General features: G+C 43.7%; 1 protein-coding gene and 1 non-coding gene across 2 annotated transcripts; one reads left to right on the top strand and one right to left on the bottom strand.

Moving 5' to 3' along the window:
• The first annotated feature begins 23,877 nt into the window (after positions 1-23,877).
• On the top strand, positions 23,878-96,838 carry RAMP3 (receptor activity modifying protein 3). Its single transcript, XM_029062101.1, has 3 exons — positions 23,878-23,953; positions 67,096-67,228; positions 95,651-96,838. Exons 1-3 carry the CDS (start codon positions 23,902-23,904, stop codon positions 95,904-95,906), a joined length of 441 nt encoding a protein of 146 aa, XP_028917934.1. The 5' UTR covers positions 23,878-23,901; the 3' UTR covers positions 95,907-96,838.
• On the bottom strand, positions 35,767-35,904 carry LOC114811812. Its single transcript, XR_003759508.1, has one exon. It is a non-coding gene; the product is annotated as a small nucleolar RNA SNORA7 (small nucleolar RNA).
• Positions 96,839-144,179: the final 47,341 nt, after the last annotated feature.

A 144,179-nucleotide genomic window follows, 5' to 3' on the forward strand; every position in this document is an offset into this window, starting at 1 on the left:
TAGTAGAGAGAGCGCAGACCTGGAAGTTAGAAGGACCTGGCTTCTGATCCCAACTCATCCAATTGTCTGCTGTGGGACCTTGGGCAAATCCCTTTACTTCTCTGTGCCTCAGTTACCTCATCTAGAGAATGGGGATCAAGAATGTGAGCACTATGTGGGATAGGGACCGTGTTCTACCTAATTGCCTTGTATCTACCCCAGCACTTAGCACAGTGCCTGGAACATAGTAAGAGCTTAACAGATACCATAAAAACAATGCTCCTTGGTCTGAACACTTGCCTTGACCCCAGACTATCCAACAGGTTTTCTGGGTGATCCCGGCTTCTTCCCTCTGGGCTCTCTAACCAGGCCTAAGAGAGCAGGGGATATGTTCATTCATTCAGTCGCATTCAATTGTATTTATTTAGCACTTACTGTGTGCAGAGAACTGTACTAAGCACTGGGGTAGACACAAGGCACTTAGGTGGGACACAGTCCCTGTCTCACATAGACCTCACAATCTTGATCTCCATTTTCTACATGAGGTAATTGAGGTACAGAGGTACTGTTTGCAGAGCACTGTACTAAGCACTTGGGAGAGTACAATACAATAATAAACAGACTCATACCTTGCCCACAATGAGATTAAAGGCCAGAGGAGTCTAGAAATAAACTATAGATATGTACATAAGTGCTGAGGGGCTGGGAGGGGGGATGAATAAATAGAGCAAGTCAGGGGGATACAGAAGAGAGTAGGAGTAGAAGGGAGTAATCCGTCTCTGACATATGGTGTGACTCTGGGAACTTCTCAGGGATTTAATCTCTGTAAAATGAGAATATTACCACAATAGTAAATGGGGGGCTTAGTCAGGGAAGGCCTGTCTATGTTATGTCTGTTTATTGTTATATTGCACTCTCCCAAGCACTTAGTACCATGCTCCGCACGCAGTAAGCACTCAATAAATACAATTGACCAAATGAAAAGCGTCTCTGTAGAGTTTGGAAGCCGGACTGGGAATTCCAACTCCAGCTTGCTTAGGACTCTGAGAGGAATCAAAGGTTTCTGAGCCGACATGGAGCTGGAGGCAGCCAACTTCACCGAAAAAGATGTGGGTGATCTCCCTCACCTAACTGGAGCATGGGTCTCTATTTTTCTCCATAGTTCTTGATGCCTCCTCTCGAGGGGAGGGGGCATCTCTAGGACTCACGCCATCTGCCACCATTAGCCAGTCCCTGGATGGGACTATGGGCAAGAGAGTCACTGAGGGAGGAAGAGTAGTATCTGACAGGAAAGGGTCAAATTAGAAGGTGAGAAAGAGTTCAGCTTCGTGGAAAAAGCTAGGGTCCGGGAGTCCGAGGTCCTGGATTCTAATTTGGTTGTGCCATTTGCCTGCTGTGCAACTGTGGGCAAGTCATTTAACTTTTCTGTGGCTCAGAGAAATGGAGATTCAATCATCTGTAAAATGGGGATTCAATACCAAGTTTCCCTTCTACTCAGACTGTGAGCCCCATGTGGGGCAGGGACAGGGTCCAACCTTATCTTGTATTTGTCCCAGTACATAGTACAGGACTTGATGCATAGTCAGTGCTTAACAAACACCACTATTAGAAATAATGATAATAATAATAACTGTGGTATTTGTTTAGCATTTACTATGTGCCAGGCGCTGTACTAAGCATTGGGGTGGATATCAGCAAACTGTGTTGGACACAGCCCCTGTCTCTCATGGGGCTCACAGTCTTAAACCCCATTTTCCAGATGAGGTAAACTGAGGCACAGAGAAGGGCAGGGAATATGTCTGTTTACTGTCATATTGTACTCTCCAAGCACTTAGTTCAGTGCTCTGCACACAGTAAGTGCTCAATAAATATGACTGAATGAATGAAGTGACTTGCCCAAAGTCACACAGCAGACAAGTGGCAGAGCTGGGATTAAAACCCAGGTCCTTCTGATTCCCAGGCCTGTAACTCTATCCAGTAGGCCATGCTGCTTCAATCAATCAATCAATCGAACATATTTATTGATCTCTTAATTTGTGCAGGGCACTGTACTAAGCTCTTAAGAGAGGGAAATAGACACAGTCTCCTCCCGCAACAAGCTTATGATGGCAAGAGACCTCTGTCACTTTCGCCCATATGGAAATGGACATCTGGAGTCAGAAATTATGCTGAACTTGTGGCCTTTCACAGGAATCTTTCTACTTCTGCCACTTCACAGAAAAGCTTTTGTAAATGATCCCTATCATTGTCAAAAAGAGTAGGCCTTGAAGAGATAGAAAGGTGGGGACAAGGAGGCTATTTTGGCTACTGAATAGGACAGACATAAGGTTCTTTTCAGGTGAGTTATGGGATTTATGAGAGATGACGTTGATCGTGTGCTGTTGGTGATGGATGAGCCTCCGGAAGTGCGTGGATAAGGGAGACAATGGGAGGAGGAGAAGAAAACTTGACTCCTCAGAGGATTCCTGAGGGAAGCCCTGACTTTGGTGGCTTAGCTTGGTGGGCATGGGAACTTGGCAAAACAGTGGCAGTGGAGGGGTCAGAAAAGACTTTGAGGGGCCACAAAGCACCACTGTAGCTAAAAAAACCCACCTCAGTTAAAAAGATCACATCAGAGGGCAACTTCAGAGCTTTTTTCCAGTCCTAGCCTTTCCTTGTGAAGCACCTGAAATTGTCTCAAGCTCCCAGGAGTTCTAAGCCCATTAAGGGCTTCAGAGCAAATCTAATTAATCCTTCTCCTCTCCTCCCACGTCCCAACAACTCCTCATTCCTGGATGACCAGATATTATGATCCCCATTTCATGGATGAGAACTCAAGCGCAGAGATGTTTAATGATTTAGGTCAGCTCCCATGGTGCGGTTACCCTCAGAATAACCACAGCTTCCTCTTCCCTGCCTCTCTCCACTAAACCTCCCTGGGATTTTTAAAGAGCCTTTTCCCCTTCTCATTTAGCCAGAATACATCACACTTCTAGAAAAAAAAACCACAATAAAAATATTGCTTGTGTGATCATTTTAGCTTACTTTTGACTAGCATAGGGAAGGTTTCAAATAAAGAGTCAGATAGTTGGACAATGAAAAGGTCATCTTTAATCTCCCTTGAATCTGTTTTTTTTCCCATTTTGAAGAGCACAACGTTATTTAGAAAGGGGTTTCTGAGGTAGCTGATAATTGGCAAAGGCGAAATATGTTACATGTACACGAAATCAAAACTGCATATTTTGAAGGCTGTTGTTTTTCAGGGCAGAGACCTCTTATTTCATGGGCTCCAAACATGCGTTCAGTCTGAGACAGAGCTGATCAAATCTGGACCCTCTGGCTTTTCTACCAGCCTCTGAATGGTAGAGCCTGGTTCTGGCTTTCCTCACTGTGACAGCTATTTCTCTGTTAGTGTGATTAAGTACTGGTCCTCCCCGCAGGCTCCTCTTTTAAAATAGTGTCATAGCATTCCGACATCTTTGCATACAGTCCCCATGAATTCTCAGTTTCCTCCATCTCCTTACAAACCAAATGTATTTGCCTCATTAAATCACAGTTGTTCTACAGTCCTGACATCACATCTCCTCTAGGAGACCTTCCCAGATTAATTCTAATCTCTCTATTTTATAGCCTCTCCACTGCCACTCTAGCACTCCCACCCTCTCTCTAGCACTTATGTTCATATATTTATACTCGATTTCATCCTCATACCTGGAATTTAAGTGTCTGTCTCCCTCTATGGACTGTATGCTCCCTGAGGGCAGGGACCATATCTAATTCTATTGAACTCTCCAGTGCACTTACTACAGTGTTCTTCCAAAGTAAGTGCTCAGCAAATACTATTGATTGACTGATTGACTGATTCCCTTCTTTTCAAGGCTAAAACCTGAGCCTGGGAATGGTGTATGCACTCAAACATTCCCATCAGATCCACCCCCCAAGCTTCCACCATCTTCTGTTCCTGTGGGGTGGGAGGTATTCTTTGGAGATAGAGGGGGCAGGGGTCCCTTAGGGCCCCAAAGTTCCAATTATGGGGAGCTCATGGCTGCAAGGATAATTGATACTTTAGTTTCTGCCTCGTTTTACCCTCTCTTCTGGACTCTCTCCCTTTCTTTCCTCCCTCCCACCCTTCCTCATCTGTACTTGTACTTCCAGTTCCTTTTTGGCCTAGGGACAGTGGATGTTCCGGCAGCAGAATTTTCACCTGCACTAGATTTACCTCAAGGAAAAGCCAAACAAGGAAAGGGCAATGAGATTGGGAGTCCAAAGACCCAGGTTTTATTTCTGGCTCTACCATTTGCCTGATCTCTGACCTTGGACAAATTGCTTAACTTTTCTGTGCCTGTTTCCTCATCTGTAAAATGGGGATTAAATACTAGTTATACCTTCCCCTTAGACTGTGAACTCCATGTAGGGCAGTTGCCGTGTTTAATCAGGCACATAGTAGGTGCTTAACAAATACCACAATTATTATTATTAGGTAAAATTGAGATTTTAGTTCCCAAAGAGTCCACAGAAACTTTCTGTAGGTCGTTGTGTGCATCTGCTCGGTTGTATTCACACACATGGAGGCAATCTCAACGTCAGCGGTGTCTCTCTAAGCTCAAAGGATCACTGATTGGTCAAACTCTTGAGGGCAGAAATCCTGTCTACCAATTCCATTGTACTCTTCTAAGTACAGTGTCCTCCTCACTTAGGTGCTTAAAAAATACTGTTGAATGATTTATATAAATGTTTTTATGTATACACATATACATGTACATTTTTATGGTATTTGTTAAGCACCTTTATGGTAGTTGAGAAGCGGCATGGCCTAGTGGATAGAGCATGGGCCTGGGAGTCAGAAGGATCTGGCTTCTAATCACAACTCCATCATTCTTCTCTTGTGTGATCTTGGGCAAGTCACTTAACTTCTCGGTGCCTCAGTGGCCTCATCTGTAAAATGGGGATTGAGACTGTGAGCCCCATGTGGGACACGGTTATGCAATCTGATTAGCTTGTAACAACCCCAGCGCTTACTACAGTGTCTGGCACATAGTAAGTGCTTAACAAATACCATTAAAAATGCTTACTGTATGTCAAGCATTGTTCTAAGCTTTGGGGCAGATAGAAGGTAATAAGATCGGACAGAGTCCCTGACCCTCATTGAGCTCACAGTCTAAGTAGGAGGAAGAACAGCTATTGAATCCCCATTTTACAGTTGGGGAAACTGAGGCACAGAGAAGTTAAGAAACTTGCCCAAGGTCACACAGCAAGCAAGTGGCAGAGCTGGGATTAGAACCCAGATCCTCTGACTTCCAGGCCCGTGCTTTTTCCACTGGGCCACATTGTTGTTGTTGATACAGTCTCTGAGGGAATACTGCAAAAGGATGTCTTTGGGACTTTCGTTTTGCAGGGGGTGCATCTAAGAGAGTGAGATGGGGGTGATTCCAATGTTTCGCCTGGGTAGCACTTCCCTTCAATTTCCGACAATATGGGTGAAGAGCTCCCAGTGTTAGGGAGAGAAGAGTAGAGAAGTAGCGTGGCTCAGTGGAAAGAGCACGGGCTTTGGAGTCAGAGTTCATGGGTTCGAATCCCGGCTCGGCCACTTGTCAGCTGTGTGACTTTGGGCAAGTCACGTAACTTCTCGGTGCCTGAGTTACCTCATCTGTAAAATGGGGATTAAGACTGTGAGCCCCACGTGGGGCAACCTTATTCCCCTGTGTCTACCCCAGCGCTTAGAACAGTGCTTGGCACATAGTAAGCGCTTAACAAATACCAACATTATTATTATTAAGAGTTTTACTCACCGTTAATGGCAATGGTTGAAAAACTAACTGTCCACTTCCCAGCTCCTAGATCTGCAGTGACCAGTAGAATCTTTTACAGACAATGCTAGTAATCCTTCTTTAGGGAGGGGGCAGTTAGAATCAACTATAGTTTTCAGTTGAAGCCACATGACTTGTTTGCTGTAAAAATTTCTCTCCCAACCCCCAGAAAACATAATGGAATTCAGGTTCCCCGCATCCAATGAGATGTGAACTTTAGTATTAAACGTGAGAATGCCCTTTTGAAGCATGATTAGGCTTCAATTAACACTCCATGGTTGACTACACGTTAACTTAGGCTTTGTCTCCTTAGCAGAATGAAATGGAGGCTTGGTGTATTTGACCAGTAGTGTCAACACATTCAGTTTATTTTGCTCAAAACCCTACCCAGGCTTTTTCTTGGTAGGAACGGCAGAACAGGAGCAGGAATCTTAGTGGTTTTGATGATTGCCTTAATGTTGCCTGATCACTGTGCATGGCCAGAGATGAAAGAATTGTCTTTATTTAAACAATAAAAACAGCAAAAGGATTAATTGTTCCTCCCACCCCTCTACAAATCTCTTCCACTCATGGAGCAAGGACCAAAGAATCCAATCTCTTTCCCAATATTTTGTTCCATTCTCAGCTCAAAAGCCTTCTACTTGGAGAACATTTCCCAACCTGAGGCTTCTTAGTGTTTCCCCTCTATTATCTTTTCATTGGATGAAAAGCATTTGAAAAATTACTCATTTCCTGGACTGAGGTATTTTTTTAAAATGGTATTTGTTAAGTGCTTACTAAACGTCCCAGGCACTCTACTAAGCATTGGGGTAGATACAAGCCGATCAGATCGGACACAGTCCTTGTCCTACATGGGGCTCAAAGTCTTCATCCCCATTTTACAGATGAGGTAACTGAGGCACAGAGAAATAAAGTGCCTTGCCCAAGGTCACACAGTAGCTAAGTGGCAGAGCTGGGATTAGAACTCAAGTCCTCTGGCTCCCAGGCCTGGGTTCTTTCCACTAGACCATGTGGCTTCCTGGAGTTCCCTAGGCAGGCCCAGTGAATGTCTTCTACACGGTGGGAAGGGTGACAGATTGGTTTCTCCTTGAGAAGAGGGGCAACCTAGCCTCCGTTTGAACTTTTGCTTCCCACCTTTCTTGTGTGTGAAGTGGCAGGAAGCTTCCCTGTCATTTCCTGGTTCTTTTCATCTAGAGAAGTGATTTTTTTTTTTCCTCCCCAAATTACAGACCAATGATCCTGCTTCTGCTTCTACTATTTCTGTGAGGCCCACTGGGACAGAGGCTGTGTCCAATCAGATTAGCCTGTATCTACCCTAAAACTTTCTACAGTGCCTAGCACACAGTAAGTGCTTAATGAATGCCATTAAAAGACCCAAAACAAAACAAAACAAAACAGAATTATTCTTTGGTGACTGTTTCCAGCCAGTGGCCAAAATGCATTTCCTGGAAGAGAAAGCTCTTAGCTCAAATTCTCGTAAAAGCCCTGCAGAAATGGACCAATTTTGGAAATAGCTTTTCCTCTCTTCTTCATGTGTCTCACACTAGCTGGTTGACAGAATCAAAGATTTCTTTGCTTTACAGGTCAGTAGGGTCAATTAGTTTGTTAGGATAATTATAGAAATTGAGTCTAACGTTCCTGATTCATAACACATCCTCAGGGAGTTAAAATTTTATGGAGGAGACAGCCAAAAACGAATTTTGTGTGCATCGGAATGTGTCCATATGATTACTTGGTATCTACCCACCCATGCTTTGGCACATATAAACACTTAATAAATACTGTAATTATAATTTACAAATAGGAGAAAAGCGAGTGCAAAGAAGGATAGGTGAATAAATGAGTGCTAAGGTAGTAGAGCACATAACTTGATGGCCTAGTGAATAGAGCATGGGCCTGGGGCTCAGAAGGATCTGGGTTCTAATCCTGGCTCTGCCATTTGTCTGCTCTGTGACCTTGGGCAAGTCACTTAACTTCTTTGTGCCTCAGTTACCTCATCTGCACAATGGGGATTAAAACGGTGGGCCTAGTGTGGGAGAGGGACTGTTTCCAACCTGATTAGCTTAATACGTGTCCAACCTGATTTAAGACACAAGTTTTTCTGGAAAAACTGTGCCTAAAGTTGAGAAGTGGTAAATTGGGTTTAATTTTCCCAGAAGAACAATGCTCTACATGAGGGATTGTTTCCCGAACCAAAGTTGTAGATCTTATTTTCACCAAAATTCCCAAAATTGTGTAGCCACTCAGTAACGGAGGAGTAATATAGCTACAGGAATGTGTTTATCATTATTATGAGTCAGAGAGGCTTCACGAAAATGGAGCCAACTGATTTTAACTTCATCGGAAGGACAATGGATTCTGTGACTCTAACTGGTGAACAGGTGGTTAAACTAGCTAGTAAACTAGTTTAGGGCAGGGAACATGTCTGCTAATTCTGTTGCATTGTGCTCTCCTAACCACTTAGTACAGTGCCCTGCACGTAGTAAGCGCTGAATAAATATGATTGGTTGATTGATAGATTGCGAGAGTACAATATAACAGACACATTCCCTGCCCACAACAAGCTTAACTTTCCCCTCTTTCTTCCTATCACAGGTGGGTTTAGTGTCCAAAAAGAGCCAATTTAGCACGAATCTACTCCAGTTCAAAAAAAAGAGAAAAAAAATAGTAAGGAATAAAATCCTACCTTTTTTTTAATGTTTGCACAGCAGAGGGAGCTGAAAGTCAATAAATGATATGCTCTATTGTCATTTGGAATGATGGGTCTAGTAATAATGAAAATCTTGAATTCCAGTTCAAGAATACAGGGAATTGAAAGTCTATTTGCAAATCAGAAATAGAGTGAATATCACTATGTAACAACTATGATTTTTTTTTTTGTCCCCAAGGACAAAGATTCAGGATTCACTCCAGCAGTGTGAGATTAAAAAGAGATAGAATTATTTCTCATACCACTGTAAAAAGAACATGTCCGGTAAATTCTCTTGCTCATATTCATCTAGGCTACTAAAATATTTTGCAGTTCACAAAATCCCAAACTGTTACTTTTCATATTTGCATTTATGGATTTTCAGACTGCTTTGTATTTGTAAAGCCCAGCTTTTGTGAAATTGACAGATTAATTATGATGTTGTGACTTGCCAAATCCATGGTATCTTCTGTGTCTTTTCAAGCTTTGCAAATTCACCCTGGGTCACATGGGCCCAGAAAACCAAGAATAACTCAATTTGATGGAATTTGCAGATAAAAGTAAAACAATCACCTGACAGGGAAAAAATACTTAAAAAGTGTATTTTCCCCTCAGGAAATAAAAAAATAAAAAAAACCAGAAATCTTCAGGCACTGGGTCAGAGAAAAAGTAATCTGAATAGAAATCAATCCTTATTATTGCAATTTGCTTGTATCCACCCCAGCTCTTAGTACAGTGCCTGGCACATAGTAAGCGCTTAACAAATACTATTATTATTATGAATACAGATGAACTGGAGAACTTTCGGAATTCTAAAGAAATAGGTTGCTCATCTAGTAATACTAACGACATTTATTAAGCATTTACCAAGTGCTAAGTTTACTCCGTGCTAGGTACTCGGGCCCTGTCCCACATGGGTCTCAAACTTTATCTTATTCACCTGTTGCAGATGAGGAAGTTGAAGCCCAGAGAGATTAAGCCAGGGAGGTAAAGTGACTTGCTTGTCCAGCCAAGGGGCAGCCACCTCGCAGACAGTCTTTAGGAAAGGAAGTAGCCAATGGAGCAGCTGTCCTGTCCATCTTGTTCTTCCTGTCCTGTTTATAGCTCCTCATTCAGGGATTTCCTTCCCTTTAGCTCTATCAACAGAATACCGTAAACAACTCAAGGGAGATAGGATAGGATCTCTCCCTTCAGTAGATGTCAGAAGTGCAGGGGAAAATCCAGAGAGTGGTCAGGACCTCTAGCAGCAGTTTAGCAAAAGATGGAAGGAGTGGTTGTCTCCAGTGCAGCGCGATCACGTTCTCCCTGAATATTGTGTCCGCAAGAGCTGGAGAAAGAGTGTGGCCAGGTGGATAGAGCACGGGCCTGCGAATCAGAAGGGCCAGGGTTCTAATCATGGCACCACTGCTTGTCTACTGTGGGACCCCATGCAAGGCACTTCACTTCCCTGTACCTCAGTTATCTCACCTGTAAAATGGGGATTAAGACTATGAGCCCTATGTGGGCCATGGATTATGTCTAACCTGATTAGCTTGTCTCTATCCCGGCGCTTAGTACAATGCCTTGGAAAGTAGAAAATGCTTAACAAATACCATAAAAAAGGTAAGATGGCTTCAGACCATAAGTGGCCAGGTGGGAGGGCCTGTTTTGTTTCACTTGGGTTTCTGTAGTCTTCAAATGTCCCAGTGGAACAGATGAAAGAAACTGATACTTTGCCACTCCAGTATCAAAGAAGGTGAATAACATGGGAGCAAGGAAGACTGACAACTTAGTTCAATCAATCAGTCGATTCCCAGTGGTAGAGAGAGGGTGAGTGACTTGTTCAAAGACACACAGTAGTGCATTTGAAGACTTGGAAATGGAATGAGGACCTCTTGATTCCCAGTCCTGCGTCCTTTCCACCAAGTTACACTACCTCTCATAGATTCAAAACTCTTTCTTAAATCAATCAATCATATTACCGAGCACTTACTACGTGCAGAGCACTGTGCTAAGCACTTGGGAGAGTATAATACAACAGAATAGCCGACGTGTTCCCTGTCCATAACAAACTTACAGTCTAGAAAAAATAAAGCAAGTGTAAAATGGCAGGAACGCCACCAACAGAGATTTAAATTCATTATGAATTTCTTTTCTCTAAGAATGCAGCTTTGCTTTAGGCAACCCTTTTCTAAAACACAGCCCTTTCACTAGTAAAATTGAAGTTCACTGGAGATCTGTAGATTTTCCAAGCAAGACTTCTGCTGCTTTTCATATTTGAGGCTTGAATTTTCATCCCTACAGGCATTTTGGAAAGGCGGTCATGCACTCAGAGCAAAGCCTGCCCATATGATTTGTAAATAAATGATATTCTGCACTAAAGCAGTAACAATCTTGGCTGTGTTTCACGGGAAATTGCTGGGCAATTGATGAAACTCGAGTTGGCACAGGAAGGGCTATGCCGTGAGGAATCTCTAGCACTGCTTCTGAATGTTGGTTCAGTGACTATTTGCACTCCTGTTATTTCTGTTGTCTCTTGTAGTTAGAGGAGTGCCAAAACGTTAATTACTTTCCATTCCTCTGGGTTTACTGCTGGAAAATGTATACAATCGAAAGCAGAGAGTGGAGAAGATATTTGTTCTCCTGTTGTTTTCCAGGAAAGACCTTCAGACTTTTTTTTAAAATGATATTTCTTAAGCCCTTACTATGTGCCAGGCACTGTTACTAAGCGTTGGGGTAGATACAAGCTAATCAGGTTAGACACGGTCCTCATCCCTTATGGGGCTCACAGTCTTAATCCATATTACAGATGAAGTAAATGAGGTCCAGAGAGTGAAGTGACTTGCCCAAGGTCACAGAGCAGACAAGTGTTGGAAAGGGGATTAGAACTCAGATCCTTCAGAGTCCCAGGCCCCTGCCCTGTTCACTAGGCAACACCGCTTCTCAGCCCTACTGTGGATGCTATTTGTTGTTCAAGTTGTTGCCGACTTGTTCATTCCAAGCGCTTAGTACAGTGCTCTGCACGCAGCGTGGCTCAGTGGAAAGAGCAAGGGCTTGGGAGCCAGAGGTCATGAGTTCGAATCCCAGCTCTTCCACTTGTCAGCTGTGTGACTGTGGGCAAGTCACTTAACTTCTCTGTGCCTCAGTTACCTCATCTGGAAAATGGGGATTAACTGTGAGCCTCACGTGGGACAACCTGATTACCTGTATCTACCCCAGCGCTTAGAACAGTGCTCGGCACATAGTAAGCCCTTAACAAATACCAACATTATTATAGTAAGCGCTCAATAAATACTATTGAATGAATGAATGAATGAATGAATGCTATTTGCTGGGGTTATATGCCCTGACCTATCTTTTTGAGGAGCACACAAATAATCAGCAGTTTTGAACTCAAATGACCCTTCCCCTCTGCAATTAGTAGTCTGCAGTCCATATTTCAGGTAAGCTAAGATATTAAGAAATAATAATAGTAATAATAGTATTTGTTAAGAACTTACTTAGACTGTAAGCTCATTTTGGACAGGGAATGTGTCTGCCAACTGGGTTGTATTGTACTCTCTCCATTGCTTTAGTACAGTGCTCTGCACACAGTAAGTGCTCAATAAATGATTGATTGGTTGATTGATTGATTGCTTGACTATTTCACTAGGCACTGGGGTAGAGACAACATAACCAGGTTGGAAACAGTTCTTGTCTCACCAGGGGCTCATGGTTTTAGAAGGAAGCAGAGCAGTCAGTATTAACAGACATTAATGTAAATGAATAATTACAGATATGAACATAAATGCATATGTACATATGTGCATATGTACATAAGTGTATACGGGTACTGCATCTCCATTTTACAGATGGGGAAACTGAGGCACAGACAAGTGACTTACCCAAGGTCACAAAGCGGGCAAATGGCAGAGCTGGGATTCATATACTTATCCAAATAAATTGAAAGAAATATGCACGTGGAACAGTTCATAGATACTTATAAGATTACAGAAATGGATTCATTCCCTCTCTGAATAATCCTGAATATTGTGCCAAACTCCACACACTGTACTGTTTTTCTTTTGAGAAAACAGGGTTGGTCTCTGTGATGACTATTACATAACTCCAACAGGAATTGACCATAGGTTTTCCCAGTTGCTGACTACATATGTGAAAATGGTGTCTAAATCAATTGTTTGAAGTTTGAAGAATTAAAAAAAAGAATCTCTTGATAACAAAGAAACTAAAAATAACTTCATTACCAGAATGCAGTTATACAGAGTTCACTAGGTCAGAGATCTTTTCCTAGGGTAGAAGTAAAGGCTGATTTTCGGTTGGCTCTGAAGAAACTCAGTCATGGTTACCTGATTTACCAAGAGGACACATCACATTTTGTTGAGGGAGGATGAATGAATAGATGACTGTAAGGTAGTTTGGCTAATAAAAAAGATAACTTCTCTGCACCTCACTTTGTTCATCTGAAAAATGGGGATTCATACCTGTTCTCCTTCCTATTTAGACTGGCAGCACCATGTGGGATGGGGACTGAATAACTCTTGTCTACCCCATTGCTTAGAAAGGTGCTTGACACACAGTAAGCACCTAACAGATCCATAAATTCCACCCCCTAACCCCCCCAAAATGAAACCAAACCAAATCAAACAAAAAAAAAACCACACAAAAAACCCATCTTAAATAGAAAAGTGGAATAGGAAGCTCTGTTGGGCTGGAAGTTTTCTCCTCCAGGCTCGATGGATGTCAGATCATTTTAAATCCCATTCAAATAATAATAATAATGGCGGTATTTGTTAAGCACTTTACTATGTGCCAAGCACTATCCTAAGCATCGATACATCATCATTATGGTACTTGTGAAGCACTTACTATTTGCCAAGCACTGTTCTAAGTGCTGGGGTAGGTACAAGGTGATCAGGTAGGATACAGCTTCCTCCCGACATGAGGCTCACAGTCTAAGTAGGAAGGAGAACAGGAACTTGCAGATGAAGTAAGTGAAGTACAGAGAAGGTAAATGACTTGCTCAAGATCACACAGCAGACACACGACAAAGCCGGTATTAGAGCCCAGGTCCTCGGCCTCCCAGGCCCATGCTCTGTCTACTTGGCCAGACTGCATCTCATTTATGTTGGACATAATCCCTATCCCTCTACAGGCTCAGAGGTTAAGTAGGAGGAGAACAGGCACTTAATCCCCATTTTACAGATTATTATTACAGATGATCAAGATATAGAGAAGTTAAGTGACTTGCCCAAAGGTCACCCAGCAGGAAGGTGGCAGAGCCAGGATTAGAACCCAGATCCTTAACTTCCAAGGCTGTTCTCAAACTACACTACCTTCTCAAACTTTACAACCTTTACGCGGACGGTTGAAATACAGGTTTCATTGACTTTGAAGTGAATCTGATTCCATATGCCCTCTGGTGCGGTCCTAGGGAAACTGTAGGAAGATATCTCCGATTTTCTAAATTTAAGTAATATCTGAAAGTATTCCTTTAAGTATCTAATACTCACACTCAGGTCCACTTTACTTATTGATTTTTGACCTTTCTAGTCGTCAATCTATTTATGATCGTTTTCTTTTTAGAATTCAAGCTCTTTGTTGGCAGGGAATGTGCCATTGGGTATTTGGGGCGTCCGAAGCACCTAGTACAGTGTCTGCCCCATGTAGGTGCTCAATAAATACGACTACTAGGACTTCTCCTCCCCTTCTTCCTCCTCCTATATTACTGAATGTGAGTTTGTCCTCTTTCCAATTTAATAATGAGAAAAGATCGCTGAAAGACACTAACCCACTTGTGAAATCCTCGCCAGTTTTTCCGAAGCCATTCACTGTAAGCTCGTTGTGGGCAGGGATTGTGGTTGTACTCTCCCAAGTGTTTAGTACAGTGCTCCGCTCACAATAAATGCTCAAAAAATACCACTGATTGATTCACACCACGTGTGATCTTTTTTTCCAATCCATGCCAGCGCTCTAGCCATATTCAAACTCAAAGGAGCGAAGACTTTAGAACAGTGCTCGGCACATAGTAGGCGTTCAACAAATATCAGCATCATCATTATTATTATTTATTCAACTGCACACAGACATGGCTGTCCTTCAGTTTTTTGTCATCCCCCTTCAAGTCTAGTTCTGAGTGTTCCATTATCCACAGAGAAATAAAATGTGATCTATTCTCTGTCCTGGAGTTGTTAGATTTGTTCCAGTATGTGCCTGCAGTACAAAGAGAAGGATCATAGTATTTGCCAGCAAGAAAAAATCATGGGGTAAGAGAAACACATCAGTATTTTTTCTCATAAGAAGAAATCAGCAGTGATTCCTGCCTGGAAGAATTTGGAGCGATGTCCAGGACAAACAGGATTGCTTCATAACTTGGGATAATATGCATGAACCTTATTTCCAAGGAAAAATATTACAGTGATAGAGCTTTAAATTGGCATCCTGTCGCAGGGCCTCAAATCTGATCCGCTTTTATTCTCTCTAATGGCTATTGGAGCAAGGTTTAGCAATTATTGGTGTAGCCAGGAGAGTCTGGAACTTTTCAGTTTTTTAACCACTGAAACCCAGAGAGAGAGGATGGAGCAGCGGAGTCTATCTGAAATGGACCCTCTGTTTTAGGAGATAAAATCCTATGTAGATCAAGCAATCAATCGTTGGTATTTCTGTGTTCTGTGTGCAGAACACTGCATTGAGTGCTTGGGACAGTGCAATGTAATGGAGTCGGTAGCCATGATCCTTGCCGACATGGAGCTTGCAGTCTACAGGGAAAGACGGAATTCAACTAAATTACAATCTAATATCACTAATAATAAAATTAATAATAATAATGCTAATGGTACTTGTTAAGTGCTGCATATGTGCCACGCGCTGCAGAAAGCACTTAGGAGCGTACAATACAATAGAGCTTTTAGACACGATTCCTTCCCTCAAGGAGTTTACTGTCTAGTGTCGACATTTTACTCTCAAGGAATGGCTGAACAATCATTGTGACAATTGATTAAACAAAGGACTGGTCTCTTGGCCTTCTGCCATGGTTCTGCTTATTATGTGGAGTCTGGAGAAAAGCGGTGAACCCCATTTTTAACAAATGATCAATCAGTAAGTGGTATTTATTGAGCCTTTCCCATGTGCAGAGCACTTGGGGGAAGTACAATTCCACAGAGTTGGTAGACACATTCCCTGCCTACCAGTAGCTGACAGTTTAGAGGGGGAGACAGATATTAAAATAAATAAATAACAAACAAATAAATGAATACATTATGGATATGTACCTAATTGCTGTGGGGCTGAGGGTGGGGTGATTATCTACCAGTTAAAGTGCATAGGTGATGCAGAAGGGAGAGGGAGTAAGGGAAAAGAGGAGTTAATAGGGGAAGATCTCTTGGAGGAGATATAATTTTAACAGGGCTTTGAAGGTGGGGAGAGTGGTGGTCTGTCATTTATGAAGAGGGAAGGTGTTCCAGGCCAGAGGGAGAAATGGGAAAAGGAATCGGTGTCAAGATAGACAAGATCAAGGTACAGAGAGTAAACTGGCAATAGAGGAATGAAGTGTACACACTGGTTTGCAGTAGGAAATCAACAAGGGAAGGGGGAGAGGGTGAGCTGATTGAATGTTTTAAAGGTGATGGTAAGAAATTTCTGTTTGATGCAGAGGTGGATAGGTAACCACCGGTTGTTGGATTTGGCAAGTGAAGGTCATCGGTGACCTTAGAGAGGCCAGTTTTCATAGGCTGAAGGTGGTGAAACACAAATTGAAGGGGGTCAAGGAGAGAACTAGAGGATGAGAAGTGAAAGCAGTGAGTGTAAACAACTAGGTCACAGAATTTAGAGAGGAATGGTAGGATGGTGATGGGACAATAACTGGAGGGAACCATGGGGTCGAGAGAGAGTTTTTTTATGATGAGGCTACATGAGCATGTTTGAAAGCAGTGTGGAAGAAAGCATTGGAAAGCAAATGATTAAAGATGGTGATCAGGGAAGGAAGAGTAATTAATAATAATTGTGATATTTGTTGAGTGCTTATTATGAGGTAATAAAACGTACTAAGCACTGGGGTAGACACAAGATGATCACGTCACTCATGGGGCTCACAGCCTAAGTAAGAGGGCTAACAGGTATCGAATCCCCAATTTGTAGATGAGGGAACTGAGGCACAGAGAAGTTGAGTGACTTGCCCAAGTCACGCAGCAGGTAAGTGGAGGACTTGGGATTAGAACCCAGGTCCTCTAACTCCCTGTCCCATGCTCTTTCGACTAGACCAGGGAGAGGGCAAGTGTTTTGATAAGGTGCAAAGGGATAAGGTCAAAAGTGCAGGTGGAGGGGGTAGATATTTGAGAGGAAGTGGGAGATCTCTTGAGATACTGCTGGGAAAGATGGGAGAATAGAAGAGGGGGCAGGAGGAGAGAGGAATTGGAAAAGAACAGGCAGATTCTTAATGAGATTACAACTGATGGTTTCAATTTTCTCAATAAAGTTCATGGCCAGTCATTAAGGGAAAGAGACAGAGGCAGGGGACAGGGAGTTTGAGGAGACAGTTAAGCATCTGAAATAGCTGGCGCGGGCAGTGGGTATGGGAATCAGTCAGACCGGAGAAGTATCGTTGCTGGATTTCAGCAACAACAGTGTTCACCCATTTGGCAGCTGAGGATTTGAGACATGAAGAATCTCACTGCCTGGGGCAATGCGTTTCTTGTTCTCAGATTCTTTCGCCAAGGTCAACTTCATAAGCAACTTCTCCGCCTAAAATCTAAGTGGATTCCAACCAGGCGATCCATAGCATTTAGTGAGCACTTACTGTACTCAGAGCACTGTTCTGGGGCTTGGGAGAGTACAATAGAGTTAGTAGACACAATTCCTGCCCTCAAGGATCCTGCGATCTAGTTGGGGAGACAGACACTGAAATAAATTACAGGTAGGGGAAGAAACAGGTAAAATGATATATAATGAAGGGGTGGGGCTGGAGAAGCAGTGAGTAACCAGATATTGGTGATGTGGAAGTGTTGAAATGGCAGTGTGGGTGGGGATTAGGCTGGGGAGACTCATTCAATCGTATTTATTTATTGAGCGTTTACTGTGTGCAGAGCACGTTACTGAGCGCTTGGAGAGTACAATTCAGCAATAGAGACAATCCCTGTCCACACGGGCCTTACAGTCTAGAAGATGAGAGATTAATCAGGGAAGGTTCTCTAAAGGAGATGCAATTTCAAATGAGCACTGAAATTGGGGACAACCATGGTCTGCTGGATGTAAAGGGCGAGGGTGTTCTAAGCAGAAGGGAGGTTATGAGCAAGAACACTTGGTGAGAGAAATGAGAAGGCGGCTCAGTGAATAAATTGGCATGAGCTTAAAGACTGTTGCTTACTGACACAAACTCTCCGGAGAGTTTGGGAAAACATGCAGTGAGATTTTTTTGAAGCAAAAGTGCTCTCTAAATGTGAAATTATATAGATTTTTTTCCCAACATATTTTGTGTCCTTTGTGGTTTCTTCCCCACTTTCAATTAATGATTTGCAATAATTACAGATGGAATTTTCTCCCTTTTTGACCATTGATGTCATTGCTAATGGTGCTACTGCATGTATATAAAATCATCATCATCATCCATCATATTTATTGAGTACTTACAGTGTGCAGAGCACTGTACTAAGTGCTTGGGAGAGTATAATACAACTGAGTTGATACGCTCCCTGCCCACATGGAGATAACAGTTTAGAGAGGGACATTAATATAAATAAATGATTTGCATTATATAATTTATAGATATGTAAAAAAGTGCTGTGGGGCTGGGGCGGGGTGGGCGGGGGCAGATAACAAATGCCCAGAGGTAAGAAATCCAAGCGTAGAGAAGATGCAGAAGGGAAAGGGAGCAAGGGAAAAAAGGATTTAAGTGGTGAAGGCCTCTTGAATATCCCGTGACTGGAGTGTCCTTTGATCCTTTCCTGAATTCACACTACTGAAGGATTGGCTTTTACTGTTTCCCTCTAAAGCAATAGAATTGGTTTTGCTTTAAAATTCACAGTGGTTTTCAAAATGTTTTTACTGCCTTTGACTGGGTGAATCAATCTTTCCTCCCTAAGATGAGGAGGTTTAATTCAGTGTGCATTTTTTATGTGGGTTTTTTTGGGGGGGCATGTGTGTTTTGAGAAAATCAGGCAAATTGCCTTCAGACCACAGCATAAACTCTTGCTGAAGGAAACAATCTTTGCAGTGCCCTGCAGGCGTTTTTTTTTAATTCTAATTTCCAAAGCAGTGGAGATATGAACTTGAAAACATGCAGTAGGAATTGAAGGATTAATGAGTTATGTCAATTGATGTGTGTGAGCTGAAAATGGAAAGAGTGGGGCTCGAGGAAAAATAGGAATCCTAAACCCAGGTGGGCTCCTGCCTGTCATAACTGTGACCTGCTGGCAATGATCAGAAGAACAGGAGAAATGTCAGTGTTGTGTCAGACCAGCGGTTCACCCAATCCAGTATTCAGTCTCCACCAGTGGCCCCGACATGCTTGGGGAGATACTCACATGATTCAAGCACTTAGTATAGTGCTTTGCACACAGTAAGCGTGCAATATCGAATGAATGAATTACCATCTTCATAACCCATTAAGGGTTGCGGATGGCCCGACTAACATTCCCTAACTTTTCGAGAGTAGCAGTATGGCCTACTGGAAAGTGCACTGGACTGCGAGTCAGGAGATGTGGGTTCCAATCCCATCTCCACCCCTTGTCTTCTGTGTGACTTTGGGCAAGTCGATTAACGTCTCGGTGCCTCATTTTCTTCATCTCTAAGATGGGGATTAAAATCGTTCTCCCTCCCACTAAGACCGTGAGTCCTCGGCAAGACAGGGAGTGTGTCTGCTCCTTCCCCAGTGCTTTGTACATAGTTAGCACTTAACAAAGTACCACAGTTATTATTAACCTTTCCTCTAGGAAACCATCCTTGAATCTATTCAAACCCTTCTCGAATCCCACATTTTTGGCCGGCATAACTTCCGATGGTGGTAACAGACTCCATATGCTTTCCACCTGCGATGCAATGTTGCATCGTCTCTTCCGGTGCTGCTAGAATTGGAGGAAAATCTCGATTGCCCTGTGAAGAATTTCTATGGCCTTTGGCACGCCTGATGGGTGAGAAGTGTCAGGTGCGGGGGAGTGAGCTTCCCAGTAAATGCCGTACTGAGCTGGAACTCCAGGTTTGTTTCGCCGTGACTACGTGCCGATCATCTCCATTCTGAAACAAGCATGTGGGGGACAGTGAAAGGGGGTTCCTACTGGCTAGCGGGAGAGCCATAACTTTACAAGCAACATGCAGTAGTGGACGGAGCACGGGCCTAGGAGTCAGGAATTCATAGGTTCTAATCCTGGCTCTGCCCTTGTCTGCTGTAATGACCTCGGGCAAGTCACTTCACTTCTCTGTGCCTCAGTTACCTCATCGGTAAAGGGGATTGAGACTGTGAGCTCCACATGGGACAGGGACCGTGCCTAACCCGAGATGCTTATATCCACCGCCATGTTTAGTACAGTGCCTGACACGTAGTAAGCACTTAACACATACCATTGTTATTATTAATAATAATGTCGTTATTATTAATAATAAGCACAAGTCTTTCCATGACCTTTTCCGAAAACATGGGAGCCTACCTGGAAAAATGAAATTATTTTCACTGTTGTCATCCCCTTCCATCGGTGGCAAACACTCAGTTCTTACAATAACTTGCCTCCAAAACAACAAAACTCTAAGATTCTGAATGTAGTAATATTATTAGTAGCAGCAGCAGCAGCAGAAGCAAAATTTACTGAGCGCCCTCTCTGTAAAATACATATATATTTACACACATATGCTTAGAGAGGGTGCGAATGATTTTGTAAATGCCAGGGCTGGCGAAGGAATGATCTAGGAAACGAATTGGGGAAAACTGTTTTCTTTTCCACTCTGTATGTGTGTCATTTAATTTTCCTTTTGGATTCCTAGGGTTGAAAACTAATTTTTATTTAACGTCATCATTAGCTAATAGTGTAAACAGCCCCAGAGAGGTCTCCAATCAACCAAGCAGTGGCACAGAGGCGCTGGAGGGCTGATCCCTGGACAGGTTCTGCTGCTGACCAGCTGCAAGATGAGACTAAACAATCCCAGCTGGATGCCCTGCTCTAACTCTGGTTGATGTCTTGAGCTGCATTTGATTACATTCCTCATTCGGCAATTTAATGACCACGTGGATGCGGCTCAGAGCACGCTTTCTGCTCCGTCACACTGTGAGCCCCATGTGGGACCGGGACTACGTCCGATCTGACGATCTTGTATCTACCCCAGTGCTCAGTTCAGCGCTTGGCACATTCTAAGGGCTTAACCAGTACCACAGTTATTATTAATCTCAGCTCAGGCATCCATACCCAGTTTAAGTAGATAAAACAATCTGTCTTCTTTCTGGCTTCCCTCTCCTTCGCCGCCCTTCCCCCCCACCCTCCTCCTCAGTTTTTCGTGGGAAAAGTTTAGGGAGTTCTGCTCCGGGGGCCCACAGTGTAAGGCTGTCACAGCTGGAGACCCACTGGATTCAACAGAAAGTTGGGACTGTTCTGAGGTGAAACAACTCAGATGGTGAATATAAAAAGGAACTCAACCCTGGGTTTATGACCCACTATAGAGACCTCCCCCTCCTCCAATTTTTCTCCAGAGCAGATGTTCCAGGGGAGAGGGATGGGACCATACTTTGTGGGGATTTTGCTTGGTGGGATTTATGCCCCCTCAGTGTCCAGCTTTTCTCAAGGAAGGTCGATTTCAAAGGATTTAGATTCACAAAGCTGTTCCTGAACAGAGAGAAAACCCCTGGTTTTAGAACGATTCAGTTAGTTGTTAAATACAATTCGGTGCGCTAAACTAGGAATTTTCAGTCACTCCATCATTTACAGATTGGTGGGCCTTTCAACTCATTGGCAACCATTGCGCAGTCATGGAGAGTCGAGATTACGTTGTTGCAGAAAGAAATAACATTATCGGCCATGAGCTTTAGCTTTGAGACCCTGAGACACAGCTATCCTTAGGATGGTAAATTAGGAGATGGAAAGGTACGGTGAAAACGATGAAAGAATTTTTGGAGTTTACTGTTATAGGGCTGCATTCATGATTTAGTAGCTGTAATGTTTCAGACATAGCATTATGTAACATTCTCAATCTCTCGGCAGGAGCAGAAATGTCTTATTATTAATCAAAAGAGACTTACCGATCAGATCTAGCAGCAGACTCCAGAGCCACTCAATTTTTAGGATTTCAAAAGAGAAAGACTCATCAAATTTTAATTTCTTGACTCTCCCTTGAAACTCACTTCTGACCATGTAGAAATTAAGTAAATGGAAAAGCATAAATGTTTCTGGTCGCCTCATTAGATCCGTCCTCTCGTCTCCTCTCCCCCGTCTCTTTTCCAGAATTTTAAATGCAGAAGGAAAGTTTAAACATTGTTTAGACATGGGAAAAAAAATAAAGCAAATGCGAAGCCCTGTGGATTAGGCGTCAGGATAAAAGTACTGCTGTAGCTTCACTGCTTACTGTGTGGCAAAAGCACGTCTGGAGTTGTACGGGTACTTAAAGCTTTCAGGCCTTGAAATGTAGAAGTGTCGGGGTCCGGGAGGGAGGAGAGAAACGTAGAAGGTGGGACAGGGGAAGGAGAGAAGATTGGCCAGAGGGAAGGACCGGTGGAGGGGAGAGAGGACTATTAGAAGAAGGAGGATCATTCGAGGTGAGGGAAGGCCCTGGTCAAGAAGGAAAGACTGGGTGGAGGGGATGGAGGTGGGATTGGGCTGAAGGGATCCTGGCCGGGAGGAGGGAGGATGGATATAGGCGCTGAGGATGAGTTGAGGAGAGGGAGGACTTATTCACTGGGAGGGGAGGATCTGATGGAGGAAAGGGGGGAACCGATGCAAGGGAGGGAAGATTGAGCCAGGGGAGGGAGGACTCACAGATGGAGCAGAGGGAGGACCGTTAGTGACGGGGAGGACTGTTCAAGGACAGGGAGGACCTATCGAGGGGAGCGCATGGCAGATTGAAGGGAGGGAAAGACCTCGTGAAGCAGCAGTGTAGTGGAAGGAGCACGGGCCTGGAGGAAGGTCAGGGGTTCTAATGCCGACCCCACCACTTGTCTGCTGGGTGACCTCGGGCAAGTCGTTTCACTTCTCCGGGCCTCACGTACCTCATCTATAATATGGAGATTGAGACCGTGAGCCCCACGTGGGACCGAGGACTGTGTTCCACCCGATCTGCTCCCATCCACCCCAGGGCTCAGTACAGCGCCTGGCACATAGTAAGCGCTAAACAAATACCATCATTATTAAGGGGAGAGAGGACCGATTGAAGGGAGGCAGGGCTGTTAGGGGCAGCGGATTCATCGAAGGGAGGGAAAGTATCAGGGAAGGGAGGACCGATCGACTGGAAGCAGTAGAGTCGGGGAAAAGATGACCAGAGGGGAGGGAGGGCAGATGGAAGGGAGGGACGGCTGTTCGGGAAGGGGGGAATGGGCGAGGGGAGGGGAAACGTTTGGGGAAATGGAGAAGGGCTAGAAGGTCGGGGGATGGGGAGGTGGAGGAGGGCTTTAGGGGAGGGTGAGAAGACTGACGAGGGTCTCTACCCCCCTGACCATCCGAGCCCGGGGGGATCCATCCCTCCGGCCGCCGGACAGCCGGTGGGTCACTTGGAGGGGGGTGAGGGGGGGCTGCTGCCTCCTGCCCCGAGCCTCCGCCCCCAAACGAGGATGCCCGGGAGGATGGCCGGGAGGGTGGCCAGTCCCATCCCTGCTCTACGTGGTTGGGAAAACCAGGGGATCCAAGGACGGGGTGCCCTCTCCCCCTAACCTCCTCCTTCTCCCGCACCCCCCAACACACACACACACACACACACACACAGAGCCTCCCCGCTTCTCCCGGCCCCTCCGCCTCCCCCCCCCTCCAAACTTGGCAGCTCTTCGGTGCCGGCTTCCCCCCCGAGGGTCCCGCAGAAGTCCGGAGGGTCAGGACGGGGACGGGGCGGACAGGGACAGGGAGGGAAAGGGAGAAGCTGGCAGCGGGAGCAGGAGCGGGACGGGTAAGGGGGAAAGGGGAAAGGGGAAGCCTCCTCGCTGCTGCCCAAGGACTGGTCATCTCCTCCTCCTTTTCCTGTCCTGCTGCTTGTCCTCCTCCTCCTCCTCCCTCCCCCTCCCCTTCCAGTCCTCCCCTCCTCCTCTTCCCCTCCCCTTCCCGGTCCTCCTTCCTCCTCCTCCTCCCGTCCCCCTCCCCCATCCCGGTGGTTCCCCGCCCCCTCCCCTCCGACTGGCGGGCCGGGGATGCCAGACGGCCGGGAGCTTTTGTCCGGAGCGACCAGAGGAGGCTGGAGGGTCTCGTTGCTGCTGCTGCTGCTGCTGCTGCTGCTGCTGCTGGGGGACCCTCTCCCCGGGACCCCCCTTCCCAGGCCCCCCCCCCCCCTTCCCCAGCCCCGCGACCCCCCGAGCCCGCGATGGAGACTCCCGCCCTGCGCCTCCTGCAACTTTTCCTGATGCTCCTCGGCGGTGAGCGGGGCCGCCCCGGACCGGACCGGGGCGGTGGGGGGACGGGCAGAAGGGGAGGGGTCCGCCCGGGCTCCAAGGGAGGAGAGGTACCCCCCGCTCCGGAGCCTTCCCCCCCGAACCCCGCCGGCTGTCGCAAGTTTCGTCCCCCGGGGACGAGGGGGGAAGGACGCGGGGCGGCCTCTGGAGTTGGGAATCCCGCATCGAGGGGGCCGGGATGCGGGATGCGGGATGCGGGATGCGGGGCTCCGGACCTCCGGGCAAAGGAGCCCTCCCTCTCCTTGGATCGGATCTGCCCCCCCCCCCCCCAAATCCTTCCAATCCGAAGGCGCACCTCCTCCGAGAGGCCTTCCCAGACTAAGCCCCACTTTTCCTCCTCTCCCACTCCCTTCTGCGTCGCCCTGACCTGCCCTCCCTTGACTCTTCCCCCCTCCCAGACCTACGGCCCTTAATGTATAGATCTGCAATTCTCTTTCTTTAGGGCGATGTCTCTTTGCATTGATGTCTGTCTCCCCGCCGTAGACTGTGAACTCACCGTGGGCAGGGATTGTCTCTCTCTCTGTTGCTTTATTATACTCTCCCAAGCGCCTAATACAGTGCTCTGCACACGGTAAGCGCTCAATAAATACGATCGAATGAGGGAGAGTCCCCGGGGCAGGAGGAGGATGAGGGATGCCAGCCTTTCCCAGTGCCCAGGACAGGCCCATAATAATAATAATAATAATAATAATAATAATGATGTTGTTATTTGTTAAGGGCTTACTATGTGCAGAGCACTGTTCTAAGCGCTGGGGTAGCTGCAGGGTAATCAGGTTGTCCCACGTGAGGCTTACAGTCTTAACCCCATTTTACAGGTGAGGGAACTGAGGCACCGAGAAGTGAAGTGACTCGCCCACGGTCACACAGCTGACAGGTGGCAGAGCCGGGAGTCGAACCCATGACCCCTGATTCCCAAGCCCAGGGTCTTTCCACTGAGCCACGACTGCTTTATTATACTTTTCCAAGCGCCTAATACAGTGCTTTGCACACGGCAAGAGCTCAGTAAATACGATCGAATGAGGGAGAGTCCCCCGGGGCAGGAGGAGGATGAGGATGAGGGATGCCAGCCTTTCCCAGTGATCAGGACAGGCCCATCCCGCAGCCCCAGGGGGGCGAGGAGGGGAGGGGACTGCCTCGACTTCAATCGACGGGACCTTCCTCTGCATAAGAATAATAACTTGATACATGTTAAGCGCATGCTATGTGCCAAGCACTGTTCTAAGCACAGGGGTAGATACAAGGTAATCAGGTTGTCCCACTTGGGACAGTCTTAATCCCCATTTTTACAGATGAGGTAACTGAGCCACAGAGCACCATCGGAGGCCGAATTAGAACCCATGTCTTCTGACTCCCAAGACTGTGCTCTTTCTGCCTCTCCTCTCCCTACCATGGCCACCCACCTGGAGCGGCCGAGCTCAGGCCCCAGAGATGCGGAACCAGAAATGGCCGGGGGGGTGTGGGCCAGGAGAGGCCCTCCCCAGAGAGCCTTCATCCTCCCATCCAGGACCCTGTCTCCTCTGGGGTCAGTGGGCTGCCCAGGAGGGAGAGGAGCAGAGAGAGTGCCTGGGGAAAAAGAATAAAAAATTCCGTTATTCCCGTTATAGTCAATCCTTGTACTATCAGAGCTCTGCAGAGGCTCTCCCGGCCGCTGAAGATGGAACATAATGGTGGGGGGTGGGTGGGAGGGTACAGCAGCATACCTTTTGTCGGGCTGGGCGGCCTTTCTTCTGAACCTTTGCCCCCCCGGTTAGAGGTTGTCGGCACCCAGAGCCTTTCGGGACTGTCCCGGCCAACGTTTCCAGAGAAGCTGGAAAGTTTTTTGGGAACAGGGATAAGGCACAGGTAGATTGAAGAATCCTCCCATGGTATTTCTTGAGTGCTGACTGTGTGCGGAGCACTGAGAGAGTACGATACAAAAACGTATCCCCCGTCCACGAGGAGCTCACATTCTGGGATTTGAGTTTGTACCTCTTATTCACCCTCAGTCTCTCAACACATGTACAGATTGCTCATTTATTTTAGTTTCTGTCTCCTCTAGACTGTAGATTCCTTGTGGGCGGGTAACATATCAATCCACTCTGTTCTGTTATATTATACTCGCTCAGAACAGTGCTCTGCACACAGTAAGCTCTCAATAAATATCGCTGATGATTGATCCATCGATTGATTCTAGAGGGAAACATAGATTCCCTGAAAAGTAACTTAGCTTTTGTGTGGGAATTTCCCCTTATCAGGAAGTTACTGAATAATGGAGTAGCGGTGTGTTATAGCGGAAAGAACATAGGGCTGGGAGTCAGAGGACCTGGATTCTAATCCTTGCTCTGCAAGGTGCTTGCTGTGTGACCTTGGGTATGGCACTTAACTTCTCTAGGCCTCAGTTTCTTCATCTGTAAAATGGGAATTCGATACCTGTTCTCCCTCATACTTTGACTGTGAGCCCTATGTGGAACAGGGACTGTATTTGAACTGATTAACTTTTATCTACCCCAGCACTTAGGACAGTGCTGAGCTGAACAAATATAATCATTATAATGATAATAGTAATAATAATAATGATAGATGAAGCCCAGGTTCTTGTTATTTTACTCTTTAATACAGCAAGTGAGTCTTTCCTGAGGTGAAGAAGTTTAGTAAGAGGACTTGGAGAGAGGCTAAGGACTGACTCATTTTCTAGTAATAGGGTCAGAAGTGAGGGTGGATTAATTGGCTCATTGCTGATCCATCTTTCTTCATTGTACTCAATATTCTTGCCTGCCTTTAATTTGATTCCAGGGATCTCGCAGGGAGGAAAGAGAATGATTTCGTTTAGATTATACAAAGTGAATCTGCACATGATTAGTTAAGTCTTTGTAAATGTGGAAGTTGATTTTATGACACAAAAGGGTCAACTTCAGGTTATGGTTCTTGTCGAAACTTGGGGATTGCAAGGATTTATTTTTTCACAACTGCTACATTAATATCTTACATGTCCTATTATGTAAGCACTCACACACACACACACACACACACACACACACACACAGAGTCTCTTTTCCTTCAGTCTGTTATTTTAGTGTCTGTCTCCAGCACTAGTTTATAAGATCCTTGATGGGATAAATCTAATCTATTTACTCCCCTGTACTCTTTCAATTGCTTATACAGTGCTCTGCACAGAGAAGATGCTCAATGGATACTACTGATGGATTGAATTCCTTGCAGTTTTAAGGAATGTAAGATTAAGGCTTAGGATGTCCCAAGATTGGCTACCTCCCAGTACTCAGGCTGTTACTTGGGCATAAGATGAATACACTTTCCAGGAAATGAAGATATATTTTTAAAGTCAGTGTAGAGTGTGTACATAATGGGGGTGAGGCAGGGTAAAGGGGAGAGACTGAGGGGCAGATGGAATAGCAGGAGATTCCTGTAAATTTCTATTTACAGAATGGAAGTGGGGTTTTGAGATAACTTTATGATTGGGGCAGAATTTTGAAATCTCTGATTTCTCCTATAGATTTTAATCATGCAATTTAACCACTTGGCACGTTCAAGGGCTGTACAAACCATATTGCCCCTGTTTTTGAAACAGTTTTTGAATGACAGGAAGGTCTTTCAAACTCATCAAAATACATTCCAGGATCTAGCTGTCATCTCAAGTGAAAAATGTTCCCAGGGAAAGTATAAACTTCTCTGTCACTGTGTTTCTCTGTCTCTGACTGCCTCTCTACCCCCGCTTTTTTTCCCTCTTTCTCTCTCCCCTTCTCTCCCTGTCTCTCCCTCCCTGTTTCCCATCCTTCAGAACCTCTCTCCAACCTTATGTCCTACCTCAGTTAATTTAACCACCTTTGGCAAGATAGCTGAAACAGGTCAAGGGCTTCGTACAGTGCTCTGCACACAGTAAACACTCAATTAATACGAATGACTGAATGAATGGTCCCGAAGTGTCTTCACAGTAGGTTTTCCCCCCCCATAAATGGGATCCACAGAGTGTGTGTGTGTGTGTTTTAATTGTTGAAAGTACACACTCATGAAAGGATGATTTGGTTTTAAAAGATGAGTGTTTTTGTCATGGATTCCTTTGCTTCTTCCTTTTGAAAATCCCAAATTGTTTCTGTGACATGCCAAAGTTTGTAATGTGAAATCTGCTTCTGTGGTTGAACTGTGACAAACCAAGATTTATCCTGGGTCTGAAATGGTGGTTTTAGTGTCAAGTAGCTATAGTTCACACTGAAAGCATAGTTGTTTACCATTGCACGATTCCCTTAGGTTCAGACCATTTTCATCTGAACATTTGAACCAGACAATCCCCTCTATGTGCCTGAATATAAACTGCTTTTGCTTCTTCCTCCACTCCCCTTCTCAACTCCCACAGCCTATTTGCTCCAGGCTGAAATCCATTGTTTGAGAAACATACGTAAGTTTATTTTTGATGCCTGTTTTCCTTTCTTTCTAGCTTCATCCAACGAAGAACAGTCCTATTTTTACTTAGTGCCTCCGAAATCTGTTATTTTAACAAGTGACTAGGGTGACTCTGATGCAGTTTCTTTGTATTTACAGAAGACGAGTTCTTTACATTTACCCCGTTGTGTTAGTATCTGTCTTATTTTGGGGAAGAAATATTTAGTCATTTGCAGAGAACTATTTGTTTAGGTTTCTTATGTGTTGGTTTTAGAATTGTAATTACCCATCTTAATTTGAAACAACATTGAAAAAGTCATTTCCTTGAATCCTTTTGGTTACAGTGCTCTAGACTTTAAGCTCATCCCCTAGACTGTAAACTCGTTGTGGGCAGGGACTGTGTCGGTTTATTGTTGTACTTTACTCTCCCAAGCGCTTGGTACAGTGCTCTGCACACAGGAAGGGCTCAATAAATACGACCGAATGAACTGAATGAGTAACCAAGTTTACTACTTGGGGATTGGGAGATCAGGCGGGAGGAGAGTTGGGGAAGGGGATTGATTTTAGACAGTACTGGTGACCCAAAGAGCTTATCATCCAGATTCTGAGGTTAGACGTACTTACCTGCCAACACTACATCCGATTTGGAAAACTGAGAGAACTGGCTCTCGGAGCTGCTGACTCTGCCGCCGAAAGCGATGCTGGGACTTGGAGGAACCTGCAGTTTTTCAGAAGCCCATTGACCTAAGTACCTCATCGGCAGGCCCCATCGGAAGCATCCTTTCCGAACGAGAAGCCGCAGGTTCACCTGGGGCCTCCACCGACGCGAAGCAGGTGCTCCGTCTCCTTCTTTGCCTGGGCTCTGCGGAACCTGCTGCGTCTGGACCCTTTTCAACCCAGTGTCCTGAAGGAGCAAACAGTGGAATCTCGTGCCTTATTCGGGATCTTCCTGATGGTGGCAGCAGAAGGCATCCTAAATTCAAGTCCAAAAGAGAAGAAAACCCCGATAGCCCGCACTTTCTGTAGAGCTTAAACCCAAGGGGAAAAAACCAACCAAACACAAATCCTTTTCTTGCCCCATATCTTTAGCTCGGAGAGATCATTTGTCAAAGGCTATTTCCTGCGTCCCACTTTAAATCCCTACCTGCCAGGGATGTTATGAGGATAAAATGAGATGACTGAGGGGAAAGCCCCACAGAGGGAAGAGCACGGGCCCGGGAGTCAGAAGGTCGTGGATTATAATCCCGGCTCCACCACTTGTCTGCTGGGTGAGCCTGGGGAAGCCACTTTGCTTCTCTGGGCCTCAGTTACCTCATCTGTAAAACGGGGATTGAGACCGTGAGCCCCACGTGGGGCAAGGGACTGTATCCAACACCATTTTCTTGTATCCGACCCAGCTCTTAGTACAGTGCATGGCTCATAGTAAGTGCTTAACAAATATCCTTATTATTAATAATAATAATTCAAAGGAGTTTATCCCCTTGTGATTTAGACTTGGAGTATATATCACTAAAGGAATCAGATGTGACTAACCCCTCTGCAAAACGAAGGTGGATCTAGCTCCATCACGGGCCAGGAGGGAAATCCTGGTGAGAGGGCAGGAGAAAAGCGACGCTCTTCTAAACAGACCTACTTCAGTCTGAGACACCGCACTACCCAACGTAGAAAACCGGCTAACACACAGAGTCATGTGTGCATATCTATCCCAGTTACTGGGGAAGTCACCACCGCCACCGGAACCATGAGAAGCACCTGTGTTTACATTTCGACACAAACACACTTGTACATCTATAGACTGGGGCACAAAACTCTCCCCTCACCTACAGAGCCAGTAGTTATTCTCTAAGGAGGAGGCAAAGCCAAAGCGATTGGAAGCACACATGGTGTGCAAGATGTTGTGCTCAGAGAGGCACTCAGTGTGGAAGACCCCCTGCTCTTCCGCTTTACATGCTGATCCTTCCCACCGCTCAGCTCAATGGGGAAAAGAAGCGAGGAGAATAGAAATAGCGTAGTGGATAGAACACGGCCCCGGGAGTCAGAAAGTCATGGCTTCCAATCCCAGAACCACCACTCATCTGCTGGACGCCCCTGGGTAAATCATTTCTCTGAGCCTCAATGAACTCATCTGTAAAATAGGAATTGAGACTGTGAGCCCCATGCGGGACAGGGACTGTGTCCAGTGCAGTTCGCTTATATCCGCCCCAGCATTTAGTACAGTGTCTGGCAAATAGTAAATGCTTAACAAATGCCAGAATGATTATGATGATGATTATTAGAAAGTTTGCAGTCCTTGTGGTACTATGGGAGCCTTGAGCCATTCTGGAATTAAGCCTTGGTTCATCTTTAAGCAGACATAACCTCACTGACTTGATGCCAAGCTGAGTACTTGGCAGTGTGGCTTAGTGGAAAGAGAATGAGCCTGGTAGTCATAGGACTTGAGTTCTAATGCCGGCTCTGCCACCTACTTGCTGTGGGATCTTGGACAAGTCACTTAAATTCTCTGTGCCTCAGTTTGCTTAGCAGCAAAATGAGGATTCAGTGCCTGTTCTCCCTCCTACTTAGACTGTGATCCCCATATGGGCTCTGATTATCTTGCATCTACTCCAGTGCTTGGCACATAATAGGCATTAACAGAGGCTCCAATTGTTAATATCACTTTCACTCTCAGGACTTCAACTCTCAATACCCCAGATAACATGGATTTCTGCCTGAAATTTCTCAGAAACTTTAGCTGAATTGGAGTTGGTTTCCAGGTCATGAAGGAAAAATCCAAGAGAGGGCCTACGGTAGACATTTAGTGGATGCCTGAACTGACAGTTTATCATTTCTAATAGTTTTCTTTTAGGGTATTTGTTAAGCGTTTACTATATGTCAGGCATTGAACTCAACTCTGGGGTAAATAATAATAATAATGATGATAATCATATTAGTTAAGTGCTTACTATGTGCCAGGCACTGTACTAAGTGCTAATCAGGTTGGGCACAGTCCCTGTCCCTCAGGGGGTTCACAGTCTTAAATCCCATTTTTACAGAGGCGGTAACTGCGGTCCAGAGAAGTTAAGAGACTTGCCCTAGGTCACATAGCAGCCAAGTGGCAGAAGCTGGGAGCATAACCCGCGTCCTTTTGACTCCCAGGCCTGTGCTCAATCCACTAGGCCACACTGCTTCTCCATAGTTCATCATAGTACCATGTTGATACAGACCTTCCAGTGTCAGGGAACACTGAAAATACTTTTCCTTCTGTTTCTTGTTCTTTTCATTTTCATTCTTAGGAGAGCAGGGAAAAATTGTTACCACCCAAGGACAAACTGGCTAAACCAAATTATGGAATGGTCGAGTTGAGGTGTAGACTTCACTTTCTTGTTTCTGGGGCTTTCTAGAGAATAGATCACACACCTGAGAATTCCTCTGCTTGTTTTGCTTTTCATCACAATTGAATTCTCCTGCTCTGGTGGATTTGCTGAATGTAGATCAAGTTCTTTTTTGTACCTGTAAGGATGTCATCTTTTTTAGTTCCTGCAAGTGATCCTCCCTGGACCCAAGGGGATAATTCAGCCTTTTATTTCCCTGTGTATCAGAGAATGAAACGATAGAACTGAAACAGGACTAAAAGGTCATCCAATACATCCCTCTGCCCCCAGGCAGGACACTCCTAACCCATCCTGGTCCAATGACACTTTCCAGAGAAGGCACAGACCTGGTAGTCAGAGCAACTGGGTTCTAATACCGGCTCTACTACTTGTCTGCTGTTTGACCTTGGGCATCTTAACATCTCTAGGCCTCAGATACCTCATCTGTGAAATGGGTATTAAGGCTGTGAGCACCATGTGCTCCCCCGATTAGACTGGCCCCTCAATGGGCAGGGACTGTCTCTATCTTTTGCCGATTTGTACATTCCAAGCGCTTAGTACAGTGCTCTGCACATAGTAAGCGCTCGATAAATACTATTGAATGAATGAATGAAAGTGGAATATGGATTGTGTCCCATCTGAACATCTTGTATCTACTCTAGCACTTAGTTCAGTGCCTGACACATAGGAAGTGCTTAATGGATACCAATGAAAAAGAAAAGGCAATTTCACCACCTCCTTCCATCTCTCTCCTTAAGCCCAAACATCTTCATATTAGAAGCTCTCCCTTAGAGCTGGGCTAACTGATACCAAAGCTCAGTCACTCATTTTTTGAATACAAATCTTTCTTGTAAATCAGAAAAACAGTAAAACAGAAGAACCAGTTTTAACTACTTCAAGGTCACAAGCAGTCTTATTTAACGAAAGATCTTCAACCAAGTGAAAGCACAGTGCAGGTAGAGAGTTTTGGTTTTTATTAGTTTTGCAAAAACTTCACACTATTTTTCAGTTTCACCCAAAGATTTTTTACTGTGTTCCACCAAAATGGAAGGCAGTAAAATAGAGATTTTTGGGGGTGGAAATTATGGCACTTTTTTGTACCGAAAATCTGTATGGAGAGAAGTCTATCTCCATGCCTAAATGATAGCCTGAAAACACAGAGGTAGGAGTTCTAAGCCAGGTTCTTCCTCATATTTGCAGTCTGAATTTAGGGAAGCCCCAGGATTCTAAAAAAAGGCAAACTCTACTAATCTACCTCAGAGACCTCTGGAAAATGATGATAAATGTCCATAAAATACTCACAGATATAAATTCTTAACGATAATGGCAGTCATGGCAAACTTCCACCCTTTCTCCCAAAGTGACATATTGAAAATGTGTTAAATGAATGTGTATAGTTTTCTCTAGGTCCAGGGCTTGTGTTTGTACAACCATCTGTATGAAATCTGCTGAAAGTCTACTAAGGAAGATGAAATCAACTGTGACTGACCCTACCACCCAGAGGAGAAAACCATATCTCTCTGAGCCAAAAATCAGACTCGCATTGGATCTTGTAATTGCTAAGGAGTTTGTTATCTTTTGGGAAAAAGCAGAGGCCTCGAGATGAGGAAACAGGCTATTTAGGCCAGGACAGAGCACAGAGTTGCTGATTGACTGCCAACCCCTTGAATGAGAAGAGGCCAAAGGTTGAGCTCTCTGTTTCTTGACATAATTGAGAATTTCACTTTTATTAATTTGGGGAATCCAGGAGGTGGGAATCTGTCTTGGAATGGTCTCTGGCCGAGTGAATGTGTAGTGGATGAGTGCATGGCACATTATGGGAAGGGAGCAGGTCTACCAACTCTATTGCACTGTACTCTCTCAAGTGCTTACTTCAGTGCTCCGCACAATGGGAACAGTGATTGACGGATTGATTGGAAGATGATGATAATGTACTGGTTTGGATTGGGGCTAAGGCAGAAGGGCAAGATGAAGAACTGACTGCATATACTAAGTCTAGCATTGTTTTCACCAATATTTCACTAATATTCTCTCAAGATCCCCAAATCAAGGCCTCTGTTCTTGTTCAGGGCTCACAGCCTTAATCCTTCTTTTACAGATGAGGAAACTGAGGCCCAGAGCTGTTAAGTGACTTGCCCCAGGTTATAGAGCAGACAAGTAGCAGAGCCGGGATTAGAACACAGTTCTTCTGACGACCAGGCCTTTGTCTTCTGTGTATTGCATCGATGCACCAGGGTGGGCTAGGAGTGTCCTGCCTGGAGGCAGAGGGATGCATTGGATGACCTTTTAGTTCTATTTCAGTCCTATCATTTCATTCTCTTATGCACAGGGAAATGAAAGACTGAATTATCCCCTTGGGCCCAGGGAGGTCACTGGCAAGAACTAAGGCCTTGTTAAGAACTCTGCTGCAGACCAGGGGAGGTATCTACAATTCAGAGTCATCAATACCACTGGAGGAGTTGGTTTGCTTTTTGTCGAGGGCAGGATTTTCCTCAGTTCTATTTTCCTAAGCCACGAAAACCAGAGGTTTAACTTCTCTCCCACTTGTCTGTTAAGTTCCCTGATCGTATCTATCGACTCTATCATACTGTACTCTTTCAAGTGTTCGGGACAGTGCTCTGCACATAGGAAAAACTCAGTTGATAGCATTGACTGATCGATCGATTCTTTCAGATGAAAGACGCCATTTCTGGAAACCAAAGGGTTTCTCCGAAGGATGGATACAGAAGTGAATGGGGATTCCACTGGAGTATGTGTCTGTACAAATCAGGTTTCCCTTTTCTTGAGCATCTTGGAGATCTCACCCACACAGTCTCTGCTGTTGAGTCAGAGGAGTTTTGAGAACCAAGGGCTGGGTAAGGGTTGAATGGTTTGCCATTTTGTCCTGGTTCAGGCCTGAGCCCTCTTATATGCCTTCCCAGTTAATATCATCTGTGAAGTTATTAACCATTGTCAGAGTTGACTCAAGACAAAGTTTTGGCTTAATTAGGGTGTGAAGTCCTGGTGGTTATCATGGTAGAGTTGTGCTCTTGGCTTTTACTACCCCGTATTAAAATTCCAACTGAGCTTTGCCAGCAAGAATATACAGAACCAGGTAGCAGAATTTAGACCGTAAACTCCCCTCTAGACTGTAAACTCATTGTGGGAGTTGGCAGACCCATTCCCTGCCCATAATGAGAATCAAGCAGCTTCCCAACATGTTTGTGCTTATCCCGGCTCCTTAAAAAGAGAAGCCACAGCTCCCTAAAATGAAAGAGAGGTGACAAAATCAAGTTTCCATGGAGAGGGGCCGGAAGGGGAGGAAAGGCTGCTCCATATTTTTCAATCCTTGAGGGGAAAGAATGCTGAGGGGCTCTTTTGCAGAAATCTAGTGACTGATTGTCCAGTGAGCAAAGAGATTTAGATGTGGGGCCTAAACTCCCTCTGAGAGATTCCACTGGCTTAGTTCTGGGGCACAGGGACAAGGAAGAAATGGGGTGAGAAGCCCTGTCCGGCCCAGGATTTGGGGGCGGGGGTAGGGCATGGAGGCTTTTAAAAGGGAGAAACCGTGTGACCTAGTGCCTAGAACACGGGCCTGGGAGTCAAAAAGACCAGGGTTCTAACCCCAGCCCTGCCGCTTGTCTGTTGTGTGACCTTGTATAAGTCACTTCACTTCTCTTTGCTTCGGTTCCCTCATCTGTAAAATGGGAATTCAGTACTTATTCTGTGGGACTCTCTCAAGCATTCAGTACAGCGCTTTGCATACTACTGATTGACTGATTGTCAGGAACTGTGTCTGACCTGATTTTCTTGTACATACTCCATGTGTGACATACAGTAAACAGATTGTCTTGTCTTATGCTGTCGTGTCATTTTCAACCCATAGTGATGCCATGGACACATCTCTCTCAGAACGCCCCACCTCCATCTGCAATCGTTCTGGTAGTGTATCCATAGAATTTTCTTGGTAAAAATCCGGAAGTGGTTTACCATTGCCTCCTTCCATGCAGTAAACTTGAGTCTCCACCCTTGACTCTCTTCTGTGCTGCTGCTGCCCAGCACAGGTGAGTTTTGACTCGTAGCAGAATACCTCCTACTCACTAGCCACTGCTCAAGCTAGGAATGGAACGGGTAAGCCTCTACCTGACTCTCCCTCCAGTAGTCAAGACCGGTAGAGTACTGGGAACTCTCCAGATGTGACCCTGAGAGGAGGAGTAAACAAATACCACATAGTAAACAAACATAGTGAACAAATACCACAATTATTTTTAGTTTCAACATATCACAATGGAAATGAAGTTCAATGGTTTCTAAAAACCGCAAAGCCGCATTAAAGAGCTCAACAGGAGGGTTTGTTCATTGGCTTTTCTTCCCTCCCCCTTGCTACAATGCAATTTTGAGATACCTCTGCAGGCATCATTTTTAAACCCGCAGAGGGGAGCTGAGAACTTGACAGTTACCGGGAAACCTGCTACCATACGTTTTTTAGCAATCTGCCAGCCAAGTAAGGTGCTTTACAGCAGGAGGAGAAGGATGGAAATGCTCGGAGTTATTGGATCAATGCTAATTTTATTGCCAGGAGTGGGAGGGAAGCCAGGACAGAAAGGTATCAAGTAAAAATCAGTCATTTCCAAAACTTAAATTTTGTTAAAGGGTAGTTTGTAGTTACTTGTGTATAGCCCAGTTTTCAGTGTTGGCCAAGCCAGCTCTGTCTAGTAGGAGCGGGTCTGGATCGGGTGGCATCGGTGATTTTTACTGAGCACTTGCGGTTGGCAGAGCACTGTTCTAGGGGCTTGGGAGAATACCATAAAGTGAGGAGACATGATCCCTGCCCTTGAAGAGTTTACAATCTAAATGGGGAGAGAGACATTATAATTCATTACAGGCAGGGGAAGCAATTGAATATAAAGAAGCAGCCTGGCTTAGTGGAAAGAGCATGGGTCTGGGAGTCAGGGGACCTTGGTTCTAATCCTGGTTCTACCGCCAGTGGCTTTAAGTCACTCAATCACCTGGCCCCCTCCTTCCTCACTTCACTACTCTCCCTCCTACTACAACCCAGCCCGCACAATTTGTTCTTCTAATGCTGACCTTCTCACTGTATCTCAATCTTGACTCAATCTCAAGATTGAATCTTCAATCTCATCGCTGACCTCTCCCCAGTCCTGCCTCTGGCCTGCAACGCCCTCCCTCCTCATATTCGACAGTGACTCTCCCCGCCTTTGAAGCTTTACTGAAGGTACATCTCCTCCAAGAGGGCTTCCCTGACTGAGCCTCTTTTCCTTTTCTTCAACTCCCTTCTGCATCTCCCTGACTGACTCCCTCTGTTCGTCGGAGGTCCCAGCCCCACAGCACTTATGTACATACCTGTAAGTTATTTATTTATGTTAAGGTCTGTCTCCCTCCTAGACTGTAAGCTCACTGTGGGCAGGGAATGGGTCTGTTCATTGTGATATTGAACTTTCCCAAACTTCACAAAGTAAGCGCTCAGTAAATACGATTGACTGACCGACTGACATGTCTGCTCTGGGACCTTGGGCAAGTTACTTAACTTCTCCATGCTTCAGTTACCTCATCTTTAAAATGGGGATTAAATCCTATTCCCTTCTACTTAGACTGTTAGCCCCATGTGGGATGGGGACTAGGAACAACCCGGTTATCTTGTATCTACCCCACTACTTAGTACAGTGCCTATACTAAGAGCTTAACAAGCACCATTAAAAAACCAAAAGATTTGTGCACCCATCCCTCATTTTCAAAGTATGATGGTGAGATCCTATCCTTTCAAGTGAGCATGGGAAGAAACAGATATGTGAACTGACACACCCTCCTGAATTGTTTGCATGTCAGACTAGATTCTTGCTGTGCTAATGAAAGAGTCCTAGTAAGGGCTTTGTCACCATTTCCAAACTGGCCTCATGATGTCCCAAACCTTGCCCAGGGAGAGCCATCTCTCTCTCAATCAATCAGTGGTATTTATTGAATGCTTACTAAATGCTTACTGCATGCAAAGCATTATACTAAGCACTTGGAATTGACTTGCATTCTCCCGAGCACTTAGTACAGTGTTCTGCGCATAGAAGAGGAAGGCTCATGGTGTAGTGGATAGAGCACGGGCCTGGGAGTCAGGAGGTCATGATTTCTAATCCTAGCTCCACCACTTGTCTGCTGTGTGACCTTGACTTCGCTTCTCTGTGCCTCAGTTACCTCATCTGTAAAATGGGGATTGAGATTGTAAACCCCACGTGGGACAGGGACAGTGTCCAACCCATATCAGTATCCACCCCAGCTCTTAGTAGAGAGCCTGTCATATAGTAAGTACTTAACACCACAGTTATTATTATTATTCTAGTATGCGCTCAATAAGTAGCACTGATTGACTTTTGCCCACCAGGCTGGTGCTGCAGTGGCATCTCCATTGTCCATAGCTCGATCCCCTTGTTTGAAGCTGCGCTCCATCTTGTCTTTAGATAATTTATTCTGCCCTCCTGGCTCATGGGCGCCCCCCTCCTGTTCACTAACTAGAAGGGCTCTGAGTCTCCTATGGTCTTGATCAGAGGATCTGTGGGACTGGAAGCATCACATCAGTGTTGGTGAGCTGAAAACATTCTGGGGCCTCCCTGTTGGCCATCTTGTCCTGCTTCTTGACCTTGAATTTGTTTTTTTAATGGCATTTGTTAAGCAATTACTATGTGCCAGGCACTGTGCTAAGTGCTGGGGTGGATATATAATAATTGCTTAACAAATGCCATTAAAAAAAAAACTTGTGATGCTAGCTTTCTTTTAACCTTGCCTCATCTGTCTCTACATTTATAGCCCAACCCCTCCTTTGTGATCTGTTTTCTAGCCAGGAGTGTCAGGCCAAACTCCAGATTGAGGCTGGGCAGGAAGCCAGCCGGCCCAAATGAGTTAGGCAGTGAGAGCGGCAAGGGGAAGATTCAGGAGGTGGGAAACTTTCATATATCAAAATTATCTTTGAAAGCCACCCGAGGATAGTAATAATAACTGTGGTATTTATTAAGTGCTTTCTATGTTGCAAGCACTGGGATAGATACAGGGTAAGCAGGTTGAACATGGTTCCTGTCCCACATGGGGTTCACACTCTTAATCCCCATTTTACAGATGAGGTAACTGAGGCCCAGAGAGATTAAGTGACTTGCCCAAGGTCACAAACAGACAAATGGCAGAGCTGGAATTAGAACCCACCGTCCTCTGACTCCCAAGCCTGTGTTCTTGCCACTAGGCCATGCTGCACCTTGAAATCGCTTGTAATTACTGATCCATGGGCTTCAACTCAGAAATCCTTTGATATTGAATCTGTTGGTTGAGTGCTCAGTTAATTGTGCACAACTGATGTAGTGAAGAACTGCAGACTTTTCTGCATTTTGAAAGTGCATAATTTGAGTGATGTGGAATTGCATACATCTAACCAAAACCGTTAAAATATCATTTCTGGGTTTAGGGTTACCTGGATTTTTCACACTAAAGACAGGGAACATTTTCACATAAGCATTTATAGTCTCTTTAAATGCTCTCCATTTGCAATAAAAGTTTCATTTGGATTTTTTTCTTATGGTTAAGTAAGGAAACCATTTTTCATGTTACTAACTTTGGTTATGTCACCAAAGAATCATAATGGCTGTGGTTTTTAAGCGCTGACATAAATGAAATACAGTCAGATCAGACGCCATCCTCGTCCTACCTGAGGTTCCCAGTGTAAGGGATAGCCTACTGTAAGTTCTCTGGGTTAATTTTTAGTTTACTGCATGAGTTCTTTCAAACACCCCTCTCATCCATGAGAGATAAAGTACTTTAAATGTAGAGAACCTGCCAAAATGCACCGCCATGACTCTGAGCACTAGCATGACTCTAAGCACCAGCATTTGAGAAACTGGCTATAGAAGTAAAAGCTATGAAGAAAGGGAAAGCTCTTCTCTCTGGTAGCAATCCTGGTTTTTTTATGGTATTTGTTAAGCGTATACTTTGTGCCAGGCACTGTACTAAGTGCTGGGATGGATAAGAGCTAATCACTTCCCACGTGGGGCTCACAGTCTCAATCCCTGTTTTTAGATGAGGTAACAGAGAAGTTAAGTGATTTGCCCAAGGTTACACAGCAGATAAGTGGCAGAATCAGGATTAGAACTCAGGTCCTCTCTCTTCCAGGCCCATGCTCTTTTCACAAGACCACCCTTTTTCCCATTGCTGACACGATCCTAAGTTGCATTCTTCCATCTGGTCACGCTACTGAAGAATATCATTAATCATATTCACCTTGTATTGGAGTGGCTTCACACCAAAATTCAGCCCAGAAGACCTGGTCTTTAAGACATGACAGATGCAGGAATCTTTTCACGGTATTCCTAATCATTACAGAAGCATTTTTTCACCATCAGAGCAGCTGGGCTCAAGCAATTTCTAAGCCAATTTGGTTTCAAGTTTCAAACTAAACCAGAAGTCTACATAGCTGTATTAGTGTCTAATCTTCTAAATGGCCATTAGGGCTGGATCTGCAACAAATGATTATCTGTCTTCTGAATCCACCTATGCATTTAAATCTGTATCCTTTAGCACTTCACATTCACCCCACCCTCAGTGCCACAATACTTATCCTTAATTTATTTTAACGTCTGTCTCCCCTGCTAGACTGAAAGCTCATTATTTTTCATTCAATTGTATTTACTGAGTGCTTACTGTGTGCAGAGCACAGTACTAAGCACTTGGGAGAGTACAATACAACAATAAACAGACTCATTCCCTGCCCACAACGATTATTATTGTATTTCTTAAGAGCTTGCTATATATCAAACACTGCTCTAAGTGCTGGGGTAGATATAAGTTAATATATAAGTTATTCAATTTGGACAGAGTCCCTGTCCCACATGGGGCTCACAGTCTAAACTAGAGGAAGAACAGATATTTAATCTCCATTTTACAAATGAGGAAACTGAGAAAGAGAGGCATTAACTGACTGGCCCAAGGTCACTTAACAGTCAAGTGGGATGAGAAGCGTGGCTTAGTGGAAAGAGCACGGGCTTGGGAATCAGAGGTCATGGGTTTTAATCCTGGCTCCGCCACTTATCAGCTGTGTGACTTTGGGGAAGTCACTTAACTTCTCTGTGCCTCAGTTACCTAATCTGTAAAATGGGGATTAAGACTGTGAGCCCCATGTGGGACAACGTGATTACCTTGTATCTACACCGGCATTTAGAACCGTGCTTGACACATAATAAGTGCTTAACAAATTCCATAATTATTATTGTTATTATTATTATGATGATGATGAGAATCATGGTCTCCTGACTCCCATTCCAGACCTCTTTCCGATGTGGCACGTTGATTCCAAGATGCTCCAGTTGAGAAAAGGCTTAAAGGATACTGTGATAACAAAAGGAAATTGCGAAGCGCAGCTCACAATAAGGGACTATATCAGTGTGGAATGTGTTGACCTCCTATTCTTTTTTATAAAATGGCATTTGTTGGGGTAAATATAAGCTAATCAGGTTGGATACAGTTCACGTCCCACGTGGAGCTCGCAGTCTTAGTTCCCATTTTACCGATGAGATAACTGAGGCATATAGAAATGAACTGACTTACCCAAGGTCACAAAGCAGAAGCCACTGAGCTGGGAATAGAATCCAAGTCCTTCTGACTTCCAGGCCTGTGCTCTGTCCACTAGGTCATGCACCTTCTCTTTTCATCCATACCTGTATGAAGATCGCTCCATCAGTAATGACATTTTGAGAAACGAAGAATGGCTCGTTTTCTCTCTAATTGAAGGAGTCTAAATGACAGAATCACTGACAATTTAAACAGCATCAAACACCTCCTCTTTGGGGGTAATAATAATAATAACTGTGGTACTTGGTAAGTGCCTGCTTTGTGCCAGGCACTATAGTAAGTGCCAGGGTGGATACAAACAAATCAGGTTGGACACAGTCCCTGTCCCACATGGCGTTCACAGTCTTAACTGTGACAGTCTTAACATATCCATGTTTTACAGATGAGGTAACTGAGACCCAGAGATGTGAAGTAACTCGCCCAAGGCCACACACTGACAAGTGGCGGAGCCGGAATTAAAAGTCATGACCTTCTGACTCCCTGGCCCGTGCTCTATCCACTATGCCATGATTCTTTCTGTACTAGTTGGAAGGCATTCAGTTTTGGCTCCACTTAAATCATATTATTGTTCTGAAATCGACCCTGTTTTTTGGGGTTAGCCATGTTGAAGGCGGTTTGCCAAAAGAACATAAGTAACAGCCACGGAGGGAGGGTGGAGGATGGGCATGGAATAAATTAGGTGGATAGATGGGTGATTCAGACAAAAGACACAACTCTTCGAAAGACCTTTAAGGTGAGAGATGGTCATTTCTGACACAAAACTAAAAAAGCTAAGATCTTTAGGGTTAGGCACATACTGTTATTCAAACATTTTTTGCTTGCCAAGATGGGTTAAAAGTAGGGATGCCTTTCAGATTCATGATTTTTCAAACATTTCCTTGTCAGTAGTGAGTCATGAGCCTCTGTTTGAAATTTCTGCATCATTTCCCTTTTCTGAGCTACAAAATGAAAGGTCTCCTTGAAGCCCAGTCCCACTCCTGGGATTAACACTTCGTGTAACTTGAAGCATCAAAACTGGACTTGCCATTCATAATTGTCATCATCATCATCAATGGAATTTCTTGCATGCTTACAGTGTGAAGAGCACTGTTCTAAGCACCTGAGAGAGCTCTATACAACAGAGTTGGTAGACTCATTCTCCGTCCATAACAAGCTTACAGTCTAGGGTGGGGGGGGGACAGACATAGATATAAATCAATCATTTTTATAATTCATAATTTATAGATATCAATCAATGATGCTTATTGAGAGTTTGCTACGTGCAGAATTTGGAGAGTTTGGAGAGTACAATACAAGAGAATTAGCAGTCACGTTCCCTGCCCCTGACAAGCTTACAGTCTAGATGGGGAGACGGACTAATGTAAATGAATAAACAGTTTATATTATACAATTTCCAGATATACAGATAAGTGCTCAGAGGTTGCCGGTGGGGAGAATATCAAATTCCCAAATGTCACAGATCCAAGTGCATAGATATGCCCTTGGGTATACTACCTCAATTATATTTCCCTTGTACTTCATTATGTTCCTCCCATAGAAGGACATGCCCTTTTCCTCTGGTTATTTCCCCAAATAATCAGCATCCAATCTGCTTAAATCACTTCATAACTTGGCTCATCTCATTGGCAGGAAGGACTGTTCACTGTCCAGAACCTCAGAAAGATTTCCCATATCCATTTTAGTCATTGGAAGGAAGGACTGTTCAATGTCCAGAACCTCAGAAAGATTTCCCATATCCATGTTAGTCATAAATATTTGGTCAGGAAAAATTCAGCAGATCATTAATTCCATCCCTTTCCTCAGAAAGTCAGAGAAAGGAACTCCCAGCAGAGATAACAATAATGATGATAATAATAATATTAAGTGTTAAGTGGTTACTGTATGCCAAGTACTTTACTAAGTACTTGAGCAGGACAATTAGTTTGGACACAGTCCCTGTCCCACTTGAGGCTCACAGTCTTAGAGGTGGGGAGAAAAGGCATTTTATCCCTATCTTACTGATGAGGGAACTGAGGCGCAGATAAATCAAATGACTTGTCCAAGGTCATAAAGAAGGCAAATGGCAAAGATGAGATTAGATTCCAGATCCCCCTACTCTCAAGGCCTGGGCTTTTACCACAGAGTCATGAGATGTAGCCCGGGAGATTGCCTCCCTCTATCTAGGTTTTGGAAGGGCCTAGTCCATAGTTAAGTGTAGGGAAGGCCAACCCTGGTCATTTCTGCCTTCGCTTTCACAACCACTGCCACCAACCTACCTTATTTTCCTCCTCACTGCCTCTTCAAGCCTTCCTCATTACCTATGCACTGGATTCTTCCCCCTGAGCATTTAGATACTCAACCCATCTCCTCCATCCTCAAGGCACGCGTGTACCTAGTCTAAAACTCTGTTGCTTCCCCCGATGATAATTTTAACGTGCATCTTCTCAGCTAAATTGTAAGCCCTCTGAGAGCCGGAATCTAGTCTACTAACTCTATTGTAATATTCCAAGGGCATAATAATAATAACTGTGGAGTTTGTTAAGCATTCACTATTGCCTGGCACTATACTAAGTGCTGGGGTGGATACAAGTAAATTGGGTCGGACACAGTACCTCCCCCGTTTGGGGCTCTTAATCCCCATTTTACAGATGAGGTAACTGAGGCACAGAGAAGTGAAGTGACTTGCCCAAGGCCATACAGCAGATAAGGGGTGGAACTGGGATTAGAACCCATGACCTTCTGACTCGCAGGCCCGTGCTCTGTCCACTACTCCATGTTAGTATAGTGTTCTGAACAGATAAAGTGCTCAATAAATATAACATTGTTAGTGGCATTCTCTGTTCTCAGATGGGGAAATAGAGGCACTGAAGTGATAATATTGCTCCAAACCTATCTGAAAACAGTGGGTCAGCTGGTGTCGGACTGAATAAAGTTTGGCCTCCAGGTCAATGACTTGGGGTGGATCGATCAGCAAAATAAGTCTTATGGTTTGCTTGCTTTTGTGTCTTTCTGCCTTTCCTTTCCTTTTTCTCCAGACTGGTTAAGTTGGAGGGGGCGGGGAGGAAAGAAGGAGTAAGAAGCCATCTGGTCTTCTGATGCTCCACTTTGTTTCACTCTTTGGAGCCAAAAGGGCTGAATAGAATTTAATGTCAAATTGAATTAACCCCCGGAGCATCAGAAACCGCAAGAATATATTATATTGCCCCTCAGAAAGGACAAAATTTCTTAGTTAAGTAGCGACTAAGCCCTTCTTTCCTCTTCTCCCATTCCCTTCTGGGTTGCCTTGACTTGCTCCTTTTATTTATCTCCCCTCCCCGCCCCCCAGCATTTATGTACATATCTGTGCTTTTATTTATTTTTATTAATGTCTCTCTCCCCCTGTAGACTGTAAGCTCTTTGTTGGCAGGGAATCTGTTATATTTTACCCTCAAAGTGTTTATGCAGTGCTCTGCACACAGTAAGTGCTCTGTAAATACAATTGACTAGCTGATGGTTAGGAGACTATGATTCTAATTCTTAAGGCTTTAATCCTCACTGAGAAAGGAACTCTAATATAAGCAACCAGACCTGAAGGACAAAGACATAGTCCTGGGCATGCTAAGGTTGTGATTTAGAATCCAAGGTTTAGCTTCAGTGTGGTCTAGTGGAAAAAGCACAGATCTGGGAGTCAAAGGACCTGGGTTCTATTTCTGGCTCTGCTACTTGTCTGCTATGTGACCTTGGGGAAGTCACTTGACTCCTCTGGGCCACAGTTCCCTCATCTGCAAAATGAGGATTCAATAGCTGTTTTCTCTCCTACTTAGAATGTGGGATCTGATTATCTCGTGTCTACCCCAGTGCTAAGGACAGCACTTGATACGGAGTAAGTGCTTAACAAATACAATGACTATTTAATTATTGTTGTTTTTATTATTAGCCATAGCTTCTTTAGATGTTCACGGATCGGCAAAGGCTATTGAGTGATGTAGTCTGTGGTTCGTTGTGGAAAATGGAACCCCAACCAGGAAGTCAATCAATCAGTGATATTAATTGAGCACTTACTATGCTCAAAGCCATTTCCTCCTCATTTCCTCCTCATCGGCCCAACTTTCCAGAATTTATCTGGTCTTCTGGGATTGAGTGCTATTTGCAGCTCCCTCCATTAGACTGCTTCTGCTGTTAGTGGATCTAGTTTCTTTTAGAAAAAAATACAAATATTGAGGGCCATTTTCCTCTGGGTTTTGGGAAGGACTAGAACTGAAGTTCCCAGCAGAGCTAAGCTGTTTAGTCAGGTGTGCTGTTTGCTTACCCATGAAATCAGAGCTTCCTCATCGAAGTGATACTGATACTTTGTTTTACCTAGATAATTCATGGTTGAATAACTGTTGTATTTTGCTTCCAGCCTGTTTCCTGAGTAGGGAGTGCAGTGTTTCTCTGAATAAGGACTTAAAGTGGGAACGATTCACAGAGATGTCCAGAAACGGAGATGTTCAGAGAAGCAGCATGGCCTAGTGGAAAGAGCATGGGTGTGGAAGTCACAGGTGCTGGGTTCTAATCCCAGCTCTGCCCCTCCTCTGCTGTGTGACCTTGGGCAAGTCACTAACTTCTTGATGCCTGTTACCTCAGCTGTAAAGTGGAGATTAAGACTGTGAGCCCCATGTGGGACATGTCCAGCCTGATCGGCTTATCTCTGTCAAAACGCTTAGTACAGTGCCTGGCACATAGAAAGGGCTAAATAAATACCATTGGAAAAAAAAAAAAGAAAAATATGTGTGCCTGTCATAAAACAGGCTATTTAGAAGCTGCTGATCAAGCCAGAGTGAAGTACAGAATTGCCTAGCTATTCTCTGGGTGAGATCACATTCCAACAATCTGTTGAGTAATAGAAGCCCACGTGCATTCTTTGGCCTGAGAGATGCAGGCTGACTGGGTAGACAGGCCATATTCCCTGATTAATTGTCCAGTGTTCTCCGCTTCGTTTCAGTCATATCTATCCAGGCACAAATGACCGAGAGGGAGTTGAAACTTCTTGAGGCCCTGTTTAAATGGACCAGATGTTTTAAAATTATTTTAAGTGAAATTATTTAAGTGTGTACATATGTTCACTCTATTTATTTTTACAGTGTTGTGTAAATATTTTTATGTTTCTCTCCCCTGTTAGAGCGTGAGAAATAGCATGGCCTAGTGGATAGAGTACAGATCTGGGAGTCAGAGGACCTGTGTTCTAATCCCAGCTCTGCCACTTGTCTGCTGTGTGACCTTGGGCAAGCCACTTCACTTCTTTAGGCCTCAGTCCCTCATCTGTAAAATGAGGATTGAAACTGTGAACCCAATGTGGGACACGGACTGAATCCAACCTGATTAGCTTGTATCTACCTCAGCGCTCAGAACAATGCCTGGCACATCGTAAGCACTTAAGAAATATCATTTTAAAAAAATAAGCTATCTGTGGGCAGGGAATGTGTCACTTCTTTATTCTGTACTTCCCAAGTACCTACTACGGGGTACAACATCAAGGGGATGCTAAATAAAATAAATGCAATTAAGTCAGTCAGTTGGGTTTAATGAGTGCTTACTGTTTTCAAATCACCGTACTAAGCACCTGAGAGAGAACAGTGTAACAATATAACAGATATATTCCCTGCCAATAACGAGCTTACAGTCTAGCGGGACTACTATTATCACTATTTCTACTATTACTGCTACTATGCGTAATATATAAATTTATTCATGACTAGCTGAATACTTTCAGCCATTATCCAGATTCATTTATTTCTTCAAACCAATGACTAAACACTTAGTACTGTGCCCTGCCCACCACAAGTGCTCAGTAAATACAATTTATTGAATACCCACAAAATCCTCGTGAGGCAAAGAGGGGCCCTGTTTTTCAAATGGGAAAATAGGGATTGGTGATGATGGGAATGGCAACAGCAGTATTCATTCATTCAATCATCCAGTCATATTTATTGAGTGCTTACTGTGTGTAGAGCACTGTACTGAGCACTTGGGAGAGTAGTGACTGTCATGACAACTAGCATGATAGCCTCTAGACTGTAAACTTACCATGGGCAGGGAATGTGTCTACCAATTTTTTTTAAATGGTATTTGTTAAGCACTTACTATGTGCCCGGAACTGCACTAAGTGCTGGGGTAGAAACAAACTAATCAGGTTAGACACAGTCCATGTCCCACATAGAACTCCCCATATTAATCACCATCGTACAGATGAGGTAACTGAGGCCCAGAGAAGTTAAGTGACTTGCCCAAGTTCACACAGCAGACAAGTAGCAGAGCTGGAATTAGAACCCAAGACTTTCTGGCTCCCAGGCCCATGCTCTGTCCTCTAGGACGTGTTTTGTAGTGTACTCTCCCAAGAGCTTGTAGTGACTTCTGGAGGCAGCTTCAGTCAACCATAGTATTTATTGAGAACATAACAAGTGCAGAGCATTGAGCAAAGCATTTGGGATAATGCAATAATAATAATGTTGGTATTTGTTAAGCGCTTACTATGTGCAAAGCACTGTTCTAAGCGCTGGGGAGATACAAGGTGATCGGGTTGTCCCTCATGGGGCTCACAGTCTTCATCCTCATTTTACAGATGAGGTAACTGAGGCCCAGAGAAGTTGAGTGACTTGCCCAAAGTCACACAGCTGACAAGTGGCGGAGCTGGGATTAGAACCCATGAACTCTGACTCCCAAGCCTGTGCTCTTTCCACTGAGCCATGCTGTTTCTTCTACTTCAATACGTGTGGAGCAGGTGTTCCCTGAAATCAAGGAGTTTACAGTCCAGCGGGAAAGTTTGTAGTCTAACGGGGAAGAATGTGCTCAGTACAGAGTGTGCACCCCATAAATACTATTGATTTACTATGATGTTGGTATTTGGTAAGCGCTTACTATGTGCAGAGCACTGTTCTAAGCGCTGGGGTAGACACAGGGGAATCAGGTTGTCCCAAGTGGGGCTCACAGTCTTCATCCCCCTTTTACAGATGAGGGAACTGAGACACAGAGAAGTGAAGTGACTTGCCCACCGTCACACAGCTGACAAGTGGCAGAGCTGGGATTCGAACTCATGACCTCTGACTCCAAAGCCCGGGCTCTTTCCACTGAGCCACGCTGCTTCTCTAGCAATTCTATGAATTGAATGACAGTCTGGCGTATGTAGTTAAGGTATAATAAAAACTGGGAAGGACCATTCCGGCTCAAGTAATAGTTGCCCCTGATTACACCTGGAGATCATTTTTGGGGTGAAGGAAGTGGAGGACTAGCAGTTATACAATGTTGGCAAGCACAACACAGAGACCAAATCATCATGATTCTGTCAGGTGAGGGGAATGGAAGTTCTGGGCCTGTCAACCCATACACTTGAGAACCCCAGTGAATACAGTGCCAAATTAAATAAAAGTGCATTTAAGGCCCTCATTTCTCACACCATGATCAGATGACATCCCCACAGTAAAATGAGCTGAATAAAGAAGCCCTTAGCTTTCCTTGGTTTCTCTCAGATACTGGGTCAGTCTTTTTCTCTGACCGTTTTGTTTGCCATCTACTAGCTTTTCTCTTTGTGCTATATTTGTCCTGGCATCGGCTTGAATCCTCATATCCTTCCTTGGGATTATGTGCCTTTCATACCTCAGATCTGAAAGTTTCATTTGTTTCACTTCCTTTTCTGCTTTACACCACTTTTATTGTCTCCAAGTTTAATCAGGAGTTCCATCTACGGTATTGTGGACAGTTTATATAATAGGCAATTAGCAACTAGCAGGACAAATGGCAACTCTTCAGAAGCATTCAGGCGTGGGCCGAGAATTTCAAAGGAAAAGCAGGTTTCCTAAGAGGCTAATTTATGGTTTTCCCCATATCGAAGGGCATTTTCTAGCCAAGGGACTCAGGTTAAGAGTGTTTTTGGGAAAGATTCTGGGTTTGACTCAGCTGCACAAGACCAATCTAATCTTCAAAGCTGACTTACCATTGCTTTTGGTTTCTGAAGCCACATGCTTCTACCAGTCAGTCCTCAAAAAAATTATTGAGTGCTTTCTCTGGGTTAAGCACTGTACTCCATGCTTGGGAAGGTACACTAGTGTTAGATAGAACCTCAAGGAGCCTCAGAGTTGGCCCCGAGCACCTTGATGAAAACAAGCACTTTCATTAGCTGAACTAGATTCTTCTTTTCTATTTTAATGGCATTTGTTGAGTGCTTACTACAAGCGAGGGACTGTACTAAGGACTGGGGTAGATACAGGACAGCCAGGTTGGACACAGTCTCTGTCCCACATAGGGCTCACCAGTCTTAATCCCTATTTTACAGATGAGGTAACTGAGGCACAGAGAAGTTAAATGGCCTGCCCAAGGTCAGACAGCAAAGTGGCAGAGTCGGCATTAGAACCCAGGTCCTCTGACTCCCAAGACCATGCTCTTTCCACTAAGCCATGCTGTTTCTCACAACTGGGTGGTATAGTAGCTGGGCATGGGGCTTTTTCACCTAAAGGAATTACTGCTGCCAACTCTTCCTCTTGATGAAGATTATAGTATTTATCAGAGATATCATACTACGCCATTTCTCCTATTTACTAAGTCCTGATCACTGTACCAAACAGTGGGTTAGATACCCAGAAACAGTTCCCTTCTCCCTCTTCTTCTTCCTCTTTCTCCTTCTTTTCTTCCTCATCTGTTTTCCAGGTTGCTCATACTGGATGATAAAATTATATCTGCATGATCGGTGTACTAGCAAGTGATAAATCACCAAAGATTAATTGGCAAAGACCAATCAGCTACAAAATCTAATTGTCAGCTGTTCATGTATGAGGTCAGCGAGGCAGTTGTCAGTTGTTTAAAAAATATATGAATATATGTGTATATATATATAAGCCATTAGTCATACTGCACAGTATGACAGAACGCCTACAGAAATACCATATGAGAGCCTGAAATTGTGTAGATTCTTAGACCCAAAGTCTTCTTGACTGAACCTGGGTTCATCATCCATTAGATATATATATATATATATATATATATATATTCTTGACAATCTAAATAATCAGCAAACAGATTTAAGGCTAGGATTAGAATTAGCATTAGGATTGACAAATGACTTAAGGGTTAAAGTTAGAGAAATAATTAATCCTAAAACTAAGATAAGGCTGACGATAAGAGTAGGGCTGAAGTTATGAGTTACAGATTGTTGTCAATTATTGATTGGCCAACAGTTTATTAGAAATTGAACAACTGATGATTAAATGATTTACTTTTGATCTTGTAGGTGTTTTAGATTGTTTGTAACAAATGTAATACAGTGTGTATCCAGGTCCTATGGAACTTTCAGTCCCCAGTGACTTTTAATAAGATCAAATTCAAACTGTTTTTTCCTCAACAAAATTACATTTTTGAAAATGCAAGTTAAGATAACATTCATCAGCAAGTTGAGAATGTTTTCAACAATTTGGAAAACCAAATTGAAGGATGTGCCTGATAACAAAAGATGGTAATTATGTAAAAGCCTAAAAGAGTTTACGAATGAGGTTTCTAAAAATCACCTCAAAAGTTTATTTCTATCAATTGCAACATCCAAAGTTGTTGAAGCTGCTTCCGGAGTTAAAAAAAATAACATTTTGTTTTGTAAAACAGTGTTTAACTCATTCCCGCCTAAGCCATTTGTCATACTGCAAAGTATGACAGGACTCCTACAGAAATACCATGTGAGAACCTGAAACTGTGTAGATTCTTAGTCCCAAAGTCTTCGTGATGAGCCAGGGCTCATCCATCATTTGTGACGAGAGACTCTATCATCACCACCACCGCCACCACCACAGATAGTGGCATGGAAATGAAATGAATAATTCACCACCAAAAAAAAAAGACTTTCTCACATCTCTTAAAGAAAAATCAGCTCTACTATCATGGTACTCTTCAGGCCATTAGAGAAAGGTTTATAATAAATTTGTGACTTGCTAATCTAGAATCGCTTGGCAAATGAAAGGCATCTGGGAGACCTTTGTTGTTTGGATTCCTCCAATTAAAACATTGGTTTACGATCTACCCCTCCAGCCCCTTCCTCCGATTGATTTCTGCAAGCAGGCTATGATTGGTGGACCGATCTGCCTTTTGAGGGCTCATCACCCCTGATTGGTGTGAAATTCTGCTTGTTTGGTCCCCCACACCATGCCAATGACACAATCCTGTCTGGCTCTGAACCCAGGAGGGGGGCTACAGTGGACGCTCACTCAACATCCACTCGATCTCATCACTCATGGCAGCACGGACTCTGTTTCCTAGATCTCCTGTCCATCCACCAATCCTGTGCTCTTTCAGTAGGAAAAGCAAAACCCCTGGGAAAAGAGATATTAGAAAAGTGGGAAGTGCAGAAGGAGAACAGTCTGTATACAAGCATTGGATTTGGAGTGGAAGGAGAGAGAGGAGGTTTCCTGCCCTTACAAGCCTGGAAGAGTTTCAATATCTTTTGAAATCTGATCATAAACTGTAAACAAATGGGAAGGAAAGCAGAAAATATTCCATAGCTCTTGCCCGAGGACTGGAGCCTTCTTTTCCAGCATAGACACTGGGAAAGTAGGTGCATCCGAAACTATACCAGTTGCTCAGGACCCAGGCTTCCGGCTCCAGCTAATTGGAAGCTAATGGGTGGTCTCGGGGGAGGAAGTTGGTGGTTGGGTAGGGGTGGGAGAGGTGTATCTGGCCCTGCAGCAGAATGAAAATGCCACTAACTGTACCAGCCTGTCTCCTTCCCCGGCTCCTTCTACTCTTCTATAGGAATGCCAGAGTTGAGCTTTAATAGACATGAGAAAATGAAAGACTACTTTGTAAAGTCACCTCTGAAATTTAGGGCAGTTCACCAGATAAAATAATAATAATAACAATGGAATCTGTTAGATGCTTATTATTCTAAGAGCTATTCTACTGTTCTTAGTGCTGGAGTAGATGCAACCTAATCAACTTGGACACAGTCTCTGTCCCATATGGAACTCCCAATCTTAATCCCAGTTTTACAGATGAGATAATTGAGGCACAGAGAAGTTAAGTGACTTGCCCAAGGTCACAGCATACAAGTGGCAGAGCTGGGATTAGAACCCAGGTCCTTCTCCCTGCCAGGCCCGTGCTCTATCCACTAGGCCGTGAGGACTCAGTCCATAAAGTCAGATATCTTCAAGGTATCACTAGGACATCTGCCAGGCTTCCCCTTGGTTCTTTGCTATGTTTCCATACAAGGTGGTCAAGAGGGATTGCTGAACACCAATTCCAGCATTCCAGTACCCAGATCCTTTCATAATAATAATAATAATAATGTTGGTATTTGTTAAGCGCTTACTATGTGCCCCACACATCCTATCCGTTACCAAGACCTGCCGGTTTCACCTCTACAATATCGCCAAGATCCGCCCTTTCCTCTCCACCCAAACGGCTACCTTACTATTACGGGCTCTCGTTATATCCCGGCTAGACTACTGTGTCAGCCTTCTCTCTGACCTCCCTTCCTCCTCTCTCGCCCCGCTCCGGTCTATTCTTCACTCCGCTGCCCGGCTCATCTTCCCGCAGAAACGATCTGGGCATGTCACTCCCCTTCTTAAACAACTCCAGTGGTTGCCTATCGACCTCCGCTCCAAACAAAAACTCCTCACTCTAGGCTTCAAGGCTCTCCATCACCTTGCCCCTTCCTACCTCTCCTCCCTTCTCTCTTTCTACCGCCCACCCCGCACGCTCCGCTCCTCTGCCGCCCACCTCCTCGCCATCCCTCGGTCTCGCCTATCCCACCGTCGACCCCTGGGTCACGTCCTCCCGCGGTCCTGGAACGCCCTCCCTCCTCACCTCCGCCAAACTGATTCTCTTTCCCTCTTCAAAACCTTACTTAAAAATCACCTCCTCCTAGAGGCGTTCCCAGACTGAGCTCCTCTTCCCCCTCTACTCCCTCTGCCATCCCCCCTTTACCTCTCCGCAGCTAAAGCCTCATTTTCCCCTTTTCCCTCTGCTTCTCCACCTCTCCCTTCCCATCCCCACAGCACTGTACTCGTCCGCTCAACTGTATATATTTTTGTTACCCTATTTATTTTGTTAATGAATTGTACATCGCCTTGATTCTATTTATTTGCCATTGTTTTTACGAGATGTTCTTCCCCTTGACGCTGTTTAGTGCCATTGTTCTTGTCTGTCCGTCTCCCCCGATTAGACTGTAAGCCCGTCAAACGGCAGGGACTGTCTCTATCTGTTGCTGACTTGTTCATCCCAAGCGCTTAGTACAGTGCTCTGCACATAGTAAGCGCTCAATAAATACTATTGAATGTGCCGAGCACTGTTCTAAGCGCTGGGGTAGACATAGGGGAATCAGGTTGTCCCACGTGGGGCTCACAGTCTTAATCCCCATTTTACAGATGAGGGAACTGAGGCACAGAGAAGTTAAGTGACTTGCCCACAGTCACACAGCCGACAAGTGGCAGAGCTGGGATTCGAACTCATGAGCCCTGACTCCAAAGCCCGTGCTCTTTCCACTGAGCCACGCTGCTTTCACCAAATCATCTCCAAATGCTTCAGAAACGTCAGTTCTGGGGCCGAACTTTATAAGCTCTTTAAACACTTAAGAAAATGAGGTTCAAGGATCAGACTTGGGTTTCTGTTTACACTGGGGAATCTTGAAATAGAATTCTAATTCTCAGGTTGATGGAAAATCCCCAAGGCATGATTATTCATGGTGTTCAGTATTCTTCTCAAGCAGTCACTTTTTCTCCCTGGTAATCCGGCAGGCTGCGTACAGTCTCTCAAAGAATAAACAAACACTTGGAGGCTTCTCCTGGAAGGACATTTCACGCATGTAACTTCACCTATATGTTCAATCCCCATGCTCATAAACAGTATTTATTGAGAGACTACGATGCTTAAACCTCCAAGCTCTTTCTTAGGCAGCTGAATTTTGAGAGCCTTCAGTTTAGGAGATAAATCAACAAAGGTTCAGTTGGCCCGGACTGGAGCTTTGAACATTTATGCATATAAACGACTCAGTAGAAGATTAGAAGGAGTCAGTTGAAGAAAAGCAGCATGGCCTAGTGGAAAAAGAATGAGCCTGGGAATCGGGGGACCTGGGTTCTCATCTCAGGTCTGCCCCTCATTGGCTGTGTTACTTAATTTACTTAACTTCTCTATCCCTCAGTTTCCTCATTTGTAAAATGGAGATTAAGTACCCATTTTCCATCTCTCCTAGAATGCGAGCCATGTGAGGGGCAGAGACTATCTGATCTGATTATTTAACCTCCAAGAGGCCTTGTCTGTTTAAGCCCTCTTTTCCTCAATTCCCTCTCCCTCCTGCTCCACTTATGCACTTAGATCTGTATGCTTTAGGCACTTGATATTCACCCCACCCTCAGGCCCACAGCACTTATGTACACATCTGTAACCTATTTATTTACATCAGTGCCTCTCCTCTAGACTGTAAGCTTGTTGTGGGCAGGGACCCTGCCTACCAACTCTGTTGTATCGTACTTCCCTCCATAGCTTAATACAGTGCTCTGCACACAGTAAGTACCATCCATTGATTGACTGATTGATTAATGATCTTGTATCTACCCTGGTGCTTAGTTATGGTGCTTAGAACATATTAAATGCTTAACAAATACCAGAATCCTTATTATTATTAAGGGTGAAAAAATCGGTTGGAAGTGAATGTAGTTGTCTAGCAAGATCAAACAGGAGAGAAGGCTGGTTTGGAAGAGCCGAGCTTGGGTCAGATTCTGGGATTCTTAGATCATTCTGATGGACATCGCACAGCTGGAAGAAGCCGAAATAAGCAGCATCGCATGACTTTTTTGGGCGTGAACTGCTGACCTCAGAAAATCTCTGAACCCTGGCAAAAATTGCTGCACCCAAAATTCTAGTTATGTAAAAATGAGATTTCAATAGAACCTTTTAGCCCCTGAGTTTTGAGGAAGGTCATTATTGCAAAAGGGCTTTAAAAAGACAAGTCAAATGCCATTCTTCATTCGCTAAGCCAAAGGAGTTATGTGAACAGCATTTGTTGCCAAATGAAGAACACATGGTAAAATCACTGGACTCACTTGCCTAGATCTGTAGTCAGTCAGCCAGTCAATCATATGTACTGAGTGCTTACTGAGTGCAGAACACTGAACTAAGTGCATGGGAAAGTACAATACAATAATATAACAGGCATGTAATATTGTACTATCCTAAGCCCTTAGTACAGTGCTTTGCACACAGTAAGTGCTCAATAAATACGATCGAATGAATGAATTCCCTGCCACAGTGAGTTTACAGTCTAGAGGGGGAGACAGACATTAATATAAATTACAGATATGCACATAATTGCCATGGGGCTGGGAGGGAGGATGAATAAAGGGAGCAAGTCAGGGTGACACAGAAGAGTGTGGGAGAAGAGGAAAGGAGGGCTTAGCGAAGGCCACTTGGAGGAGATGCGCCTTCAATAAGACTTTGAAGGGAAGGAGAGTCATCATAATCTCTAATACCCATGCAGTTGAGGGTTGATTTAGGAAGGAATTCTAACTTCTTATTCAGACAGCACAGTGACCTGTAAGTGGTCGGCCACCAGCGAAAACCCTTCAGAACGGGCTTGTTACTGACATAACTCTAGGCCAGTCTGCTTCTTAGCCCTGCTTGGCAGATCTCTCTGGCCTATCACAGACGGGATTCCTACACAGCACACTGCCTTCTGTTGGTGACAGGGCCGTGGAGCGGGCAGTATGACTCTGGAAGTATGATTTAATGCTCGGATTTATAAATAATAACAATTGCATTATTTGTTAAGCACTTGTTATGTGCCAAGCGCTACAGTGGAATAGATAATCAGGTCTGACAGTTGCTATCGCACATGGGAGCTTGTGGTCTAGGTAGAGAGGAGAACAGGGGTTCAATCCCCATTTTATAAATGAGGAAACTGAGGCACAGAGAAGAGCCTTTCCCAAGGTCACAAAACAGTCTCTTGGCAGATCTTGGATTAGAACCAAGGTCTTCTTCTCACAGTCTAAAACATAGAGAAATGTGACGGGTTTTGTTTGGGTTATTCAACTTGGTTGCCTGGATCATTTTTTTAAAAAAATTTCAGGCCATGTCTCTCCACTCTTCAGAAACCTCCAAGGGTTGTCCATCCACCTCCGCATCAAACAGAAACTTCTCGCCATCAGCACACTCAGTTACCCCTTTATATCTTTACTTCGCTGCTTTCCTACTACACAACTCGGTGTGCACACTTTGCTCGTCTATTGCTAACCTACTCACTGTACCTCACTCTCACCTATCTCACCGCTGACCCCTCACCCACGTTCTCCCTCTGGCCTGGAACTCCCTCCCCCTTCACATACGACAGAACACCACTCCACCTTTAAAGCCTAATAAAAATCACAACTCCTCCAAGAGGCCTTCCCTGACTAAGCCCTCATTTCCTCTACTCCCTCACCTTTCGGTGTCACTTCTGCCCTTGAATCTGTACCCTTTAAGCACTTGCTATTCCCCCCACCCTCAGCCCCACAGCATTTATGTACACATCCTTAATTCATCCGAAATGTCTGTTTGGTCCTCTAGACCGTAAGCTCCTTGTGGGCAGAGAATGTGTCCCCTAACTCCGTTGTATTATACTCCCACAAGCATTTAGTACGGTACTTCGCATTCAGCAAGGGCCCAGAAATGCCACTGATCGGTTGCTTGAATTATTGATACAATGCAAGTGGAAGTGGACCTGGTCCCCTCCCCCTGCTCTGGTGGAGGAAACTGTTCACGTCCCTCTCTACCCACCCACCCTGTTGGGTAGCTCTGTCTGCTTTTTTTCTATATCTGTTATCTGTTAAGCGCTTACTATGTGCCAGACACTATACTGAGAGCTGGGGTAGATACAAGTTAATGGGGCTCACGGTCTTAAGCCCCATTTTACCGATGAGGTAACTGAAGGCCAGAGAAATGAAGAGGCTTGGCCACGGTCAAACAGCAGGCAAGTGGAGGACTGGGAATTAGAACCCAGGTCCTGCTGACTGTAGGACCTGTGCTCTGCACGCTAGGCCTTGCTGCTTCCCCTGTTCTCCCCCCTGGAGGGGGAAGGGGAAGCCAAGGAGACAGATGGGAGCCTCTTCAGTTTTTCTTCGGCCTCCTCTCGGTTTGAGTGGCTGTGGCGGCCCAGTCTGGGGGGTCGTGACGTGGGTGTGGTGGTAGCAATAGGAGCAGTGGCCGCTCTCCATATGTGGCTCAGACAGCCCTGGTCAGTCAGTTGGTCAGTGGTGCTTATTGAGTGCTTACTGTGTGAAGAGCACTGTACTGAGCACTTGGAAGGCTATGCTATAACAATAAACAGACACAGTCTCCGCTCACCACGGCTCCCACCCTCCCCCACCCCCGCCGAGGCCTCTCCATCTCCCTCTGTGGCTCCGCTCCCTGAGGAGTCGGGGTGGCCGCGGCTTTGGGGAAGCAGCAGCGTGGCACAGTGGATAGAGCATGGGCCCGGGAGTCAGAGGCCGTGGGTTCTCCACCACTTGTCTGCTATGTGACCTTGGGCAAGTCACTTCACTTCTCTGGGCCTCAGTTACCTCATCTGTAAAATGGGGATCGAGACTGTGAGCCCCACGTGAGAGAGGGACTCCGTCCAAACTTATTAGCTTTTCTCCACCGCAGCGCTTAGTACAGTGCCTGGCCCATACTAAGCAGTTAACAGATGCCACAGTTGTTAGTATTTTGATCGTTATTATTTACGTTCTGCTTCTCCTCTGCGTCTGAGCCTGCCTCCACGGCCCAGGCGGGCTTCCTCTCAGGAGGAAAGTCCTGCCTCCCCTTTCCACAGTTCCGCCCCCAGATTGCAAGATCGGGTGACTCTGTGATTTAAACTATGGTGACGATCGATCGGGAGCCGTTATAAACTGTTCTGCTTATCAGCTCATTTGGAAGTATTTCTCCCGATTAATGTCTCGTAATGCAAAATGCCCCACTCCATCATGGAACCAAATGTAGAGTTGTTTAAGGAGCAGAGTCGCTTACGGGCAAAAGCACATGTCTGGGAGTCAGGGGGCTTGGGTTCTAATCCTGGCTTTTCCATTTACCTTCTGTGTCATCTTGGGCAGGTCACTTAATTTCTCTGTGCTTCAGTTTCATCATTGGTAAATAGAGGCGAATTCCTGAGAATTGCTGTTCTATTTCCTACTTAGGCTGTGAACCCTATGTGGGTCAGGGATTGTGCTTGGCACATAGCACTGAACAAATGCCACCCTTACCTGTAAAATGAGGATTGAGGATATGAGTTCCACATGGGACAGGGACTGTGTCCACCTCGATTTGCTTGTATCTACCCCAGAGCTTAGAACAGTACCTGGCACATAGTAAGCCCTTAAAAAATACCACAGTTATTAATTATTATTATACAGAAGGAATTAAATCACCCAATAAGTAAAGCAAGTACAGTAATTTAATTATCAAGGGCAACAAAACTAACATTAAGAGTTGCGGTTTGCTCCTGCCAAGGAAAAAAATTAGTAGGTACCACATCACTCCTATCTTAGTTCTGCAGACACCTGCACCATCCTTCTAATTGTTGTTACCATCTCAGTGCAGTCCTTGGGACTCAGGTGGAGAAGGGTTTACTCATCATGTACAACAATTGATCATTTTGCTTTAGATGCAAGAGGCTTGATAAAACCCTTACACAGAAATCCTGGGAAAATCCTCAGGGTCATTACTATTTAAATTATTAATACCTCTCGATGCAAATGACTGAGGATGTGGTCATGGGGTTACCATGGGAACCAAACACTTCATTTCTTGAGGCTTCAATTTTCCCTAACTAAAATAGGGGAACAGTGCTTTCTACTTAACACTACCTTAGGGTATTGCAAAAAAACCCGAACACAACAACCCAAAACTCCAAACTTAGGGAGCTTGGTGAGATATTGTTAGTTAGATGTATTGAGTTTTTCAGGATAAAAGTGCTTAATCTTTAGTATTTGGAACATTGCGTTCTAAATTACAATTCGGGATAGCCTCAGAACATAATGTACCCAGCCTCTGGACTAAACCAAATAGTGACTAAATATTAATACTGAACTCTATATTTCTCTTTTTCCTCATTTAATGGCACAATCTTGATTTCATGCCTTTTAGTTATGACTAGCTAAAAATATAAATCTAGTGGCTAAAGTAGCTTTTTTTGGGGGAGGAGGGTAGCATAGACTCATCAAATAATCTACCTGATTTCTGGGCTTTCTCTGCCATCTCTAGCTTTTATAATCTCTGTTTTGAGACGTGTGCACACGGCCCTTAGAGAAGCGTGTACACAGCTTCATCTGGGGCTAAAATAAAGATGGTCATGGCTGCCGTTTTCTTGAACCAGGATGTTGGTTGTTTGAATTATTACATATTGCTGGGCATCAATTTAGCACCTGTGCACGTGGCAGTGTATAAATATTATTTTTAAAAAGCTAGATGCCCCTCTCAGCCCTACTGAATGTTCATTATGACATTTTCTTATTCAAGCAGCTCTGGGTTTCTCTAGATGGTTTTGGGAGCTGCACCTTTCTGTTTAACCATGTTCTGAGTTGGGACCTGGCTTCACGGAATGGAGAAGCAGCAGGAAAAAGATGCCATAGTTCAGAAGGAACTTCTGACAGGAAGTGGAAAGATCTGTAGAATGTGACTGCTTCAGAATGGGTGTGATCCCTGGCCCAACTGGCACCCATAGTGTATGGTAGTGGGAGAGTGGCACCTTGTCAGCTTTGGCCAAGTTGGGAAAGACATTTGGCCTTTCCATTTGACCTGGGCTCTCAGGGAAACAACTCCCTACAGGTCTACACAGAAGCAGGGTGGCCTAGTGGAAAGAGCACAGGCCCAGGAGTCAGAAGAGCTGGGATTTAATTTCAGCTCTGCCAACTGCCCACTGTGTGACCTTGGGCAGTCACTTAATGTCTCAGGGTTCCAGACACCTCAACTGTAAAATGTTCTCCCTCCTATTTGGACTTTGAGCCCCATGTGGGACTAGGCATGTGTCCCACCTGACTGTACCTATCCTAGCATAAAGAATAATGCTTGACACATAGTAAACATTTAATAAATACCATTAAAAAGAAGCCACACCTGATCTGGGAGCATCTGAATATCTTTAAATGAATTTTGGGCTGCTGGTCAGGGCACATAAATTTCTAGGGAACATTCCTGGGGATTCTAAGTACCATCAGGCTTTTTCACCCCTACTTGGTCTTTTCATCTGAGGCCAGAGTCAGGAACCTGAGAGACTTCTTCGATTTGACCAAGTGGTTTAACAGATGCACATTTTCTCCTTCTTGAGCTGCACCTACTCTCTTTGGAGGCAGCTGCTTCAGGTCTTTTCTGCCCTTGTTGAAAACTCTTGCTTCCCAATGCAGGGAGGAGCAAATCAACAAGGTTCCAAAGGTAGAAAGACTGTGTCGACCCCTCTGTAGGAAAGAGCTGGGTTTCCACCTAAACACAAGAGGAAGAGAGTTTAAAGGATCCCAATGCATGAAAAGACAGAAAATGAAATAGGCTTGGTTTATGTTTAATTTTGATCCCTTACTCCTCTAGGCTGTAAACTCTTCATGTTTGGTTGCAAGAAGAGTTTGAAAGAAGGCAGGCTCCCTGTTCATTGCTTCGCCAATTGCTGTCACCACTACCGGGATTCAAGCTCTAGGTTTGCCACATCTAGAGGATTGCATTAGCCTCTTCTCTGGCCTCCCAGCCTCCAACCTCTCCCCACTCCAACCTAGGCTACCCACTGCCGCCTGGCTCATCTTCCTGAAGCTTCACTAGGGCCACATATCTCCTCTCCTCAAGCTCACCCGCTGGATCCCCGAGTCTCTTGGCATCAGAATGTCATGGGTACTAATCCCGTTTTGCCACTAGTCTGCTGTGTGACCTTGGGCAAATCACTTCACTTCTCTGTGTCTAAGTTCCCTCATCTGTAACATAGGGTCTGAGAGGGTGAGCCCCACTTGGGGCAAGTGACCGTGTCCAACCCGATTTGCTTTTATCCATCCCAGTGCTCCGTACAGTGCCTGATACACAGTAAGCACTTAAACACCATTATTATTATTATTATTACTATTATTAGGCAAAATCACTTCGTGACTGCTTCAAGGCTCTCCACCATTTGACCCATCTGCTCTCTTCATCTGTTATTCCCTCAAACACAGTTTGAGAGAGAGGCTTCTCCATTTATTGCTTTACTGACAGCCTCCTCTAGCAGTTACCATTTCCCTTCTCTTCTTCCCTTCCTCCCTCCATCCCCCAGACAATGTCTCTCCCAGCTGGTTTGGTTGGGGTGAATTGGAAAGGAGGTGGAGAGAGGCCCCCACCTTTGCCTTTCTCCTCCATCTGTCGCTCAACCAACCTACTGCTCGAGGGAAGGTGAGAAAGGGCCCTTGAAAGGGAGGAATCTGGAGCTGTTGCTGCTGGGAATTACTCAGTGGCTTCTCCATGGATATGTTACCTCTCACCCCACCCACCAGTGCTGCATCCCTCTTGGATCAATCAGTGGTATTTACTGAGTGTTTGCTATGCGCAGGGGACTATACTAAGTGCTTGGGGGAGTACGATACAACAGAGTTAGCAGACGTTCCCTGCCCACAGTGAATTTACAGTCTAGAATCTTTGGTAGTCTGGGGCAGCTGTGATTTGGAGTGGCCTCACCTTCTCTAAAAGCTACTGGGAAAACAAGCAGAATTTGGATCTCAGGAGAAATTGCTTTAGTTTTGATTTCTCTGAGTTTATCCTTAGAGCAGGAATCCTAGAAAGTACAGGCATCCCACCAGGGTTTGCATTTGGGCTGAATCCACTGATGAAACTCTTCCTTTGGTGGATTGTGGGATTATGAGATGAAAACCAAGAGCCAATTTTCCTGTTCCGGACACACAGTACAACAATTTGGGCAGAGTATGATAGTGGGCATTGTAAGGCCAATGTGCCCTTTTTCCCTTATTTTTTTCTGAAATAACAGGGTCTGAAAATCCTTTTGAATCCAAACAATCTCAGTTCAGCACATCTAGTCCAGAAGACTATCTCTAAGTCTCTGACGATCTCAAATTTATGTTGCTGGATCCCAGCAGGCTCTGAACATTGATTAGTGTGAACCTGAGCCGGACGTTTCCGAGACTGAAAGCCCTGGTTGCCTCGATTCTATTTCATTAAAGATTGTTTGCCTGTTTATTGAGCCTTGGACTGAAATACAATTACGGAAGACCTGCCACCTTGGGGCCTAGCATGGCCACAGCATATTCAACCAGAATTTGCTGTAATTCCATTGCTGGGACATTATTATTGCTGGCACTAGTGGAATGACTCCAGCATGTCTCTCTTCCTGTCTTTGTTACTTTTGTCTTGTTTTAAAAAAGTATCCTTCTCTTGTGGTTTACTCACATACAACTGCTTTCATTCACATATAAACATGTGGATAGATTTGAGTATACACAAATACTCACATAAGTGCAAGTACCATGTGTTCACACTGACATGTTCACCCGTGGAGAAGCAACATGGTCTAGGGGATAGAGAACGGCCCTGGAAGTCAGAAGGACCTGGGTTCTAATTCCAGTTCCACCACTTGTCTGCTGTGTGACTTTGAGCAAGTCACTTCACAAGTTTGTACCTCGGTTACTTCCTCTATAAAATGGGGATTCCTGTGAGCCCCATGTGGGAAAGGGACCGTAGTGTCCAATCTGATTAGCTTTTAGCTACCACAGTGCTTAATTCAGTGCCTGGCACCTAGTAAGCGTTTAACAAATACCAAAAGAAAAGCTATCTTCTCACACACCTTACACAGTCACATGCATAAAGATCCTTATACATACACTCTAAAAAACACATCTGCTCAGTACCAAACACTCCCAACTGCATATTCACTTTTCCCTGTCATGACCTTTCTTCATTAACACTGTCTTGACCACATACTCTGTCACTACTCCTAGGCTCCTCCCAGCTGACCACTGCCCCAGGGATGACGTAGTCCAAGCTGGCGTGGCCAGCTACTAAAGGGTATGTGGCGCTTTAAGTGACTCAGCTCTAGTTCCGGAGTGAGGAGATTTTTTCTCGGGGTTTTTGTTTTTGGTATTTAAGTGCTTACTATATGCCAGCAGTGTTCTAAGCACTGAGGTAGATACAAGGAAATCAGGTTGAACACAGTCTCTGTCCTGCATGAGGCTTACAGTCTAGGTAGGAGGAAGAACAGGTATTGAATCCCCATTGTACAGATGAGGAAACTGAGGCACAGAGAAGTTAAGCAAATTGCCCAAGGTCACATGGCAAATGGCAGAGCCTGGATTAGAACCCAGGTCCTTGGACACTCAGGCCCATGCTCTTTCCTTTAGGTCACACTGCTTTTCGAGCTTGTGTGCCCTAGAGCCAAAAGACATACTGTGAATGTGGGACACAGTCCCTCTTCCCCTCCTCATCCCTGATCTGGGAAAATTTGTTGGAGTCAGGGGATGGGGTGGGGGGGCTCTCAGAAAGGTAGGAAACAGGATCGGTATCACTGAGGCATGAATTGCTGGCTAGTGTCCCCATCTTATTCACCTATACACACCCCTTCACTCCTATCCCATCTCCACTGTTGGGATTGGAGCAGAGTCTTTGTGGTGGGAATGTGGGACCTTTGGCTTTTTCCCTCAGATGGAGTGTTGCTTTATTATTCACACACATGCAGAGAAGCAGCATGGCTTAGTGGAAAGAGCATGGGTTTGGGAGTCGGAGGACGTGGGTTCTAATCCTGGCTCTGCCACTTGTCTGCTGTGTGACCTTGGGCAAGCCATTTAACTTCTCTATGCCTCATTTATCTCATCTGTAAAATGGGGGTCAAGACTGTGAGCCCTATGTGGGAAACCCCGATTACCTTGTATTTACCCCTGCACCTAGAACAGTGCTTGGCACATAGTAAGCACTTAACCAATATCATTATTATTATGCTGGCTAATGCTCCTGTCCTGACCCCATGGTCAGGGTTAGAGTTTGCTTCCTTATTATAGGGCACTTGGGTTTGGGCTCAACTCTTCATGGACATCCAAGACTGCTGGAGGCTGTACTTCCAAAGCCTTCCTCTTTCCTTCAGCATGACTTCTGGTCCCTCATGTAATGCAAAACATAGCATCTGTGAGTGTGTTGGTGACTAACAGCTGCAAAGTGGTCCTGGGTACACCCAATACCCAGAACCCACATTTCCCGCTCAGAGCATATCGCAAAACCACAATGAAGTGACAGAAAACATCATTAGCATGGGCTAGTGGAAAAGACATGGACTTAGGAGCCAGAGGACCTGAGTTCTAATCCTAGCTCTGCCACTTGCCTCCTGTGAGATCTTGGGCAGGTCACTTCATTTCAGTCTCCTCATTTGGAAAATGGGATTAAATACTTTTTCTGCTTTTCCCTTAAGACTGTGAGCCCCATGTTGGACTGGGACTATATCTTACCTGATTAATTTGCATTCATCCCAGCACTTAGTGCAGTGCTTGGCACATAGTTAAGTGCCTAACGAATACTCCAGTTATTTTTATTGTGAAAAAAATGTCCAAAGAAGAACTCTATAATGAGGGATGGCATATCTGAATTGACTCCATTAAAAGACAGGATTGGTCAATTACTGAGCAAACTGTCTTGAGAAATTCAGGAAGGACTTGAGTCGGGGTTGAAGTAACCTTGCCTGACCCTTTCCCTGTCCCTGCTGGCGTGAATCAGGGCTGAAAGGTAGAGCTGATCTTGTTTGGCTTATTCTGTCCTGCTGTGCTAGAGGATGCAACAAAGGATTTGCAAGCTGGAGTCAGAATAAGTTTCCAATCTACAGAGAAATGACTCCATCTTAGGCTGTGTGCATCAGCAAAAGTCTTTGAGACTGTGAATCAAGAGCCGCTGTATGCAGATGATGATGCTCTAGAGACATATACACCAGAAGACATGCAAATGATCGTGATTTGCTTTGCAGATTCAGCACAGCTCTATGCACCGCCAATAAATCTAAAGAAAAGTGAAGTTATGTACTAGCCTACCCGTGGGAGACCCTGAACGCAATCAAAAGCTTTCATCCGCAACCCAGAACTCAAACCAGTCACCAAATTTTGCTACATCGACATTGCGCTGTCCAGAGATGCACAGTTAAACAAAGAAATAGAAAGCAGAATAAAAGAGTCTAATATTAGTTTGGGAAAGCTGCCAGACAAGACATCAGTTTGAAGTTCTGTAAAACGGTTATAGATTGTCTATATGGTTTAGTGACCTGGACCTACAATTCTATAAGACCTTCTATGTGGCTCAGAGACCTGCACCTACTAGTCTATAAGATTGCTATAGATTGTCTATATGGCTTGGGGACCTGCACCTATTATATTTAAAGCTCACCTCCTCTAAGAAGCCTTCCCAGACTGAGCTCCCCTTTTCCCTCAGCTCCCTCTATCCCCTCTTCACCTCTCCGCAGCTAAACCCTCTTCTCCCCCCTTTCCCTCTGCTCCTCCCCCTCTCCCTTCCCATCCCCTCAGCACCGTACTCATCCGCTCAACTGTATATATTTTCATTACCCTATTTATTTTGTTAATGAAATGTACATCGCCTCGATTCTATTTAGTTGCCATTGTTTTTACGAGATGTTCTTCCCCTCGATTCTATTTATTGCTATTTTCTTGTCTGTCCATCTCCCCCGATTAGACCGTAAGCCCGTCAAAGGGCAGGGACTGTCTCTATCTGTTACCGATTTGTACATTCCAAGCGCTTAGTACAGTGCTCTGCACATAGTAAGCGCTCAATAAATACTATTGAATGAATGAATATTACAAGACTGTTGTGGACCATCTTTACTACTGGATTCTTAACCTGGCTCTGCCATATGCCTGCTTAGTAGTATTCTCCCTCTGACTTGGATTGTGAGCCCCATGTGGGGCAGGGAACATCTCCAACCTGATTATCTTTTATCCACCCCAGAGCTTAGAACAGTGGTTGACATATAGTAAGCACTTAACAAATATAATAGGCTTAATAAATGAGGACTGAGAAGCATCATGGCCTAGAGGATAGAGTATGGGCCTGGGAGTCAGAAGGACCTGGCTTCTAATCCCGGCTCCTAATCCCGGCTCTGCCACTTGTCTGTTGTGTGATTTCGGGCAAGTCACTTCCCTTCTCTGGGTCTCAATTGCCTCATTTGTAAAATGGGGATTAAGACTGTTAGCCCTACTTGGGACATAAACTGTGTCCAACTTAATTTGCTTGTAAATTTGTTGTTGTACTTGCCCAAGTGATTAGTACAGTGCTTTGCACCAAGTAAGTGCTCAATAAATAAAGACTGAATGAATGAATGAAAGAATGAATCTACCCCAGCTCTTAGTATGGTGCCTGGCACATGCTAAACCCTTAACAAATACCAAAAGACAAACAAACAAAAAAAACCCCCAAAACCCAGCTAAAAAAGTGGTTGATGTACAGTAAGTGCTTATCAAATATAGTTATAATAGCAAAAATAATAATACAAAATGCCCCTTTCCCTTCCTTCTCATTGAATATTTGGATTACAGAACTGCATTTCAAGTCTCAGAGTGCTGTGGGACCTAAGAATCTAAGATAATCATGGACCAAGCACGCTTTGGCCTTACTGTGGAAGTGTAACCATTTATACTGAGCAAGAGCAGCTCAGTTTTGGCAGAACTGTCTCAGTTCTGGGATGTATGAGCAGGTTCTAAAAGATCACCTTGGGAATGACCTACAGAAGTCCAGAATGCTCCAGGCTATTCCAGAATTATTTGAAAAACTGTGTCGGCTCTCCATTTCTTTTCACCCGAGTTCACCGAAGAGTGAGGGATGAGGCCTCTTTTAGCATTTTGGAGCTTACATCTCTTCCTCCCTTTTTTCTAGGTTCATTTCAAGAGGCAAGTGGTTGCAATGAAACGCTTATGCTACAAAAGTTGCCTGAGTGTGGTAAAGTGTTTGAAGAAATGATGAAGAAAGTGGATGCTAAAAAATGGTGTAACCTGACGGAATTTATCATGTAAGTTAACTGCTCACAAAACACTTTAGTTCTGAAAATCTTATAGAATCAGCCTTCCGTCCCAAGAGGCATCTTTACCGCTAGAAGTCATTTATTGAACAATATATTGACAGTTGCAGAAGCCCCCTTGGCCAAGGTCAATAAAGTTCACCAACATCTTGTTAACTGGAACCTACAGGGCCGACTTACACAGTGAATCTAAGAAGACAGAAAAACATTTCTGTGGCTCCTTTTCAGTATTTAGAAAAAGTGTTCTGATGGATAAGAGGAATACTCTGATTGAGGCGAGCTTACCTTTATTGAGACATTATAGCTAAAATGGGAACATTTTCCTCTAATTTTTGTAGTACAGGTACTAACTGTTCCTGAAGTTAACTGCACACTTGGCTAGTTATATCATGTGGCACTTGATATGGACTCTCCTTGGTGACTTTCTTTTTATGATTTTACTAATCATGTACTGTGCACTGCGGGCAAAAACATTTGTACCCGAGCTTTTGTAGAAAATGCAAATGTTTTCCTACGGATTGTGTTTAATTCTTAGCACTTAACTACTATACATCAATATAAAATATTCCTCCCTTAATAAAATGTTTTAACACCTTGTTAAAGAATAAAATCCAGCTATACAGTATTAAACTGCTCTTTCATGAATTTCTCTTTTCTTTTGGTTTATCTCCACAGAAAATGATTTATGTTGAATCCTGTTGTCTTCATGTGATGGAGCTTAAAATCTAGATTTATTTTTCTTAAGGATTTCCAATATATTTCTATTGCATTAAAGGGACAGTATGAGCTTCTGCCTCTGGCTGATTTACTATGATTTCATTTTAGCAGACACTGACAAAACATTTTCCCCTAAATGGAGAAAATATCTGCCTGGCATTTGGCTATGGTAGATATGAGTGCATAAGCACATCATTGGCCCAAAGGGGCCGAGGTAACGATAGGAGAGGACTTGGCTGTGAGGACCTTTCTCTTGGTATCGTCATTACTGTATAATCCTTATTAAGCAATAGCAACTGTATTGATAATAATAATAATAATGTTGGTATTTGTTAAGCACTTACTATGTGCAGAGCACTGTTGCAAGTGCTGGGGTAGATACAGGGTAATCAGGTTGTCCCACTTGAGGCTCACAGTCTTCATCCCCATTTTACAGATGAGGAAACTGAGGCACAGAGAAGTTGAGTGACTTACCCACAGTCACACAGCTGACAAGTGGCAGAACCAGGATTCAAACCCATGACCAGATTAAACACCAACTCTGGGCAAACCACTGTAATAAGCAGTAGAAACAATATCACAAGAGAGAATAAGATGCAGTCCCTGGTCCTCAAGGAGCTCATAACGTAAGAGTAAGTCGGGGAAGGGTTGGTGATAGGTACACAAGGAACGATGAAATGATAAAACACCAAGCAGGAATGTGATAAGCCCAAGAAGAGCATTAGAGAATTGTGGTCTGAGGAGCAGAGTTTCAGGCAGGATCCTCATGGCTCCCAATCCAACGTTTACAACAGCCACAGCAATGACAGCTTTGTAAAATTTTGAGGAGGCTTGATGCTGGTGTTAAATTCTTCTCAGCCACACTGGTGCAGGATCGGTTGGGAGCTAAAATCCAGGATGGCTTAGTGGGGGAAGGCAGTGATGCTTGGTGGTTCTCAATAATAATAATAATGTTGGTATTTGTTAAGCGCTTACTATGTGCCGAGCACTGTTCTAAGCACTGGGGGAGATAGAGAGTAATCAGGTTGTCCCATGTGAGGCTCACAGTTAATCCCCATTTTACAGATGAGGTAACTGAGGCACAGAGAAGAGAAGTGACTTGCCCACAGTCACACAGCTGCCAAGTGGCAGAGCCGGGATACGAACCCATGACCTCTATCCACTACACCACACTGCTTCTCCGTTCTCTGTTCTCCTCACTCGCTTAGACTATGAGTCCCGTGTGGGTCAGGGACTGTATCTGATCTGACCTGATTATCTTGGCTCTCCCACAGTGATTAGTATAATGCTTGACATATAGTGGGTGCTTTAATAATAATGTTGGTATTCGTTAAGCGCTTACTATGTGCAGAGCACTGTTCTAAGCGCTGGGAGTCGGAAGTTCATGAATTCTAATCCCGGTTCGGTCACTTGTCTGCCATGTGGCCTTGGGCAAGTCACTTCACTTCTCTGGGCCTCAGTGACCCCATCTGGAAAATGGGGATTGAGAATGTGAGTCCCACATGGGACAGGGACTGTGTCCTACCTGATTTGCTTGTATCTATCCTAGTGCTTAATGCAGTGCCTGGCAGATAGTAAGTGCTTAACAAATGCCACAATTATTATTATTATTATCAACAACTGGTAGTTAAAACCCATTTTACACATGAAGCTGAGGCACAGAGAAGTTAAATGATATGCCCAAACATTCACAGCAGGGGGACTTCTTTAAGTAATCACAATGATACATTCATAAAGCAAGGAGAAGTGTGATGCTATCTCAGAAGTGTTTGCACAACCAGCTTGAAATGACAGATTGTGCTATTCAGGGACACAGAAAACTGTGGTCGCACAAAATTCTAAGGAATAGGAGAATATGAGCATTCCCCATGATCCAACTGGGTTATGTTCTTGAAAAGCATGGTTGCATCATGAACGTCTGGGTCATGTGAGTTTGTTTTCCCATGGACTATAAATAAGGATTGGTTCCACAACCTCTGGGAAAGTAATATGAAATCCCCTTATGAGTGATATAGTGTTGTGAAAAAAGTCATCAAATGACAGGGGTCCCTCAGTAGTAGTGGGGAATCAGTGAGAGAAACTCTGTGAATCAAGTGAGGCCATGAATGCCATCTGTTCCTGATGGCAGCTGCATTGCAAGCACTAGAAAGTTTATCCAGTGACTCATGGTCGCCCAGGCTTTCCAGGACGAGGAGGGGTTGGCCTACCAGACACTGAAGAGAAAGGGCTATGACTACTGCTGGCCAGTGACACAGCAAATGGCATGGGCCAGGGATATGAGTAATAATGATAATAATAATAATGATGGCATTTGTTAAAGTGCTTCCTATACAGAGCAGCCTAGTAGAAAGTACATAGTCCTGGCACCCAAGAGACCTGGATTCCAACCCCGACTCTGCCACTTAACTGCTGGGTAACCTTGGCCAAATCACTTAACACTCTTTGCCCCCTTATCTACAAAATGGGGATAAAATACTTATTTAATTTATCTGGATCTCAGTTTCCTTATCTGTAAATTAGGGAAAAAGTGCCTCTTCTCCCTTGCTTGGAACCCCATGTGAGACAGGGATTTTGTCTGATCTGCTTATACTGTGTCTACAACATTTAGTACAGTGTTTGGCACATAGTAAGTGCTTGACAAACACTACTGTTATAATAATAATGGTAATAATTGCTATTATTATTAGTATAGTACAACCAACCACAAGTAGGCAAAACCATGAACAAGAAAAATCATAAATGCCAAGGGACTACTATACTGTTAATCTTTATGAAAGTAATTCAAAGCATAACATCACAATATTAGATATATTAAATAAATTAGGAGTTGAGGCTTTGTTGGAGGCTGCAGAAGTAGAAGCTTATTTTGCTGACTATGATAGTGGCCTTTCAACTTTACTGAAAAATCTTTCCAATTTAGATTAAGCGGCAGCTTTCTTAAAGCACCCTGTAGCAGGCTGACTCATCTCTCTATTAGAGCTTCCTTCTTTAATCGTATTTATAAATTCATCCACTTTTTTGAAAATTAGGGCATGCAGTATTAATCCCCAAACTTTAGCTGATGGTGGAAAAATCCTGACAACTTCATCTATTTTGGTGTCTTGCAGTGATATATTGAATTGTCAAAGTTCAGTAAGATCCTTGTTGGACAATGATTGCTCTGAATGAGATGCAATTAACTCATCCTCATCTACATTATCCATTTCTAAATTAGGATGCAATCCCGGTTCAACAGCGGCTTTGGTTATCTGTTAATCTTTGAAAATCAGACACATATTATAGACAGAGATCCATTGGTTGCTGATTGCTTAATCTCAGAGCCGATGGGGATGGTATGAGGAGGAATTTGCTATAGTGTCCTGTTGGAACACCATAATTGGTTGTGAGTATGCTTGGGTTAAGACATCAAACAATAGGTCCTTTCTATGAACTATTATATTATGTGTTGGCTATAAATTGAGAAAAGGAAGCAAACAGTATTGGTTGTAACCCTGGGCTGGTTCTATCGTAGGGTAGTAGTAATTGGGGCTAGGTATGTAAAGAAAGTGGAGTGTGGATTTTTGAAACTCGGTAGAAGTTGTAGGAGTTGTAGTTGGTCCTATTAGTTGTTGGACCTATTAGTTGTAGTTGGACCTATGTAGTTGGTCCTTGGTCCTGCACACTATCTATATTGTGCAGGTTAGGCTTTTTTTTTGAGGTGTATTTTTTAATGCAACTATATTTTCTTTTTTTCAAAGCTGAAAGGTGTTTTGGGTAGGATAATGAAAAATATCTTGATTGAAGAGCTTTTCATACTAAGCAAGGTCAAGCCTGGCTATTTAAAATACATAAGGAAAAATGGATCTTAAAAGGTGAAGCTTTTATTTTAGTTGGTCAATTAGCCGATCATTTATGATCATCATCAAATCTAATTTTCAAGAGGCCTTTAGATATACAGTATTGTGTTGGCTGCTAAATGGTGTGGTCTGTATCTGTTAGGAGTCTGCAGTGTGAAACAGATCAGAGCAATCCTGGCAAAGGAAGCCAACCTACCTGGAAAAACAGTCTCTGGCTGCAGTTGGGGATCTCTGTTGTCACATAATAATAATCTTAATTGTGGCATTTGTTAAGCACCTACTATGTGCCAGGCACTGTTCCAAATGCTGGGGTAGTTACAAGAAAATCGGGTTGGACACAGCCCTTGTCCCACATAAGGTTCACAGTCTTAATCACCATTTTACAGATGAGGTAACTCAGTCACAAAGAAGTGAAGTGACTTGCCCAAAGTCACACAGCAGACAAGTGGAAGATCCGGAATTAGAACCCAGGTCCTTCTGACTCCCAGGCCCCTGCTCTAGTCCATGATGCCTCTCTAATCACTTTGGTATTTATCAAGCCCTTACTATGTGCCAAGCACTCTACTAAACATTTGGGTAGCTACAAGATTACCAGGTAAGAAGCAGTCCTTGTTCCACACAGGGCTCGCAGTCTAAGTACAAGGAGATCAGGAAATGAATCCCCATTTTACGGATGAAAAAACTGAGGTACAGAGAAGTAAAGTGACTGACTCAAGGTCACTAGGGAGGCAAGTGGCAGAACCGATTAAAGCCCAGGTCCTCTGCCTCCCGGGCCCATGATATTTCCATTTGGCCATGCTGCTTCTGATAGCTCTTTTAGGGTCCCTCTGCTGGCTGGGCAGAAGGGTCCAAGATAAACTGGTCCCAGAGGTCTTTTGACATTTTTGGTATTGGAGATGCAGAGATTTATTTTCATGACAGTCATAACCATTCTATTGGCAGCCAAAATGCAGGGGGAGGGGAAGGAGTCAACATTTGCTGAAGTTCAAAGGTCAAAATTATTTTCCTGGTTCTAAAAATATTTTTTAAATCCCCACAGTATAACCAATGTGCTTGATGGATAAATCATTAGTAGGTGATTCATCATCTTGAGGTCATATTCTCTTCAAGAGCTTGCATGGCCTTGAGAAAATGTCAAATGCAATTGCTGTTTCCCAGTGCAACTCTCTGCAATAGAATCGTGCACAGACCAATGAGAACACCGGCCTTGCTTCACGGGGGGTTTCACCTGGAGCCGTCGATGAAATATTCCACCTTATTTGTCTCATCGGCAGGGGAAACAGGGAAGATGGCACGGTTTCAATCTATGACCACTGGATTTTTTTCAAGTGGCTGTTTCTGACCTTGTGGAATGGCATTCACTGGGATCTGAGACATTTTGGGAGTCAGAGGGGCTGTGACAGATTGATACACGGGTAACGACTACCAACTTTCTAACATCTCAGAAGGCAGTGAACACTTTCAGGAAGTGGTAAGCTCAGAGGGTGAGGGGAGATTGGAGTTTTTCCCAGTTTGTTTCTAAATTTAAACTTCATTTTCAGGGACTTTCCCAATGGGAACTGTTTTTCCTCTGGGATACTGCTAAAGAGGTAGTTCCTGAAAACGAAGTTTACATTTAGAAGCCATCCTATCATGCAAAGTCATTTTTCCCCAGCTTTTCCCAGCTTTGCTACTGCCCAAGGATGGCAGATTGGTCATTGTCCCTCCAAGGGTAACAATGTCTCCGGAATCCAGGAAGGAAACCTAAGCTTGCAGCATCCTTTCCTGAGCACAGTGAAGAGAAAGAGAAAATTTTTATTTGCCTATGGCGTCCTAAACATAGGATTTTGTCCTAAGGGACCACAAAGGGACCACACCATTTTTCCAACTATCCAATTTGTATTTCACTAAAATCTATACTAATAAAACTTCAAAGTTTGGGTGTCATTTAGCACAAGATGGCTTAAAATGTAGAATACAGCTTGATGTTCCCGACTCTTTTTCTCAATCTATAATGAACTTAGCTCAGCCTTGAAAATTGTTTTCATACCACACTCGGTTAGAGAAATTCAATTCAGCCCATTAAATGGACTTTAACTTCCAGTATTGACCAAAGCCATTTTCTTCTCCTAGACACTCTCATTCTTTCTCCCATTTCCTGTACTGTTAAACTAAGATCCCACATTTGTCTTGGTAGATAAACTCAAGAGTCCTTATAAACATCAAACGGAAATGAAAGAAAGTGGCTGCTAAATTATCTTTAGTCTCACACTTGATTTTCACTAGAGGTGTAGCTTGATTTTTTCTAGGTTTACCCTAGTTTTCTTTATTTCTAACCATCCCTAAAAATAAGCCCCATTATTATCCTGATGTCAAGATCAATTCCTTTTCAACAGGATGTCTTAATAGTAGTAATAGTATTTATTTTGCCCTTATTATGTGCAGAACACTTGTACTAAGCCCTGGGAAGGACTATATAGGTGGTCGCTATACACAGACCCTGTTTCCAGAGTATTTTCAGTCTTCAGGAATGATACCCTGAGAAATTCCCACACCCAGGTGATGCTTCCTATGGTGGAATGCCCACTTCTTTCTATTCTTTGAAAAGCCCAAGCCTAAATTCCTGAACTGCTCAGTAGAAAACATGTTGGGGCATGGTGTATATGTATCCCTAATTGCCTGGAAGTCCTACCAGATAGATGAAGTGTGGTGGGGAAATGAACAAAGATCTGCTCAAAGGAAAATATTTTTGAAATGCAGATGTCAAAAGGGCATGATTTATTTAGGGAATGGTCAAGTAGAAATCCTCTGTGTTGCAGCCAATATTGTCTCTTCAATCCTCTGGAGAGGTTTGAAAGTATTCTTAGAATATCGTGGAATTGGAAGGAATCTCCAAAAGATCATTTGGTATAAAACTCTGCCTCCAGGCAGGTGATTGTATAACACAAGCTGGTGACTTGAGAACTTGAGGGAAAACCATTAACACAGGTGAGATTAGAGGCAGTGAAAGGTTGAAAACGACTGGCCTTCAGGATCCAGCACAGTTGATTATTGTCTGTTCCTTAGTCACAGATCTCCAGGGAGACTTATGATTACATTTTAGAAAAAATGAAAAGCAGCATGGCTTAGTGGAAAGAGCAAGGGCTTGGGAGTCAGAGGACATGGGTTCTAATCCTGGATCCACCACTTGTCTGCTGTGTGACCTTGGGCAAGCAAGCCACTTCACTTCTCTGTGCCTCAGTTATCTCATCTCTAAAAAGGGGATTAAGACTGTGAGCTCCATGTGGGTCAACCCCAGTGCTTAGAACAGGTGTCCTGAAAGCAGGAGGAAATGTGGGATTGTAGAGAAGGAGAGAGATCTGTGCTGGAGATGTCGATTTGGTAATCATCTGCATAGAGACAGTAATTGGAGCCAAGGGAGTGAATGACTTCTACAAGGGAGTGAGTGTAGATGGAGAATAGAAGTTCCCCTTCTATTCTCCCTGGATGGGTCCAGGGGATGAGAGCCTGAGAATCAGCGACTAGCGAGACAGGAGATCCAGAAGAGGATAGTGCCACTGAAGCCAAGTTTGGATAATATTGACTTCTTCTTTTAGAGGGTGGGAGGCAGAGGAGGAGTCTGTGGAAGAGACTAAGAACGAGCACCGAAATAGGGGGACAGTGTGAATTTTTCCCTACCCCAGGGCAGTTAAGTATTAGAAACCAGCCCAGTTTGTAGGTGAAGGAGAGGGTAGAACACACAGGAAGCATGTGGAATCAGGTAAACTCAAGTTAGCATCCCTATCTAACCAGTAGCTATGGCAGAAAAAGATAGTTGACTCTCCCTAGTTCTGACTCCATTTCCTTTATCTACTGTAACTCTCATACTCCTTGATGTCACATGCCTCTCAGAGAACTTTTCCGTTGCACTTATGATTGTATATTCTCTTCCATGAAACCTGAAGTCATAATACCATTAGTAATTCTTCATTAAGGTCATTTTGTCCTGCAATGGAGTTGATGAATTATTTAAACTCTGTCTTCCCCTCTAGACTGCAAGCTCCTTGAGGGCAGGGAGCATGCCTACCAACTCGGTTGTATTGTACTCTCCCAAGTGCTTAGTACAGTGTTCTGCACATAACACACACTGAGAATTAAGATACTAAAGGTTCTTCTGAATCAGGGGGGTCCCATGAAAGCGGGAATGTGTCATTCAAAGTGATAGCAGACACCGAGAATTGGTTTGATAGGGGTGGGAAAACTCATTGTCTCAGGGAAGTGGCCTGCTCTTTACTGTGGTGAACTTGTGTCGAGGGAGGGGGTGGGGGAAGGAAGACGGGTTTTCCATATGTTTTCTGTTAACTTCTTTTTTGGGTGTTTTCCCTGTGGAGCTGCCTCTCTGGAGAAAATCAGTGAGACCACTGCCTGAGAGGCAACTTGAATATATCAGAGAAATATCAGTGGAAAGTCACAAGGGGCCCATCCGCCCGACGTCTCCCTCCACCCCTTCTTCCTGCGTCTGCGGCTGCTGGGGTAGGCCGCTGTTCTTGGGAGAGCAATGGTTGGCAGAAATCCAACCAAGGAGGACAATGCTTTATGTCATCCCTTTCAAACTCCTTCCTCTCCCCAAATATCTGTGGAAAGCCAGAAAAAGGAGAGCATTTCCCGGAAATCTGTGAGGTGGGGAAGTGGCATGGCCTAGTGGGTCTGAGAGTCAGAAAGACCTGGGCTCTAATCCAGGCTCCGTCACTTGTCTACTCTATGACCTTGGGCAAGTCACTTCACTCCTTTGCGCCTCATTTACCTCATCTGTAAAACAGGGATTGAGACTGTGAGCCCTATGTGGGGCAGGGACTGTGTCCAACATGATTAGCTTCGATTTACCCCAGAGCTTAGAACAGTGATTAACACATAGTAAGCATTCAGTAAATAGCATCATCATTATTGCTTTTGTTATTTTTATCCTATGGAGGTGCAGTGGCCCAATTCTTGAGAGTCTGTCTGGAGAGTCCTTCTAGACCGTAAGCTCGTTGCAGGCAGGGAATGTGTCTACCAACTCTGTTGTATTGTACTTTCCCAAGTACTTAGTACACTGCTTTGCCACAATAAGCGTTCAATAAATGCCACTGATGACAAATGCCAGTAATGATGACTATGGCCTAGTGGATGGAGCATGGGCCTGGGAGTCAGAAGGACCTGGGTTCTAATCCCAGCTCTGCCACTTGTCTGCCGTGTGATCTTGGGCAAGTCAGTTAACTTCTCTGTGCCTCAGTTACCTCACCTGTACCTCACTAATGACTCGACTCAACCTTTCTGAAAAAGGAATGAAGAGAATAAAAGCAATCATCTAAGCCATACTCAGGATGGTATCCAGTAGAGCACCCACAAAGATTCAGGGTGATATCTTTTAGGTGTGTTGAGAGAAGAAAATTTAATTCATATATGGACGGCCCCTCTGAAGGGAAATCAAATCCTTGCTCTTTGAGCTAATTGAATATGGCTTAATTCAACCTCTCCTGTCATTCTCTTGGTCAGTTCTGTGGCAGCTGGTTAGCTAAATCACTGACAGTTTCAGGAAGCTGGAGAGAAATGTGGGAACGTGGTCATATCCAGCTGAGGGTAGCCGCTTCCTGGAATGGAGGAGCGAATGTTTTGGATTAAACCTTTCGATTGCCTTGGTGGGTGAGAGAAGTTGTTGACCTGCTCTTAGGCCTCCCTCCCAGGCTGGAGGCCAGGAGGAAAGTTGGAGCCTGTTTTTTTAAATGGCTATAACCCCAACCCAGCTCCACTAGACACACATTCTTTTCCCTTATTCCAGAGGTCTGCGGCAGCTTTAACGAGGATCAGGATTTGGTTCTTTGCCCGGAGAGGGGGGATGCAGTGAGAAATATTTCTTATTCAATGGCTTTCACATGCTGGGCTTTGGCACCTAGAACAAATGGATCGAGCAAGAGGCATGCCAGTCATTAGTAACCTGGAGGGCTTTTGAATGACTATTCTGGGCAAATGATTATGCGGGGGGAGAAACAGACTCAATTTTTTGATTTTCAGTTTGTTCTCAAGAGGAAGGAGCAGCAGGGAGTGCTGCATTTAGTTCAAAGGCAAAGGATGGGAGGTGGTCCAACTCTTTGGAATGATAGCCAAAATGATAAAAAGCCACTGAGGTGGGAGGCTGTCACTCCAAGTTTCAGCCACCATTAACAGCTCTGCTAAGCAGAGGTGGTGCTCTTTAGAGTTCAAGGACTTATCTAGAGGGATTGATAGATTGGAGTGGAACAAATTTCCCAAAAAGCATCTGCCACTTTCCATCCAGGATTGGCCGATCCACTCTCCTTCTTTCCTACATCCTTGTGGCTACTGAAGGTGGGCTTAGGGCCTGCTATGGCCCCCGCTAAAGATGGCAGGGAAAATATCTCGGACATAGGCTGAATTCTTTGTGCTACCCCATGCTGACTGAGAGACTCAACACCATAAGAATTGTGCTGATAAGAATTGTGCTGAGGGAGCTCAGCTTCTTTTTTATCAGTTAGTTGTGCTAATTAATAAGAATAACAATAATAATGGTAATAACAATGGTAATTATAATTACTATTGTACTTGTTAAGCTCTTACTCTGTGCCAAGCACTGTTCAAAGTGCTGGGGTAGATACAAGTTAATCACATTGGACACAGTCCCTGTCCCACATGTAATCCCCATTTTACAGATGACTGAGGCCCAGAGAAGTTAAGTGACTTGCCCGAGGTCGAAAAGCAGACATGTGGCAGAGCTGGAATCAGAACCCAGGTCCTTCTGATTTCCAGGCCTGTGCTCTATCCACTAAACCACTCTGCTTTACAGGCCAGCCACTGTGCTAAGCGCTGAGGCTAGAGGCTTACTGGAGCAGACATAGTCCCTGTCCTCCCCGGTAAATTGTGAGGCCCACAAGGGACATGTTCTATGTCTAATTCCCACCCGTGTCACTCTGCATACAGAAAGCAATTAATAATACTATTTCTACTACTAAGAAATAGAGAGTGCCGAGTTGGCAGCTGGGATTTTGTGACCTGTAGGAGAGGAAAATTGATTGGGAATCACTCTTGGAGGAGTTGGGATTTCAGGAGAGCTTTGAAGCCTAAGATTGTTGTGTTCTGGGGGTGGATTTGAAGAGGGAAGTAGTTCCATTTAAGAGGGGAGATGCCAGGCACATAATAATAAACAATAATAATGACTGTGGTATTTGTTAAGTGCTAAAATAAGCAGGTTGGACACAGTCTCTGTCCTATAGAGGGCCTGCAGTCTGAGGGAGAGAGAAGAGGTCCTAAACCCTATTTTATAGATGAGTAAACTGAGGCACAGGGATGGTAAATGACTTACTCAAGGTCATACAGGAGGCAAGAGACAGAACTGGGATTAGAACCCAGGTCCCCTGATTCCAAGTCTATGCTTCTTGGCTTAGAAATGAAGTGGAAGAGGAGAAAAGACAGATGGTTGGAATCAGCTGGTGAAGACTTCGAAGGCTGCACAAGGCACTCCTTTTCTTCCTTTACTGAGGGGATGTCCAGGGAGGTCTTGAGCAAAACCTGCTTCAAGCTGGCTCTGTGACATTATGACCTCTATTATAGAGGTCTGACAGGCCTCCCACCTACCAGGCTTGCCTTTTTCTCAGTGGTTTATGGGGAAGGGTAGACAAGTTTGGGTTTCCCATAGATGAAATAGGGGACACCAAACCAAGTACATGGAAAGCAGACACTGGGGTCAGAAAGGGCCACCCGGAAGTCTCAAGTAAAACATGAACATTTCTTACGTCGGGTTCAAACCAGTGAGGCTGTGGATCTTTCTCCCCCTCAGCTTGTCCTTAAAGATACCAGGGGTAATCATATACATTCATGTGGCTTCAGGGCTGTCCATTGCCAAGAGGGCTGGCAACCGGAATCTCTTGTTGTCTAGATGATAAGCTACTGAGCCGGCAGATGAGCTTACAGTGTAGTGATTCAGGAGGCTTGAAAATTAAAATAGATTTAAGTGGTGCTGAAAGCCTGCAAAGCAACAGGCTTATTTAGAAATGCATTAAATACGCTCTCTGAGCCTGAGGGCAGAACGGATCATTTTTTTTGCATAGAAAACTCCATAGACAATAGCACTGGGTAGATCAATGGACTTAGGATATTTACGTGACCAGCCAAGTAAACTGGGTTTATTTTTTTATGCAATTTCAATGAAATGAAAATATGAAAGAACGTTTTTAAAGAAAATGCATAACTAAGAAGTAGTTGGGCTTTTGTTGTTTTCTTCAAATTTCATTTCATCATCCATTTAAAATTATTAAAGGTATCAAACAAAGAGAGGTCTTGTTTATTATACTTGTGGCTGGGTTAGACACAGGATAAACATGGTCAGTCCAGCTGGTTGAACAAACAAGAACACCATTCTGCTTCTTACACCAGATTTCCTGATTGCAGCTCCATGTCTGATTTTTTCCAAGCCACTCAAGAATGATGAGGGTCCTCAGAATCCCTAACACCAGGGAAGGAGATTCAACCATAAGGAACCATTTAATTTTCTAAGAACCAAAATCTTTCAGCTGCATTTCTGAGGAATAAACAACAGGATAAAACAGGAGCTGCTTGAGTTAAAGAAAAACAAGCGTATTTCTAATGTCACCCTTCCAGACACATTTGTGGGTGCAAAAGAAAAGTTAAATAATAATAACCCTGATGAAATCCCTATTCTGAAGGTGATATTAAATTCCTTGTCAGCAAAAAGGCTCATAAATACAAATTGCTGATGTCTTAGAAGACCCCTTGGGAGTTGTGCATGCAGTTAAAGACTCGGCCTCAGTTGTTCTGATGGTCATTTGTTCTTTTATTTAAGGGAAGTCCCCAAAAGTTGCACTTCCAGATCAAGGGGATTTGATCTAACTTATGATTTGGAATCATCTTGGCTAGGCCTGCACAAGTAAATCACCTGAATAATTCAAGCTAAAAATGTCCTTTGCCCTCATTAATTTAGCCATTGATCTTAAAGTGATTTTTTTTCACTTGGAGTATCCAGTATATTTAAGTCTAAGTGATTTGGATTTTTTTTTATGCCTGGGTTATTTGAATTACTTGCTGGAGTAGTCCTGGTTTTAATACAGAGCTCTGCACACAATAAGCACTTAATAAATATCATTAATTGATGGAAGCAATAGAGGGACTGTGGTGAAAACACTCTCATTTTTGTAGGAATCCTTCCTGGAGGCTGGGGGTCCTCCTGTGGGTGATTTTTTCCCCCGTGTTCCAGATTATGGAGGGATTTTACTCCACTCACAGTGTTGGGAACAAGTTTGGCTGTCTACAAGATCGATCAAAGGTATCAACTGAGAGCATATTATATGCAGAGAGCTGTAGTTGGCACTTGGGAGAGTACAGTACAACAGAATTCTCAGACATGTTCCCTGCCCATAATGTCCTTACAGTCTAGGAAAGATGCCTCTCCTATCCCTAAGGGAGTCATTTTTTAGGGCACCACAGCTGATTCATCTTATGGTGCTCCAACCCCAAGCACAATAGGTAAAAAAAAAGCATTGTGTTTTTTACTTATCCACTGGCATGACATTCCTTTACAGAATAATTTTCATTCTACCAGATACTACATTTGTTCCAGACCCAGCTATTGGGGAATTACTATCGATGACCTGGGTGTCAGGTCATGTATGTATGTATGTATATATGTGTGTGTGTGTGTATGTGTGTGTGTAAATGCACAATAACCACAGAGAAGCAGTGTGGCATAATGGATAGAGCATGGGCCTGGGAGTCAGAAGGACCTGGGTTTTAATTCCAGCTCTGCCACATGTCTGCTGTGTGATTTTGGGTAAGTCTCTGGGCCTCAGTTACCTCATCCGTAAAATGGGGATTAAGAGTGTGAGCCCCATGTGGGACAGGGACTGTGTCCAACCTAATTAATTTGTATCCACCCCAGTGCTTAGAACAGTGCTTGGCATGTAGTAAGCACTTAAGTACCGTAACTATTATATAAATATGAAAGACCTCCTTTTCTCTATTTCTCTCTCTCTTTTGGGTCTTTTTTTTTCCAGTGTGTGTCAGCTGTGGGTTACTCTCTAACGGGTACTTTGGTTTGGTCTGAGTTTCACCAGATAGTTTCCAGATCACTCACTTTTCAGTGCCACTCTCTGCCTACCTCCGAGCAGCAGAACCATTTAGAGAGGCATTTTGAAGCTCTTCTGAAAAACCGGAACCCAGGGCCAGGGAAAGTGGCTCAACCAGAAACAACTACCATGTAGTCCGCACTGAAGCTATAAGCTCACTGTAGGCAGGGAACAGATCTGCCAACTCTGTCATACTGTACTCTCTCAAGTGCTTAGTACAACACTCTGCACACAGTAAGCTCTCAATAAATAGGATTATTTGAAACTGAGAAGCCTATCGATGGTGCAAATCTAGACATCTGCACGTAGGTATTGGTTGTGAAAACGTAGGCAAAAGCTTTGTAGCTGGGTTCAGAATATTTCATCTCGAATAGAAAAGCAGTGTGGCGATGAGAAGCAAGACGGCGTGGTGGATAGATCGCGGGCCAGTCCGTTTCAGGATTTGCAAATGATAGAAATGGAGGGACAAACGTTCAAAATACCAGTTACAAACTTTAAAGTTTAGCAATGTTAAGGCAACCTCGCTCAATTTAGGACATTGGGCTCAACATCAATCTCAAACTTATCAGTGTCTAAATCTTAGTTTGGGGGAAAGGAGAATGATAGTACTGGTACCAAAAATAAACCCATACTGGTCATAGGTGCCAATCACTATAAGAAAATTTCAGACTTTTTATGGAGTGAGATGGGACAACCCCTAGGAAAAAGAAAAAGGTATAAGAAAAACGATCCAACTTTCTATGTCCATAGCGTTCCAAACACATTCAATTGATAGCTGTTGGATATTGGCAGAGATTCTTTGGTCCTAAATTGCCTTCATTGTTTACAGGAAAGGTTTAGTACTGACACCTTGTGGTAAGAGGTAGAGCAAAAGAATGTAAGGTGACAAGGGTTTCTGTACGTAGAACAGACTTGCCTTCCTCGTTAATTGAAAAATGGAATCTTGACCAAACACTAGTATTCATCTAGAGCTGGCTCTGGGTGGGGAACTGAACTTAGAGCTTTGAGAAAATAGAAAAACGTTAGCAGACACGGACCCTGCCCTCATGGAGCTGACAGTCTAGTGGTGGAAACAGAAACTAAAGTTTCAGGTTAAGGGTACGAAACAGGTTTAAAGCTATGTACATGAAAGTTGTGGGTGAGAAACAGGAGAATGTGGAAAGAGAAAGAATAGGTCATTAACGATCCACAGTTGAACTCCTGATAAATGAGGGTAAAAAGGGACATGGGGAGGAGCTTGAGGAGAGAGACCTAATCATGTCAATTGTGTTACCTTGGGGAAGTGACTCCACTGCTCTTTGCCTCAGTTTCCTCAACTGTAAAATGCGGATTAAATCCTTCTCCCTCCTACTTAGATCATGAGCCGCATGTGGTACAGGGCCTGTGTCCAACCTGATAAACTTGTAACTCTCCCAGGGCTAAGACAGTGCTTACCACAGGGTAAGCACTTAACAAATACCATAGAAGTCATCTCATCAGCCATCATAGCAGTCTTGAGCTTGAACTTTGCCCCACTTATTTATTCATTCATTTATCCCTCTGTTGCTTACGTTTGTTGTTACGAGCTACGTTCATGTTTTCTCTCTTGTCCTTGTACGCGTATCCTCTGGGTCTATCTGGCTTCCCCCATTAAATCGTAAACTGCTTGTCGGCAGAGGCTATATCTGCCATTCTTACTGATGTTCCCAACCGCCTAGTCTTTCTCAGTAGGCGTGCAGTGTGTACACGGATGAGCAGAACCAGATCCGTTATCTGGAGCAGCCACTGTTATCTTACCTCCAGCAGCCTCCAAAAACTGTTTCCTCGGGCTCTCCGGGTTGGGATGTAGCCGGCAGATCCAGATTGTCAAACCACATTCTAGTCCAGGCTGTAATTCACATAAAATTTCAGGGTGTGAATGGAGTGCACGGTGGAAGCATCCTTTTCTCCATCCTCTCTCTCCATTCCCTTCATGAGGTCATAAACAGCTGGTCTACCCTTGGGGACTCGGTGGCCATCTTGACATTGGTGTTCAATGTTTGTTTTTGTTTTTTTCTCCTGTTGTTGGCCTGAGAACGTTCTTTTAGTTGAGGTGCTTGACCTCTGGAAGAACTTATCTCCCCGAGTTGAGGCACAGTTTGACCAGAGGCGTTGTATTAAGGTACAGTGCTTGCTGAACTTATGGGGGTGTCAGTGAGGTGGAGCTGCTTGAAGATTCTGCCTGCAGTTGGCTGCTGGAGTAGTAATGCCTTCACTCAGAGGAGTTTCCCTTTAGAGACAGTAGGCTGAACATACGCTGCCCTTAGGAGTTATCCAGGAAGGAAAGCATGATTTATTGGAACAGTAAGAGCACAACATTTAGCTTTCGTGTACATCGGTAATTGGGTTAGCTTCACTGGTTGGGGAACTTCATCAGACACCTCTTCCTTTAGCAAGAGTATATTTTTTTCCTCACTTGGAACAAACACATTCAGCTGCGTTGGCAGACAGACAACAAACTCCTTGTTGTCAAAGACGCCTCCTTGTTGACTCTGCATGTCTTCTTGCTCCACCCAGGATTTCCCGTGTCTCCACATGTCTCCCGTGTCTCCTTGCTCCACCCAGCAGGATTTTTGGAGCAGCGTGGGAAATTGATTTGGAGGCCTCTGCACTGCTTCTTTGCCGCAGGATCTCTTTATGGCAGAAAAGCACTAGCGAGAGGTCCAGGGTACCAGGAAGATAAGAGCTGGACCTGGAAAGAGACTTTTAGAATGGGCCCAGTGAGCAGGGCGTTTCCTTGAGTCCCTGCCGAGGAGAGGCAGTAACTGGAGGATTTCCATCCAAGAGTCAGTGGTTCAGATTGCAGGAAGAATTCCATTCTAGCTGACCCAAAAAACATTCATCAGATAAGGGAAACCACATGTAGCACTGCTAAGAGTCCAGCTCTGCGGCAGAGGAGATTCACAGAGGACCTTAGGGGAGGCTGGGACATTTTCCAATGTTTTCCTAGTTATTTTATACCATCCTTAGAAACTGTGTGAAATTTGTGGGTCAGTGATGGTCTTTATAGGACTTCTTTCCTGCCTGCAAATCCTTTAGGGAGCTTTAATTCATGCAATTACAGCCAAGGATACATTAATAATGTGTAAATGGTCTTCCAGAGGGCTGGTTGTTAGCTCCTTTGCATGACAACTCCTCCACTAGATTGCAAGATTCTTGAGGGCAGGGATCATGTCTACCGACTCTACTGTACTGTACTTTTCCAAGCACTTATTTACAGTACTCTGAACACAGGAAGCACCCAATAAATATCACTGATCACCCGATTGGTTGATTGACAGTACTTGCCTGGTATTTCCAAGATTTGCATGATGTTAGTGGATTTTCGATTGGTTAATAACTAGAGGTTCATTGAAATTCCAGAGATACCATTACTTTCTCCTTCCCCCGCCTTCCCCTCCTGTTCCTTATTTTCTTCTTCCTCCTCTTTCTTGCCTTCCTGCTCCTCCTCCTCCTCTTGGAACTCTTTCTCTTTGTCCTCTTCTCCCTCCTTTACTCCTCCTCCTCCTTCTCCTTTTCTCTCCTTCCTCCTTTCCCCCATTTCCTCTTCTTTCTTCCTGACTCTGTGGTTGTCCTGGAGGAAAGAGTCTCATTGACTAGATATTCAGAGGGGCTTATCTAGCCCCCAGCCCCACAGTACTTTTGTCTATATCCTTATACTCTGCTGCTTTCCCCATTTGTAATTTATTTTAGTGTCTGTCCTCCCAACTGGATTGCAAGCTTCTTGAAGGCAGGGATTGTGTCTACCAACTCCACTGTATGATAATAATTATAATAATAATTGTGGTATTATTTAAATGCTTACCATGTGCCAGACACTGTACTAAGTACTGGGTTGGATACAAACAAATCGGGTTGGACACAGTCCCTGTCCCACGTGGGGCTCAGTCTCAATCCCCGTTTTACAGCTGAGGTGACTGAGGCCCAGAAAAGTAAAGTGACTTGCCCAAGGTCACGCAGCAGACAAGTGGTGGAACAGGGATTATAACCCATTACCTCTGACTCCCAGGCCCAGGCTCTATCCACTATGCCATGCTGCTGCAATTGTATTCTCCCAAACGTTTAGGACAGTGCTCTGCCCTAGTAAATGATCAACAAATGCCACTGATTGATTGATTAATTGTGAGGGCATGACTGGTGGTATTGTTGTCACCCACATCCCACCAAACTCCCCACCGACCACCCCAGCCCTCATCTCAGTGCCCCTAATATTGCAGCATACTGGTGGGTTATTTGGAAGCAAGCCTGTGCAGTGAAGGGGAAGCAGCATGGCCTAGTGGAAGGAATGCAGGCATGGGAGTCCGAGGAAGTGGATTCTAATCCTGACTCTAGCATGGGCTTGGAAGCCAGAGGTCATGGGTTCGAATCCCAGCTCTGCCACCTGTCAGCTGTGTGACTGTGGGCAAGTCACTTTACTTCTCTGTGCCTCAGTTCCCTCCTCTGTAAAATGGGGATGAAGACTGTGAGCCTCATGTGGGACAACCTGATTACCCTGTATCTACCCCAGCGCTTAGGACAGTGCTCTGCACATAGTAAGCACTTAACAAATACCATCATTATTATTATTATCATTATTATTTGCCTGCTGTGTGATCTTGAGCAAGTCACTTAACTTCTGTGTGCCTCACTTTCCTCAGAGTAAAAGTGGGGATTCAATGTCTGTTCTCTCTCCTACTTAGACTGTGAGCTCCATGGCGGACAGGGATTGTTTCCAACCTGATTGTCTCGTATCTACCCAAGGGCTTAGTACACTGCCAAAGCACCTAGTAAGCACTAAACAAATACCCCAATTATTATTATTGGTGACATCTTTCACTCTGGTTTTGGAGGAAAATGATCAGGTCATCGGGTTTGACAGTGTATCCATTCACCAGTGGGTTTTATTACTAAAGATAATTTGTTCTTCATATTGGCAAATGCTAACCTATTGTGTGTGTGTCAGATTTGACAATCAACAGAAATCTTCATAAGCAGACTTTTCCCCATTTTTAGAGAATGAATCATCTTATTCCACATTCTGAAGAAAAATGTTAATCGATCTTTTTTCTCTTTCCTTATTCGTTTCCCAGTTCCTCCCACTTATTCAAAAATAAGGAATTTGAAATCTACTTTTCCAATCTGAAAAACATTAGTTTAAAAGTCATCTTGTCTTATTTTAATTTCCAGGTTAAGAACAAAATTCTTAGCTTCTGAAAAACATTAGTTTAAAAGTCATCCTGCCTTATTTCAATCTCCAGGTTAAGAACAAAATTCTTAGCTTCTCACTCTGTATTACACTATTGCCGTCATTTCATCCAGTGCAAGTCAAATATCACAATTACAGTCTTCCAGTTTGATTTCCATTTAGATTAATATTTATTTACTCCAGAAATCCAAATACTGAGAAAGTTATTTAAGCCATATAAAATTACCTTCATTATTTGAGTAATGCATGCTTGAAATGTAGATTGGAAAATGTTGGTCTCTGAAACGAACTAGGTTATGCACTTTCATGGAAGGTAATCGAGTTTGCTCTCTTCTCCTTCAGAGCCCTTCTGAAAATCCATATCCTTCAGGAGTCGTTCACTAAATAAGTTCTACCTCCCCAATCCTGTCAATCCAACAGATGCCCAGAGCCCATTATCGGTACAAACCTCCCTTAGCATTTAAGCATATTCTCAACAACTTGTTTATTCATTTATTCACTGATCTAACCCATAAGCTCGTTGTGGGCAGGGAACGTTTCTACCAACTCTGTTGCAGTGTACTCTCCCAAGTGCTTAGTAAAGTGCTCTGCAAGTAGTAAGTACTCAATAAATGCCATTCATTATCTAAAAAATAATAATAATAAAATTGTGATATTTAAGTGCTTACTATGTGCCAGACACTACTAAGCACTGGGGTGGATACAAGCAAATTAAGTTGGGTCCTTGACCCACATTGGGTTCACAGTCTTAGTCCCCATTTTACAGATAAGGTAACTGAGGGACAGATAAATTAGGTGACTTGCCCAAGGCACACAGCAGCTATGTGGCGGAGCTGAGATTAGAACCCAGGTCCTTCTGACTGCCAGGCCCAAGCTCTATCCCCTAGGCCAAGCTACTTCTCTTATCTATGTACCTTTCCATAGGTTTGTGATCAGCGGTAATAGAATTGTGTTTTTTTCTCCTCCCTCAACCACTGGAAGATAACTTGTGTATGTTTGTTTCCTCTTTTAATAGATAAACTCGTGGAGGGTAGTGGTCAATCAATTAATCAATGGTATTTATTGATCATTTACTGTGTGCAGAGCACTGTACTAAGCTCTTTGGAGAGTACAGTAAAATAGAGTTGGTAGACCTGATCCCTGCCCATAAGGGAGGTTAGAGTTGACAGTAGGGGGATGAAATTGCAATCAATTAGTGGGAGGGGAAATTATAGAGTATGTAGAGCACTTACTGTGTGCAGAGCATTTGGGAGAGTACAGTACAGTGGAGCTGGTAGACGCAATCCCTCCCAGCAAGGAGTTTACATCCAGAGGGGTGACGGACATTAAAATAAATGACAAGATAGGGCAAATGGCAGAGTATAAAGATATGCACATAAGTTTCAAAACCAAAACTGTCTTAACGCACGGCCTTTGCACCCACCAGGGATATCGGAGGAATGCTAATTTTTTTGTATCTGGGGTCTGGATGAGGCAGGAGCCATTGTAGTTAGCAGATGTAAGATGACCTTGCCAAATTGTACTTTCCAAACGCTTAGTACAGTGCTCTGCACACAATAAGCACTCAATAAATACGATTGAATGAATGAACGAAGGAATGAATAGTATGCACATTGCACAACCTTCAAAAGCCTGAGTCAGTGATGAGTTAGGGCCTGTCTGCTCGCTTGTCTGGAGCTTCCTCTTCCTATACATGCTTTATATTGACTTTAATGAAAGACACCAGCACGTGTCAGACCAACAATCCCCCAAACTTGCAAAGCACTAAAGGAGCTTTGAATGAAACCCAACACTTTGGTGAAACTCCAATTCATCTTCGAAAGTATTCCCTGAGAAGGTAATGAAAGGCGGAGATAGAGAGAAGAGTGAAACAGTGTGTGCGAATACAGTAGGCTGGACTCCTCAAATATAGATCTGAGAAACGTTAACTGCAACATAGTTCAGGGTAGTTTCACTCAGTATTTCTCCAGAGACCTGGAATTGATGAATCTTCACAGGGCTTTCACCTTTGCTAGTGAAGGGCAGGAGAAAGAGAAGGGGGAGGGGGGTGTCTGTTTTTTTGGCTATGCAAGGAAGATGCTAGAAGATGCTAGATGAGAAAGTGCTACTATGTCTCTCCCTGTTTTTACCCCTCCCCACCCTTCACCGGATATCTTTGGTACGGTCATTTGCTCTCCCTGTATTCTCCCTGGATCGACAGATTGTTCATGTCGGGCACTAAAATCTGTCTTTTCCTCTCCATGCACACTGCTATCATGTTGATCCAAGTATTTATCCCATCTCACCTTGACTACTGCATCCCCTCCTCACTGAATTCCTTGCTTCCTGTATCTCCCCACTCCAGTCTTTATTTCACTCTTCTTTCTGGATCACCTTCCTAAAAAATGTTTAGTTCACATCTCCCCACTCCCCGAGAACCTCCACTGGCTGTCCATCCATGTCTGCATCAAACATAAACTCCTTACCATTGGCTTTTAAGTGGTCAATCAGCTTGCCTCCTCCTATCTTACCTCACTGATTTCCTTCTTCAATGCAGCATCAAGTGAACCAAATTATTCACTGTACCTTGACTTCACCTATCTCGCCACTGACCCCTCACCTACATTCTCTGCCTTTCGTCTGGAACTCCCTTCCCCTTCATATCCAACAGACCCTCGAGCCTTATTAAAATCACATCTCCTCCAACAGTCCTTCTCCAACTAACCCCTCACTTCCCCTACCTACTCCCTCTCCCTTCTGTGTCACCCTTGCACTTTGATTTGTACTTTTTTATTCACCCCACGCTCAGCCCCACAGCACTTATGTACATAGCCATGGTTTATTTTATTATGTCTCACATTCTAGACTGAAAGCTCCTTGTGGGGAGGGAACAAATTTACCAAATCTATTATATTGTACTCTCCAAAGCAGTTAGTAGAGAAGCAGCGTGGTTCAGTGGAAAGAGCCCGGACTTGGGAGACAGAGGTGTCATGAGTTCGAATCCCAGCTCTGCCACTTGTCAGCTGTGTGACTGTGGGCAAGTCACTTCACTTCTCTGTGCCTCAGTTCTCTCATCTGGAAAATGGGGATTAACTGTGAGCCTCTCGTGGGACAACCTGATTACCCTGTGTCTATCCCAGCGCTTAGAACGGTGCTCTGCACATAGTAAGTGCTTAACAAATACCAACATTATTATTATAGTGCTCTGCACATAGTAAGTGCTCGATAAATATGATTGACTGATTGATTGACTATCCTTATCCCAATCCCTTCAACCTTCTGTTATAATACTTGGGCCCAGACCACTGTCCCTGCTTCTCTGAATCTATCAGTGGCAGAATGGAAGCCCTGGGACATTTCCCCTCCTATCAGCCATTGGGGCAGTGGGGGATACCAGGTTGCCACCTTATAGATTGGAGACTGGCCACATCATCTCCCACCATAGTTTCCTTTCCCGTCTTGCCACTGGGGATTCTCTACCATGAAGAGAATGTACTTACTCTTTTGTAGAGGAGATGGCTAGGCTCCCACAGGCTCATGGGTCTTGCGTGGCCAGCCCTTGCCCAGATCATTCTGCCCAGCCCAGCCATACATCCATCAAAGGTGACTTTTTCCAGCAAATCTTTACATGCTCCCCGAATGGCAGAGACGAATCCCCGAATGAGGGAAGCCACACCTGGCCACCTTCCGTTTGAACCTCCTGAAACCGGCCTCTGCCTTCAAGAGGGTCAGGTGGAAAGATACTCGCCACCACTAGGGCAATGGCCATTTACCGACCTTTGTGTTGTTTTTAGTTAACAGCCTCGGAATTTGGACGCATTTCCAGAATTCTCTGGTAAACACAGTCCCAGCCTTTGAGGATGTTTCCATTTCTACCAGACCCAGACGGACACACCCACTCCTGGGAAAGTGAAGGGGAGGAGAAGGGGAGAAGGAGAATTGGAAGCAGCTTGCCTACTGAAGACCAGGGATGCCTGCCAGATAGTCTTTCCTCTGCCATTCCTGTGGTGGGTGGATAGGGATAGTGGATCTCCTAACCACTGCGCGTTCAGTGCCTCCTCACCCGCCTCCTTCACCCCGTGCACCATTTGATCTGCTTCTGCCATCCAAGCAACATGACTTGGCATGGATGCTAGAAAAGTTGGCCCTCTCCAACCCACTGAAATATCACTTGTGCCAAGAGGAAAAAGCACATATAGGTTTGGATTTCTGGACAATTTCTGGGATAATTACCCACTTCACAATGGATTCAGGGTTTCCCAAAGGCTTCCCAGGGTTTCCCATCAGCGTCAGGTAGAAATCTCAGCCAGCTACTCTGCTCATTATTTAATCTTAATTTACAGCCTCTACAAAAATCTTCTCTCTCCAGGTTAGGTCATAGGATAGAGCGATTGCAGTTTTCTTCATTTTTTTCCCTTTCAGTGATAGGTCCCTGAAAAAGGATTTGTACTAGTTATGCTTTCTTTAAGCACCAATCTCAGTGGATCAGACCAACTCATTTTCCCAGTTTTCACCCTTTTCACTCTCCCCTAGAAAAATATGTTGCCATCTCTGGACATTCACTTTCAGAGCTTGTAGCTCAGGATCCCAGTGGAACAGGCTATTATTTATTAAGGATTCTGAAAATGACCAGCTGGATTTTGACCGTTCCAGGACACTACTGGCTTGAGAAACTGGAAGAGATGTTGTCTGTTTTCAGGCATTTCAACCCTTTTCATTAAAACACTGAAGCTATAATTCAGTCTTTCTATGGTGCTCAGAAAAGACTTGGAGACTCTCAATTTTTCAGACCAAGAATCCTTGCCTGCCTGAAATGGTATCCCTGGTCAGAGGATGAAATCAATCAATTGATCAATCGTATTTATTGAGTACTTACTGTCTACAGAGCACTATACTAAGCACATGGGAGAGTTCAATAAAACTGAGTTGGAAGACACATTCCCAGCCCCCAAGGAGCTTTCCACACTAAATACTTGGAACTTAATATCTCTTTACAAGGCTCCCCAGTTACTGTTCCTCAGTACTCTCCTCTAGGAACTGGGCGAGTTGTTTTTGGCTTCTCTGTTGAGATGAGCAGAAAAGGATACCAATTAGTGACCCTAATCCGAAGTCATTAAGCCACAGATAGAAGCCTCCAGCTCACAGGACACCTTCTCCAAAATGTGCTACCGTTACCACCTTGCTGCTAATACAGATCCAATTTAGCGTTCAGAAACAGCTGCTCCACTGTTGTGCAGCTTATAAATCAGGAATGTTAACCATACTCTACAGAAGGTAGAGCTGCAAAGAAGAGAGTGTTCATGGTTTGCCATATCACAGAGCACATCTATTTTTGAAAAGTTCTGTCAGCTATGATAGTATATAGGAGAAGCAGCATGGCCTACTGGAAAGACCCCAGGCCTGGGAGTCAGAAGACTTGGGTTCTAATTCCAGCTTCATTGCGTGCCTGCTGGGTGACTTGGGCAAATCACTTAATTTCTTTGTGCCTCAATTCCCTCATCTGCAAAATACAGATAACTGTTTTCCCTCCCAATTAGACTGTGAACCCCATGTGGGGGACTTGATTACCTTGTTTGGTGCTTGGCACATAGCAAGAGCTTAACAAATTCTATTATTATTAAATCTTTTGGTTTAGGGTATTATTCAAGGCACAGTTGTAATCTGTACAGAAACAGTGTGCAAGAACTCCATATGTATAAGTGCTAATCCCAGAAAAACTCCCCCACCAATCTCTTGAGATCAGAGGACCCGTGTGTGTATGTTTGTGTTTATGTGTGCATGTGTGAGATCACGGTAGTGAAATCCCTTATGTTGAAATAATAATAATTTTGGTATTTGTTGAGCACTTACTATGTGCCAGGCACTGTACTAAGCAATAGGATGGATTTATGTAAATCGAGTTGGACAAAGTCCCTGTCCCATGTGGGTCTCATAGTCTCAATCCCCATTTTAAAGAGGAGGTAACTGAAGCACAGAGAAGGGAAGTGACTTGCCCAAGGTCACGTAGCAGACAAGTGGCGGAGCCGGAATTAGAACCCCTGATCTTCTGACTCCCAGGCCCGTACTTTAACCACTACGCCATGCTGCCACTGCATAGCCTAATTGCCACTGCGACTTTTGCCTTTATTGTCGATGTCCTAATCAGTGTCAGAAAAGCCAGTCGTCTGCGTTCCCTGATGGTGCTCTGAGAATATAGTGGAACCTACTATTCAGATGAAGTTCATTCCTGACAACTCAGGGTAACATAAATCACCTCCTGCAGTCATATTAGCATTTTCCCTGTTCTGTTTCTAGCTAGAAGACACCATTTTGGCATTCAATTATGCAGGTAGGAATTTCCAATTAGGATTCCTCAAATGCTTGTCATTATTTTGTGACTTGTTAATGTGCATCCCAACCCAGCCCAGAGTGAACACCTCAACAAGAAACTTGCCTTATTGTTTCCTTCTTCCAGTGAGTATACGTAGCACAAGGCTGACTAACTTCTCACTGAGTGGTGACCAACTTTGTTTTATGTTTGTCTCATTAGACGTGGAATTCGTCACGTCAATTTGTTTTCGTCCTAGAACTCAGAGCTTTTTTGGAGCAATCAAATTGTGTACATCCATGATCCAGTTTTTATAGTTTTCTATTTATCTCCAAGATGTAGTGGCAAAGTGCATTCTATGGAGCTAAGGGAAAATCCTACAGTTCCTGGAAGAGAAGAGTAACGGCATGGCAAATCTGTCAATTGTTTTCTATTTCTTAGAGGGTTCTGTGAAATTGTCAGAGGAAAAGTGTGTGCTTGAACTATTCTGTGTTCAGCAAGAACACAGGGAAGCTGGGTGGCCTAGTGAAAAGAGCAAAGAACTGAGAGTCAACTGAGACTTGCATTCGAATTCCACTCTGCCACTTGCCTGCTGCGTGATCCTGGGCAAGTCTCTTGACTTCTCTTGGCTTCAGTTTCTTCAAGAATAAAATGGGGATAAAATACCTGCTCTTCTTCCTGCTTAGATTGGGAGCCCCTGTGGGACAGGGATTGTGTCCAATCTGATTGTCTTATATCTAGCCCAGTGCTTAGTACAGTGCTTGTCATAATAAATGCTTAACCAATACACCAATTGTTATTAACAATTCTGTCCAAAATGTCATATTCATTCCCTCAACCAAAAAGAGCCAAATGCTCAGTTTAGGCCCAGAACTCTCAAGAAGAAGATTCATCCTCTCACACTCACATGTACACATAGAGGTCACACGACCAGTTCCTTTGCCTCAGTTCCTTTTCCCCTTTGGCCAAGAAGGTTTTAAAGATAGGTGTTGTAAAATATATCTCTTCCTTTTTGCACCTATTTTTGGTTTATTATATTTAGTGCCTACATTTTGGTTTTTCAACATACCAAAGTACTATCATACCTGAGTCATGCATTATAATAATAATGTTGGTATTTGTTAAGTGCTTACTATGTGCAGAGCACTGTTCTAAGCGCTGGGGTAGACACAGGGTAATCAGGTTGTCCCTCACAGTCTTCATCCCCATTTTACAGATGAGATAACTGAGGCCCAGAGAAGTTAAGTGACTTGCCCAAAGTCACACAGCTGACAAGTGCATACCTAAGTACTATCTCTCACTTTTGTTTTCACCCTTATGCCCAGCAACAGGTGAGGCATGAATAATTCTCACTTCATTCAGAGTTGTTTGTGTGTTTGTTTTATATCAGTATTGAGGACAAATTGTTAAGGGGACACGGCTCTAATTTCTCATTCCCTCCAGTTTTGGTCTTTCTAAAGCAATCCCAGAGTGAAGGAATTTATTAAAAACAGTGATGATGATAAAAAATACTGCTAATATGTGCTTACTATATGCCAAACACTGTGCTAAGCGCTGGGGTAGATTTAAGATATCAAATAGGCAAATAGCTTACAGTAGACTTTAGCATCTTGTGGGCAGGGATCCTGTCCACCGACTCTATTACACTGTACTTTTCTAAGAGCTTAATAATGTTAATAATAATGTTGGTATTTGTTAAGCACTTACTATGTGCAGAGCACTGTTCTAAGCGCTGGGGGAGATACAGGGTAATCAGGTCATCCCACGTGAGGCTCACAGTTAATCCCCATTTTACAGATGAGGTAACTGAGGCACAGAGAAGTTAAGTGACTCGCCCACAGTCACACAGCTGACCAATGGCAGAGCCGGGAGTCAAAACCATGACCTCTGACTCCCAAGCCCGGGCTCTTTCCACTGAGCCACGCTGTAGAGTGTTCTACTGGGCTCTCAGTCCAAAAGGGAAGGAGGATTGGTATTTTATCCCCATTTTACAGTGAAGAAACTGAAGCGTAGAGAACTTAAGTGACTTGTCCAAGATTACCTAGCTGGCAAGAGGCAGAGTGGTCTAAAACAACACATAATGTAGCAGGGGGTATGCTGACCTCTCAAGGGAAAAGTCCCTTTAGTCTGAAAGGGAACGTGCCTGCTAACTCTGTTGAATTGTACTTTCCCAAGCTCTTAATTCAGTGCTGTGCACATAGTAAGAACTTGATAACTTCCATGATTGACTGATAGAAATGAAAGTCTTCTTGGATTTTAATTTCTCTCTTTTTCTCTCTTTAGGTACTATGACAACTTTACCTCCTGCACAGAACTCGAAACCAATATCGTGGGCTGTTTTTGGCCCAACCCTCTAGCTGAAGGCTTCATCACAGACATACACAGACAATTCTTTTCAAACTGCACTTCAGACAAAGTCCACTGGGAAGACCCTCCGGATGAAATCCTCATCCCACTGATTCTAATCCCCGTCTTGTTGACGGTGGGCATGGCAAGCATGGTGGTGTGGTGCAGTAAGCGCAATGACATCCTGGTATAGATCGCTCTTCCCCCTCCTCCTTCCCGATACGACTTTACTCATTTTCTTCGGGAAAGAGAGCAAGAGTCAAGCATTGGTAATCGCCTCTGAATTACTACTTTGACCTAGAGCCTCAGTTCGGCAAGAGGCAACCTTTTGAGGGATTGAAAAATCAAGATGATGAATTTCCATTTCCCATTTCTGTGGGAGAAAGTGTTCTACACTGGTGCCGCAAAAGTCACGGGGTCTCTTCGTGCTATAACTCTCCCGGTGGGAGTCACTGGAGAGGATATTCCCTTGTGCTTGGTGGAATGTAGAAGAGGAGAGAAGCCTTCTGGGTAGAGAAGACCAAAAGTCCACCTCAGAGCCAACAAAGTTCAAAAAATGCTACTAGATACTGGTTATCAGTTATCTGGTTTACAGTATGCAGAGATTCCATTTATGGTGTGGACCGGTTCCAAAGTTACTGCCCTCTCATCCAGTCAAGGTTTCACTTGGAAGCTTCGATGAGGATGGTTATCATCCAACGTTTCCCAGAAGCACTCAGAACAGACAAGGATCCAAGACAGGAACTGCTTTTTGGGGCTCAGGACCATCATCAGCGGACATGGGAGCAGAGACAGTGGCATGTTAAAAATGACTTGTGGCATGTCCTTTGAGGATGACTTATTAGAGCCGGGAGATTTGGAACAAGCTGACAGGAAAGATGCAGACCTTTTTTTTTCTCCAGAGCTCAGAAAGAATGAGAGGAAATGAGCTGACTGTCTTGACCAAAGAATGGTGAAGGAACTGTCAGATATGTCAGATACCATCTGCCATTCTTTAATTATTGTTATTATTTTTATTATTATCGAGAGTGGCTGCTGATATCATCCCCCGCCCAACCTCTGCACAAGGAAAGGTTTTTGGGCACACAATGTGCTGTAAATAAATTTTAAAAAGATACTACAAAACAGCGTGGCCTTTCAAAATTTATTGATGTTTTTCATTTCAAAAGGTTTAATAGCAGACGTCATGACAATAGAGTCATTACGAATATAAGGAAGGAATCTTATGTTTATGTTAGAGAGAAAGATATAGAGAACAGTGATGAATCAAATCTTTCTAAACACGAGAACAAATTATGTCTAAATGTTGTCTTGGAAATTTGGGTTTGGCATGCTTACTGGAAATCTGTTTTCTCTGTCTCTGTTGTTGGGCTTTGATTTCCACTTGATACATTCTCCAAGACTTCCATTCTAGACTTGTCAAGAGCGTCTCTCTTCAATTAATTCTGTTTTCATTCGTCATGCAATCCAAAAAGCATGCTAACATTGCTTTCCGGCTGAATGTCTTCTCTGATCTCATTACCTGCTGATCTGTTCTCAGAGGAGGATGAGCTTGATTTGTGATGCCCTGTTTGAAATATTGTTTTAATGGGATTTATTAAGAGCTTACCATCCTGGGATAGATACAAGATAATCAGGTTAGACACAGTCCTTGTCCCACATGGGGCTCACAGTCTAAGTAAAAGGGAAGAGGATTTAAATCCCTACTTTACAGATGAGGTACCTGAGGTACAGAAAACTTAAGGGACTTGCCCACACAACAAACCGACAGCAGAGCTGGGATTAGAATCCAGATCCTCTGACTCCCAGGCCCATGCTCTTTCCAAGAGGCTTCTCATAATTCATAATTCTAAGAAAGAAGAATATTGGGGTTGGAATTAAGCAAAACTTTCTCTCTTTTGGAATAATATTTAATAAATTAGGGTGCTTTTTTTCACATCAGCTGAAGGGTCATCAGATTCCTTCACACAAACCAGTGTTATCGTGAAGGATGATATTTTAGTCTGCCCAGTCTCCTTAGTAGAAGCATTTTCTTTCAGATCTAGGCACAGCCCAGTCTCCTCATTAGAGTCATTTTATTTCAGAGCTATAGCTTCATTTCTTCTCTTTCTTGATTTTAATTATTAAGATGGTATTTCTTATTTACCTGCTATCGGCTAAACATTCTGCAAAGCACTGGGGTAGATTCAGGAGAGTCAGACTGCTCTAATCTCTGGCCCCTCGGGAGTTTATAGTCTAAAAGGTAGGGGAGAACTAGGAAGCAGCATAATCGGATTTTACACTGGAGGGCAGGGGTAATAGTAGTAGAATGGCAGAGTGGATAGAGCACGGGCCCGGGAATCAGAAGCTCATGGTTTCTAATCCTGGCTCTGCCACTTGTCTGCTGTGTGACCTTGGGCAAGTCATTTCACTTCTCTGTGCTTCATTTACCTCATTACCTCATTTACCTCATCTGCAAAATGGGGATTGAGACTGTGAGCCCCATGGGGACAGGGACTCTGTCCAACCTGATAAATGTGTATCTACCCCTGTGCTTAGTACAGTGTCTTGCTCATAGTAAGCACTTAACAAATATCACAAATATTTATTAGTTGTATAGTAGGGATAGTGGGCAGGAAATGTGTCCACCAACCTTGCTATACTGTTATATTGTACTCTCATTCATTCATTCATTCATTCATTCATTCATTCATTCATTCAATCATATTTATTGAGCGCTTACTGTGTGCAAAGCATTGTACTAAGCCGGGAGAGTACCCCAAGAGTTTACTACAGTGCTCCATAGTTTCAGATACACATGAATGACTAAGTGTCCTCTTGTATAGGAAGAGCTTTTTTCCAGTTCCAGCTAAAGGCTATCTCTCAATTCTCGTTCTCCTAGCAGAGTCCCAGGTAGGGGAGTATCTCAGATGCTAACCTCGTTTCATCTTTCAAGTCTGAAATTGGCAAGAGAGTTGATCTGACCGTGGCGCTGCTAAAGGCATTCTCTGCCTCCCTTCCTGTATGGTAATTTAGACTGAATAGTTTTGGGACCTCAGTGCTCTAAATAATGCTCTGCTGAACCTGCCGAATTAGTACAAGAGATGCCTAATTTACTACAATTTACATACGGTTGGAGAATCACTGGGTTTTATGGGCCAACTGCATGGGTAAGAATGAACTATTATGGTACTTAAGTGCTTACTATATGTGCTGTACACTATACTAAGTGCTGGAGCAGATACTAGATAATCGGGTTGAACACAGTCCCTGTCCCACTTGGGGCTCACTGTCTAAAAGGGAGTAAATTTGAATCCCCATTTTACAGATGTGGAAACTGAAGTGCCGGGAAGTTAAATGACTGACCCAAGGCCACTCAGCCAACAAGTGTCAGAGATCTAGGTCTTCTGACTCCCAGGCCCAGGCTCTTTTCACTAGGCTGCACTGCTTCCCAGTCCAGAGAGCTGAGGTTGATTTGGGAAGAAAGGTGCCCTGTCAGTCAAACTTTGAGGGTTGGACAATGTTCTGGCATTTAGAAGCTGATTATTGATTTTTATATTCTCCATTGCCCCAAATTACCCCTTCTCTTCTCCTCCTGCCATTAAGTCATTTCATTATTCATTAGCACCTCTGTGAAATCAAATCAATCGACTTTACCAGAGATATACTAATAAGTAGCAAAAGGTTGGATTTATGCTTTTTGAGGACTGAATCTGTTTCTTTTACTCTGATTGAACTTTACCAAACACTGCGTAAAGAGTTCTGCACACGGTAGTCACCATTCAGTAAATACTATTGATTGGTCAGGGAGACAGAAGAAACAATTGCTAATTTTAGTTCTGATTAACTTTGGATGTGGATTAACCATGCCATCTCTATCCTCGTTTGCTGTATGGAATTGAAATCTGATGGTAAGCAAAATGTCATTCTGATGCTTCCCACGATTGTGTTTCATTTTTATTTTACTGAAGATTTTCCTTTCTCCTTCTCCTCCTGTGCTTTCTGCACCTGGCCTACTCCTCTTCCACAGCCACCGTGGCTATTTTTTAAGTTATCAGATATCACACCCCATCTCCTCCTAGCATCTGACTTTGTGATGAGGTCCCTGTTTTTTAGGTAAAATAGCTCATCTTTCAAACAGTCCTGATTGCAACTCTCCTGGGGAAGAGAAAGCCCCACACGTTGCAGCCTAATCAGAATGGAAAGTGGCATTTGAGTACTTGGAGAAGATTTCCGTGGTATTTTATATGTCACCACAAGCAATTTGAACACTAATAGTTAATGGTGGAAGGGTGAGGTAAGGGGTGAGGAAAGGCAGAGTGATTTAGTGAGTTAGATTGGGAACTTGCCTGCGGGTCTCTTTTCAAACTTGAAAAGTTGGCATAAAGAAGCCCCAAACTCCCAAGTTAAGGAGTGAAATGTTTGTGTTTCGGGCCAAAGAGTATGAAATAGATGTGATTTACAAATTTCCCCCGTGGGTGTACCTGGAATTTAGGCATAATTTAGTCATAAAAATACTGTCTTTGACTGGCACTACTCTTCCAATGAGAACAAAAGGATTTTGAGAAAAATGTGCTATCACACAATATCCAGTGAAATAGGAGGCAAATATTATTATGACTCAGCTTCTAGCAGAGGAAACTGAGCATAGAGAATATTTAGCTGACCTAACTCACATAATGATTATATCTGCCCTCAAAACCTAACAGCAGGCTGAAAGTAAATCAGGACTTAAATCTGTATTTTAACAGTTCTAATGGTATCTGGAGAGATAATGATAAGGGGATTTGCTACTAGTTCTTTGAAATGTAATTCAGTCCAGGAGGGTTGAAAAGTGCCAGAGTGAGTCCATGAAGACAGAATATGTTTGTCCTGCATTTGTTTCATGGGTACAAATCTTCTGCCCAAATGGGTATGTATCTCTGCTGCTTATCCCACAGTTTTCCCCTTTCCCCACTTCCCTTTCCCACTGCCATCACCTGGTCTGATTTCAGGGGACTTCTCTGAGTCCACTCAGAGCAGAAGAGACTAAAGGGAGCAGAAATGGTCAAGGGATAAAGGTCTCAAATCCCTTGGTGGTGTGAGAAAGACTCACACTGCGGAAAGCAATCATCTCATTATCCTTCCAAACATTCTCTTGCCATCTGAGCTGGAAGGGCCAATGGTTTGTCCCAGAAAAGGCATCTCTTACATTCTTAGGCTCCTGTGGACTGATTTCCTGGTGGAATTTACCCCTTTGGAAGTTGTAAGTGAAGGTAAGATTTTGATGTTTTCCTACTTGATGTATTACTGGATTATGCATTGGATTTAAATGTTATTCAAGTGCTTACCAAGCACTGTAGGAAGCGCTAGGGGAGATACAAGATAATCAGGTTGAATATAGTCCCACATAGGGCTCCCGGTATTGATCCCCATTTTATAGATGGGGAAACTGAGGCACAGAGGAGTTAAGTGACTTGCCAAAGGTCACACGGAAGACAAGTGGCGGAGCCCGGATTAAAATTCAGGTCCGCTGACTTCCAAGGGCGTGATCTTTCTCCTAGGCCATTCTGCTGCCTGTTGTCGATTCTCTGGGTTAATGCATCAAGTTCAGACTCGTGCAGTCAAGGAGCAGTTTAGTCTTTGCAGAAAGACCCTTCAGTGTGCCCTATGATTAGCTCAGCACAGCCCTTGAATCCTGGCTCCACCAGCCAAGACGGCCAAAGAAAAATCCAGGCAGAACTGGGCTGGAATCTGCCTTGCTATGCACAAACTAAGGCTGCCCCCTTTAATATTTTCAAGGCCTGGCTAGAGCACTGCCATTTTTCATCTGCCTCCTGTGTCTTTCCCTGAATGAGAAGCCTGGGCATCCCAAGCCGATCTGGACTAGATTCGCCTGGATATCCTGAGGTTCAGGTAGGGATAGGTTGGGGAGAAGCTGGACTAGATTGGATCAAAGAAGTCTGGCCAGGGCAGAGTCTACAGAGCCTCTGAGTGGGGTCTACCTAGATGGAACTCAGGACAGGAATTTCTGAAATGTTTGAGACCCCAGTAAGATGCAGTCAAAAGCCACTAATCCCCTGCTCTGAGGCCATATGTCCTGAATCCTTGGAATCTCAGGTGATTCTTCCCAAAATAATGTACACAGCTCAGCCTAGATCTGGCTTGAATGGTCACTCTCCAATTCCATCCTGGAGAGGAAAGTCAAAAGTTTCCAAGGAAACAATTCCATGTTGTGTTGGGCTGATGAGCAACCATAATTGGCCCGAGTGTAACCAATCATCATTTTTTCCTTTCTCAAGGAATTTGACAGAAGTCATGTTTAATACCCTCTTTTCATATGGGTGAGTGTAAGGCCCACACCTCATTCTCCTATGAGAAGAGTCCATCATTTATCATCCCCTCCCATTCAACTCCATCGGAGTCTATTGAGAGCCTCCTCCAAAACAACAATAATAATAATAATGATGATGATGGCATTTGTAAATCGCTTACTATGTGCCAAACACTGTTATAAGTGCTGGGGTAGATACAAGGTAATCAGGTTGTCCTACTTGGGGCTCACAGTCTTAATCCCCATTTTACAAATGAGGTAACTGAGGCACAGAGAAGTTAAATGATTGGCCCCAAGTCACACAGCTGACAAGTGGCAGAGCTGGGATTAGAACACATGGCCTCTGACTCTCCAGCCCATGCTCCTTCCACTAAGCCCTGCTGCTTCCCTAAGAAATCTACCTCCAATCAGTTTATGCATGCGAATTTCTTTGAAAACCCTGGTATTTGTGAGGACCAGAAACATCTTTTGCACTGTTCTTAGCTCAGTGGTCTAAAATTTTGTGCTTATTTCATATCACAGGCTGGCCTTTGCTAGCTGATTCACACTGATGTTGACACTAGGAGTGAGCCCGGTAAGTATTACTGGTAGAAGAGTTTCTCTGTTCCAGAGCCTCTTTCCAAGAATAAAATAACTACAGGTTCCAGCATCTAATTTGTTTTATCTAAGAATCAGACCCTCAGGGAATCTTTAATTGATGGTGCCCTTGGAAGCCACTTCAGGCCTCTTTCTTTAATGTACTGATCCAGGTAGGAGAAAGAAACAAGTAAAACAATCCAAACAAAAGATCCTAATTGATAGGCTTGTTACTATGAAGAATTAATTAGCCCACCTGGGTTGTTAGAGTTGGGCACAAATAAGAGAGAATTACTTCTCTAAAATAGCCACCTCCAATCTCAGTGAGCCATATAATGTTTAGACATGAAAGGGTTTGGCCAGACAGAGGACACAGAACAAAGTGGACAACTGGAGTGTTTCGTTGGTTATGAATGATAATGAAACGATAAGTTGTTTACTAACTTGGCTCTGCCACTTGCTTTCTAGGTGATCTTGGCCAAGTCATTTAACTTCTTGGTGCCTCAGTTTCCCCATGTATAAAATAGGGATTAAACACCTGTTCCCCCTTCTTTTTCAACTGTGAGTCCTTTGTGGGACAGGGACTTTTTCTGATCTGATTATCCTAGACTCATCTCTCTCATAACTCATCTCTCTCATACAACCCAAGAATCTGGTCTGTTAGCAAATCCTGTTGGTTCTACCCTCACAGCATCAAAAAAATCCTTTCCTCGCCAGCCGACTGCAACTATGTTGATCCAAGCACTCATCATTTCCTACCTTGACTACTATCTCATCCTCCTCACGAACCACCTGTCTCTCCCCACTCCAACCTCCTGTCTATTCCCCACTCCAGTCCATATTTCACACTGCTGTTCAGATCACTTTAAAAAAAAAAAATCACCCTGACTCTCCAGTCCTCAAGACCCTCCAGTAGTTGCCTATCCACTTCCAGATCAAACAGAAATTCCTTACCCTGCACTTTAAAAGCACTCAATCAGCTCTCCACTTCTACCTTACCTCCCTGATTTCCTGCAGCCAGTAAGCACACTCAATAAATATGATTGATTGACTGAGAAATGAGAGGGAAGTTTAATTAAATGCTTGCCATGTTTTGGAAAACTCTCCATTCCAAAATTATAATTCCCACCCTCTGCTGAGAAAGAGCCTGTTTTAGAGACTCTGTTTTCTTTTAAGATATGCAATGGATGAATTTGGGCCCAGAAGGATTTTAGTAATTGAGAGCTGTAACAGCTGGTGAAAATTGCACATGATAATAAAAGGCTAGTATAAAAATCCATGAAGAAGGAATGTTGGTTTCCTGGACTCAAAGTCAATTCCAGACAGTGCACACAGTGTCCGAGTACATGGAGGCAGTTCTTCTGGCTCTAGGGAAATCAAGTCCCTACTTTGCTTTCTCTCCAGAATTTCCCAAAGTTCCTTGGGGCTAACCATCAGGGACACCACTCACCAGCATGCCGGCCAATAAGCAGTGAGGAAGGTCCTATAACTGGACCCAATCACGGGGCTGATTGCTGCTCCTTCACTCCAGAAAATGGAGCAAGAAAGGAGGGGTCCAGGACCCGGGAAGAGTGAGTCCAGAGGGTTGGACTACCAGATCAGTCAACAATCAATCAATGATATTTATTGAGCATTTACTGTGTGCAGAGCTCTGTACTAAGAACTTGGGAGAGTGAAAAGCAATAGATCGCAAACCCTTTCATTCATTCAATAGTATTTATTGAGCGCTTACTCTGTGCAGAGCACTGTACTAAGCGCTTGGAATGAACAAGTCGGCAACAGATAGAGACAGTCCCTGCCATTTGACGGGCTGACAGTCTAATCGGGGGAGACGGACAGACGAGAACGATGGCAATAAATACAGTCGAGGGGAAGAACATCTCGTAAAAACAATGGCAACTAAATAGAATCGAGGCGATGTACATTTCATCAACAAAATAAATAGGGTGATGAAAATATATACACTTGAGCGGACGAGTACAGTGCTGAGGGGATGGGAAGGGAGAGGGGGAGGAGCAGAGGGAAATGGGGGGAAAAGAGGGTTAAGCTGAGGAGAGGTGAAGGGGGGTGGTAGAGGGAGTAGAGGGAGAAGAGGAGCTCAGTCTGGGAAGGCCTCTCGGAGGAGGTGAGTTTTAAGTAGGGTTTTGAAGAGGGGAAAAGAATCAGTTTGGCGGAGGTGAGGAGGGAGGGCGTTCCGGGACCGCGGGAGGACGTGGCCCGGGGGTCGATGGCGGGATAGGTGAGACCGAGGGACGGCGAGGAGGTGGGCGGCAGAGGAGCGGAGCATGTGGGGTGGGCGGTAGAAAGAGAGAAGGGAGGAGAGGTAGGAAGGGGCAAGGTGATGGAGAGCCTCGAAGCCTAGAGTGAGGAGTTTTTGTTTGGAGCGGAGGTCGATAGGCAACCACTGGAGTTGTTTAAGAAGGGGAGTGACACGCCCAGATCATTTCTGCGGGAAGATGAGCCGGGCAGCGGAGTGAAGAATAGACCGGAGCGGGGCGAGAGAGGAGGAAGGGAGGTCAGAGAGAAGGCTGACACAGTAGTCTAGCCGGGATATAACGAGAGCCCGTAGCAGTAAAGTAGCCGTTTGGGTGGAGAGGAAAGGGCGGATCTTGGCGATATTGTAAAGGTGAAACCGGCAGGTCTCGGTAACGGATAGGATGTGTGAGGTGAACGAGAGAGACGAGTCAAGGATGACACCGAGATTGCGGGCCCGAGAGACGGGAAGGATGGTCGTGCCATCCACGGTGATAGGGAAGTCTGGGAGAGGACCGGGTTTGGGAGGGAAGATGAGGAGCTCAGTCTTGCTCATGTTGAGTTTTAGGTGGCGGGCCAACATCCAGGTGGAGACATCCTGGAGGCAGGATCCCTACCCTCAGTGCCCAGGACCTGGCTATCAATGAAGTTAGGGGGTATTAGGCTGAACCTTATCCCCAGCAGTGAGAACAGGGCTAGGTAGACACTGTTATCTGTTCCCTGGGCCTGCTTGTGCAAGTCAGGTTCCACTTTTCATTCATTCAATTGCATTTATTGAGTGCTTACTGTGTGAAAAGCACTGTACTAAGCACTTGGAAGAGTACAATAAACTTCTCTGAAGTACCAGTCCACTGCTACCCAATTGACACTGTTCCAATTTCCAGAGCTGCTGTCTACTCCCTCCCTGTTCTGCTTCTTCCCAGCTTGCTTTTTATTTGGAATTCGGCAGGCTGAAAGTGAGGATTTGTTCGCATGCAAAAATAGCCGGGCTTCCTGCCAGTAACTTCTAAAAGCCGTTCCTTGATGGGAATACAAATATGAGGATTCCCCATGGATTTGGGGCTTGCTGGAAAGGGAAGATAGAGGGAATGGGAGCTCTGAAGGCTACCCATCCATCTAGTCAATCATCACATGATGTGTATTGAGTTTCTACTATGTGCAGAGCACTATACCAACCACTGGGGAAAGGTCCAAGAAAGACAATTCAGACAAAGTTCCTGGAGAATTTACAATCTAAAACTAAGGGTGGGAGGAACCCACAAGGAAAGAGTTGAATGATTAAACAATGAAACAACATAAGAATCGAGCTCTTCGCCAGTGTGACAGGTTGGTGGTCCAATGTCTACCAGTCACAATCTTCTGCTCATTGTGTAGTCCCTTCTCCTTGTGCCTGACCCATTTGAGTAGGGCAGGGAAAGCCCCTCTCCCCCTCTCCATGATGGTGTGGGTGCGGAGGGAGGGGCTACCTATCTCAGGCAGCCTCTCTCCCACCCTTCCCCTTTGGCCAACCTCTCTCTGTTCAATAAGGGAACAGAGACAACATTTTTTCAAGCCTGAGCATACATGCTTCAAGTTTCTTTTTGGACCTACCCATCAATAAAACTCACTGAGTGCCTTCTCTGTTAAGAACATTGTATTAAGCACCTGGGGGAGGACAATAGCATTAGTAAAAATGATCCCTGCCCTCAAGGAATTTATAATCTAGCTCACTCTCCTCTCCATGTGACACTAAGAATGATAGGTATCTGACCTGGACCAAGTAGAGTTTGGATGAGACCCTGAATCACCAGCATCTGATTAGTTTAGCTTCACTCCTGGGCTCCCTAAACTTACAAGAAATTATCTGTATTGCTGACTTTGACATATTAGGAATTCAGTGATATAAGGTTTTTTGTTGAGATCAATCCTCTTTCTCCTTCTTTTTCTTCAATCGTATTTATTGAGTACTTACTCAGTGCAAAGCACTGTACTAAGCACTTGGGAGAGTACAACAAACAGACACATTCCTGTCCACAAGGAGCTCACAGTCTAGAGAATTTGGCTGCAGGCAAGAGGGTCCAAGTCATCTCCCACCCCATTTCCGCCCAGCCCGGGTGCCTTCGGGGTTCATCACGTGAGCCCTCAAGTTTGCATAAGTGTAATAGGAAAGTAGAACTTACAATTCCTCCCCATTGAAACTGGACCCCCAGTTTGCTTCAGCAGCCTAGAAAGTAAGTCTCACACGCTTCTGCCACCAAACAAACGATTGCTAGACTCCTCAGCTCCTGCCAAAGCTCTCTTGGCTTCTGCTGGTGAGCTATGCTGGGACTCAGTTTTTACATCCTTCTTCACCTAAGGAGGCAGAGAGAGCTCTTGAGATTTATTATTTATCTACACCTATGACGATTAGACTGACATGTTAAGTGTTTGTTCCCTGAATATCCTCTTTCACTTTCTCCTTTCTTCTGTGTCCTTTTCTAGTTGTTAAAATAACATGAAGTCATGGTACCCACGGGTGAAAACCATTCCCAACAGAGGTAATTCCCTGAATGTTTACAGGGATACCTAATCCAGCTTTCTTGTAGGACATGTTTTCCTCAGTGCAGTCTCATATAATAGACCTCAACATAGAGTCAGCCTTCGATGATGTGACAGGGGAGATACAAGAAAAACTTAGAGGTCTCGGTTTATTATTTCAGACCCCAGCACCTGTGTTTATTTTGGAAGATGATTGATTGATTAAGATGGAAGACCATCTCCCTTGTGAGGAAAATTGTAATGCACTGAAACATTCCAGCTCAAGGGGATGAAATTACCAGGAAATGTTGAAGGATAAAATGACTAGTTCTGCTTTAGAAGAATCTCTGGGTTGATTCTAAATGACAGAAGACCTATCAAATATCAGGCTTGTGAGCATCAGAGAGTTGGGTTGAACTATTAACACTGCACCTAGGATAAAAGAAGGAACCTTAAAGTAAATGAGCCCTGTGGAAAAACCTAAGGTAAAAGTCATTTCAGGAGAAATAGAGATTGAGCCAATTTGTCCAGGATCCAGAAGAAATGGAAATGGAACTGTTCAAATGCAACCTGCCATTCATGACAAAAACCAAAGGCTGAGTGCAGCCACCTCCATTACTGCTTTAAATAAATGATGAGATATAGATCCTGGGAAATCATCCCATGCCCCTGCCTCAGTTTATCTTCTGAGTTCTTCAAATATCTTTTCAAAGCCCACTGAAGTTCTTAAAGGGACTTTAAAGGCTTAACGATTACTGTCAAAAGCCTCAGAATCCTTAATGAAAACACTGGGCAATGTCAGAGTGAAAAGTGTATTAAAAGCTCTTTGTTAGGAACTGGGAAGAAGGCAAGTGAGATGCAAGCAGGTTTGCAATCTATAAAAATGACTTCATAAACTTCTAAATAAACATCTGGCAACACAGCCCACACCATCCCAGTTTGGGTTCAGTTAAAGAGACCTTAGTTATACTTAGATTAAGTATACCTGAGCAGAGTAGCTTGGCAGAGTAGTGACATATACAGCCAATTAAGCATTATTTGTGCCATGGACAGAAATGGCATGGATCATCGATAAAAAACAAAACAACAAATATAATGAGACAAGGTTAGCCATAAAACCTCCTCTCATTTCTAGCGAAAAAGTGGGGAAAGGGATATTGGGACATTTTTACCATTTTACTCCCTTTTAACAACATATGACGGTTGTAACATGCCAATAATTTGCTTTCTGAATCAAATTTGCCCTTTGGTGAAAGCCAGAAGCTATAGACTGCTCCCCCCCACCCGCCCCCCATCCAAATAATAATCTTCTTAGAAGTAAAACGAAGAAAAACAAAGAGGAAAGGAGAATGTGCACTGGATTTACTAGATGAGTGATGAAAGAAAAGAACTTTCAGGTGTCCAAATGCATTGTCTTAAAATGGGTAGCAAACATCCTTAAGTATGACCAGCTTCTAAGATCCCCGCCCCCTCAGTCCTAGGGGAATGAGCTTAATAGTGTGATGAAGAACTCGGAAGGTGAATGAGCTCTCCTAAAAAAGGCAACAGTGCTGGTCAGAATTGGACATTCAGAATTAGCTGAGTTTTGGAAATTAAAACAATAAATGGATTTCAAGAGTGAAGCCTTCGGGGTCATGGTTTCTGATATGGCAAAGGATTACTGACCAGTGATGAAAGGAAGAATGGGAATAAAACCAAGATATTTACATTAACAGATCAATCCTCTAATTGTAGCTTTCATTTTTGTCATCACTGTCACTGTTAATATATGCGACACTTGGGAGTTGAAAATTACTTTTCTCTGACTTTTCTTTGTATTGGAGAAGGACACAATTTTCAGTGATGAAGCCAAATCTGGAAAATTTCTATAAAGTAAAAAGTAATTAAAAGCTAATAAAGCAACTCTTGACAATCTCCAGTTCCCCAAGCCTTATGCTTTAGGGTAGAGTTAATGACTGCAGTTAATTTTACCACCGTGCCTTCACTGCTTCAGAAAAAAATTGCTGTGGTAAATGCTTCTCATCAGTGGAATTAGAAATTTGTTTCGTGTCTTGTGTTCAAGTCTCTCTGTCTCATCATCATCAGTGGCATTTACTGAGTGCTTGCTATGTGCAGAGCATTATACTAAGTGCGTGTAAGAGTGCAATAGCACAAAATTGACAGACACATTCTCACTTGTCAGCTGTGTGACTGTGGGCAAGTCACTTCACTGCTCTGTGCCTCAGTTACCTCATCTGTAAAATGGGGATGAAGACTGTGAGCCCCACGTGGGACATCCTGATTCCCCTGTGTCCACCCCAGCGCTTAGAACAGTGCTCGGCACATAGGAAGCGCTTAACAAATACCAACATTATTATTATTGTTCCCTGACACAACGAGTTTACTCTCTTTGTATTATCCGTATGGGCATCTTGAGATTCGGAAAAGGCCCAAGTAAGAAAAACAAATGAAGGCCTTTGATATGCTGCACATTCCAGATAACCATCCCCCTATGAATGGATAAAAAATATGGCTAACATCAGTCAAAAATAACTTCCTGTGAATCAGAATCTCTGGGGGTCAAAGTATCATTGGTAGTCAAATGTCAGCAATTAAGGGGACGGTCCAGGAATCAGTCAGATGGAGACAGAGTGTCCTTGGAGAGAAGGTATGTGGGGTGAGAGGGGTGGTGCAGTCCTGCAGGGCAGAAGGATAGGAAACAGGAAGACATGAGCATCCCAGTTGCTCGTCTTTTCAGGAGGTTTGGAGCTTTGGACAGCTCCTTTCCAAGCTGTCGGACACTTCAAAGATCCTTCAGACACTAGCCATTTCCACTTGTTGACAGGACCTGGCATGCTTCGGAGGAAGCTTCGTGTTCGGTGGGGTAGATAGGAGAAAGAAGGACAAGGAATAGGTCCGAGACTGACCAAGGAAGGTGGTGACTCTATCTTCCTTAAGAGAAGCTGGTGCGGAAAACGCCAGCTCCCTTAATCAGAGGCAGCAAATCAGGAAGAAAAGAAAGGAGGCAGAAGAAGATAGACGTGTGAAGGGGTGAACAGAAGTGGAAAGAGTACAACTCCCCAGTTATAGAAAGCGGAAGGGAAAAAAAGATGAGTCGGAAGAGAGGACCACTGAGGAAAGGAACTAAGACCACGGGAGTGAGTAGGAGACGTGGGGAGTGTTCCAGGGAGTGGTGAGCAATAACTAAGCTATTTATCAAACGATTACTATATGCCAGGAACCGTATTAGGCGCTGGGGTGGATACAAGGAAATCAGGTTGGACAAAGTCCCTTGTCCCACTTGGGGCTCACAGTCTCAATTCCCATTTTACAGATGAGGTAACTGAGGCAACGGAGATGTTAAGTGACTTGGCCAAAGTCACACAGCAGACAAGTGGCAGAGCTGGGGTTAGAACCCCTGACCTTCTGACTCCCAGGTCTGCTCTACCCACTAAGTCATGTAAAGGTGGGAGGGGAGACACAGGTTTAGTAGATGGTAGGCTTTGGGGAGCATTATGGGTTCTGGGTGTGGCATGAGGCACTGATCGAGGAGGGAGAGGAGAGAGACCTGCCTGACCCCCGGCCCCACTGTTGTCTGCACTGCCATCATCTCCGCTGGAAGGATTTCCACAGTGCCCTTCTGGCAAGGTCTGAGCCACTGCCCAACCTCAGTCAGGCTCTGTGCTGCTCCAGGATCGTCTTCTCTTCCCACCTTCTGCTCTTGGTGCCACTTCTGGCCTCTCTCTAAGTCAGTAAACCTCCATCCTTTTCCTAGAATCTTTGTGTTACCTGATCCTCTGCCCACTTATTCTACCCTGTTGCAACCATCTGCTGCTCTGCCTGTCTCTTGCATTGTTCACTCCCACTCCTTCCTCTCTGCACCTATTCCTTCCTGGTTTTGTGCTACCCCTCCAACCCCTTCCCCACCACCAGCCCTGACACTTGAAACCTCCATTTCCATCCCCATTTTCTCTGGACTCATCGCTTTCCCCCCATTCCCCTGGCTTCCATATTCCCTGCCTAAATCTCCACCGACCTGCCTTGTTCATAACAATTGGCCTAAGAATCGACAATAGAATTTGACCCCTGATCAATTTGACAACCCGGTTTTCTTTAATCATTTTTCTGATGTCAAAATGCAGCCCTAAATGTCTGAGCAAAAATGGTGAAGCAGTGTGGCCTTATAGAAAAATCATGGCCCTGGGAGACAGTTGACCTGAATTCTACCCTGTGCCTGGGAATCAGATAACTTGGGTTCTGATTCCAGGTCTACCACTTGTCTGCCGTGTGACCTTGGGTGAATCCCTTAACTTCTCTGGGCCTCAGTTCCCTCATCTGCAAAATGAGGATTCGATACTTGTTCTGCCTCTTACTTAGACTTGATTGTCTTGTATCTACCCCAGAGTTTAGGACAGTGCTTGGCACATAGAGCTTAACAAATACCACAATTATTATCGTTATTGGTATTAGCATTATTAGCATTATGGCCCAGCATAGCATCATGCACCCAGCACATGTTCAGTGAATAATAACAATGCTGATGTAGCAACATGGTGGGCTCAAGGCTGGGGCTAGTACTGGAACTTGGTCCCCCCAAAGTGGCTCTAAAGATGAGGTGCTGGCATCTATCTCCTTCCCCCTCACTGGGTTGCACGACTGGCTGAGGGCCCTTCTTACCTCACAACCCTCGGGTCCTCATTGTCGTCATCTGTGAAATGGGGATAATAACATCTGTCTCTTTTCCCCAAAGATAAAATCAGATCACGCTGTGAAAGCATTTGTAAAACCCAAAGCCGTCACAAATTCAATGCAATTTAAGGTACTGTTAGCTCTAGCCACTTTTTAGGACTCTGAAAAACTAAAGCACACTGTCAGATTTGAAGTTATTCTTTGCTTCCAATTACTCCTAAGTATCGATGGGCTTCAAATTCTGGCTCATCCAGGAGACACATTTAGTTCTCGCTAAACTGGATTTTATTTTTTGACATTCACTGTTCTGTCATTTCCTGACAGAATTATACTGCATTTACTGCAGATATTCTGAATGTCACTGAAACTCATCTTCCCATCACCTTACCAACAACAATTTAGATTAATATCTTTATTTTTTGGATGTCTTTGACAGGGTAATTGGATGAACAAAGAGATGGTATATAAAAATGAGGAAAATAAGTTTATCGGATAAAAACGGGAGACAGCAGAGCCTTTTTACCATTTCAGAATGGAATTATGGGGAAAACCTTTCGCTCTTCTAGTCAGTATCTGAAAACAGTCCTACAAATCATAGGTTGAGAAAGAGTCATGCCATCCATTCAGAGCCCCCGCTTTGAAGTGCTCTCCACAAACTCCGTGACATGGATGTGTACAGTAGGGCCAATCTCAGGCTGGGGAAGCATGAGGAGGGATTGCTTGTAGGAGGTGGTTAGCAGCAGGGATTGAAGGGCTGCTTTGTTGGGCAAAGAAAATGAGCTAAGCAGTGAGGATTGAGGGACGGGTATATTCTGTTAGAAAGCGTGGCTGTGGATGCTAGCGGTGAAATGTCACTGCTGGGGTCTTCGCATTTTGTGAGGTGCACAAGATTGAAGGCCAGAAGAGATAGTGGATTCATGGGGAAATGTTTAGGTTGTTCCATTCACTCACACTGAACTCCTGCTAATGCCTTCCAAACCCAACTGATTGGTTTCAGAACTAATTTCACCACACTGGTTCGCCATGCTCCAGGGTTCACCTATTCCTTGGCTATCACCGCTGTTAGAGGTTGAGCCTCCATCTTTTTGCCAACAAGCCAGAAGACTGCCTTGTGGCTACCAGCAATCAATCAAATGTATTTACCGAATGCCTACTAAGTGCGGAGCACTGTATTAAGTGCTTGGGAGAGTACAATACAGCAGAATTAGCAAACATGTTCCCTGCCCATAGCAAATTTATAAACTAGAGGGGGAGACAGACAGCAGGCAAGGGCAAATACTGAACAAATACCTTTTTTTAAAAATAAATTCATTTTGTTCTTTTTGATAAGCACAGCTTTCCTCTCTTCTCCATAGACCACTGACTTAGGGAGAGTTCACGGAATGTACTGAGAATCATGGCAGGGACCATTAACAGAAGATGAACAATACATTTTGGAAAATAATTTGCAAACCGAATGTACAGCCAAAAGGGCTTTCATTTATAATAATCAATTCTCCATTAACTTGTTTTCACCCAGTGTTAGAAAGAACACATCATGATCTTTGAGACAGGTTTTCTCATGCACCATTTCACTTTTTATTTAAATCTCTAGTTGAAGAAATTCAGTACCCCTTTCACTCCACTGACCACAAATAATTCATTAAATCTGGCTTAATCATAGTCAACAACAGTGACATCATTTCGAAGTACTAGGAGCTGATACCAGTTTACTACTACTAAAAATGGTAATAATAATAAAAAAAAGAGATATTTGTGAAGCACTCATTATGTTCTAATCATTGCAGTAAGTGCTGAGGTAGATAAAGGATAATCAGGTTGGACAGTCCCTATCTTACATAAGGCTCACAGTCTAGGTAGAAGGGAGAACAGGTATTTGATCCTTATTTTATGGCTAAGGCTGAGAAGTTAGTGACTTGTGCGAGGGCTCTCTGTAAGTGGCAGATTCAGCATTAGAACCCACGTTCCCTGAATCCCAGACCCATGCTCTTTTCACTAGAGCAAGCTGTTTCTCCTGCTACAATGCTATCGAACTTTCCTAAGAGCTCAGTATATTGCTCTGCACAGATTAGGAGCTCAGTAAATGTTGGTAGATGCTGCTGCGCTGATGAACAAAATGGGAAGAGAAAGAGCAGGTAGAGAAGACGATTGTGTGGGAGGGACCATTTTCCAATTTCTTAGCTGTGGGATCCGAAGCAGTCAGCTTCTGGCATTTGTCAATTATATGAGCTAGACTAGCCCCTGGAGACACTGCTTATCCAATGCTCTTACCAGTGGCCTGACAAAACCTGCTCCAAGTAATTAGTCCAGTCCTGGTCTTCTGCTATCATTCTTTTTCTAGATGTCACTAATGACACTAGGATTTCATGAATTTTACATTTCAGGTGAAAAAATATACTTCTCTGGATCACTATACCTTTCGTAAAAGTCATGTCGTTAGACTGGGGAAGCTTTGCGGAGGAGACCATAAAGCTAGGAAATGCAAACCTGGGAAGTTGCCTCTTTCAACTCCAGTCCATGCTTCACTCCGCTGCTTGGATCCTTTTTCTAAAAACAAAGCATCAAGCCATGTCTTCCCTCTCCTCAAAAATCTCTAGTGGTGGCCCGTTCACCTCATATCGAAGAGAAACTCTTTACCATCAGTTTTAAAGGACTCAATCAGCTCACCCCTCCTACTTTACCTCACTGATTTCCTACTAGAATCTACCCAGCTCACTCGCTCCTCTATCGCCAACCTATTCACTGTACCTTGATCTCATCTATCTCACTGTTGACCCTTTGCCCATGTCCTCCCTCTGGTCTGAAACTCCCTTCACCTCCACATCTTAAAGATGATCACTCTCCCCACCTTCAAGGCCTTATTTAAACTCAAATCTTCTCCAACAGAACTTCCCTGACCAATCCCTCCTTTCCCCTACTCCCTCACCCTTCTGAACTGCCACTGCACTTGGATCCGTACCCTTCAAGCACTTGATATTTACTCTACCTTCACCCCCATAGCACTAATATGCATATCCATTATTTATCTTAATGTCCGTCTCCTCCACTAGACTGTAAGTTCCTAATGGACAGGGAACGTGTTTACTAATTCTGCTGCATTGTACTCTCCCAAGGGCTTAGGTCCTCTGCACATAGTAAATCTCAATAAATACCACTGATTGTCTTGACCACTACGGAAACTGGAAAAATTATTGAACCTTAGAGTGATGCAATTTTGCTAATATATCTAACTAAAAGAATCATATTTTTGTACCTTTGGGGTTGCGTTTCCCCTGGAACTATTTGAATTTTCTGGCTATTTGCACTCCAAAAAAAAAAGAAAACTTTTTCAACCCTGACCATAATATAACAAAAAGCCTGAATAATGAATGTTGCTTCATAAGGTCACTGGGGTTATTAATTCATTTATTTATTGTCTCTTGATTGTTAGAGTGCTGGACTCTCAGTTTTTCTTTATACTGTAAATTATAATTCAATAGAGACACACATGACTCAATAGAACAAGATCAAAAAGTTTCTGAACCTCAATCAATCAATTAATCAATTAGGCACATCTACTGAGTATTTACCATAGTCAGCACACTTGATTTAGTGGTTGGGAGAGTACCATACATATCAATTCTGCTGGACACATTCTCTGCCTACAAGGAGCTTGTCTAGACGGGGAGATAGACATTAATATAAATAAATTAATTATGGTTAAGTACATAAGTGCTGTGAAACTGAGGGTGGGGTGAATAAAGGGTGCAAATCCACGTACAAAAGTCACACAGAAGGGAGTGGGAGAAGAGGAAATGAGGGCTTAGTCAGTGAAGATCTCTTGGAGGAGATGTGCTTTTAATGATGCTTTGGAGGTGGGGAGAGTGATCATCTGTCAGATATGAAGGGGGAGGGAGTCCCAGGACAGAAGCAGGACATGGGCGAAAGGTCAGCAGTGAGATAGCTGAGAGGTCAAATGATCTCTCTAAAGGAATTGTGTCTAATTGATGTAAATATTACTGTTGAGATATTTCCTCCGTGGGATACCCTGCAGCCTGCATAACTTATGGAACTTAAAAGAAAAGTTACTTTGACATCCACATTCTCTCTCAAGATGATCTAATAGGAGGTTAGATACTGAAAAACTGCAGCTGGAGCGAGGTTGTTAAATGCGGTGGTTTCTCCTTGCTAGGCAGCTGTTTGTATAGCGCTAGTGGGAGCTCACCCTCAATTGAAGGTGGGTTTTGCTTTATTCGGACGATAGAGATGGCGCAGCCATTAAAATGAACTATAGCAAGGAGATAAAAAAGCAAAAGGAACTAATGTTTTAGATGCCAAGTAAAAATAAATGAGTCACATATCTCAGAATGGAAACTAAAGAGATTAAGGCTTTAATGAGAGGGAAAAATCTCCAGTTTTGTCAATGCATTGCATTTGTGCTAAGTTCTTTGCTTTTGAGAGAGGCCTCTTTCCAAGATCTTTCAAGTGATTTAATTAACCAGTGGCTCATGTCTGCCAAAAGTCTCTACCATTGGCTATTTCACACAGCCACTGAAGGCTGTTTACAGTCACCAGGAAGTCTCCCTTCTCATCTATTTAGCAGGAAGAGAAAGCGAAAAGACACACTATTTATCCCATTATCTCCCTCCGTGAGGTTCCAGTTACCTCTTCCCTTTCCTTCTGCTTCTGGCTGGGTAGCTCTTCCTCCAAAGCTATTCAATTAAAGAAATCCAAAGACCTTAACTCTTTATCACCTTACATTTTGCAAGGAAAGAGGAAAATCACAGATTCTGCATAATAGAGATCCAACTCTTGACATGACACAATAGCTCTCACTATGACTTTAGCAGCATAGCATAGTGGATAGAGCACAGGTCTAGGAGTCAGAAAGTCATGGGTTCTAATTCTAGCTGTGTTCTTTGTGTCTGCTTGTCTTCTGTGTGACTTGGGGCAAGTCACTTCACTTCTCTGGGCCTCAGTTAGCTCATCTGTAAAATGGGAATTGAGCCTGTGATCCCCACGTGGGACAGGGACTGTGTCTGACCCAATTTGCTTGTATCCACCCTAGCGCTTCTAGTACAGTGTCTGTAGCTGTAGTATTTACTAAGTACTTAGTATACGGCAAGACTTTACTAAGCACTGGGGTAGGTACAAGATAATCAGATCTGATACGGTCCCTGTCCCACATAGGGCTCATATTCTAATTAGGAAGGAAGAACAGGCATTGAATCTCCATTTTACCAATGAGGAATGTAAGGCACATTGAAGTTAAGTGACTTGCCCAAGGACACACAGCAGGCAAGTGCTGGAATTGGGATTAGAACCCAGGTCTCCTAACTCCCAGGGCCAGAATCTCTCCACTCCCTCAAGATGATTCTCCTTTACAAATAGTCGTTTCCAAGCTCACTGCATTACACACCTCTTTGATGCTTCATTGTCTTTATTTCCTGCCATGTGTTAATGATAATAATAATAACAATTAAGGTACTTGTTAAGTATTTACTATGTGCCAAGCACTGTTCTAAGCACTGGGGTAGATTAAAGTTAATCAGGTTGGACACAGTCCCTCTTAACTGAGCTCCAGAGAAGTGAAGTGACTTGCCCAAGGTTACACAGCAGACATGTGGTAGACTCAGGATTAGAACCCCGGTCCATATAACTCCCAGGCCCGGGCTCTACCCAGTAGGCCACGCTGCTTCTCCATGCAGGCCCAACTCCATTCTATTGAGGCTGCATTTTCTACTGGCTGAGATGGTCTGTGGAGGTGTAGTTTGCTGAGTGTTCTACTCTCCCAAGTACTTAGTACAGTGCTCTCACCCAAGGAGGGCTCAATAAATACCACTGATGGACTGACTGACTGAAATGCAGTCAGAGTTCCGGTACTGAAGGAATTTTCATCCCAGACAACTTGGCTGTGTGTGAAATATGGGAAGAATCATTGATAGGTAGCAGGGTAACAGGTAAGGTGATCCCCCTATCCATATTTAGTCTTTCTCTGACTAAATGTGCATAAGAAACACAGAAGAAAGCTGGAGAAGGGGATATGAGGGCTTAGTTAGGGAAGACTTCTTGAAGGAGATGTGATTTTAATAAGGCTTTGAAGGTGGGGAGAGAGTTTGTCTGTGTATATGAAGTGGCAGGATGATCCACACTAGAGAGAAGACAAAGGCAAGGAGTTGGTGGTGAGACAGATGAGACTGAGGTACAGTGAGCAAGACTGAAGCATATAAATCCCAAATTTCGCAGCTCCAGCAGGGGCCACATGATGGTATCTATGGGCAGTTGAGACTCAATGCAAAGCCCCCTGGGTCAGAGCCGGGTGTCACCTCTCCAAGTATGTGTATGGGAGTCCGCGTAACGGGAGTTGTTGCAGAGAGTGAGCATGGTCTGGGAAGATGTGCTGGGGGTGCGGGTGGCATGGGGTAGAATCTCTCCAGCATGGTGCAGCCTAGATCTTCAGTCCCGACCTTGCCAACTCGGTCAGTCACTCATATTTATTGAGCACTTACTATGTGCAGAGCACTCCACTAAGCACTTGGGAAAGTACCATATAACAGACACATTCCCTGCCCACAGTGAGCTTACAGTCCAGAGGAAAAGACCGATGATAAAGTAAATAAATTAATTCATTCAATAGTATTTATTGAGCGCTTACTATGTGCAGAGCACTGTACTAAGCGCTTGTAATGTACAAATTGGTAACAGATAGAGACAGTCCCTGCCCTTTGACGGGTTTACAGTCTAACTGGGGGAGACGAACAGACAAGAACAACAGCAATAGAATCAAAATAAATGAAATTACAGATATATACATAAGTGCCGTGGGGGTGGGTGGAAGGGTTGAATAAAGGGAACAAGTCAAGGCAACATAAAAGGGGGTGGGAGAAGGGGAAAGGAGGGCTTAGTCAGGGAAGGCCTCTTGGAGGAGATGTGCCTTCAATAAGGCTTTGAGGGAGTGGAGAGTAGTTCTCTGTCAGATATGAAAAAGGAAGGTATTCCAAGGAATATGAAATATGGGTGAGAGGTCGACGGCGAGATAGACAAGAGGGAGGTACAGTGAGAAGGTTGGCGTTAGAAGAGTGGTGTGGCAGGCTGGGTTGTAGGAGGAGAATAGCAAGGTGGGGTATGAGGAGGCAAGGTGATTGTCAGGTAATGAGTCCGTTGCCTCTCCCTATCCCAAGTCCACTTTCTGGGGTAAAGAAGGTGATGGTCATTGGATCCCTCCATCCCACTGCCCCCCATGAAGTATTTAGGGAGGGGTGCAGGGAGGAGCCAGTGGGACAACAAGTAAAGGGAGGAGGGGGAGGGAATACTTGGGCTTGAATGGGAGGGGTCAGTCCAACTCAGTAGCCCTTCTACATCACAAACTGGGGCCCAGGTTCCCACTGGGTTGGGGCAAAAGAGCCTCTCCAGGTGAGAGAAGAGAAGATGGAGAGAGCTACGATTTCTGTCCTCTGCCCAGTCAGTCAGTCAGTCAATCAGTCGACGCTTACTGTGTGGCAGAGCACTGTGACTGTGACTTCAGGGTCATAGAAAATCTAGAAGTGTAGCAGCCAGCTATCTTTATGAGCCCACAGTGTGGAAAGAATTATCAGTCGTGCACTGATCTTTTCTTCCAAAGACTTACATCTGGTTAGGCTTTTGCAGTCGGCAGCAGTCTCAAAGATGAAGGGTGCACACAAGAAAAATGATTTTAAATCTATATAACATATGCAACAAGTTACTCTAAAATAAGTTAACTTCAAAACTTTTTTTTTTTAAAAAGTAAAGGAGGCATCGTGTTTCTCTTCCTTTCTCTTTATACATCTTGTCAAATTTTCTCTGCCATTACACTAGAATATGCAAGTCTTCAAAGAGTATTGTTGTTTCTTAAATGCCTTATTTGCTAGCTCTCAACTTGTTCTCCCTTCTCCTGATATCGATTGCCAAGAAAATAGAACTAGAACTGCAATCAACATAAATACATAAATACCAAGAGCCAGTCTTTCTATGCTTTGTTTGTGACACATTAGATTTTATGAACATAAAGCTCAACCCACATAAAAATTCAAAATGTCTAATTCACACACAGCTAATGAAAGAATTAATACAGTGATAACTGCATTCTCGGCCTGTTGCCCTGAAAGAATCAAAGGGGGTTGATTTGGACATGAATGTACCATCTGGAATATCTTCCCTTTGATAAGCTTTATACAGAGTTCAGTTTTCCAGCCTTGCTGAGTCTAAGTTGCTATTATTGAACTCTGAGTAATATTGCAGTAAGTTCTAATTTCAAGCCACATTTATCATCTCTACCTTCTGCATTCTTCAGAGGCCCACACATATTTTTACCTTAACTTTGGATATCATCTAAAGAGAGCTTGTCAGACCCGTTCCTGTGGATAAGGCCATATGGGCCACTAAAAATTCCTAGGGCGACTACCCTGAAAAATATTAGTAATAAATCATTTGTAAACTTATTAACACATCCCAACATGTTATTTTAAAATGAAAAGGTAATTGGATCAAGAATCTATGTGAAGAAACAGATTATAGTGCTAGTGATTTGTGCAGAACCATTCCCACTCACAGGGAAGCAGTGTGGTCTAGTGGAAAGAGCTCGGGCCTGGGAGTCAGAGGACCTGGGTTTTAAACCCAGTTCTGCCACCCACTGCCCTGTGACCTTGGGAAGTCACTTAACTTCCCTGTGCCTCAGTTCCCTTACCTGCAAAATGGGGATTCAATTTCTGTCTTCCTTCCACTAAGATTGTGAGCTGCACGTGGGACCTGATTATCTTGATTATCTGATTATCCCAGTTCAGTACAGTGCTTAGCAATATAATAAGCATTTGACAAATACCACAGTTTTTATTCAGATCCTACACGCACACACTCACCAATCTTGGAGGCAAATCCACGTTAATTTCCCCATTTTAGAAAGAGGTTGAAATTGACCAACTTGTCTAAAGTCAGAATTTTTACTGGGACAATGTGACATTTGTCTGGCTAGTCATTCAGCCTCTAGATTTCTAAAGAAAAGCCCAATTTGCATACGTGTGGCAATAAATGAATAATGACCCACATAAAACATGGACATGTGGGTGAAAACAGACTATGGACTGATAAATGGATATTTCCACAACAGTATATTTGCATCTGTTCTTCATTGCATGTGATCATCTTTGTGACTTTACCTTCTGAAAATATTGGGCTGTAATAAGAGAAGCTAGCAGGAAAAGCAATATTAAATTACTCTGCAGTTTTACTAGCAACAAGCCAGAATTTAATTTTGCGGTGGGTTTATTTATTTCAGTTACATTTCTTGGTACATCAAAGTCGGAGCCAGTGCAACAATAACTTATCCATGACGGCTTGTATATCAAACGTGCGGAACAGGGCAAACCATACTGAACCGAGACCAATAGACTGCTTTTGTTTACAGTCAAAAATCTATGAGAGCATGAGACAAAATTAAAGAGTATTAAGAATGGCCAGCCAGACATTTTCTCATTTATTATTCAGTGGCATTTACTGACACAATTACTACGTGCAGAGCACTGTACTAAGTGCTTGGGAGAGGACAATGCAATGGAGGTGGTTAACACGACCCCTGCCCATGAGGAACTTACAGTCTGTAAAGGGAGACAGACATTAAATAGTAATAATAATAATAATTGTGGCATTTGTTAAGTGCTTACTATGTGCCAGGCACTGTATTAAACGCTGGGGTGAATACAAGCAAATCGGGTTGGACACGGTGCCTGTCCCACGTGGGACTCACAGTCTCACTCTCCATTTTACAGATGAGGTACTTGAGGCCCAGAGAAGTTAAGTGACTTGCCCAAGGTCACACAACAGACACGTGGCAGAGCTGGAATGAGAACCCATGACCTTCTGACTTCCAGGCCTGTGCTCTATCCACTATGCCATGCTGCTTCCCAAGTAAATTACAGATAGGAGAAATAGGAAAACATTGGGATATTGAGCTACCAGCAGTTTATTAGACATCAGGATTCCTTATCACTAGGTTTAAACCTGAATGTAGTCTACTATAGTGTAGCTCTACTTTCAGAGAGTCAAAAGGAAGTCATTATAAAGGAAAGGAGATTGTAATATCATGTACTGAGTATCCATTTGGTGTGGAGTGCTGAATAGGTGCTTGGCAAGTACAAAATAGCAAAGCCACACATCCCTGCTCACAAGGAGCTTACATTCTAAGCAGGGTAACAAACATATTCGCTAGAGTGGTCAAAGTAAATTAAATGAGTGGACATATACACAAGAAAACTGGATTAGAAGCCAGGTCCTCTGACTCCCAGGCCTGTGCTCTTTCCACTAGGCCATACTGCTCCCTTCGATGTTAGTGTGTGAGCCCCATGATGGACAGGGACTGTGTCCAAACTGATTATCTAGTTTCCATCCTAGGCTCAACAAAGAGTACATGCTTAACAAATAGCACAGACATCCTAAGGAGGGTGCATATAAATGTATAAATGCTGAGTGCTAAGATTATGTTCACAGTAAGCACTTAATACATACCATTGATTGGGATTATGAACTTTAGACCAGTGTTTTTAAGAAGGTGCTTCAAAGTCCTGAGTCTTTCAGAAAGAGGGGGAAGCAAAGCCAGAGAGCAGCTTCAGAAAGTACAAAATAAGCGGATAGGTTAGGATAGGACAGTGGCAATGTAGAAAGTTGGAGCCCGGGAAGTGGTGAGTTCTAATTCTGTCCTTGCTCGTATCCTCCTCCGGAGTCTTAGGCAGACTCCATAATTCTCAAGGACCCCAGTGTTCTCTCCTGTAAAATGGGCCTGTTGAGTCTAATTTAGCACCCAGGTAAGGATGGGGAAGCAGGGTGGCTCAGTGGAAAGAGACGAGGCTTGGGAGTCAGAGGTCATGGGTTCGTATCCCGGCTCTGCCACTTGTCAGCTGTGTGACTGTGGGCAAGTTGCTTAACTTCTCTGTGCCTCAGTTACCTTATCTGTAAAATGGGGATTAACTGTGAGCCTCATGTGGGACAACCTGATTACCCTGTATCTACCCCAGTGCTTAGAACAGTGCTCTGCACATAGTAAGCGCTTAACAAATACCAACATTATTATCACTGGAAAGAATAACTAATGAGAAACATTATAAATCATTGGCAACCTCAAAATATCAACAAAACACCCAAAGCCTGGACAATCCAGAGATAAGAGGTGCCAATCTCGGTAAAGATTGAAGGTGGTTTTACTGAGGAGCATAAAGTCTTAGCCAAGGTCAGCACTTTCCTAAATAAGGGGGCTTGACAAAGATTATCTGGTGGGAAACAAAGGTGACAGAGAGAGAAAGAAGTTGGTAATGTATCTAGCAATAAGGATTTTTATTGACAGTGTATAGGTGAAGAAAAGTCAGATTGCTGAGGTTCAGAATGAGGTTGAGTGGAGGAATTCCAGAATACAGGAATCGGCGCAATTAGTCACGGTGTTTTGAGGGAAAGAACCCACAGGCAATAGAGTCAAAAAGTGTCAGATGAAGTCAAGAAAAGATCCTACTGGTCTAAGTGATTAACGAACAAAATTCAATCTTGTGGTTTTCTTCAGTCTTTAGAAATGGGGTCATTGACCCCGAAGTTGGAAATATATTCTCTGGGTGAAAACGATATCCATCATTGTCCTCTTAAAAAATGGACTTAGAAGTGAGGCCCTTGTTGGGGAAGAACTGAATACAAAAGCAAGGTTGTATAGCACTGAATAGAAAGTGGCTGGGCAGAATCAAAACCTGCAGAATAAAGAAAGGGAATTGATGGTATCCACAGTTTTATATCTCTGACTAATTGTCGGGTGGCTCGGTGCTTATTTTACCAATTGCTTGAGGACACCTTGGAGATACTGAAATTCAAGCAAACTTGGTCTATGGAGAAAATTACTTTTCAGAAACCTGGAAACAGGTCTTAGTCTGTAACTCTGAAGCACCCCAAATAATCCATCGAGGAGAACTTATGTCATGAGGGTGATGATGATGAGGCCAATTTTTCAATTATTTTATCCATGTCTTCTAAATCTCAGAATGGAACAAACACTTGGTGGCATCTTATCTTCATAAAGGCTTAACAATCCCTTATGAAGTAGAATGGGTTGTAGCAGCATAAATAATAACTGTGGTACTTGTGAAACACTTACTCTGTGCCAAGCACCGTGCTTAGTGTGTGCCGCGGCAGATACAGGATCGTCAGGCCAGGGACAATCTCTGTCCCACACGGGGCTCACAGTCTAAGGGGTAGAGAGAACAGGAACTTCATCCCCATTTTACAGATGAGGGAACTGAGTGACAGAACTGTGACTTGCTCAAGGTCAACCAGCAGAAAGTGGCAGAGCCAACATTAAAACCCAGGTCTTCTGACTTTCAGGCCTTGATCTTTCCAGTTGGCCATGCTGCTTCTCATTTCTATTACTTCTCTATGTGACAAGAGGACCCGGATTCAAATCCCAGCTGTGCTAACATACTTGCTGTGGGACCTTGGGCAAGTCATTTAACTTCTCTGTGCCTCAATTCCCTCATTTGCAAAATGGGGATACAACACCTCTTCTCTCTCCTACTTAGATCCATGTTGGATCTGATTATCTTGTATTTAGCCCAACACTTAGTACAGTGCTTGGCACACAACAAGTACTTAACAAATACCACAATTATTATTATTATTGCAATACAACATATTTGGTAGACATGATCCCTGCCCACAGAGAGCTACAGGTGCCCTAGTGAATCATCTAGTGCGACCTGGGGAAACAACCAAATCCAAAGTCCAGAATGGAAGTACAACAAAGTCAAAGTAAAATGATTAAATCCCTCTGATCGTTCTGCATTTTTAGCATCCGGCTGTTACTTTACTTTTGGCATCCAACTCATCCAAGTGCATCTTTCTCCCAGCTCCAGATTTCCATAGATTTGTCATGAAAAATAATCTCTAGGTATTGCACCTCTATCAGACAGTTAATTTATTGTGCACTTAGTGTATTCTATTTATTGCCCCTTGATTCTATTTATGGCTATTGTTTTTGTCTGTCCGTCTCCCCCGTTTAGACTGTAAGCCCGTCAAAGGGCAGGGACTCTCTCTATCTGTTACTGATTTGTACATTCCAAGCGCTTAGTACAGTGCTCTGCACACAGTAAGCGCTCAATAAATACTATTGAATGAATGAATGAATGAATGTATGCAGAACAGTGAATTTAATGCTTGGGAAAGTACAGCAGAGTTGATAGACATGTTCCCTGCCAACAAGGAGCTTACAATCAACAAATTCTGCCTCATCTTTATTCTATGAACAGTTGGCTGCCAGGATGGAAATTGGATTTAAAGCCAGTGATGACAAAGCATCATCTAATTCTCCCTCTGAGGTCCCTTTTGCTCTAAACAGCGACTCTAGCCTCCTGTTCCTCAATGTCCCTCTTCACTATTGATTATTCACTTGGAAAACCATCACGAGAGGGAAGCACATCACTTCAGACAAGAGGAGACAAACCTAGAATGACAAAGCACACTACAATTTCTTTTAGTGACAGGAACCGTCATTACAAGAGTCTCTGATACAAGGTCCAGTCTATTGTAAAAGAGATCATGGGAGAGGAAAGCTATTAACTTCAATTCATTGTGAAGTGTGTCCTGGTTTCCTGCCCCTGGAAATCATGCACTTGCTGAGCACAGAGTTGTAACCTTGGGGAATAACTAATAACGGTATTGGATCTTAGATGATACACTGAAGCAGAAAAGGTAATGATTTTCTGAAGGTAATTTGGGAGTCAATCAAATGCTACTCCCTAACAAGAAGACTAGCCAACACACAATTGGAGACCAGAAAATGTTATTCTAAAAAAAAGCTGCTTTTGTGGGATTATGAACATTACAAAACTGCTCCGAGATAGCTAGGAAACAAATTGAATTTCTGAATGACACGGCCTCCTTGCTCTTTTCTGTGATCTCCTGGAGGTAGATTTGCGGCTGGTATTTTGATATTAGGGCCATGCAATGATTTCAACTGAGATTTGAGTGAGTCAGATTACTTGAAATGAAATCCTTTTAAGACCCTCAGGCCCCATTCTAAACTGGAAGTGAAAAGAGCAGTGATTGGGCATCTTAGCCTTTGCAGTTATTTCTACGGGGCCTGTGAAGAGTGATTCTTTCCTGTAGAAATGCATCACTCCTAATGAGGCTTGGGTCCTTCTGGGATTAATCTGCTTATGGGTCCCTCCGGGGGCTAGCAGACTAGGAAAATGGGAGAAGCAGGGCTACCAGCTATAGGAGGGGAGCAGGGAGAAACTGAGAACCTTGGCAGAGAGTCAGCAGAATGGCAATGACCCAAGCCAGGACCTGTGGAGAGCTAAGGACGGCTAGGCTAGTTGACCCTTTATACGCTCTCCCTGTGGGCAAGGGTCAGTTTGTCCCAGAAGCTCTCGCGATTCCAAGTCTTTTAAATTTATAGTTTGGCGTCACCCCCAACTGGCAAGTTAAATTTCAACCCAGACATAGACACCCATCTATTCTCACGTAAATACACTCAGACACAGTTGGATCACATACGTGCACGCAATTGTACGTGTTCAGTTTTATACAAATCTAGTACTTTCACTAGTAATTATTACAGATTAGATTTGAGGATTTCACATCTCCATTCACAAAGAGAAGCCTGTAATATATTTTAATGTCTGTCTCCTCCATACACTGTAAGATCCTTGTGGGCAGGGATAGATCTACCAACTCTATGAGAGTGTACTTTTCCAAGTGGCTCGCACAGTGCTCTCAAAATGCCACCGATTGATTGACGGACTGAAAGACAAATTGACAGGCTTAGCGAAGGGTAGTGGAGCAATAGCAGGAAGAGTAGGGGGAGATACAAAATAGTGCTAGCTGAACCAACATCATTTGCTACCATGGGTGCCCAGTACAGCGCTCACAGACATCCCATCTCTGGCAGAAGTGAGAAGCAGCATGGACTAGTGGATGGGGCACAGGCCTGGGAGTTGATGACCTGGGTTCTAATCCCGGCTCCACCACTCGTCTGCTGCGTGACCTTGGGGATGTCGCTTGACTTCTCTGGGCCTCGGTTCTCTTTTCTGTAGAATGAGGATTCAGTACTGGTTCTGCCACCTGTTTAGAATGTGAGCCACGTGTGAGACAGGGATTGGGTCTGACTTAGTGTCTACCCCAGCGTTTAGAACAGTGCTGAACACATAGTAAGAACTTAATGAATACCATAAAAAACAAAACAAAAAACCTGAACTTGGGAAATCCGGGGCTACAGTACCGGTAACAGTCGCTCTTGGTTGCTACTTTACCTAAACTCCCCATGCTGTTGCTACCAAGCTAAATCCTGTTTTATTAAGGTATTTGTTAAGCCATTACTAGGTGTCAGCACTATACTAAGCGCTGGGGTAGACACAAGCTAATCAGTTTGGACACAGCCCCTGTTCCGCCTGGGACTCACAGTCTTAAACCTCATTTTACAGATGAGGTACTTGAGGTTCAGAGAAGTGAAGTGACTTGCCAAAGGTCACGCAGCAGACAAGTGGCAGAGTCAGAATTAGAACCCAGGTCCTTCTGACTCCCAGGCCTGTCCTGTATCCACTAAGCCACACTGCTTCCCTCTGGGTCCTTGTCCTTCCTGACACTATGTTTGTTGCAAGCATGACTTTTCTAGACTTACAAGCCTTCTGGAAGGTTGACAGCACTAGGAGAAAAAAAAGTTCACCTGTTGTCCCTCATTTGGGAGAGATGGCCAATTCAAGCAGAAGACACGGTGTATTTTTAAAGGGACTATTTCATACTTGTTTTTTTAAAATGGAGCTTATTAAGTGCTTACTATGTGTCAAGCACTGTGCTAAGAGCTGGGGTAGATGCAAATTAATCAGATCAGGCATAGTCCCTGCCTGGGGCTCACATGGGGCTCACAGTCTAAGAGGGAAGGAGAACTGGTATTTAATCCCTACTTTACAGTTAAGGAAACTGAAGCACAGAGAAATTAAGTGACTTGCCCAAGGATACAGTTCAGGCAAGTGGCAGTGCTAAGGTTAGAACCCAGTTCTCTGACTTCCAGTCCTCAGCTCTTTACATGAGGCCACACGGTTTATAGCTCTTTAAAATGTTCTCCCCCTCTAGACTGTCCACTCCTTGTGGGCAGGGAACTTGTCTGCTAACCCTATCATGTTGTACTCTCCTTAGCACTTAGGTACAGTGCTCTGCACACAGTAAGCACTCAAAAAATGTGATTGATTAATTAAATGGACACTAAAATGCTGTAGTGATCCATATGGGACTTCAGCAAAATTATCCTTGAGAACCACTAATCTAGAAAGTTCTGGAGACGGACCAAAGCTGTATTGGCATAGTCCTCATCCACAACTTTTAGGGAGTAAGCATGAGATGCGGCTAGAGCTGTAGATAACTGGTCTAACTTGTTCAAAGGCTTCTAGGAAAGTCACTATTTCCATGTGGTCTTAGCAGTGTGAGCCAGTCCTCACAGTTCTTTGAGCTATTTACATTTAATAGCCAACAAACAGCCTCCACTGCCAAAAAAGAGTTCAAAATATTAAAGTTGACGAGCCAGCAAAAAGGACAGGGTGTCCAAAATGATAGTTGAGAACACCTCAAGCTATCTTTGTTCTTTGGCTTTGTTCTGGATCGCTGGTGGATAGGATTTTATTTGGATTTTTTCACAAATCTCTACTAGGGAAGCAGCCTGGCCTAGAGGAAAGAGCAAGGGCCTGGGAGATAGAGGTACTGAGTTCTAATCCTGTCTCCTCCATGTCAACAGTCGTGTGACTTTGGACAAATCATAACTTCTCTGTGACTCAGTTCCCTCATCTACAAAATGGGGATTCAATTCCTGTTCTCCCTCCTACTTAGACTGTGAGCCCCATGTGGGACCCAGCTGTCTTGACCTACCCCAGCACTTAGTGCAGTGCTTGGCACATAGTGAGCCCTTAACAAATACCATAATTACTATTATTACCATAATACGTTTCTTGGGAATTGAAACCACCAGCACCATTTAGAATAAACAGTTCTGGACTCCACCAAGAAACCGCAGCTCTCATCTGTCTATTCAAAATACTCAAATAGTTTTTGACTCTAATACTAAACTAAATCAAAGGTCTTGACTGCTGAAACAGATGTGAACTACATTTTCATTTTTTGTACAAGCAATAGGGAAGCAGCATGGTCTAGTGAAAAGATCACGGACCTAGGACTCAGAAGATCTGGGTTCTAATTCCAGTTCTGCCAATTGGCTGCAGTGTGACCTTAGGCAAGTCACCTTCTCCTTGCTTCCGTTTTCTCATTGGGATTAAATCCTACTCCCTCTTACTCAGACTGTGAGTCCTGTCTGGGACAGGGACCAAGTCCAACCTGATTATCTTGTACCTACCCAAGTGTTTAGATCAGTGCTTGGTACATACTAAGTCCTTATAACAAATACCATGACACCATAAAAATTAGGACAGTGGGAAAGCCAGAGTCCCTATGGGTGAAGAGAGTGAAGAGACAATAGATACTCATAGAATAAATGAAAATATAGAAAATGTCTGACAGCAATTCAGGTCAGGGATATTAACAAAATGTATGCATCAATATAATTTCCTTTTCAAGGGTATTTTAGTACCTTGAGAAAAGAGGCTTCAGAGATAGAAAGAATCAGAAATAATAAGAGTTGTTCACGGGTGGAATTTATTTTGTTCCTAAAGATGTAAATGCTTGTCCTCTGTTCTACTTTGGATAGTTTATAGAAACTCAATTTCAAAAGTACACTTGGGATTTGGCTTTAGATAAGGCTAAAACACAGAATTTTCTTTTACTAGCATAGGACGATTTGATTTATTTCAAATCCAAATTAGGCTGGTTGCTAAATGCAGACAATACAATATTCCCCTTCGGCAAGTAAATGGTTGATGGATTAGCCTATGTGCCGATTAGAGACTTCAGTGTAGACAGACAGGACCGGTGTAGGGCAGACAGAAATGGGAAAAGGGGTTTTTAATTTTTTGCCTTTGCCTTAGTTTTTGCGATAGAATGGAAAAGACCCTTCCAACCCTTAATAAGCCAGTCTGAGTAATAATAACAAAAATAAGAATAAGAATAATGGTATTTGTTAAGTGCTTACTACGTGCCAAGCACTGTACTAAGTGCTGGGGTAGATACAAGGTAACTGCATTGTACAAAGTCCCTGTCCCACATAGGGCTCACAGTCTTATTTCCCATTTTACAGATGAGATAGCTGAGGCCCAGAAAAGTGAATAATAATAACAATAATAATGCTATTTGTTACGCACTTCCTATATGCAAGGAACTGTTCTAAGCATTAGGGGGATACAAGGGAATCAGGTTGTCCAACGTGGGGCTCATAGTCTTAATCCCCATTTTACAGATGAGGTAACTGAAGCACAGAGAAGCTAAGTGACTTGCCCAAAGTCACACAGCTGACAAGTGTTAGAGCCAGGATTAGAATCCACATCCTCTGACTCCTAAACCCATACTCTTTCCAATGAATCATGCTGCTTGTCTATTATACTCAATGATGGCTAACCAAATCGGGCTACCTTCTGCTTTCGAGGTCTCAGACACAGTCTGTTCTGTCACCTCAGGATGTACCTGTTCTCCTATCATCCACTCTGCAGTGTGAGGCAGCTGAATAAATACCATCATTATTATTATCATGATGATAAACTGTGGAGTTTTTGTTGGTTCCTTTCAGTTGGCTTTAGGTCTTCTTTTTCATGCCACTTCCTAACCTCGCTAGAATCACTGAGCTGAAAGCCATCATTCAGCGCTTCACCTAATAGAGAAATATCTCATTTCAAAGACTGTCTGATCTCCCTTCATGACCTACTTAAGTACTTAATAAGTACTGTGTGCCTTCCCGAAGGTACAAAGTCATCATTGCAGCTCTTCTGAAACAAATACCGATTGTTACATTAAATTATTTTTAAGTGTGGCTAAGTTAAATTCTGTTCAGCTGCTTGAACTATCTTGCCTCTTCTATGACATGTTCTATGTCCTACAGATAAACACTCTTTTCAAGGTAAGCACTCTCAACAAAAACTCTCATGATCAGAAAGTCCTTTTCTTTAGCTTAAACCCAACTTCTGTGGTTTTCCCCTTTATTGGAACTGAAAAGCACATGGTCACCATCCCCTGAGAAAAAGTGCTTGGTTGAGGAGATGCAGCATGGCCTAGTGGATAGAGCATGGATTTGGGAGTCAGAAGGGCTTGGCTTCTATTCCCGGTTCTGCCACGTCTGCTGTGTGACCTTGGGCAAGTTACTTTACTTCTCTGGGTCTCAGTTACCTCATCTGTGAAAAGGGGATTAAGTCTGTGAGCCCCATGTGGCATGGATTTTGACCAACCTGATTAGTTTGCATCTACCCCAGCGCTTAGATCGGTGCTTGACGCATAGTACAAACTTAACAAATATCATAAGGGAGTGGGAAAACAGGAAATGAGGGCTTAGTCAGGGAAGGCCTCTTGGAGAAAACGTGCCTTCAATAAGGCTTTGAAAGTGGGGAGAGTCATTGTCTGTTGGATATGAAGAGGGAGGGAGTTCCAGGCCAGGGGCAGGACAAAGGTGAGAAGTTGACAGCAAGATAGACAAGATAGAGGTACAGTGAGTAGGTCGGCATTAGAAGAGTGAAGTGAATGGGCTGGGCTGTAAAAGAAGAACAGTGAGGTAATGTAGGAGGGGGCCAGGTGACATATAGTGCCTGACATCTACTAAGCGCTTAATAAATACTATTATTTTCATTACCTGTTCTTCCTCAATATCATCTCTAGGATCTATCCCTTCTTTCAAATACCTTCCCAGCCTCCTTATCCCCTCCCAGCCTCCAGCCTCTTCCCACTCCAGTCTACTTCAGCTTACTGTTCAAAGCACTCGGTGCAGAGCACATAGTAAGTACTCAAATATCATTCACTGAGAAGCAGATATCATTTTCCTCCAGTGTGGATATGATCCAGTCACTCCTTTTTTTTAAATGACATTTAAGTGCTTACTATGTGACAGACACTGTCCTAAGCACTGGGGTAGATACAAGATAATCAGTTGGACATAGTCTCTGTTCCACTGGGGCTCACATTCTTAATTCCCATTTTACAAATGGGGATAGTGAGGCCCAGAAAAGTTAAGTGACTTGATCGAAGTCACACAGCAAGTGGTAGAATCAGGATTAGTTTACAATGACTCCCATGTTAAGTTTTTAAGAATCCCACCATTCCTTTGGATTAAATCAGAACTCCATGGTCTTTACTTACTAATAAAAGAATTGTGGTATTTGCTAAATTCTTACTATGTGCCAAGCACTGTATTAAGTGCTGGGGTAGAGATGAGATAAACAGGTCCCACATAGGGCTCATAATCTAAGTAGGAGCGAGAACAGGTATTGCATCCCCCTTTTACAGTTGAGGGAACTGAGGCAGACAGGCTTCAAGTCTTTTCTCCAAACTAGTCTTTTCCCAATCTGCCTTCATCTCTCCACCAATGGCCTGAGCTTCTTCCCTTCAATTAGTCAACTTTCTCGTTGTTCGCATTCTCACCCTCAACAGAGAATTCCAAAATCTGATATAACCTTCATCTGAACATAGCGAACCCATCATTCCTGCTGGTTTCTATAAGCAAATTCTGTTCACTGGGGACTAAGAGGAAGGTTTAGAGAATATAAAAATCTTCTAAAACAAAGTGATTAAATTCAATAGTTTGAGCTGGAATGGTCACATGGTGACATTTTATTCCAGCCAATGGACTCCCATCTGATCATGGCTACGTTCCAGCCTCCTTCCTTCCCCTCATGCAGATGAAGCAACCCCAATTCAACTTTTATGAAAGAAGCAAATGTGGAACAATATGTTTCAAGACTCAAAAATTTTGTGCAGACACTCAAGTTTGCCTAATTCACTTCAGAAACCTGTAGGCAATAAGCCCTCAAATAACCTGTTATTTTGGGACTTTGTGCTTTATTTCAGTCCATTCATCAGTCCAGGTCTTTGGAGGCATTATTGCCTATGCTTCAGGCCTCCTGATTATATCTAATATTTTATTTATACCAAAGAATTAATTGTAGCTCTTTGGAATTAAAATCAATTTGTATGATCTCTTCAGCTGTTCATTGTGAAATGTTCCTGTCCTTTGTAGCAAGCCATGGGCTCTGATTCTTTTAAAAATTAATCTTATGTTGAGGGATGGGGCCCAATTCAGGATCTAGGGGATTTGTGGGTGGGGATGGGAAACAGGGGGAGGGGGAGAGGCTGCTGATACATAGAAGCAGCATGTTGTAGTGGATAGAGCAAGGGCCTAGGAGTCAGAAGGTGATGGGTTCTAATCTCAGCTCTGCCACCTGTCTGCTGTGTGACCTTGGGCAAGTCACTTAACTTCTCTTTGCCTCAGATCCCTCATCTGTAAAATGATGATTGAAACCATGAGCCCCATGTGGCCACAGGGGCTGTGTCCAACCTGATTTGCTTGCATCCACCTCAGCGCTTAGTACATTGCACATAATAAGCGCTTAACAAATACCACACTTATTTAATTATTCTTATTCTTAGGACACCCCAGTGAGTGACATTGCTATTCATTACCAAGTGATGCTCTCCCCCTTACTCCTCCCCAACACTTACCCTGGTACTAGTTCGTTTTGCAGCAGGTCTAATAGGCTATCAATCAATCCATCATATTTATTGAGCACTTACCCTGTGCGGAGTACTGTACTAAGCTCTTCGGAGAGTACAATACAACAGAGTTGGTAGACACACTTCTTGCCCACAGAGAGCTCAAAGTCTAGAGATTAGACTGTACACTGCAAGCTCATGTTTGTTTATTGTTACATTGTCTTCTCCCAACCACTTGGTACGGTGCTTTTCCCACAGTAAATGCTCAGTAAATGTGTTTGAATGAATGAATGAATAAATACAATAAATAAATAGTGGTATTTAAGCGCTTACTATGTGCAAAGCACTGTTCTAAGCGCTGGGGGATACAAAGTGATCAGTTTGTCCCACGTGGGGCTCATAGTTTTTTAATCCCCATTTGACAGATGAGGTAACTGAGGCACAGAGAAGTTAAGTGACTTGCCCAAGGTCAAACAGCTGACTAGCGGCAGAGCCGGGATTAGAACCCGTGACCTCTGACTCCCAAGCCCATGCTCTTTCCACTGAGCCACGCTGCTTCTCTGAATAGAACACCATAGAGGGCTACAGGCTCACTTATTCATTCAATCGTTTTTATTGAGATCTTACTGTGTGCAGAATACAGTACTAAGCATTTAGTCACTAGAGTGGCGAATGTGTCTCTTTTGGTAGGAATAAAACAGCAGGACTAGGGAATTTCATTACCCATGTCCCCTGCTTTGCCTCAAAATATATAGTTGTCCTTTAAATTTGACTGTGCAGCTTCCCACAGGTCCCTGATGCTGGCAAGCATGCTTCAGATCCTAACAGGTTTTGAGGATATAAGCCAGAAGGGAAAAATTTGATAAGATTCCACCAGGACAAAGGGAACCAATATACAATTCATTTAAACCCCAAACAAACCAACTCAGAGGAGGATATGAGAAAAAGAACTCAGGAAAGAAGAACTGGGGACCGATCTTGGGATGAGCAACTTTATTGTATTATATGCTCCCAAAGGTTTAGTACAGTATTCTGCACTCAGTAAGCACTCGATAAATACCATTTATAGATTGTTTGATGGATGGAGTCATATTCTGTAACTACTCTCCCCTTCCACATCAATCTGCATAGAGGTTTTTCAAACAATCGATTCCCCTCTCCACTCTCTTCTGCCCAACCTCTAGCTAAGAGACTGGAGGATCAGGCTTAATATATATTTTTCGTTCCAGAAGATTTTATAAGGAGGTTTTGGCTTGGAGACTCTCCAAAAAAGGGCCTGTATTGATGTGAACCATATCAGCTGGATATTCATTATTTCCCATGTCAGGAACTAACCTCTAGTCTAGTGAAATTTAATGGAGAAGCAGCGTGACTTAGTGGAAAGAGCACAGGCTTGGGAGTCAGAGGTCGTGGGTTCTAATCACACATGCCTGAATGCCTAACTTCGGGAGTGGGTTCTGTAACCCAGTTAGCAGCAAATACCCTCTACCAATAATTTTTTCCTGGTTTGTTTGTATCATCCATTGTTTATCTTATTCTGAACCAGTGCATAGACTTTTAAAAGATTAAACAATCACAGTGATTGCTTTGACTTAGTATTTATGTTCTTGAGTTTTCTTTATTTTTCCTGAAGAGCATTCCGCCCAAATCTGCTCAGGCTGTTATTTAAAAAGACTAAATAGAAAACATCTGATTCGGGTCTCTAAGTAGATAATTAGAGCAGCTTTTGTAGTTTTCATTTTAGTGGGTGGTTTGTGTTTTCCCGCAGCAGTAGTTAGTCACTTTGGTGGCATTCTTAGCTCAGCACACAAGTCAACTCCTTAAGAGTCTCTGAAGTTGGTCTCTTCCACCTCTCCCAGACCACCCTGACTGGCAGAACTCATCACCCATTTAAGGGGTCCAAGCACACAGTCAAATTTAGCTCTTTTCACAAAAATACGACATTATCAGGGATGGAGTTGATCAAAAGCTTTGGGAGGGCTCAGCCTGCTCTGCTCCAATTATTTCAGGGAGTTGAGGGAACATTGAATGCGACACTTGGGGTCTTAAATGGAAAAACATCAGACAGGATCTCAGATCTGCTGTCTTTTGGAGTGAGAGAAGGGACCCATAAAAGCACTCTCCATGGACAAGGAGGATAGACTTTTTTTGTTTGTTTGTTTGTTTAAGCATTAAAGTCCTGGAGTTAGTAACATATATATATTTCTTTTCAGGTCCAAGAAAGCAGTGTGGTCTAGCAGGTAGAGCACGGGCCTGGGAACCAGAGGACCTGGTTCTAATTCTGACTCTGCCACATGTCTGCTGTGACCTTGGGCAAGTCACTTCACTTCCCTGTGCCTCAGTTTCCTCAACTGCAAAATGAGGATTCAATACCTGTTCTCCTTCCTACTTACACTGTGAGCTCCCATGGATCCCAGCCAGACAAGCACAGTGTCTGACCTGATAAACTCATATCTACCCAGAATTTAGAACAGTGCCCAACATAGAGTGAGTGTTTAACAGATACCATTAAAACAATCTAAAAAAAAATCTCCTTAAGGTGACCTTGACTTTCTGGAACATGGACTGTGTCCAAATTGATTAGCTTGTATCTACCCCAGTGCTTAGAACAGTGACTGGCACATACTAAGCGCTTTATAAATCCCATTGAAAAAAACCACTGGGGGTAAGCAGGTAGACAGAAGCACAGAACCCTATTTAATGTCTCCTCAGGCAAAAATCCCCCAAAGCCCTTTGGGAATGTGGATCTTTGAAGTTTTTAAACTTCATTGCTCATGTTTCTGGGGGCTTTCTGGATGTGAGAATGGAAAAAACAGGATATGAAAATGGAGGTCTCTGAAGTCTATCAAGCAACAGCTTATTTAATTTTCCCTCAGGTATTAAGAGCCCATTGGTTAGCTTTTCTGTACCTTGATATCTTCCACTGAGTTCTTAAGACAGGGGAACTGGGAAGGAAGGCATAGTTTGGGGATACTTTCCTTTAAAGACAGTCAATTAGGGACTACTTATCTTCTTCTCCCACTACACCTTACTTTGCATGTTTTATTCCCCTAAAGCCAAACTGATCTCCCTGCCTCCTTCTTGACTTTCTCACCACAGGCCTCTTGTATACACCCTCCCCCTCCTGCTTGGACCTCTCTTACACTTCAAGTCCAACCAGACCAGCCTGCCACTCCCTGCATCTTCAATATGCTTTTGAAACCATGTTTTCCTGACTAATCTTTTATCTTCCCCACCAACTGCTATAAAACTTATGAGTCACTTAAGCAATTGAGTATCCCCTCTCCTTCCACCCACCCTCCAGTCATATTTACTAAGCACTTACTGTGTGCAGAGCATGGTACTAAGCGGTTGGGAGAGTACAATCAGAGTTTGGTACCCTCCATAGCATTTATGTACATAACTTTGTACTCCACTGCTTCCTCCTATCTGTAATTTAGTGAGATCTTCACTGCTATTTACAGGCTCACTGAGAGCAGGGATCATGTCTAATAATTATACTCCGCTCTTCCAAGCACTTAGTTCAGTGATCTATATATAGTAAGTGCTCAAATGCTATTAATTTGGTAACAAATCTGTAACAAATATGAGACCTAACTGCTAAAAAAAGACTGCTTGATATCAAAAATGGCCACGCTAATTTAGCCCAGTGATTAACCCCAAAAGTTGTCACAGAAGTCTGCAAGGAATTTTGAAGTGGCTCCCTCTTTTTATTTTTTATTTTTATAGTATTTATTAACCACTATGTGCTAGGCATTGTTCTAAGCACTGGGGTAGATTCTAGATATTCAGGTTGGACACATTCCCTGTCTCACATGTGGTTCACGGTCTTAATCTCCATTTTACAGATGAGGCCCAGAAAAGTGACTTGGCTTGCCCAAGGTCACCCAGCAATCAGGTGGTGGAGTCGGCATTAGAACCCATGACTTTCTGACTCCCAGGCCCATGTTCTATCAAGCCACTTAATGTTTAGGGATGGGTTATTTAATATTCCCAATTTTCTCACTAGTAATCGATTATGAATCAGTCATCCATGCATTTATGCAAACCCCTCTTGAACTTTCTAATATTTTTGGCTAGGCCTACTTAGTTGTAATGGGTTCCATATTTTCATTTCCCTTTGGGGAAAGGGATATTTTGTTTTATTTTGAATACTGTATCTCATCTTCTCAGTTCTGGTGCTAGAATATCTGTTAGAATGGGTGTTTCTCTGCATCACCATGCGGGTTCTTGTTTTCCCTGCTTTTGTGTTCATGTGTATTACTTTCTGCCTTCTATCTTCCTTTCTGAACTTTCGTCCCTCTTTCTCCCAGCTCCTTATATCTAAAGATATACTAAGATCTTTATATATAAAGATCTACTGCAGGTGCAATTGCATGGGTTTCCAAGCACTGCATATATTTCCAGGCTCTTAGCACAGTAATCTGCAGCTAGAAGGCACTCATTAAATGATGGTAGTGATGTTTAAAATGGGTCACTTTAGTCTCAGGAAACAATTTCAACTTTAAAGTTTGTAAAGTTCCTTGAACATCTCAGAGGAAGTATTATATAGAAGTAAACATGATAATAACAACTGATACTGAAAGCTGAGTGACTATTGACTCACTGACTGATAAAAATAAAAATCTGCCATTAGTTCAAAAGCCAGGGCATAAGGGAACTTAGCTCTCTAAACTAACTTGTCAAGTGTAGACAGAGAAGAAAAAAACACAATCCAATTTCAGACTGATCTTTCAATCAATTGGATAGCTCTCTGAAAGTCAATGGTGCATTTTTTTAACCCCAAACTAATCACATAAATCAATCTGGTTTGCACATTCAAGCAGCTACTTTTTTGAGTAAGCGTAAAATGTTGCCAAGAGGCTTCTGATAGTTTAGCAAAGGAGGAGTCAGAGAAACCCAAAGAAGAGCGTGAGAAGAATTTCCGAACATCGAATATAGTCTCACTATTAAATGGCCCAGGGATCCTTTCTCATGACATCATCAATATATTTCTGGTTGGGGCACAGAAAACACTCAGCTACAGAATCCTTCAGTCTTCCCGGTTCTGCCAATGAAACTGAATATCCCTACCAGGAAGAGGATTCTGGCTGGACTCTTTCAGAAGCAGTGTGGCTTAGTGGATAGACCATGGGCCTGGGAGTCAGAAGGTCTCGAGTTCTAATCCCGGTTCCACCACATATCTGCTGTGTGACTTTGGAAAATCACTTCCCTTCTCTGGGTCTCAGTTACCTCATCTGGGAAATGGGGAATAAGAGTGAGAGCCCCATGTGGGGCAAGGACTATGTCCCACCTGATTGACTTGAACCTACCCCAGTGCTTAGAACAGTGCTTGGAACTTGCAATTGCTTAACAAATATCATAATTATTATTGCTATTATTATTAGAAATGCAGCTGCCTCAGCTCTGCTTCTGAGCAGCTTCTCAGGGGCACCGAACACTCCTTCCGGCTCCATCTGATGTTCTGGGCCTTCTGCTGTCTGGAATGCACCTGCAATCCTGATTCCCCTAAGGGTTTAGCATGATCCGGGAACCTCACCTGAACTTTAGTATTCTCAACATTACTTGGGGTTTCTCCCTTTCTCCCAGAATTTCCAGACCAATCTCAGCCCCCAGGTTCACCAAGAGCAAGACGAAAGAGTACTGGTTGGTATTTACTGCGTGCTGAGGTGCCCCAGCTGGGCACGGGAATGGGAAGGTATGAATTTGTCCCTGAACATATTACTCTGACTCCGGGCAGGGAAAATGTGATATCATTCTGTAATTCCCAAGTTTCTAGTACAGTGCACCCCGTCAAGTGAGTGCTCAATAAATGTTACTACTCCATGTGAGTTGATATGTACATAAAGGCAAGCAGTGCTAACTCCACTAGTAATTCAAAATACAAATAAAAAAATAAAACTTTTTTTTAGAACTACGTTTGTGAAAATTCCCATCGCTGGCTGAAAGTAGTTACCTAGTAATTTTGTTTCCCAATCTTTGAGTAGAAATTATGGGTCAGTCACTCAATGAAATTTATTGAGTTTTTACTGTGTGCTAAAGCACCATACTGCGAGCTTGGGAGAGTAAAATGCAGCAGGGTTGAGAAACGTTCCCTGCCCAAAAGGAACTTACAGTTTAGGGCATCACTGAAGAGAGAAGGAATCTGTCTTCTATTAAGGGAAACAGCTCCAAAGTATTCTCCAAAGTCTATTGAAATACATTCTGTTTAAATTCATGGCTTTCATTTTGAAGATGATATCTATCTGCTTTTTGACCTATAAAAATTAAATAATGACTGACAGAAAGGGCCTGGGGTGGGACTTTGTGGCTTTCATTTTGGAGATCGTATCTGACTACCTGTTTTTTGACCTATAACAAATTAAATTATGACTGACAGAAGGGACCTGGAGTGGGAGAGGGGATTTCCGCAGAACCTTGCATTCTGAGTTCGAGAATTGCTTATATTTTCCATCTAGCAGAGCTCCATCGATACACTTGTTAGCTTATCCTTAACCATGCAGCATATCTCTTTCAAAACCCTACAGGAAAATCACTTGAGAATTCACAGTGGAGATTGGAATCCACAGGAAACCTTTGGTATTTGGTCCCAATGCACTTGTATATTGTTTCCATGAATGTGAAGTCTAAATCCTATTCTGGGAGACCACATGCTCAGTACTTAAAATGACTCATTCATTCAGCCAATCCTATTTATTGAGAGCTTACTGTATGCAGGGCACTGTACTAACCACTTGGGAAAGTACAATATGACAATAAACACATTTCCTGATGTTGAAATGCAAAAAGCGTTGCCTGGGGAGAATTTGGATTCATGGATTGGTCTGTGAATAGTAATACCATTAACACCATAGATGTAAAGTGGACTGCTTTACAAATAATAATAATAATAATGATAATAATGGTATTTGCCAAGTGCTTACTAATGTGCCAGGCACTCTACTAAGCACTGGGGTAGATACAAGATAATTGGGTAACACACAGTCCCCGTCCCACATGGGTCTCACAGTCTTAGTTCCCATTTTACAGATAAGAAAACCGAGGCACAGAGAATTTAAGGGACTTGCCCAAGGTCACACAGCAGAAAAGTGGCAGAGGTGGAACTAGAACCCAGGTCCTCTGACTCCCAAGACTCTGCTCCTTCCTCTAGGCCATGCTGCTTCTCAAATAGGGTGATATTTATCCTCACAATATCCTGTGAAATTCAGGTTTGCTCATATCTCCCACTGACAGATGAGGGAAATGAGGGACAGAGACTTTCAACACCTTTTTTAATCAGAATGGAAGCTGTGACGAAGGGGTACTGAAACTGGCCATGCCTTAATGAAAGGATGGAATTAATTCTAGGACTCTGCTTCTCTCTCGTGAACCGTGGAAACTGAAACAGTGCAAGCCTCCAGCAAAGAAATCTGACCAATTAATCTTTGGCCTTCTCCCAAATGCTCCACTCTAGCTGCTGTTTGGTCAAGTCTTCAGCTTCTGCCATCTCTAATCATTTCCTCTTTGCCCTAGTCTGGCTTTTCTAAATGGAAGTGCAGTTAAAGTGATGCATTCTTTCCTCAACCTTTGAGGAGGCAGTCTGGATTGCATCTCGAATGAGAGCAATGATGATGCATTGTAATCATCACACTGAATCAAAAAATCTCACATTTCCTCACCATGAATATTTAGGCTGCAGATTGAAGTCTTACAAATGTTACGCCTGCCAAGTTTAACCAAGTAGGGATTACAATGCTAAATTCTCTAGACATGGTTCTCTTCATTTTGGGGGTTTTAGTGATCAGATAGTGAAAGAGACAAATTGAACCTTATTATTAAGATTCTGTCTTCACTCAATTACATATGAATTGTTCAAATGACAGATGTGTCCAGGGATATATATGTCAAATGAGTTACCGTGTCCATTTCACGTTGATTCTCACACGAGATGTCATTTTTCAGCTTCAGACAGTAAAGACAGAGACTGCTCTTCTGAGATTAGTGGCCAGACGGCTCGATCAATCATGCTGCTTTTCCATGATATTTAACAATATAAGACCCATTTGTACTAAAAAGAAAACCCCAAGACAGTAGAAATGTGTATGCAATACTGCATTTTTGGGGCAAGAGATCATTTTGTAGGCCGCATGAGGAAAATATGTGTTTAGAAAAAATTCTTACATTAGAGAAAGAGAAAAACCTACTTGATATCAGAGATATCTAAAGTCCCAGGGAGGAAGAAAGTCTCAAAATTGGGTGACTGGGCATTATCAATCAATCAGTGCTACTTATCAAGTGCTAATTGTGCACAGAACACTGTACTAAGCGCTTTGGACTTTTAGAGTCAAAATCGACGGCAGGATAATACCTTAGCTGCAGAGAATGGGGAGCCTGTTTGGTGTTCAGATCTGGTGTCCTGGTCCAGTGCCTGGGCCCGACCTTGCATGCACAAGAGAGAGGAGTTTCTAATAATAACAATAATACTAATAATCCTGGCATTTGTTAATCACTTATTGTGTGCCAGGTCATGGGCTTGGGAGTCAGAGGTCCTGTGTTTTAATCCCCGATCTGTCACTTATCAGCTATGTGACTTTTGGCAAGTCACAACTTCTCTGTGCGGCAGTTACCTCATCTGTAAAATGGAGATTGAGACTGTGAGCCCCACGTGGGACCACCTGATTACCTAGCATCTCCCCCAGCACTTAGAACAGTGCTTGGCATGTAGTAAGCGATTAACAAATACCATTATTATTATTATCACTGTTCTAAGTGCTGCATTAGATACAGGATAATCAGGTTGAACACAGTCCTAGTCCCTCACAACACTTACAACCGTAATCCCCATTTTACAGAAGAGGGAACGGAGGCACAGAGAAGTGACTTCTCCAAGGTCACACAACAGACAAGTGATGGATTCTACAGATTACTATTGTAATTACTGGGAGGTAGGGAGGGCAAATGGAGAAGACAGTGGGGAAGGACTTGTCTGTGCTATGGAGGGGCGGAGGATTCCTGGGAGGAAGGGAGTTGCCCCCAAAGGATATGGAGCAGAAATCTGGGGTGTGTAACCCTGGATACTAGAGAGAGGCTTGGTTCACATGTGGGAATCAGAATGCTCAGTCCTGGACTCGGGACTTCCACTGTTCCAACTTGAGATGGTTCTGCTGCTCCTGAAGGGGACAGACAAATCTACTGGTCTTGGTGCTACTTGCCTCATCGCAGAGCCCTTTCATCATTCACCGGATGGACTGAGCGACTCAGCCTGTCACAAACCTATGAGTATGCTTGCAGAAGCTTGCAGCCTATCCCCTGTTTCTGCATTTCTAGAGAATGTCATGGTGCCTAATTCTGCAGCAGCTTGTTTTGGGTGGAGGAATTTCCTTGAATTTCTCCATTTCTCTCTCTATCTCTTTTCCCATTCTGGCCAAGCTTTGAATTGTAGGGACTGAGATAGATGAAAGACTGAATGGAAGGTCAGGGGGAGTGTCAAGAGTTCCTCTGCCAAAGTAGGGGTAATAGAGGTGGGAGAAAGGGTGAAAATAAGAAACCAGAGCAGCAAAACTATGAGGGAGGTCATCCAAATGGCAGATCTTTACTAGAGAAGACATTAGCTCACTTTCTTAAGTCAAAAGGCCTCCTACCTGCTGTGCTTTACTTGAAATTTAATACTGCCTTTTTTAGAGATGTTCAGAGTGTTCTTGGAAACTTTCAAGTTGACTCAGGTTGACTCAACATGGGGCAAAACAAACATCCTTTTCCAGAAAAAAAAAGCCAACAATCTGGAGCCATCTGTGGAAAAACTTCCAGCCCCATTTTCTATGCATAAGAGGGGGATTATGTACATCAGTTTGAGACAACCGTTTATTGTTTTCATGGATGAATCTGTTTCTCTATCTCTCTCTGACCCGGGAGTTTGCCTGATTGATAGACTTTGGTTAGAAGGAGGGAGAGATTCTATACCCCATCATTACCTAAAAGCTAGGTGTTAGCAGGCAAAGGAACAGACTGATGAAAGCTAAGTGATTATAAGGGTGAAGAATTTAAAGAGAGGACAGCCAAGTAATTGTGGAAATAAGAGGAAGCAGTGAAATAAGAAGATATGGCTGGGATGAAGCAAAACCATTTAAATGACTGTCAAATGGGCAGTCACACGATATATGGTTTGCAGGTATGGGCCTTGTAGAGAGGACAGTGGTATATTACTTCAAAAATCTTCCCTTTGCCTACCCAGGGCTGATCTCAGAGTTGTCTGTCAGTCCTTAAGGCTTGCTTTCCCCGATATTGATTTGGATCCCATATAGATGTTTCCAGTAAAATAAATTCCTTCAAGAAATGCACTTGCCCCGTGTAGACCAAATCATTACTTTATTTCAAATCATCCAGTTGGGCTACTTCCTTGGAACAAAACCATCAGGATATATGCTCTCTCTTCCACTTCCTTTGGACTTAGCAGATTCAACCAGAGTCTGAATCTACATATGGAGGTTATCCAGATTTCAGTGACTTTCTCCATAATTAACCTGTTATTTCAGGTCTGATACCCATTTTCCTAGAAAATTGGATCTCACTGTGTGGTTATCTTCTTTACTCACATTTCGTCTTAAAGTAATGGTAGCTGCA

This window comes from Ornithorhynchus anatinus, chromosome 4 (genome assembly GCF_004115215.2).
Source record: "Ornithorhynchus anatinus isolate Pmale09 chromosome 4, mOrnAna1.pri.v4, whole genome shotgun sequence".
Taxonomy (NCBI): Eukaryota; Metazoa; Chordata; class Mammalia; order Monotremata; family Ornithorhynchidae; genus Ornithorhynchus; species Ornithorhynchus anatinus.

What these genes read in the sequence shown, in the direction of transcription:
- RAMP3 (XM_029062101.1), top strand. Translation starts at nt 23,902, where the DNA reads ATGGAGACTCCCGCCCTGCGCCTCCTGCAACTTTTCCTGATGCTCCTC. An exon ending in TTTCCTGATGCTCCTCGGCG is followed by an intron (nt 23,954 to 67,095) that starts GTGAGCGGGGCC and finishes CCTTTTTTCTAG; the next exon opens with GTTCATTTCAAGAGGCAAGT. An exon ending in AACCTGACGGAATTTATCAT is followed by an intron (nt 67,229 to 95,650) that starts GTAAGTTAACTG and finishes TTCTCTCTTTAG; the next exon opens with GTACTATGACAACTTTACCT.